The sequence below is a fragment of the Bos indicus x Bos taurus genome, chromosome 13 (assembly GCF_003369695.1).
Source record: "Bos indicus x Bos taurus breed Angus x Brahman F1 hybrid chromosome 13, Bos_hybrid_MaternalHap_v2.0, whole genome shotgun sequence".
Taxonomy (NCBI): Eukaryota; Metazoa; Chordata; class Mammalia; order Artiodactyla; family Bovidae; genus Bos; species Bos indicus x Bos taurus.
In genome coordinates, this window is record NC_040088.1 from 66,126,709 (window position 1) to 66,258,792 (window position 132,084).

The 132,084-nt window shown below is 45.7% G+C and overlaps 3 protein-coding genes and 1 long non-coding RNA gene across 10 annotated transcripts; 2 read left to right on the forward strand and 2 right to left on the reverse strand.

Moving 5' to 3' along the window:
- The first annotated feature begins 7,631 nt into the window (after positions 1 to 7,631).
- On the forward strand, positions 7,632 to 17,745 carry LOC113903652. The gene is made up of 3 exons (XR_003514230.1): positions 7,632 to 7,796; positions 16,450 to 16,494; positions 17,628 to 17,745. It is a non-coding gene; the product is annotated as an uncharacterized LOC113903652 (long non-coding RNA).
- Positions 17,746 to 20,582: 2,837 nt separating this feature from the next.
- Positions 20,583 to 68,208, forward strand: FBH1 (F-box DNA helicase 1). Of its 2 annotated transcripts, none has more exons than XM_027560137.1 (21): positions 20,583 to 20,814; positions 38,950 to 39,102; positions 39,413 to 40,014; positions 43,271 to 43,401; positions 43,508 to 43,643; positions 45,662 to 45,852; positions 46,289 to 46,381; positions 47,100 to 47,194; positions 47,950 to 48,118; positions 48,748 to 48,970; positions 49,625 to 49,712; positions 49,795 to 49,881; positions 50,680 to 50,816; positions 57,657 to 57,756; positions 57,845 to 57,966; positions 58,387 to 58,462; positions 59,052 to 59,249; positions 59,734 to 59,859; positions 62,000 to 62,106; positions 65,260 to 65,391; positions 65,877 to 66,333. In XM_027560137.1, exons 3-21 carry the CDS (start codon positions 39,478 to 39,480, stop codon positions 66,045 to 66,047), a joined length of 2,919 nt encoding a protein of 972 aa, XP_027415938.1. In that variant the 5' UTR covers positions 20,583 to 20,814; positions 38,950 to 39,102; positions 39,413 to 39,477; the 3' UTR covers positions 66,048 to 66,333. The 2 variants fall into 2 exon arrangements, with proteins under 2 accessions (XP_027415938.1, XP_027415937.1); XM_027560136.1 differs by lacking the exon at positions 20,583 to 20,814 and adding an exon at positions 28,979 to 29,136 and having other exon boundaries at positions 65,877 to 68,208.
- On the reverse strand, positions 26,515 to 28,437 carry LOC113903654 (ankyrin repeat domain-containing protein 16-like). Its single transcript, XM_027560138.1, has 2 exons — positions 28,133 to 28,437; positions 26,515 to 26,554 (listed from the first exon to the last, which is right to left on the reverse strand). The coding sequence occupies exons 1-2, from the start codon at positions 28,421 to 28,423 to the stop codon at positions 26,534 to 26,536; spliced, it is 312 nt and encodes a 103-aa protein (XP_027415939.1). The 5' UTR covers positions 28,424 to 28,437; the 3' UTR covers positions 26,515 to 26,533.
- A 10,107-nt stretch (positions 68,209 to 78,315) lies between the features above and the next one.
- Positions 78,316 to 114,920, reverse strand: IL15RA (interleukin 15 receptor subunit alpha). 6 transcript variants are annotated; one of them, XM_027560141.1, is made up of 7 exons: positions 114,699 to 114,920; positions 94,849 to 95,043; positions 92,979 to 93,071; positions 89,968 to 90,159; positions 89,367 to 89,399; positions 81,268 to 81,337; positions 78,316 to 79,165 (listed from the first exon to the last, which is right to left on the reverse strand). In XM_027560141.1, exons 1-7 carry the CDS (start codon positions 114,790 to 114,792, stop codon positions 78,982 to 78,984), a joined length of 861 nt encoding a protein of 286 aa, XP_027415942.1. In that variant the 5' UTR covers positions 114,793 to 114,920; the 3' UTR covers positions 78,316 to 78,981. The 6 variants fall into 6 exon arrangements, with proteins under 6 accessions (XP_027415942.1, XP_027415941.1, XP_027415943.1 ...); XM_027560140.1 differs by having other exon boundaries at positions 81,268 to 81,340; XM_027560142.1 differs by lacking the exon at positions 114,699 to 114,920 and adding an exon at positions 114,429 to 114,612 and having other exon boundaries at positions 81,268 to 81,340.
- Positions 114,921 to 132,084: the final 17,164 nt, after the last annotated feature.

The following is a 132,084-nucleotide window of genomic DNA, read 5'->3' on the forward strand; positions in this document are numbered from 1 at the left end:
CAATGCAAGAGACCTGGGTTTGATCCTTGGGTCGGGAAGATCCCGTGGAGGAGGAAATGGCAACCCACTCCAGTATTCTTGCCAGGAGAATCCCATGGACAGAGGAACCTGGTGGGCTACAGTCCATGGGGTCGCAAAGAGTTGGACATGACAGACTAAAACACACATACACACACACACACACACACACACACACACACATATTCCTTTTCAGATTCTGCTTGTAGAATATTAAATGGACTTCCTTATGTTGTACAGTAGATCCTTACTGGTTATTTTATATACACTTGTCTATATATAAAATGGTATATGTTAAACCCAACCTCCTAATTTATCCCCTTCCTCTACCCACTTTCCTGTATGGTGAGTAAGTTTGTTTCCTATGTCCGTGGGTCTCTTTCTGTTATGTCATAAGTTCCTTTAGATCCCACACATAAGCAACACGACTGGTCTTTGTCTGACTTACTTCACTGAGTGTGGGCATGTCTAGGTCCATCTTTGTTGCTGCAAGTAGCATTATTTCATTCTTTTTATGGCTTCGTACTCTTCCATTATATAAATATACCACATCAGATACGATTTTTAAGTGTAGTCAGATCTATAAATCTTTTAGGCTTTCTGTGTTTGTTGTAATTCAGAGAAAAGCCTTTCCAGTTCTGAGCTTCTTGAAAAGTCCCTTGGGCTTTCTTTTTCCTTTCATGGATTCATTGTCTTCAATTAAATTTTTGAACCTTTGGGAATTTCTGCTTGTATAAGGTCTGAGGTTTGTATCGAACCTCATTTTTTCCACTTGGAGATCCACTTGGTGCAGTCTTTTCACTGTATAAACATACAGGTTAGTCTTGCATTTCAGAGGAAATGATGAAATGTCATTTTATTGAGTACTAACTAACTAAAAGTCTCCTTTGTCTCACTTAGGTTTCTGATAGTGGGAGAAAAGCAAAAGGTCTGTTGCGCGAAAACCACATGCAGGATGAAATTGCCACGGCAAGACTAGAAATAGACACAGTGAACAATCAGAACCAGGAAAAAGAAAAGAAATGTTTTGAGGGTATTGAAATTGTAGAAGGAGAGAATGATTATCCTCAAGAGGCAATAAAATTGAATAAGGAAACGTTGACAAAGGCCATATTCCAGCATACTGGCCAGCTTAACATTCCGATAGCTGAAAATACAATGCTAAACCCTGAGCTGGAAAATGCAAAACAAAGCAAACAAAGACTGGAAACAGAGTGGAATCCTACCGTTTTAGACTGGCTCCTGCCACACATGATCATGATCATGATCAAGGTCAGACATCACAAAGAGACCTGGAACTTGCCTCCCAGAAAGCAAAAGATAAGAGGTTACGCTTGCAGGACCAAATGAAGTCCGATATGGCTAACCTGAAAAGTGACAATGAGATGCTTTCCCAGCAACTTTCTAAAGTGAAAAATAAATCAATCAGCTAAAAATCAAGCTGCATCAGACGACAGATGATCTCAGAGAAAAGACTTTGATGTTAGAACGTGTCCAGAGAGACTTACGCCAAGCACAGTGTCAAAAGCAGGTTATTGAACACATGTTCAATGAACAAGGCAAAGTGAATGAATACCTTGGAAGCAGGAATCACTTAGAGGAAAGATTATCTCAACTCCAGAGTGAAAACATGTTGCTCCGACAGCAACTGGATGATGCACAAAAACAGAGCCAACAGTAATGAGAAGATAGTTATTAGCATCCAAGACCAGTTTCAGCAGACTTTGAGAAACTTCAGGCTGAACATGAGGAACAAGGTCTGATGCTGGAGGAACGAAACAAGGAGTTAATCAACAAATGGAAGCATGCAGAAGAGAGAATGTGTCAGTATGAAAATGAGAAAGCAGAAAGAGAAGTAAGTATCCAGAAGGAGAAATAATTCTCAGATTTCCTGAAAGAAAATTCAAAGTGATTCTTAATTCTGGCTAAATGTTGAATCTAGCTGAATATAAAAATACACGGGCTGTGAATCTATGGTCTCTAAAACAGACTAAAAGCACACCTTGTATCCAGCAAATAAAAATTAGACCCGAGAGATGCTTCACTTTGAGTAGAGACATCGTGTCGCTTATGAAATGTTTAAGAGATTAAGTTCTAAATTTTTAATATAGACGGGTATTAGTAATTACTATTCAGATAATAATTTTAATCTCTATGTAACCACGTCAGTATCATGATGAAGCAGATAAAAGAAACGCTCAAACCTAAACTGAATATTTTGAAATTAAGCTTCAGTTACATGGATTACCCTGACAGTCAATTCCAGGTTTCCCAGATGCTATTACTTATATATCGTACTTTGGCTTCAGTAGCTTGTCATACCTTTTTGTCATATTTGTTGGTATAATTTAGTTTTATTCATGTAAATTTGAATTAACTTGGAAAACATTTCAGCCTTGAATCATTTATTCTTATGCCTCTCAACTCTTTAAAGAGTTTTCATTAAATTGAGAATTCATTGACAAGTCATTTAAATACACTTGTCATTAAATCATAATTTGGGACTCAAGTGGTGAGCTTTAACCAAGCTCTTCTTGATTTAAACTTCCCACTGCTATTAATGCTATTTACTTAGAACATTTTTACAAACAATTTGCTCCTAATTCTCATTTTAAGGATCAATTACTGTCATTTGAATACCAGTTTGCCCAATAAAAATGGAGGGTGGCAGGATTCGTGAGCAGCAGGAATGGAGTGAGTCAGGGAGAGGGTGGTAGGGGCTGCGGTCTGGAGGCAGGTGGAGGCCAGGTTATCGAGGCTCCTTGAAGGCATGGAGCAACCTCATTTTTAAATTTCATTATTCTTTTATATTGGAATATAGTTGATTTACAATTTGCATTAGCTTCAGATGTACAGCAAGTTGATTCAGGTATAGGTATACATATATCCATTCTTTTTCAGATCCTTTCCCAAGTAGATGCCTGCAGAATATTATGGTTAGCCAAGGGTAAAGGTGGGGAGGAGGGATAAATTAGGAGTTGGGGATTAACACAGACACACGACTAGATATAAAATAGATAAGCAGCAAGGGAATGGCCTCATTTCCCTTCTGAGGAAGGAATCTATTGGAAAGATCTGAGCACTGGATTGAATATGTGAAGATCTCTGATGTTAATCGAAGCCTCTAATAAAGAAAGAGGAAAAATGTTTCCACAGTGTGGAATTTTCCACCGCTTGTCCCACCTACACACCTGTTTCGTTCTGGATGTGAGGTGGTGAAGCTCTGCAGATTTATCGGGAGGGCAGGGTGTGGACAGTGGGGCTGCCTCCTTCGTCTGAGGAACTTAATATCAGGAAGGCCGGTCGGGAGCCTTTCTGGGTCTGTAACCACATTCAGGGAGGAGAAAAGAAGGTGAGTTGCTGTCCATGGTGATAGTTTCAAAGTACATGTGTTGGAGTCATCTGTTACTAACATAGTGTAATAGTAAAGTGATTTGATAAACTTCAGTAACAAAGCATCTTATTAGGCAGTTGTGAGACACCGTTCAACAAGAACTGTCTGACAGCTTCAAAAAGCGGTCTGAGTTGGCGGAATCCTGGACGTCATGTCATATTCACTGTGCCAACTTAGAAGTTGAGGCACAAGGATTTAAAGAGCAACTTACATCAACTCACAAGTCAGGTATGTGTGAAAATTGAATGTGTTGACAGTTAATACGTAGGATAAAGTGTTTTAGGACGCTCATTTTCATGGACAGCTTTCTTTTTTATTTTCATTACTAGTCATTTACTGTAATTTATTAATCTTTAAGTGCACTCGTTTCTTAAACTCTTTCATTCTGCCATTTGCATTTTTAATATATTATATATATATATATATATATATATATATATTTTCGTATATATATACCCTTAGGAAATGGAGAATTGTGCATCATTCTTCACACAGGTTGAGAGACTTTTTTTCTATTGAACAATATTTTATTTCTTGATCCCTGTATTACCATGATGAGGCAAGCCAGATAAAATCAGAGGATAGTGTTTAATGGAATGTTTCAGAAAATTATAATTTCTCATCTTCACTTTTGTGAATGCTGTGGAGTTCTGTATATATTTATTTCATGCATTTCAGAATAACTTGTGCAGAAAGTGTATTATACAACCAGTTGAAGTTATGCACTGCCTTCTTTTCTTTTAATTTAAGATACATTGTAAAAGCATGGAGGCACTCAGATGGAGTATAACACATACATCGAATATAGAGAATTAAGAACATTATCTAGATAGTGCCTTTGGAGTTTAAAAAGCTTATTGAGATATAATTCATGTATCATATAATTCACCCATTCCAAGTGTGTAGATCAGTATCTCTTAGTCTAGAGAGGGTGTCACCTGTGACCACAGTCAATTTTAGAGCATTTCCATCAGCCCCCCAAAGAACCCTGCATCCCTTAGCTACCTCCCAAGGGCCCACCCATCTCCCTCAGCCCCAGGCAACCCCCAGTCTAATATTCGTCTCTGGAGACATGCCTCTTCTGGGTGTTTTACATTAAATGGAATCATGCAGTATGCTCCTTTGGGATTAGCTTTCTCATTTGACCTCATGTTTTTGCGGTTCATCCATGGTATAGCACGATCAGTCTTCCATTTCTGTTGACTGTCAAAACAATAAACAGTACGTGGCTATATTTAATCCATTCATAAGTTGATGGAGATTTGGGTTGTTTCCACTTTGCAACTATTAATAATGCTGCTTGAACATTGGTTTATACATTCTGGATGGACATGTTTTTATTTTCCTGTGGTTGGATTTATCCTGAGTTAACTGGCTGATTTCACCTTTTCTTGGCCTTTGCTCAGACTGTCCTTTCTGCCTTCAAAGTTTCTTTTCCTCTTGGGTAGTCCATTTATTCAGACCTGGCGCCCAGTCTCTCCTCCTCCATGGAGCTTTCCTGACTGTCCAGCTCTCATTGAGCCTTTTCTCTTCAGCCCTGTTATGTAGTCTGTGAAGAACAATTTAGCCCTTAATTTTGCATTGTTGTCATTTTTTTCATGAGGGAGAATCTTATCTAGGTATACCTTGTTCTAACAGGGAATATTTATGGATATGCACAGCACTTGTCTTGCATAAATGGAAAACAGTTTAGTTTAACAACTGTTAGGACACAATTCAGTACTTCATCCCACGCCAGTTATTTTTTCTTGAAGATGTTTGTATAGTAAAACTTTTATTAAAATGTATTTTAAGCAACTCAATGTAAAATTGAAAACGCTTAGTCTAATAGAGGAGAATTGTTCAATTAAATGCTCATCTTTCTCCCTGACTCTGGGAGAAAAGTGTAAATTTGCCTTCCTTCATTATGTAGGCAGAAGTGGGATTTACAGATTTCTAGCCTTTCACCAACTGTAAAGTTCTGGGAATAGCTTCTCTGATATCTGTACCTCGTAACCTTAATTTTCTCACCGGAGTACTGGCTAGACATTAACAGTTGTGAGAATGAATTGACTCAGAACTTTGATTTAGCAGTAGAGTTATATTTCCATGGCAGTGACTTCATCCTTCCTCTGACGGTCGTGTAATGTTCTGTACCACTCCATCCAGGAGGTGCTATTTGCATATTAACCGGTGGTCATTGTCCACTGAGTAGTACAGAGAGGAAGGAAGTTGCAAATTACTGTAAGTGGAGAAAAGTACTAGAGTACTAGTTTGTTAGTGGAGTCAGTGAACATTTTTGAAGTCTGAACGCGTGTGTTCTGGGCCTCATGCTCCCCCTTACTGCCCCTTGCAACGGTATGGAGAGTGAGTTCACTGTGATTGTGTAGAAGACCATTTCCGTTGGCATGCCGTCTGCCTGAAGTATCAGATTGTTTTGCAGATAAAATACAGCGACCGTAATAACGCCAATTACAAAGAGCTCTTAGTATCTGCCACGTCCTCTTCTAAATACATTATGTATGCTGCTGCTGCTAAGTCGCTTCAGTCCTGTCCGACTCTGTGCGACCCCATAGACAGCAGCCCACTAGGCTCCTCTGTCCCTGGGATTCTCCAGGCAAGAATACTGGAGTGGGTTGCCATTTCCTTCTGCAATGCATGAAAGTGAAAAGTGAAAGTGAAGTCGCTCAGTCGTGCCTGACTCTTAGCAACCCCATGGACCGGAGCCTACCAGGTTCCTCCGTCCACGGGGTTTTCCAGGCAAGAGTACTGGAGTGGGATGCCATTGCCTTCTCTGACATTATGTATAGTCCCCAAATGAATCTTCCCAGCATCCCACTGAGGTTGATGCTACCATTATCCCCATTTTATGGATGGAGAAACTGAGATACAGTAAGGTTAAGTAATTTGCCCCAGGACTCACAGCTCAGAACTGATGGAATTGGAACACAGGCCCACGAATTCTGGCTCCTATGTACCTACTGCCTCTCACACTAGTCCCTGAAGCATCTGGTTCTCACCAACAGTAGTGCTAGCTCTCAGAATCACTGGAAGAGCTGTGGTCATTCACAAATGTGGATATTTAAAGTGATGGCTGATGTGGAGCTTAGAATAAATAAATAAATAAATAAATATATATATATATATGTTTATTGTCAGGTAATTTTCTGTCTTTCCCCATTTGGCCAGTTTATAAATTTGTGTATTTGAGAAAATCTAATTTAAAGCATGAATGATTTTGTGTTTGAGTGCTAAAGGGGAGGTCAGTAATGTACAAAGGGCAGACAGTAAATATTTTCACTTTTTGGACTGTAAGGTATCTATTGTAACAACTCAACTCCGCTGTATGGCAGGAAAGCAGCTGTAAACAATATGCAGATGAAAGAGACAGAAACTGACATTGGCAGATTCACTAGGTCATTAGTAATTAAAACAGTTGTTTTTCTTCCTTTTTTTTTTTTCTTTCTTTTTAGTTGCAAGAAACACAGGATAAAAATGTACAGAGGCCGTGAGATGTGCTGAAAAAACACAGGATCACATCCTAAAGTATGATTTAAAGCAGCACAGAAAACAACTTAAATATAAAGCAGATAAACAGTATAATATGAGAATTAGATCAGTAATGATAATAAAAAACATCATTGTGAAGCTGGGTAACATTTCACCTTTGAGCTGTTTTGAGATGCATAATTTTCCCCCATTATTTCCATATTTTGCACATTATCCACAAGTGAAAAGTGAAAGTGTTAGTCACTGAGTCGTGTCCAACTCTTTACAACTCCATGGATACAGCCCACCAGGCTCCTCTGTCCATGAATTCTCCAGGCAAGAATCCTGGAGTGGCTTGCCATTTCCTTGTCCAAGGGATCTTCCTGACTCGGGGATCGAACCTGGGTCTCCTGCATTGTCGGCAGATTCTTTACCGTCTGAGCCATCAGGGAAGCCAATTATCCACAAAACACAACTAGAAAAACAGTGAGGTTGCCAGATCATTTACTTTTCAAAATTCTAACAACCTATGTAATGGAACCTGCAGATGTTTGTTCAGAAACAGTGTGGTATTTTAAAAATCTATGTGTGAAGGACTGCCGTGACAGTCCACTGGTTAAAACCATGCCTTCCAATGCAGAGGGTTTGATCCCTGGTTGGGGAGCTAAGATCCCATGTGCCTCCCAGCCAAAAAACCAAAACATAAAACAGAAGCAATATGGCAGTAAATCCATAAAGACTTTAAAAATGGTCCACATTCAAAAAAATCTTTAAACAAAAAACCCTATGTGTGAGAATCATTGTTTTAAAATCTGCATTTTAGGCTTGAAATTGAAAATACCGAGTTACAAACTACAGTCAAAAAGCAAGCGGCAGAATCAAACAGCTTCAGGAAAACCTGTTAAGCATAAGATCAGTAAGTCAACCTCTTAATTTCTGTCATACTGAGGAAGAGTTTTAACTTTTTAATAGTAATATATAAGAATATTTTAGACAATGTGAAAAGTCTCATTGATTTAAAAAGTTTATGGTATTTTACTGATACTGCTTGCTACTAATAGCATAATTACTCTTTAGAGAAGAAATGGACTGAATTCATAAAATTAATGATTTTTGTAGTAAGATTTTAATTTTAAAGATTGTGACAATCCAGTCCAAAAGCAATATTTTATATAGAAAATATTTTGTGTGTTCATTCCTCTGTCAAAATGAAATCAGGGTTTTTCCACTTTCTGGCTGTTATTAATAATGCTGCCTTGAACATTGGTACACAAACATCTGTTAGAGTCTAGAAATTTGAGTAATGATTTGATTGAGAATTCTGAGTATCTCTTGTAATCCTAACCCTTCTGTGAGATTTTTGAGAATGAATCATTTTTAATATTGTAGCTTATTCTCTTCACCAGGAATGAATACTATGTCTGTATAGACAGTGTTTCTGAAAGAATGCATTTTTCCTTTGTTGGATTTTTTTTTTAAGGAGCTGGGGTATGCATGGGGATTTTTCAAAGATTGCTTTAGTAAGATGATATTTATCCTGGAATATCTTGAACCACTGATGAAAATTATTTTAGAGCATCTTTGGAAAGTAAAATGTAAATATAGCCACACTTTAAAAAAATTTCACTAGCATTTAGTATTTATGTGTCAGTTCAGTTGCTCAGTCGTGTCCGACTCTGTGACCCCATGGACTGCAGCACACCAGGCTTCTCTGTCCATCACCAACTCCCAGAGCTTGCTCAAACTCATGTACATCGAGTTGGTGAAGCCATCCAACCATTTAATCTGTCGTCCCCTTCTCCTCCTGCCTTCAATCACGCCCAGCATCAGGGTCTTGCGCAATGTCTCAGTTCTTCACATTGGAGCTACAGCTTCAGCATCAGTCCTTCCAATGAATATTCAGGACTGATTTCCTTTACGATTGACTGGTTTGATCTCCTTGCAGTCCAAGGGCCTCTCAAGAGTCTTCTCCAACACCACAATTCAAAAGAATGAATGCTTTGGTGCTCAGCTTTCTTGATGGTCCAAATTTCACATGCATCCATGACTACTGGAAAAACCATAGCTTTGACTAGACAGACCTTTGTTGGCAAAGTAATGTCTCTGCTTTTTAACATGCTGTCTAGGTTGATCATAGCTTTTCTCCCAAGGAGAGAGGGTCTTTTAGTTTCATGACTGCAGTCACCATCTGCAGTGATTTTGGGCCCAAGAAAATAAAATCTGTCACTGTTTTCATTGTTTCCCCATCTATATGCCATGAAGTGATAGGACTGGATGCCATGATCTTCGTTTTTTGAATGCTGAGTTTTAAGCCAGATTTTTCACTTTCCTCTTTGCCTTTCTTCAAGAAGCTTTTTAGTTCCTCTTTGCTTTCTGCCATAAGGGTGGTGTCATCTGCATATCTGAGGTTATTTATATTACTCCCAGATATCTTGATTCCAGCTTGTACTTCCTCCAGCCTGGCATTTTGCATGATGTACTCTGCATAGAAGTTAAATAAGCAGGTGACAATATACAGCCTTGATGCATCTTTTCCCAATTTGGAACCAGTCCATTGTTCCATGTTTGATTCTAACTGTTGCTTCTTGAGCTACATACAGGTTTCTGAGGAAGCAGATAAGGTGGTCTGGCATTCCCATCTCTTGAAGAATTTCCACAGTTTGTTATGATCTACACAGTCAAAGGCTTTGACATAGTCAATAAATCAGAAGTAGATGTTTTTCTGTAATTCTCTTGCTTTTTCTATGATTCAACAGATGGATGTTGGCAATTTGATCTCTAGTTCCTCTGCCTTTTCTAAATCCAACTTGTGCATCTGGAAGTTCTCATTTCACATACTGTTGAAGCCTCACTGGAAGAATTTTGAGCATTACTTTACTAGCATGTGAGATGAGTGCAGTTGTGCAACTGGTTGAACATTCTTTGGCATTGCTTTTCTTTGAGATTGGAATGAAAACTGACCTTTTCCAGTCCTGTGTCCACGGCTGAACTTTCCACATTTGCTGGCATATTGAGTGCACCACTTTCAAAGCATCATCTATAGGATTTGAAATAACTCAATTGGAATTCCATCACCTCCACTAGCTTTATTTGTAGTGACACTTCCTAAGGCCCACTTGACTTTGCAATCCAGGATGTCTGGCTCTAGGTAAGTGATCACACTGTTACGGTTATCTGAGTCATGGAGATCTTTTTGTATAGTCCTTCTGTGTATTCTTGCCACCTCTTCTTAATATCTTCTGCTTCCGTTAGGTCCAACAATTTCTGTCCTTTAATGTGCCCATCTTTGCGTGAAATGTTCCCTTGGTATCTCAAATTCTCTTGAATAGATCTCTAGTCTTTCCCATTCTATTGTTTCTCTTTATTTCTTTGCCTTGATCACTGAGGAAGGCTTTCTTATCTCTCCTTGCTATTCTTTGGAACTCTGCATTCAGATGATTCTATCTTTTCTTTTCTCCTTTGCCTTTAGCTTCTCTTCTTTTCTTAGCTATGTGTAAGTCTTCCTCAGACAACCATTTTGCCTTTCTGCATTTCTTTTTCTTGGGGATGGTCTTGATCACTGCCTCCTGTACAATGTCACAAACCTCCATCCACAGTTCTTCAGGCACTGTCTATCAGATCTAATCCCTTGAATCTGTTTGTCACTTCCACTATATAATCATAAGGGATTTGATTAAGGTCATACCTGAGTGGTCTAGTGATTTTCTGTACTTTGTTCAATTTAAGTCTGAATTTGGCAATAAGGAGTTCATGATCTGAGCCAGTCAGCTCCCAGTCTTTTTTTTTTTTTTTGGTGATTGTATAGAGCTTCTCCATCTTTGGCTGCAAAGAATATAATCAGTCAGACTTTGGTATTGACCACTTGGTGATGTCCATGTGTAGAGTCGTCTCTTGTGTTGTTGGAAGAGGGTGTTTTGGTATGACCAGTGCAGACTCTTGGAGGGCACAAACAAAGCCTTGTGTGCACCAGGAGCCAGGAGAAAGGAGCAGTGTCCCCACAAGAGACTGAGCCAGACTTGCCTGTGAGTGTCCAGGTGTCTCCTGCAGAGGGGTGGGTCGACAGTGGCCTGCTGGGGGTCAGGGGCACTGAATACAGCAGTGCATGAACAAGTCCTTTTGAAAGAGGTGGCCATTACTGTCATTACCCCTACCATAGTTTGACCTCAGGCCAAACAACAGGGAGAGAACACAGGCCCACTCATCAACAAAAACTTGGATGAAAGATTTACTGAGCATGGCCCTGCCCATCAGAATAAGACCCCACAGTCAGTCTCTCCCATCAGGAAGCTTCCATAGGCCTCTATCCTTATCCCTCAGAGGGCAGACAGAATGAAAACCACAATCACAGAAAACTAACCAAGCTGACCACATGGATCACAACCTTGTCTAACTCAATGAAACGACGAGCCATGCCATGTCGGGCCACCCAAGGTGGAAGGGTCATTCTGGAGCACTCTGACACAACGTGGTCTGCTGGAGAAGGGAATGGCAAACCACTTGAGTATTATTGCCTTGAGTACCCCATGAACAGTATGAAAAGGCAAAAAAATAGGATACTGAAAGATGAACTCCCCAGGTTGATAGGTGCTCAATATGCTACTAGAGATCAGTGGAGAAATAACTCCAGAAAGAATGAAGAGATGGAGCCAAAACGAAAACAACGCCCAGTTTTGGATGTGACTGGTGATGGAAGTAGAGTCTGAAGCTGTAAAGAATAATACTGCATGGGAACCTGGAATGTGACGTCTATGAATCAGGGTAAATTGGACGTGGTCAAACAGGAGATGGCAAGAGTGAACATTGACAATTTAGGAAAACTTCTCAAGCAGAGTTGGAAAAATATAAGAAACTCTACCTAGAAGAACTAAAAGTTAGAAAGTCATTGGAAAATAAGCTAGGCATGTAAGTCAAAACACACAATCACAAAATAAATTTAGTTCATTAATTTGTCTCTAAAGCCTAATTTTTATAGAGCCAGGTTTCTGAGATGAGTAGGAAGTGAAAGCTAACTAGATAGTCACTGCTAAAGGCACCCTAAGTCAAACTAGTAATACTATATCCTTGTAAGTTTTCCTACACTATATAAAATCATGGTTGTGAAATCGGGGGAAATGAACATGGGGGTGACTGGCAGGATAATTCACAAAGTGCCTAAAAATAACATGGCGACCTGACTCAGGGCGGGTGTGGAAGATGCAAAGGGCAGATCGCAGCACCTCCAGTGCCTAGTCCAGGTTTCCCTACTATCTGAAAGCGGAGCATTCCTAGGAAGCCTTTCATAAACCAAAACATCATAAACCAAAGAAGCAGGGACCCGAGGACACGTTCTGCTCGTAGATGCATAAAATGAATATGCACGAGTAAAGCACAGGTGCTCCCACACAAGGTTCAGGGGTGTGGAGACTTGACGCTGAGAGGTGGGGTGTCCCTCCCGGGGAAGGAGCTCGGTGGGGCCGGTCTCCCTGCTTGTGGAACACGATGCCTCTCACTGTAAAAACATGCACTGAACATCGTTTCAGCTTTTTTCCTTTTTAAATGAAACCAAAAATCCTCTTCAGATTTTTTTTTTATTGTTATGAAAAACAGGTGCCTATGTAGGCCCTTCGTAGAAGTGAAGTAACATAAAATGAACTTTAGAAAAGCAGGGGATGCTTGAAATTGTTCCTGGAGCTGTTTTAGCCCTTTTCAGTCTCACCCAATGACTTTCTCATCCTACCCTCGAGATTGTGGCTCTAGGTGATTCCTCAGAGCCAAATGCTTAATTTTTCTGAGGTCACGAGTGAAACATTTATACTAGGGTGGTGAAAGCAAATACTTGAACGTGGCTTTGAGGGATGGGGTGTTTCTTCATCCCTGAACTCTTCCCTGGAGGCAGGTGTGTCCCAGAGGGCAGCAGATATCATTGTGAGGCCACATCCCTTTCTCTCTGACGCCCTTTCTCTCCTCTCCCAACTGTGACTTGTTAGTTGAGGAGCCCCAGACACATGTGTACTTCTTTAGAACATGTTTACAACTACCATTGTTTACAGGAGGTCTGCTCTGTGCTTTCAGTGTTCAGTTTAGTGGGACATTCCATTTACTATATGGCAACTTAAAAAATGCAAATCATTTAGGGAATCGTGCTGTAAAGAGCAATATTGCATAGGAACCTGGAATGTTAGGTCCATGAATCAAGGCAAATTGGAAGTGGTCAAACAGGAGATGGCAAGAGTGAACATCGACATTCTAGGAATCAGCAAACTGAAATGGACTGGAATGGGTGAATTTAACTCAGATGACCACTATATCCACTACTGTGGGCAGGAATCCCTTAGAAGAAATGGAGTAGCCATCATGGTCAACTAAAGAGTCCGTAATGCAGTACTTGGATGCAATCTCAAAAACAACATAATGATCTCTGTTCGTTTCCAAGGCAAACCATTCAATATCACAGTAATCCAAATCTATGCCCCAACAAGTAATGCTGAAGAAGCTGAACGGTTCTATGAAGACCTACAAGACCTTTTAGAACTAACACCCAAAAAAGATGTCCTTTTCATTATAGGGGACTGGAATGCAAAAGAAGGAAGTTAAGAAACACCTGGAGTAACAGGCAAATTTGGCCTTGGAATACGGAAGGAAGCAGGGCAAAGACTAATAAGAGTTTTGCCAAGAGAATGCACTGGTCATAACACCCTCTTCCAACAACACAAGAGAAGACTCTACACATGGACATCACCAGATGGTCAACACCGAAATCAGATTGATTATATTCTTTGCAGCCAAAGATGGAAAAGCTCTGTACAGTCAGCAAAAACAAGACCGGGAGCTGACTGTAGCTCAGACCATAAACTCCTTATTGCCAAATTCAGACTTAAATTGAAGAAAGTAGGGAAAACCACTAGACCATTCAGGTATGACCTAAATCAAATCCTTTATCATTATACAGTGGAAGTGAGAAATAGATTTAAGGGATTAGATCTGATGGACAGAATGCCTGATGAACTATGGACGGAGGTTCGTGACACTGTACAGGAGACAGGGATCAAGACCATCCCCATGGAAAAGAATTGCAAAAAAGCAAATGGCTGCCTGGGGAGGCCTTACAAATAGCTGTGAAAAGAGAAGCGAAAAGCAAAGGAGAAAAGGAAAGATATAAGCATCTGAATGCAGAGTTCCAAAGAATAGCAAGAAGAGATAAGAAAGCCTTCCTCAGCGATCAATGCAAAGAAATAGAGGAAAACAACAGAATGGGAACGACTAGAGATCTCTTCAAGAAAATCAGAGATACCAAGGGAACATTTCATGCAAAGATAGTCACAACAAAGGACAGACACGTATGGACCTAACAGAAGCAGAAGATATTAAGAAGAGGTGGCAAGAATACACAGAAGAACTGTACAAAAAAGATCTTCACGACCAAGATAATCACGATAGTGTGATCACTCACCTAGAGCCAGACATCCTGGAATGTGAAGTCAAGTGGGCCTTAGAAAGCATCACTACGAACAAAGCTAGTGGAGGTGATGGAATTCCAATTGAGCTATTTCAAATCCTGAAAGATGATGCTGTGAAAGTGCTGCAGTCAATATACCAGCAAATTTGGAAAACTCAGTAGTGGCCACAGGACTGAAAAGATCAGTTTTCATTCCAATCCCAAAGAAAGGCAATGCAAAGAATGCTCAAACTACCACACAATTGCACTCATCTCGCACGCTAGTAAAGTAATGCTCAAAATTCTCCAAGCCAGGCTTCAGCAATATGTGAACCGTGAACTTCCAGATGTTCAAGCTGGTTTTAGAAAAGGCAGAGGAACCAGAGGTCAAATTGCCAACATATGCTGGATCATGGAAAAAGGAAGAGAGTTCCAAAAAACTATCTGCTTTATTGACTATGCCAAAGCCTTTGACTGTGTGGATCACAATAAACTGTGGAAAATTCTGAAAGGATTTAGAATAGGATGGGAATACCAGACCACCTGACCTGCCTCTTGAGAAACCTGTATGCAGGTCAGGAAGCAACAGTTAGAACTGGACATGGAACAATAGACTGGTTCCAAATAGGAAAAGGAGTACGTCAAGGCTGTATATTGTTGAGATAGAGACAAAAGTGAGCTTCATTTAAAATTTTTTCATGTTTGCTTGAACTACAAATTTAGAAACATTCTACAATTGCTCAGAAAAATATTTTTTGTAAATCTCCTTGCTTCTCATGAGGAGGGTAGGAGTGTAAACCTCCCCTTGAAACTTCAGGCTGAGGAAATGAAGTTCATCTGTAATTTCTGACCAGATTTATAGTTGAGATTACACTCATACTTTTTGTATATAGCAATTAACGATGAGAGCTCGGATAGAAGTAGGCTAAATAGTAAAGAGAGATCTTATTTGTGTTTTAAATTTTGTCCTAAATAACTCAAAATGTGGATAATTCATTGTGCTGACTCATTTTAATAAACCAGGTTTTATCAGGAGGAAACGAACATCCTTTTAAAACTAATCTCTTCAGTTTTGGCCTGCTTGATTCAACTAAAGATTTTCAAGTTTCCTGTCCTGTGTTTAAAAAATATCTATGCTTTAAAAATTAACTATATCGACTGCTACAAATAGGAGTTTGATATTGATTTATTTTTGTTCACACATTTAAGACATATAATTTAAAACATTAAAATGCCACAAGCATTACTGAACTATGTAACAAGGTTTTACATATTCATTTTCTCTATGTTATAGTTAAAAATCTATATGTGTTTTCTTAATCTGAGGAAGTAGCTGGCATAGGACTCTAGACTCTTTTGTAGAATTGTAACTTTGACTACATCAATGACTCTCATACCTTAAAAACAACCTTTCTTTTTAAAAAAAACCTTCCGCACAGAACCATATTACATAAAAGAGACAAGTATAGAGTCATTTAGCTAAAGGAGTGGCCAGAGACCGTGCAGCTGTGACTTCTCTGTTCCTCAACCCTTCAGTGACCCCCATGGGACCTTCCCCTTCTATGGGACATAGTTCAGAAACTAACACTTGTGAGAGAATCCTTCTCGCTAAACACCTTTAGAATTAAAACTTGCCGGTACATTGTTTTCTTGTGTATGATTTTCTCACCTTTCTATGTCTCGCTAAATGGAAAAGTTTAAAGAAAACTGCAGATGTGTTCTTCTTATTAATATTTGACTTCAAACTACTTCATTTGAACATGATCCTCACCTAGAAATCAAAATAAAGGTCTTGGAAGTACATATTTAGGGCAGGAGCTGTTAAGGGAGAAGATGGTGATCTTGTGCATCATTACCAGGATTATGGGTCATTCCCTAATTCTCTGAAATTATGTGTACTCAATAGACTGATATTTATTATACTTTTTATCAGATTAATCTAAATAGCATCCCATATATATGTTCTCTGTTATCTAAAAGCAGAATAAGTAGGAATTCATTTTCTTTTATTTATGTGATTATTTTTCTACCTAAGTAATCTTCAAGTTAGGTCTAGTCTCAAAGTATTATTTAAATGTCACATGTAGGAAATTATACGTCATTCCTATGATAATATCTCTTGTTTAACTTAAACATAATATTTGACTTATTTCAGATGCAGCAGGAGTTGGACAAGATATAACTAGAGAACTAGAAGAAGGTATGTTGCAAAAACGTATGACAAAATCATTAGACATTGATTTCTGAAATACATGGTAAACAGTCAGTGGCATCTCTTTCCATTGTTTGGATAGCAGTTGCTATCTTAAATATTTTTTCTTACATATAGCTAATAAAAAATGTGAGAGCATGAGCAGTCATAGTGAAAAATTCCTTCTTCCTCATTTATTCACCATGTTCCATTGCTTGAAAAACAAGCCCAAAAGGTCTAGGTAGTTCTTTTATTTCTGGCTATTTCCTCCTTCTACTGACTCCATCCCTGTGGAACTATCCGCCTACACCCTGACACTATTCTCAGAATACGTGGAGTTCATCAACGTCTCAAGTGTCTGATAGTGGTTACGGTTAGGAAACCAGACTGAAGCAGTCATGTTTGTGTAGCTGTCACTTGGTGGGTGACTTTAAAATTTCTCTGTCATTGACTTTGTCACCAGTTTATCTTTCACCCTCAGGAAAAGCTCCAAACACCCACATCAATTTGGGTCCTGCCAAAGTAGTTGACCTTATCTCTTTACCACCCTCCTCTGCCCCTCAACTCTGCATCTAACCAGCCAGACTGTGTAGGATCCCACAGGTGTGCTTCCTCACCTCTGGTCTTTGTACATATTTCTCCCCTCTACCTCTTGTACTTTCTCCTGTCCTTCAGATAGCTACTTACATATCACCTCCATCAAAAAGCTGGCAGTACTGACACAAAGCTGGCTGTCCCTTTTGAGTGTTCCTTGTGCCATCTTTTATATCTGTCTTAGTATTTATGACTCTGTATGGAAATCCGCTGTTCATGTATTTTTCCAGCTTAGGGCATATCATTTTTCAGGGTGGACTGGGTCACCTTCATCTTGTAATTCCAGTGCTTGTCACAGCACCTTTGCACGTAGTTATCGAGTAAATGAATGAAGAATGAGAAAACCAGAAGCCCTGATACTCAGCCACACGTGCGACCATGAGCGGATTATATAACTGTAATCTTGTTTTTTGTGTTGTGTCATCTATAGATATAATTCATTCTTCGGAACACTTGGAAAGGTCTCAATTTTGTTTTGTTTTTTTCTTAACTAACAGTTAACTCAGGTATTTTAGGTAAAGAATATAATTCTTTCCTTTTCCTTCCAGTTGATGCTGAATTTGCATCTAATTCCTTTAGAGTGACTCCTTGAGGATCTACAGATGGGTCAAATGTATATGAGGACCTACTATGGAAAACATCACAAGAATATGTACAGACTTTGAAGAAAAAAGATATGATTTGAATGATGAATAGTAAAAGTTTCCCTACAGGACTGTTTACATGAAGTTTTCATTGTTTCCCATTAAACCTGATGAGAAATTCTTTATTAAAGGAAAATATTTTCATATTATGTGTGTATGATAACAATGTATATGGTATTTTAAGCGATGTTCCTCTGCATCTAACTTAGCAGACTTAAAAGCCAGCACTGTTGAGTTTTCCATATTCAAAGTGATACTGTTAGTCACTCAGCCATGTCGACTCTTTGTGATCCCATGGACGAGCCCGCCAGGCTCCTCTGTCCATGGAATTCTCCAGGCAAGAATACTGGAGCAGGGAGCCATTCCCTTCTCCAGGGGATCTTCCAGAACCAGGGATCAAACCCAGGTCACCTGAATTGCAGGTGGATTCTTTACCATTTGAGCGGCCCTTTATGAACTCAAACCCTAGTATCAGCTGTTTAAACAGCACCCAAACAACCAGACTTGTCATTAATATTTAGTGGTGTTGATTGATAGCTTTTTTGTATTTTCCAGTTTTTATCACTATATATAGGTCTAAAGATTTAGATACTTATGGCTACCATCAATGTTATGGCTACCATCAATGTTTTGATGTACTACAACTTAACAGTGGCATAAAACTTACTATATGTAACTGTAAACACGGATTCATAGGTCTTCCTCATGAAGAAATAAGTTTTGCCTGAGTTTTTGCCTTTGCAATGAATTAACTTTTTTAAAAATTTATTTTTAATTAGAGGATAATTACTTTACAATATTGTGATGGTTTCTGCCATACATTGACTTGAATCGGCCATAGGTATGCATATGTCCCCTCCCTCTTGAACCTCCCTCTCACCTTCCTCCCCATTCCACCCTTCTAGGTTGTCACAAAGCACCAACTTTGGGTTCCCTGCATCATACAGCAAATTCCAAAAAGACACACGTACCCCAGTGTTCACTGTAGCACTATTTACAATAGCTAGGACATGGAAGTAACCTAGATGTCCATCAACAGATGAATGGATAAAGAAGCTGTATATTATTCAGCTACAAAAAGAAATGCATTTGAGTTGGTTTTAATTGATTTACTTTTGGAAACCGTGTTTAATTGATTTACTTTTGGAAACCGTGTTAAAATGAGAGAAAAGTTCCAAGCACCAGACAGACATTTTTGCAAAACTTCCCCATCTCCCCTATCTCCTCCTAAGGTACCATTTATATTTCCTAAATGTTTTTTGTTATAAGTGCCCCTCCTTCCCCAAGTCACCTGTTTTTCAGAAGATGCCTTTATCTCCTACTCCCTGGCATTTACTAAGTAGTATATCAACTCCCGGTTGTAGTCACCCCTCAAGTCACATTTCTTTGTGAACCTCTGCACGTGGTTGTTACTGTTGTCGCTCAGTCACGTCCATCTCTTTGCGACCCCATGGACTGCAACATGCCAGGCTTCCCTGTCCTTCACCATTGAGTTTGCTCAAACTCAATGTCCATTTAGTCGAAGATGCCATCTAACTAGCTCATCCTCTGTCACCCCCTTCTCCTCCGGCCACAATCTTTCACAGCATCAGGGCCTTTTCTAGTAAGTCGGCTCTTCCCATCAAATGGCCAAAGTATTGGAGCTTCAGCATCAGTCCTTCCAATGAATATTCAGGGTTGATCTCCTTTGGGATTGACTGGTTTGTTCTTGCTGTCCAAGGGACTCTCAAGTCTTCTCCAGCACCACAGTTTGAAAACATCAATTCTTCAACACTCAGCCTTTACGGTCCAACTCTCAGATGTGTACATCATTCCTGGAAAGCTATTTAAATGTTTTTTTTTCTCATGGTTATCTGCTTTTGTCAATTTAATTGGCAGATTCCCAATAACCTAAAGGGTGGAGGAAGTGTTTTCCTCACCAACAGTTCCAAGAGCTGACATGTTACTAATGCTCACTTAATCCTTCATCCCCTTGTCTTTCTGTCCTCTCAGTGATCTGACTTGGCAGAGCTCCAGTTTCATATGAGACTGATGATCCTTCTCCCCCACCACCCTCTCCAAGGGTCTCAGTGCTGCACTGCCCAGTGATCCTGCTACTTTTATTAATTTGTATCTTCTGATAAGGATTTCAGATCTCTTCTCTACGAACTTCTCACCATGCTTCTCCCCTCTCACTTGTACCAGACAATCTGAGGTCCCACAACAAACTTCTTGAAAGGTTCACCTGTATCCCTAGCAGTTCTAGACTGTCTTCCCTTTCTTTCCTCAAAACTACTCCCAAGTCACTGATGACTACCACATCGCTGAATCAAAGCCACACCTTTCCTGCCCTTGTCTATCTGAATTCCTCCTCTTGGCGTTCACTCTAACTGACCTTTTGGAGACACTCCCTCCTTTTGGCTAGGCTTTCAGTATTCATTCCTTTTATCCTGAAGGCACGGACAGGTCATTGTGATCAGAGACACAGTTCTTATTAAGTATCTCACAGTAAACATACAGGCGTTGCCCCCTCGCCCAGGACTGCACCTGGGGCCGTGTGTTGAGAGCAGGTCAATTGTTCCACAACAGCAGGTGCAGAACGGAAGAAAACCTTGTCCCTCCTGCTGAGAAGGGCCTTCTCCTCTCCTGGGAAGGATGTCCTCCTTACTCTGGCCTTTGGTACGTAAGTAAAGGTGTCACCCACCCCAAAAAGGGTCCTTCTGCCCAGTGTTTCTCCGCCAATGGAATGAGTTGTGTTGAGAAGCAAAGGAACTAAGAAGTGGGAGCACCCACTGTACAGTCCACACTCTCCAACAGGCCATGGGCGGGGCTGCTCCGTAGGGCTTTCATCAGCGGGGGAGTGGGTGGAGTTGGCGGGGTTCTGGGGAGCAGAGATAGGCACAGCTGCTCCCGGTAGTGGGGCTCACAAGGCTCATTGCCACCTTACATTAAGGTGGGTGCAGCGTCTCCGCACACGGCACCCCCAGCCCAAGCAAGAGCATCGGCCAAGCTGGTTCACACCAGGAACTGGGGTTTGAAGAGCCGGAAGCAAGGCCTCTGCAGGAAACACCCAGCAAGCAAGAGAAGCCAGACTACGCACAAGGGAAAGGAGGTTAGTATTTTTATTCCTAATATTGTTTGTTTGTTTGTTTAACCTGGTAACCGTTTATGGGCTTTGCTGATAACAAAATCTCTCCAGGAGCCTGACCTGGAGTCTCCAAGGTTCTGGGCCTCATCCCTTCTTGAAATATAGATTCTTAAGGAGATGGAGCACCTTGGGGGGACCTACTCTGGGCTGTAGGTCTCTCCTGCTCCTTGGGGAGATGAGACTATGAATTCTTTCAGATCGGAGCTATTAATTAGATGAACGGTTGCAGATGTCTGCGCTGAAGAGTCTCAGAAGATCTGGGCTTTTTACAAAACCACTGAGAAATCCCAGGGAAGTTTATTTCCCCACAATTTCCCTCCTTGTTCCTAGAAGAGTTTTAGGCTGCAATTCAGCCACTGTAACCAGTCCAAGGAAACTTGAAGTTGATGGGCACCAAATCCTTTTGGCTTGTCTTGGGCAACATTTAATCAGCAAGACCCTTACTGAGCAAAAGAAATTGGTCTCAGCCAAAGTCCCCCAAGTCTTAGATTCAGGAATCTAAGCCAAGTCCCCCAGAATTTCAGGGACTATTTTGGGAAGCAAGGTGGCTTCCTCCTTGTGTTTCTGTATTAACCTTTTCTACCTGATCCAGGGCATTGTAGGGAAGCAAAATTTGTCACTCCAAAATGTGTCTCTTTGGCAAGAGAATGATTTTAGGCAGAATATTTTTAAGAAACAAAAGACTCAAAGCCTTTCTTTTGACCGCCTCCTTAAATGTTGAATAGTTTAGATAAAAGGGCTGGCCCAGGAAGACAGCTACTATGAGAGATACTGAGAAAAAATGTGCGCCAGGTGTGGTCAGGGGAACTGCAAATATTTACAGAGAGTTCCAAACACTTGCTTTTCCATCTCCATGTGAATCACCTTCCTCCACATTCTAGTCCCAAACCACTACCCACAGCATCCTCCTCTGTCTCTAGCTGAAGATGGCATTTAAGGTGAGGGTTTCAACCATTCTGGTGAGTTACTCACATTTTCTGGTTCTCACCCATGTATACAGAAGTATACATGTTGTTAACCTTTTGTTTGCTTTTCTCCTGTTAATCTGTCTCATGTTAAGTCGCTTCTTAACCAGCCAGATGAACCTAGAAGGATAGTTTTTGTCCTCCCCCACAGGACACACCTGAGTACAGGGAGCTATGCTCATTTACAACTGGCAGAGACTTTGCCTCGTCTGCAAAGAAGAGATCTCTGGTAAACTGTTACGTATACAGCAGCACCAGCCAGTGAGCTGACGCTCACTTGAAGGCCTTAGACATAAGTAGCACCATCCTGTTACCAAGTCCTGTTGCTTCCTACAGAATGGGCCGATAAATCAAGAGATGAATTACTGGGGCAAGGAATAGCAACTTTGTTTGGAAAGCTGGTAGATCAAGATAATGGTGGACTCATGTCCCATAAGAACCATCTTGCCTGAGTTAGAATTCAGGCTTGGTTTACACTAAAAGGAGAAAGAGTAAAGTCAAACCTTTCCTGGTTCCCATCAGCCTCTGAAGGGAATGTGTTAATTCCCTTCCTGCAGTCATTGACAGGCGGGCTTGGTCAGGTTGTTTCCTGGGAGGTAAACACAGGTGTTTAAGCTTAATCCTTATTATGCGGGAGGCAAGGCTCCCAGCGACGAGCAACTATGTATCATATAAGCATAAAGGCAACATCCCTTTAGTGCTGAACTTGTAATAGAATACAAAAGGGTCTTCCCTGTTACAGTTGTTCACTTCAGCAGAAGTCAGGGACAGATTTCATACTGCCTTTTGTGAAAGAAAAACCATGGAGTCGGTAACGTTCCCTAATTTGAACAAACTCCATGAGATAGTGAAGGATAGGAAAGCCTGGCGTGCTGCAGTCCATTGGGTCACAGAGTTGAACATGACTTAGCCACTCAACAACAATAATGCTTCCTAAAGAGCTCTCTGAAACAGAGCCAGGAGGCCATTAACGAGTGTGACACAGGCATGTCTCAGCCTGGATGGAATCTGACCTTCCGATCATTTGTTGTCCTAATGAAGTCCTCCAGAATATCTGCCAAAAACTCAAGCTACTTCTTGGACCATCCCTCCCCTAAATAACTTGTGATTCCATAAGGACAAATATTTCCTGGCTTGTATCCGAGTCGCTCACAGTTCTCATCAGGCAATTTTTGACAACCTGTGGCCTTTTGTCTTCATAAACCCCTGACTCCTTTTTGGAACACTCAGTTTAACCTGAATCTCTGCTTCCCGAATTGCAATTTTTTCCCTTCCAGTTTTATTGAGATGTAATTAACATGCAGCAGTGTATAAGTTTAAGGTGTAGAGCATAATGATTTGACTTACAAGATGACTACCACAATGTATTTTACTATAATAATAAACATAACTATATTCCTGCTGCCTGGATATAGTGAAACATAACTAGAACCACACTGCTAGAATACAGTACAATTTTTAAGGTTCTCCAGAGGGGGAATAAAGACAGTAGGGGATTCGCTATTTATCTATCCGTCTGTCAGGAGACCTGAAATCTGTAGTGAGCCAGCAGACTGGAGATTCAGGGAAGAGTTGATGTTGCAGTCTTGAACCTGAATCCCCAGAACAATAGTCTGGAAACTCAGCCAGGGTTTCTATGCTTCAGACTTGAACTCTTCCACTTTTCGGTTGCTGTTCAGTCACTAAGTTGTGTTCCACTCTTTGCGACCCCATGGACTGCAGTCTTCAGGGCTCCTCTGTCCTCCACTGTCTTTTGGAGTTAGCTCCAATTCATGTCCACTGAGTCGGTGACGCCATCCAAGCATCTTGTCCTGTGCTGCCCCTTTCTCCTCCCGCCTTCAGTCCTTCCCAGCATTAGGGTCTTTTCCGAGCAATCGCTCTTTGCATCAGGTGGCCCAAATATTGGAGCTTCAGTTTCAGTATCAGTCCTTCCAATGAATATTCAGGGTTGATTTCCTTTTGGATTGACTGGTTTGATCTCCTTGCAGTCCAAAGGACTCTCAAGAGTCTTCTCTAGCACAATTTGAAAACATCCTTCCACTGTGAGGAACCTCAATATTTGGGCTTGCAGTCTTCAGCTGATTGGATGAGGCCCATGGACATTATGGGGGGAAATCAGTTTTATTCAAAGTTACTGCTTTAAATACTAATCACATCTAAAATATACCTTCACAAAAACATCTAAACTGACTTTGCAAAAAATGAATGCATTTCTTGGTAAACTAGAAAAAGAAAAATATGTGGCTTAGGTTTCCTAAGGACAAAAATAATTTTCTAAAAAAACGTATATTATTGGAGCATAGCCAACGAACAATGTGGTGAGTTTCAGGTGCACAGCAGAGTGACTCAGCCACACATATACATGCATTCATCCTCCCCCAAATTCAGGGAAGGGTTCTTAAAGGCACCGTTGGGGGTGAGGGTGTGAGATGCCTGATAGCTGGTGTACATCCTTCTGGATTGGTTGGTGGTGAGCTAAGTGGGTGGTTTTAGGAGTCAGTATCATCAACCATCAGGTTTCAACTGGTCTGGGGTCTACATAGGTATAGTCAGCATGCGGTTAACTTCTTCCACCTGGTGGGGGTTTCAGTATCTGCAGAACTCCAGGATATGGCTCAGAATGTTATCTACAGCCCTTGAGGAGGAGCTGACTTTGATGTTTTAACTATAGTTATTTTGTCTTAGACTGTTTTCATTTATTTCAGCATTTTCGCACTTCTCTGATTACATTTGCTCTTTGGGACTTGGGCAAAGCCTCAGAGGCTAAAGCTTTTCTACCAACAAGAGGCAGGTGCCATGGGGAGGTCTTCACAGTGTTCTGCTCCATGTCCATTAGTTTTTCTTTTTAGTGTGTCCTCCTTTATTTTAAATAGATTCAAGAGGTGGGGGGAATGTTCCTAGTTAGGAGGTTTTCATTCGTTACCCACCTAGTCTGAAAAGTCTAGAAAAATCTATCTTCTTAAAATAATCTGTGTATCATATTCCCCCACTTCAGCTATTCAGTGAGTATCATGTCCTTCAGAAGCTGCACACCTAAAACCAACCACGTCCAGAGTCTAGTCTCTGTGCTGGATGCTAGAAATTCGAAAACCAACAAAATGTGGCTTCTTCTCTCTTGTGGGTTGTTACTGGTTGTCATTGGGCCCCTCAATGCTCATGACCCATTGGACTGAATAAAGGTACTTCAGGAAACTGCAAATTTAATGGAAGGAAGTCATAGGAATGACCCCTTAGAATCTGAGATACTTATTAGGAGTTGGAGAGATTTGTTCTAAAGAGATATAAAGCCTTGTTCCAGCAGGAAACAATTTTTTGAAAAATTTCATTGAAGTATATTTGACTCACAGTGTTGTGTTAGTTTCAGGTGTCCAGCAAAGTGAATCCGTTCTATATACATACATATCTCCATTCTTTTCAGCTTCTTTTCCCATATAGGTTATTATATAAAACTGAGTAGAGCTCCCTGTGATATACAACAGGTCCTCGTTGGTTATCTGTTTTATGTGTTGTTGTTGTCGTTCAGGGGGTCAGTCTTTTCCAAGTCTTTGTGACCCCATGGACTGCAGCACACCAGGCTTCCCTGTCCTTCACCATCTCCCAGAGCTTGCTCAAACCCATGTCCATTGAGTTGATGATGCCATCCAACCATCTAGTCCTCTGTCATCCCCTTCTCCTCCTGCCTTCAGTCTTTCCCAGCATCAGGGTCTTTTCTATTAAGTTGGCTCTTTGCATTAGGTGGCCAAAATATTGGAGGTTCAGTTTCAGCATCAGTCCTTCCAGTGAATATTCAGGATTGATTTCCTTTAGGATTGACTGGTTAGATCTCCTTGCAGTCCAAGGGACTCTCAAGAGTCTTCACCAGCACCATGGCTCAAAAGCATCAGTTCTCTGGTGCTCAGCCTTCTTTATGGTCCAACTCTCACATCCATACATGACTACTGGAAAATCAGTTCAGTTCAGTCATTCAGTCGTGTCTGATTCTGTGACCCTATGGACTGCAGCAAGCCAGGCTTCCCTGTCCATCACTAACTCCTGGAGCTTGCTCAAACTCATGTCCATCGAGTTGGTGATGTCATCCAACCATCTCATTCTGAAGTCCCCTTCTCCTCCTCCCTTCAATCCTTCCCAGCATCAGGGTCTTTTCTAATGAGTCAGTTCTTCACATCAGGTGGCCAAAGTATTGGAGCTTCAGCTTCAGCATCAGTCCTTTCAGGACTGATTTTCAGTCCTAAATATTCAGGACTGATTTCCTTTAAGATTGACTGGTTTGATCTCCTTGCAGTCCAAGGGACTCTCAAGAGTCTTCTCTTTTGAACACCACAGTTCAAAAGCATCAATTCTTCAGCTCTCAGCTCTTCTTTATGGTCCAACTCTCACATCCATACATGACTACTGCAAAAACCATGCCTTTGACTAAACAGGACTGCTTTGGTATTAACTACCAACACTGTTTCATTTTTTTGTTTCTTTAATTTTTTATTTTTTATTGGGGTATAGCCGATTAACAATGTTGTGATAGTTTCAGGTGAACAGTAAAGAGACTCAGCTATAGATATAATACATGTATCCATTCTCCCCCTTGGAGAAGACTCTGGAGAATCTCTTGGACAGTCAGGAGATCAAACCAGTCAATCCTAAAGGAAATCACCCCTTAATATTCATTGGAAGGACTGACGATGAAGCTCCAATACTCTGGCCACCTGATGTGAAGAGCTGACTCATTGGAAAAGACCCTGATGCTGGGAAAGAATGAAAGCAGGAGGAGAAGGGGATGACAGAAAATGAGATGGTTGCATGGCATCACTGACTCAATGGACATGAGTTTAAGCAAGCTCCGGGAGATGGTCAAGAATAGGGAAGCCTGGCATGCTGCAGTCCATGGCGTCACACAGAGTTGGACACGAATGAGCAACTGAACAACAATTCTCCCCCAAACCCCTCTCTATCCAGGCTGCCACATAACACTGAGCAGACTTCCCTGTGCTATACAGTAGGTCCTTGTTGGGATAGCTAGTGAGTTTGAGACAGTCATGTACACACTGCTGTATTTAAAATGTTTTGCTTTTTTTAGTTTTGGTAATGTAGTAATGAGAGTGAACGAAAAATCAAAAAGGAGAAACCAAGATACATGAAGGCTGGAATCTTGAAGAAGTGCTTTACAGAGGGAACAAATCCAGGGTAGAAGGGACATGAGAAAGCCAGTAAGGTGAGAACGGGCAAAATGTCTTGCTGTAACGGCACTTCCTAAGCACACAGTCAAATGAGACTTGGCCTTCTGATGGTTGTTTGGGGAGGCTGTTTCTTTATCCACAGAACTGTTTTTAAAAAGGTAATACGCCTCCACTATCTTTGGACCAGCAGAAGAAAATGTCTTGGGCTCAGTCACAGCCAAAGCCCAAACTCAAAACGTAAGCAGGCGTATTCCCCCATGCCAGTGGGCAAGATGCACTTTACTTAGCTGTATCTTTCTGATGTTCTTCTTGTTTATGTAAGATCAGGAATCCCTTGTGGATTCATTCAGGAACTTTATCATGGTATGAATCTTCAGGTGTTCAAATGTCTACGGAGGTGGACAGTCAGTACTGAAGATTGTGTGCATCTATTAATAACAGAATGCAATTGCTTTGTATAATGGTTACAGGTGAGCATGGTGACTGTGGAGGTCATGTGATAAAACTACACAGAGGACCCCACACACCTGTGCTCATCTATGTACCTGTGAAATGGGAGTAAGGGCCCTGAGAGTAGCAATGTCATAGCAGTGTCAGTTTCTTCTTGTGACTGTACTCTAGTTGTAAGACATTAACTTTGGGGCAAGACAGGGAAAAGGTGCATGGGACTTCCCGGCTGTCTTTGCAAATTTCTGATAAGCTATAACTAGGAATTTCAAAACAGAAAATTAGAACAATGTCATCTGTGCAATAATCATTTAGTGAGATGTTTCCAGAAAAACATGACACCTGGGACCCTTGCTACAGGCAGTAAGTGAATGAGTGATAGTCGCTCAGTAGTGTCCAAATCTGAGACCCCATGGACTGCAGCCTGCCAGGCTCCTCTGTCCATGGAATTCTCCAGGCAAGAATACTGAAGTGGGTTGCCATTTCCTTCTCCAGGGCATCTGAACATGTTCGTTACAGCTCTCTGCTCTATCATGGGAGGCAGTCTGAAACAGAAGGCTGGAGCAGTTAACCCCACAAGGACAGCAATGATGTTCTGTAGGGGAAGCCTGAGAGGCTATGGTGTGGAGGCCGACCAAGCGTGGGAATCTAAAATCGGCAGGAAAGGGTGGGGGTCTCTCTGCAGGGCCCACCACTTACCAGTCGGCCTTCCAAGCAGTCGACGGCGGCCCCCCGGGCCAGCAGGTACCGCACGCAGTCCGGGTGTCCCATGGAGGCAGCCTCGTGCAGAGAGAGCCCGCTTGTAGTCCTGGTGGACGGCTTCGATGTCCAGGTCCCAGATAGGCCAAGATGTCCCAGCGGCTGTGGCGCGTAAAGTGTGCAGGAGGGTATCTCCGGCAGACCCCGCGCAGCCCGCGCGCCCAGCCGCGTGCAGCTCCTCTCATCCAGCACCAACCAGCACAGCCGCCGCGGAACCCGGAGCGCGGTCATGGCCACGGGCTCGAGTCCTGCGGGAACGCTTGGCGACCCTCCCCCGGACCCGCCCCGCGATCCTCCTCCACCCTGCCTGTCAGGACCCTTCCCCAGACGCCCCGACCTTCCCCCACACCCTCAGGTTCCGAGCTGACCACGCGACCCGCGGGCCGCAGCGAACGCACGCGCGGAGACTACCGCCCGCACTGGTTTCACTTTGAGGAGAAACATTAGGTGAACCCCAGGTACCACCACCTCAGGCGGCGCGAGCACGCGAGGACGGGGTGGGGCCCGTGCGGCCCCGCCTGTGGCCCCGCCCTCCGCGGCCGGTCCCGCCCATACTCTTGGCCCCGCCCATCGCGCCGGCCGCGGCCCCCTCCGTGAGTCCCTAAGCTCGGAGGAACTCTGGGAAAGTTATTGCTCGCCCCTTCCACCCTGGCGGAAGCGCAGAGGGGGCGGGGCCTGCTAGCGGTAGCGCGGTTGAGCGTCCCGATTGGCCGCCGCAGCAGTCCGTCAAGTGCACCCTTCCTCTTGCGTGCTTCAATTGGTCGGGGATGCATTCCGTCAGCGTCGGCGGCGGGCTCTTCGCGGCCCTGCGGCGGCGGCGGAGCTGGTGGAGGAAGTCCACGGCCTGCAAGGGCTCCCACTGCCCCTGGGAAGCCGCGACCCGGAGCCCGGGTGGCCCGGGACCTGAGGCGGCGGCGGCGGGAGCCCCGATGCGGATCGCCATAGTGAGTGAGGCCGCCGGCGTGGTGGGGGCGCGGACGGGCCCGGTCGCGTGGACGTTGAGTCTCTGGGGTCTTTAGCGGGTCTGGTCTCTGCGAGGTATGGTCCTCCGGGGTGTTGGAGCGCGGACTGGGGCCAGGGCGGATGAGAGAGCGGCAGGCCGGGGCGCTGTCGGTGATGTGGGCGTCGCCGGAACGTGGCCTCGGCCGTGGGCAGCCAACATTTCCTGCTGCTCAGCTGTTTTGACCTTGGGCGAGTCATTTTGTGGCATCCTTTTGCCTTTTGCATTTGCAGTTGCCCTCCCCCTAACCTCAATATTGGGAAAACTGGGGTAATGTAAGGGGGGCTGGAGCTGGTGGAGAGTCTGTGAGTTCCGAGCAAGCTGTGCGGGGTGGTGGCGGACGTGAGGGTCGGTGTTGACTTCTCTACCTGATCTTCCGAGGTGCTCGTCGTTTAACCCTCCTGGTGTTTTCTGTTCCTTCCGATGGAAAGTGGGAGCAGCTCTGCTTTTCAGGCCTGGAATCGTTATACTTTGCATCTTGTATCGCACTGTGGTTTACAAAATACTTTACGTTAGTTACCTCATCCGCAAACAAGCCTGTAAGGCCTCATGGTAACCCACTCATGGCAGGTGGGGAAATTGAGGCCTGAAGAAGTTAGAGATTTTCCCATGGGAGGATAAAGATCTCTGGAAGGAAGGATGGTAGCTGCCAGTGGGGGCCTGCTCTCGTGCCTGGTATCTGCTCAAATAAGGAAGATAAAATGGAGAAAGATCTCTGACATGAAAGCAAGCTCATTTTGCTCATGAGCGGATTGAATTTGATTAACTGAGTAGTAAGAATAGTCCTTGGAGACAGAATCAGGTCCGGTATCAGCTTTACCAAAGTTATTGTTCCCTTCTGTCTCACCACTTCAATTAAAAAAAGAGGAAGGCATGAAAGTTCTTTAAGTTCACTAAGTTTTAGGAAATGCCAGGGGTTGTTCTTACTGCAGCCGTTGGTATTGGTGCAAGTGCTTGAAGTTGCGATATCTGGTAGCTCCACACACTTTTTACTGCTAACCTTCCCCTGCCACCACCCGCTCCATCCTTATTACCAGTTGACTCCCTGGAGAAGGGAAAGGCTACCCACTCCAATATTCTGGCCTGGAGAATTCCATGATTCAGTATTCTGGCCTGAAGAATTCCATGGACTGTGTAGTCCATGAGGTCGCAAAGAGCCGGACATGGCTGAGCAACTTTCACTTCACTTGCAGTTTCCACCTTTTCTTGGGTTAAGCCTCCAGTTTCCTTGCTTTTAAAATCAAAACACGTATTTGCAGTATAGAACAGAATATTTTAAATTCAGATGATTGGTTATTTAACTGGTGTCTTACAGGCAGTTCTCCTCCTGTATTCTTCTTTTTTTTTAAAAAAGAGTATTTTATTTACTAATTTGGCTGCACCAGGTCTTCGTTGTGGCATGCAGGATCTAGTGCCCTGACCAGGGATCGAACCCGACCTCTGCATTGGGAGTGTGGTGTCTCAGCCACAGGACCACCAGAGAAGCCCCGCTTCTGTCTTCTTTAGGAACTTATTTTGGCCTGTATCCCCCTTTCAGCAACCAGAGGACAGTGTATGTGGATCTATTCACAGCACCTGAGATTGTCTAGAGCAAAAGCTTGCTGTTCAGGGGACAGGTCTTGACAATATGCTTGCGGAAGTAGATGTTCTGGGGTCTTACTGGTTTCCCCATTTGTCTGCTTGGCCCTTTTGTGCAGGTGTGTGGAGATTGTGGTGTGCCCTGTAGTAATTCGTTTCTCCTGTGGCTTGCCTTGGCATCACTGCTACTTGGCTATCCTCTTTCCTTTTCCTCTCTTCTTTTTTCCTGGTTCTGTTGCATTCCGCAGTTGTCATCAGAGGGTGTCCTGATGGGTTGACATATTTTGTGGCCTCTGAGTGTGCGAACACTAGACTCTTGTTCATAGACTTAGAGCTCTGATTTCAGATTTGTTGTCATCCTCTCTCTCTGCTTATTGTCCCCCTCTGTCCTTCCTAAGCTGATTGTACTTAAAGATTGTGAGTTCTGTTTTCATCGGTCTGTGGAATCGTCTGCTCTTAGAGCATCTCACCAAAGCACCTCCAATCTTCTGTCTCCAGCTATCACTTACAGATGTTTTGAGGGCTAGTTTCCTAGCAATGGCACCCAGTACTCTTGCCTGGAAAATCCCATGGATGGAGGAGCCTGGTGGGCTGCAGTCCATGGGGTCGCTAAGAGTCAGACACGACTGAGCAACTTCACTTTCACTTTTCACTTTCATGCATTGGAGAAGGAAATGGCAACCCACTCCAGTATTCTTGCCTGGAGAATCCCAGGGACGGGGGAGCCTGTTGGGCTGCCGTCTGTGGGGTCGCACAGAGTCGGACACGACTGAAGTGACTTAGCAGTTAGCAGTTCCTATTTCAAAATACCTCCTGGAGCTTAACTTGTCACTCGACAGATAATTTGAAAACAAAACAAGCAAGCATTTTCAAAACTGAAAACTTTCATTCTCCCTTGACTCCTGGAAGAAGTGATTAAAATGCAAGCACGATTACTTCTTTACTCCTCAGTGTGGTTAATGCTGTTATCACTGAGATCTGGCTAGCAATGTCAGTTGCCTTTGTTGTTTTTTCTCTTCTGATCTCTCCAGTGTTGGTCTTCACTTTCCCTTCTCCCTTTGTTTGCCACCGCTGCCCTCAGTCCTTGACCAACTCTTGCCTCTGTTAGTAGAGTGACTTTCTGCTTTGTTTCCATGACAGTCTGCATGTTTACTCATCCTCTGCCTGCCTCCAGAGTTCCCATTCTAAGGTGTAAATTTGACCAGGCATTGACCCTGCTTAGAAAAGTGAGATAATTCTCTGAGTCCCTCTAAGATAAAGTCCCAGTTCATTAGCATTATACTTGAGGGCCTTTGTACTCTGTGTTTTGCAGATTCCCTTTTCATTCTCCTGAGCCTCTCCGTGTGTTGAAACCCGACTTCCACCACTCCACTGCCATGCGTTTCTTTTGTGTTCCTGGATCCTGCTCACCTTGTGAGGCTGATCTCTTCATAAAGCCTTTTTCATCATTCCTAACTGGTCACTTGTCTTCACTCCCATAGCATTTCATAAGTGCGTTTGTGTAGCACCTGTCATGCCTTATGTATAGTAACTTGTGTGTGTTTTGAGAGCTACCTTGTGGACAGGTGAAATCATTCATTTTTAAATCTGCAGTGTCTCAAGTAGCATGTGACCCCAGAGATGCCAAGAGAGGGAGCCCTTGAGATGTTTTTCATGAACCTGGGGCATCATAGGTATTTACACATGGTTGTGGGATGGAATTGACAATAGAAAAAGCCTTTCAAATCTTTAGAAATACAGTCTAGTCCGTACATTTTCTTGTTTTTCCTTTCTTTCTCCATTCCTGAAACACACATAGGGAAAAAAGCTCTCTCCATTCTTGCTTGCTATAGTAAGTGGTTGCTGTTCCATGAGAGAAGCAGGTATTTGTAGGCATCAGAGAACCTAATTGGGGACCTCTGAGAGTAGGCCTTTGGGTTTGTAGGGAAAGAGGGACTTGGCTCTACATTGAGAGCAAGTCCTTGGAGGAGCTAGCACTTTTGCTTCTCGTACAGCTCAAACTTCCAATGAATTCAAAAATATTTAGAGCTTTTTCCATTTTGAGTGTATAGTATTTAGTGATGTCATGTTTACACTTTCCTGATGGGCATCCCTGGTGGCTCAGACAGTCAAGAATCTGCCTGTATTGCAGGAGACGCAGGTTCGATCCCTGGGTCAGGAGGATCCCCTGGAAGGAGGGCATGGCTACACACTCCAGTATTTTTGCTTGAAGAATTCCACGGACAGAAGAGCCTGGTGGGCTCCAGTCCTTGGGGTGGCAATGAGTCAGACACGACTGAAGGATTAACACTTCCGCTCTCCTTACACTTACGTTTTCTAAGTACTGGAAGTTGGAGCTTTGGTTATGATGTTCCACAGTGGTTTCTAAAAAAGGGACAGAGAGTTTAAACCTGAGGGTTTTAGAAGCTGCTTTGAATCTTTCTGTTGGATTTGGAAGGGAGAATATTATCTTTTTTTTTTTTTTTTTGGCCACACAGCGTGTGGGATCTTAGTTCCCTGACCAGGGATCAAACCTGCATCCCCTGTAGTGGAAGCAAGCATGGAGTCTTAACCACTGGGCCACCAGGGAAGTCCTGAGAATATTACCTTCCATAGAGAGAACTCTGGACTTGAGGAGTCAGAAGGCCTAAGTTGTATCACCTACAACTGTTGTGATTTCAGGCAAGTTTTCCCTGAGCCCCAATTTCATCGTGGCACAATCACAGGGTTATGCAGAAGTCAGATGAATTTGTGAAAGAACATCAAAACCTATGAAGCTCGTTGGCACACTGAGATAGTGTAGGATATCAAAACCGAAGAAGACAACCTCAGCTTCTCCAGAGGGCAGTGCCGTAGTTGGTACATTTGTTCATTTCATTCATTCATTCGTTTCATTAATATTTATGGAGCAGTGGGTGTTGGGTGCCTTTCTCCTCCCTCCCACCCAACTGTAAAGCTTTCATTTGGGGGCAGAAGACATGTTGATACACACCTAAACAGTGGTTTGAAAGTGAAAGTCGCTCAGTTGTGTCCGACTCTTTGCGACCCTATGGACTATACAGTCCATGGGATTCTCCAGGCCAGAATACTGAAGTGGGTAGCCTTTCCCTTCTCCAGGGGATCTTTCCAACCCAGGGACTGAACCCAGGTCTCCCACATCGCGGGTGTATTCTTCACCCCTAAGCCACAAGGGAAGCCCAAGAAGTTCTTCCTGACCCAGGAATGAACTGGGGTCTCCTGCATTGTTGGTGGATTCTTTACCAACTGAGCTATCAGGGAATGTGTTAATAAAACATATAATAGTAATAACACCAGTCTGTATGTGAACAACTCGTGTTAAGTACATAGTTGTACAAGTAATTGTTGCATATGTCTCAGACACATACAGGGTGGTTTCATTGCTGCACAGCCCTGCCTGGGTTGAATGAATACTTTCTGTCTCACTGAGGTTGGGGACCACCACCATGCACGCTGCTGAGATTGGGTTCTTAGATCTCCCAGGGCACATTTGACCTGTGAAGTACCCAACTCCTGGTAACAACAGGCCTGCCGCAGCGCACCTCCACTGTCTCGCCAGAAACAGGAGGGTGTCGCTCGACCTGCACGGAGCCTCTCTGAGAAGGGCAAGAGGCTTGTGGGAGCGAATGGGATGAGGTTGGGTTCCTCTTAATTGGTGAAACCTCCCAGTGCACCTCTTGTTAGGAGCTGTTGCTCTCGTCAGGCCCCTGTGCCGGAGAGTTACCTTGATTTTCCTTTTTCACATTTTTATTTAATAATCTTTCTCTCCAGGCACTAATTGTAGGCACTTATTATCTTCTGTATTGGTCTGTAACCTGCACATCTTGGAGGCCTGTTTGGTATAAATTCTGATTAACGAAGGTTAGGAATGCAAAAAAGTGACTTGGTGTCAATTTCAGGTGACCCTGGAATGGTTAGGGTGGGCATGACCTCAGTAACAAGCAGATCCAAACACACAGTGACCTCAGGACTCCAGCTAGCAGTTTCAGGTGTGTGTGTGTGTGTGTGTGTGTGTGTGTTGTGGGGGTGAACTCTGGTGGTTTAGGCACTAAGTCATGTCTGACTCTTTGCAACCCCATGGTCTGTAGTCCACGAGGCTCCTCTGTCTGTGGGATTTCCCAGGCAAGAGTACTGGAATGGGTTGCCATTTCCTTCTCCAGGGAATCTTCCCAACCCAGGGATCGAGCTCAGGTCTTCTGCATTGTAGGCAGATTCTTTACCAGCTGAGCCACCACGGAAGGAAGCACTGGTGCTCTTTAAAGCAGTAATCCAAGGACCCAGGCTGTTGGAGGGTCTTCCTTTTTGAACGTGTGGCCTCCAGGTTTCCCTGGGGTCACCTTCCTGTTCCCTGGACGGGACTAGAGTGCAGAGGAAGGGGCAGGAGAGGCTTTACGGGCCAGGCCTGGGAGAGGTGCACACTCCTCCACGTGTTCCCTGGGGCCCCAACTCCCAGCACCACAGGGAGGCATGGACCAGCCATGTGCTGAGGAGGGAGGGGACGGGCTGACTTCACCACGAAACCAGGAGCACCCTGTTCCGCTACTTGTCTTATAAAACGTCTTGCAATCGGGAGGATGAGAAAATGAAGCCAGGCGGATTCCAGCAGAATTGAGGCTTCCTAGCATGTACTTGTGGAGAAGGCAATGGCACCCCACTCCAGTACTCTTGCCTGGAAAATCCCATGGATGGAGGAGCCTGGTAGGCTGTAGTCCATGGGGTCACTGAGAGTTGGACACAACTGAGCGACTTCACTTTCACTTTTCACTTTCATGCATTGGAGAAGGAAATGGCAACCCACTCCAGTGTTCTTGCCTGGAGAATCCCAGGGATGAGGGAGCCTAGTGGGCTGCCGTCTATGGGGTCGCACAGAGTCGGACACGACTGAAGCAACTTAGCAGCAGCAGCAGCAGCATGTACTTCTCATTCAGTCAGCACTGGAGTAGCTGTGATTTACGGAGTGTCATGCTGAATGCTTTGAGGAAGAAGTCGAGGGGACGTGTTCCCTGCCTTCTCAGGGCTGGGGGTGTCTCGTGCATGTTTATTGATGATCAGTATAGTAATGATTGTTCCAGGGGGCTGAGGAGAATCTAGTCTTTGGCTGTGCGCTTGACCTGGGGGTGCAGTGGGGTGATGACGGTCATCAGGGTGAAGAGTACAGTGATTGGCAGAGGGCTCCAGGTACTCACCACTTGGGAGTCAGACACAAGGACTGGGACCCACACTTGCAGTGCCAGTGGTCTGCCAAGCAGAGTGGGGTGGTGGTGGGGCGACTCTAGAAACGGGGGCCTAGCAGTGGAGGACCTATGAGACGTCTCGCTATAAGAGAGCCATCACAGGAATAGCAGCATGGGATGGGCAAAATCTTGTTTGACAAATGGTTTTCCTGCCTTCCCAGTGTTTTCCTGTCGTGACATAAGGGATATGACACTGTGGTCAGCTCTAGAGGCACTGGTGCCCACTGCCGCCTGGAGACGATTCTGCTGGACCCTTCTGGGGCCTCGCGTAGTTTGGAAAGCCCACCAGCAAGTGTCATGTCTCTCCATCCCTCTTAATGGTACACTTTCATCACAGTGCACTTTAGCTGCTTCCTGAAGAATCACAAACATCTTCTAATAAGTGCGCTTGAAGTGCCATGCAGAGAACACCTGCTGTTTGGAGGAGGGGACCTCACGAGGTCTGGGGACTCAGGGAAGGAAGGGGTAGCATTTGAGCATCCTTATTCTGGTAAAGTTAGGTTTAAGCTGCTGATTTTAAAATATATTAACAAGGCTAGAAGCTGGTTGGAATTTTACTATAGTAATTTTAAATAATTTCACAAGAACACTGATGCTGTTAGAACATAGCATCTTTTAAGAGGCTCATCATGGCATGGTCCACGTGTGATTCTGAGCTGATGGGCTGTGTCAGCCTTCCTGTGGGTGTCGCTAGGTGCTTCCGTCTGTCTGGTTGGAACCGTGTGACTGTGGTGGTTGGAACCGTGTGACTGTGGTGTGAACTCGTGGTGGTTGGAACCGTGTGACTGTGGTGTGAACTCCGTGTGTCAACTTCTCAGGGTCCTCGTTGTGACTGGACTGTGAGTGATCGCATAGAGGAAGCCTCCCCGCTCCACATCTGAGTGCATCACACAGCCTCAGCCGCCTTGCTAACCCCGAGACGGTGGCAGGGGCCCCGGCTCCCACACAGTCACCTGAGACTGCTACAGGACAGAGAAACGAGCTGGAGTCCTGAGGTCACTGTGTGTTTGGATCTGCTTGTTACTGAGGTCATGCCCACCCTAACCATTCCAGGGTCACCTGAAATTGACACCAAGTCAACGTTTTATGCAATCACATCTAAGCTTTGTTCAAGAGAATAAGCAGATGGGTGAATTTGTGTTGGGTTTTATAGTTTGACAAGTCTTTGGGGGTGTGTTTTCTCATTTAATCATTATAGCACCCCTGAACCTTCAAGAAGCTAAGTGACTGGGGTCCTCCTGCGGCATTTTAACTCTGAATTCAGGTAGTTAAAAGGTCTCTCTAGCATACTTTCAGAGGGCCTTATCGAGCTATTTTTGTGTGGAGAAATAATTTTCTATAAGTCTTGAAATATCCACGAAGTTTTTTTTAAAACTTCTGTTCAGTTCAGTCTCTCAGTCGTGTCCGACTCTGTGACCCCACACCAGGCCTCCCTGTCCATCACCAACTCCCAGAGTTCACTCAGACTCACGTCCATCGAGTCAGTGATGCCATCCAGCCATCTCATCCTCTGGCGTCCCCTTCTCCTCCTGCCCCCAATCCCTCCCAGCATCAGAGTCTTTTCCAATGAGTCAACTCTTCGCATGAGGTGGCCAAAGTACTGGAGTTGCAGCTTTAGCATCATTCCTTCCAAAGAAATCCCAGGGCTGATCTCCTTCAGAATGGACTGGTTGGATCTCCTTGCAGTCCAAGGGACTCTCAAGAGTCTTCTCCAACACCACAGTTCAAAAGCATCAATTCTTCGGTGCTCAGCCTTCTTCACAGTCCAACTCTCACATCCATACACTTCTGTTAAACCTTCAAAAAATGAATTGAAATTTTGAAGCATCATTTCTGAAGAAGCTATGGGCTGAGGGGGGTGGGTTATTGATTAATATAAATTATACCAGATACACGTATTAGTGTCTTGGTTTTAGATGTTTTCAGGGTTACAGGAAATGTTGAGTGGATTCTAACATGGGATGTTGCAGTTTACTCTAGAATGTTTTTAGGACCTCTGGCAGTATGGTGCTGGCAGGAAGTGGTTTCTGTGGGCCATCTGTAGAGGGTCACTTTAATTCTCTTGCATGTATTGTTCTCCTCTCTTACTGTTTTTTTAAAACATAACTATTCTTTTTTACAGTAGTGTAACTATTGTATTTAGAGATATCGGAGGGGTTAGATCGTAAATGTGATGATATGCAGAAACAGGAAGAGCATCAGCTAAATATGGAAAATATTTACCTGGCAGAAAATGCCTGACATAAACATAAATATGTCAGTACTCTCAAGACAGAACTCTGGGCACAGATGCTGTTGTGTTGCTGAGGGGGAATATGAAACCTCGTCCCATGAAGACGCTGAAGAGTGGTCTCAATTCTTTTCCTCTCGGGGGCCTTGCTGCCATCCTCGCACACCAGTGCTGAACGTTGGGGCCCTTGGGGGGTCGGGGGTGCACCCGGGGGCGGGTGGAGGCGCACAGGGGTGAGCTGCCCCTTGGGGAGCCCGCAGGGACTGTCCCCTTAGTGCCTTCTGCTTCTGCCATTTGGGGAAGCTGGTGTATTCAGGGGACAATGTCTGAGTTTATTTTTAAAAAGCTACAGCCAGCTCTTAAAATATTTATGGTTAATATGGGAATATACAGGGCCTGGGTTAAGTCAGCAAAAGATGACAGATCTCCGTTTGGGCAATAGTGGCAACTTTTCAAATGAGCGTTTCATGATCAGGGCTTCTAGAAAGCATGATAGGCGGAAAAGAAGGTTATTTTAGGATTCTAAAATCCTGAGGAGGAGATACTAAGAAACTATGAGATACTGAAAATCAATGGGAAAGTAGAGAAGATGGAAAGGGCTGGCTCGGGTGGTCCACAGTCACCAGATTCCTAAAAATTAAGTTTAATTTGCTGACTAGCTTGTAGAATTTGTGATAACTAACGAGTCCCATTTCTTCTGCCCTTTGGTACAAAACAGTGAGACGGTTTAAGCGGAAGCATCTTACAGCCATTGAGTGCCAACATCTCGCTCGGAGTCACTTGGCTGCGTCCCAGTCCTTTCAAAGATGGACAAGCAGAGACCCGAACCACGGTCTCTATCCTAGACCCAGAACCAAAAGAGGGGCCAGGGGTATGTCTTTCCCCCAAATACCCTGTGTTTCAGAATCTATAGTGTGTGTGGCCTTAGAGTATCTCAGTATTTGTAAATGTTGTTACTGTGATCTTACAGTCCTGTTGCAATAGTCTGACCATATGATAGAGCCTGATATAAATATTTTTTGTATTAAGCTTTATATGTAATCACTAGGCCAATAAATATATCCTTGTCTCTTTCCCGTTTTAAAATAGATAATTGAAAATTAGTTTGTCTCATTCAGGTCAGCGAAGGATCGTCAGTCATTCCTCGTTTCTCATGTGTTCTTTGTGGGTTCTCTGTCTAGGTCGAGGATGCCTGAGATACAGCCTTGACTTCTTCCTTGCTGGCCAGCAGCAGTGCACCAATGACATGGCCAAAAGCAATTCTGTGGGCCAGGACAGCTCTAAGGACTCAGAGGATGAAATGATCTTTGCGGCAGGGAGCCCCTGTGCCCTGCCTCCAGGGGGAGACGGAGAAGCCAGGCTGCACTCGTCAGGGTCCGCTTTGCCTGCAAGGAAGCGGTCTCTGTCCTTAGACGATGAGAGGAATCCGGCCCCAGGGACCAGTCCGTGGGATGGGGTGTCTAAGAAGACCCCATGGCATCACTCGTCCCCATCATGCACACGGCCCAGGGAAGCCAGGCCAGAAGCAGAGGTCGGGGTGGGGCAGCTCACCGTGCAGCCTGGAGAACCCAGCCAGGAGGTGGAGGACCTTGGTCCAGACCCTGTTCCTGACTCTCACTACGGGCTCCTTGGGACCTTGCCCTGCCAGGAGCCCCCGAGCCACATCTGCAGCCTGCCCAGCGAGGTCCTGAGGCACATCTTTGCTTTCCTGCCCGTGGAAGACCTCTATTGGAACCTGAGCTTGGTGTGCCGCCTCTGGAGGGAGGTCATCAGTGATCCGCTGGTATGGAACGCGCTCTTCGTTCTCTGATGTTTGCTCTAAATCTTCACGGATTCGCCTCACTTAACGCGTCCTCCTGACGATGGCATTTCTTCAGAAATGTTAGTGTCCGTTGTCCTCTAGAATCAAATCCCAACCCCTGGAGGCACCTGAGACCTTCCATGTGTGTCCCACCTTACTATTTATTCCAGGCTCACTGCTGACTTCTCTCCAGTCCACTCTGGTATTCTGTCCACAGCACGCGATGTGCTGCCTCTCAGCTGGGGACTGTGTGGTACTGCCCTTATGTGGATCTAATCTGCACCCCACAGCTGACCAGTCCAAAGAGCCCCTCATATCTCTGTTGACATCTCACTTCTTCCAGGCTGCACTCCAAGTAACTCCTCTTCCCACGGAAGGCACCCTCTCTCTTCCTTATTGCTATGATAGTGATATATACCTCTGTTCAAGCCTACGATGTTCTGCTATGATCTTAGAGAGCCTTCCTCCTTCATTTAACATTAGAGCACTGCTGGAGGGCTGGCTGTCCTGTTTGTGCATTCTCCACTGTGTGTTCCACTGTGTCTCACAATAGTTTACACGTATTAATAGGAGGTGATTGCTAAATGAGTGTTGCATGTAGTCACAGGAGTACCTTCTGAGAATGACACAGGGGCAACCCACACTCTCAGAAAGGATTTCCTGGTACTGTTAGCCCACAGCCCGTGCTTCCATTTGTTGTGTCATTATACTTCTTAGGTTCAGGTCTCCAGGAGGGCTAGGAGAATGTTCTGCTTAGCTAGTGTGTCCCTTAGACCAGCCATTGGGAATAAGCCAGAGGTAGAGTTTAACCTGGAGAAGGCAGTGGCAACCCACTCCAGTGTTCTTGCCTGGAAAATCCCAGGGACGGTAGAGCCTGGTGGGCTGCCGTCTATGGGGTCATGCAGAGTCAGACACGACTGAAGTGACTTAGCAGCAGCAGCAGAGTTTAATCCATTCTTCAAATGTGTGTGTTTAGTCACCCAGTTTCGTCCAACTCTTTGTGACCCCACGGATGTAACCCACCAGGCTTCTCTGTCCATGGGATTCTCCAGGCAAGGATACTGGAGTGGGTTGCCATGCCCTCCTCCAGGGGATCTTCCCAACCTAGGGATCGAACCCAAGTCTCCCACATTGCAGGCAGATTCTTTACCGAGTGAGAAGTTGAAAACCTTGGAGATGGAGGGCAAGGTGGATATGTTAAGAGTTAATACATTTCTCTTCCAAGCCCAAAGGATTTTGGAGGAAATTTCTCATCGCTCTTGCTCCATATTTTGCTTGGGGGTCTTGTCTCCTACCTTCAGACAAATATCTTTCTGTTTTTAGTTGTGAACTTTATTTTGGGTCAGTATTTCTGGGCATTTAATTAAGGTCTCTGGTGGGAAATGGGGATAAGTGAGGGTTCCTGCCATTCTGCTTGAGAAGATTTTGGGACGATATCACAGCTTATTCTTACATCTTAAAATGTTAGAACAATGCCCTTTTTATCATCACCAGCAATGACATGATGGTGTTACTTTCAGTGACCTTCTCACAGCTCTCATTTTCTTTTTATTTCTTGTGGTATCTTTGTCTGCCTTTGGTATAAGGTTATGCTGGCCTCAGAATAAGTCTGGGGTGCTCCCTCCTCTTCAGTTATTTTGAAGAATTTGAGGGGGATTGATACTACTTCTTTAAATGTTCAGTAGAATTTTTCAGTGAAGCAATCTAGTCCTGGGTGCTTCCTTTTTGGGAGGCTTGATTATTAATCCAGTCTCCTTACTCATTGGGCTTCCCTGGTGGCTCAGATGGTAAAGAGCCCATCTGCAATGAAGTTGACCCAGGTTTGATCCCTGGGTCGGGAAGATTCCCCTGGACCAGGAAATGGCAACCCACTCCAGTAGTCTTGCCTGGAAAATCCCATGGATGGAGGAGCCTGGCGGGCTCATTATTGATCTGTTCAGATTTTGTTTCTCCATGATTTGGTCTTGGTAGGTTATGTGTTCCTAGGGATTTATTCACTTCCTCTAGAGTGTCTGGTTGGTTGACCTGCAATTATTTGAAGTATTCTTATAGCCCTTCTTATTTCTGTGACATCAGTTGTACCATTGCTTTTTCATTTCTGATTTTGGTTATTTAAATCTTCCCTTTTTTCCATAATGTAGTTAATCATTGTCAATTTTGTTGATCTTTTAAAAAAAAACTCATTAGTTTTATTGATTTTCCCCCTATTTTTCTATTCTTTATTCCATTTATTTCTCCTCTATAGTCTCTCTTATTTCCTTCCTTCTGCTAGTTTTGGGTTTAGTTTGTTCTTTTTCTAGTTCCTTTAGGTGTAAATTTAGGTTGTTGATTTGTGGTCTTTTTTAATGTAAGTTTTGTAGCTATAAACTTAACTCTTAGCGTTGCTTGCATTTCATCTCATGCTAATTTCTTTGTGATTTCCCTTTGGACCCATTGGTTGCTTTGAAAATGTGTTGTTTAATTTTCTTGTATTTGTGGGTTTTCCAGTTTTCTTTCTGCTGCTAATTTCCAGTTTCATTCTGTAGTGATTGAAAAACATACTTTCTATAATTTCAGTCTTTTTAAATGGATTAAAACTTATTTCATGGCCACATACATGATCTATCCTGGACAGCGTTCTGTGTGTACTTGAGAAGATTGTATGCTGTGGTTGGGTAGAGTGTTCTTTATATGTCAGTTGGGTTCAATTGGTCTAGTGTTGTTTGTGCTACCTGTTCTTGAAAGTGGAGCATCAGAGTCTCTTGTTGTCTGTTTCTCTCTTCAGTTCTGCCCGTACGTGCTTCTTAGATTTAGGACGTTGATATTTGGTACATGTGTATTTATAATTGTTACAGCTCCTTGGTGAACTGACCCTTTTATTCTTATATACTCTTCTTCTTTGTCTCTCCTAAAATTTTTGACTCACAGTCTGTTTTGTTTACTATTAGTATAGCTGCAGCTCTCATGTTTAATCCGAGTTGAAACTCTGAGTCATTAGTGTCTTAACAGGCACTAGACTGTTTCAGACAGGAAAGCTGAAGCTCTAGCTCTCCCCAGATTCTGTAACAAATTGGTGTTGGAACCAAGAAACTGATACCCACCTTCTCGTTTTCGACTAGAATCTGTGTGATGTTTCTGCCCTTTTGTCCAGCTGTTGAGTTGTGAGCTGTAGTTGTTTTCTAAACAGCTGTCTATATATGTAGCCTGGTCTCTAATAGCGATTGCCTGCATGTCGTTTTGGATTTCTTAAACTATCTAGTTCATTCCTTGGAAAAAGCTGTACCACCGATACCTGATGAATGAAGAGCAAGCCGTCAGCAAGGTGGATGGCATCCTGTCGAGCTACGGCATAGAGAAGGAGTCGGACCTGTGTGTGCTGAACCTCATCCGGTAAGTCACCGTCCTGTGGGAGGAAGTGGGTTTCTGAAGTCCCTTCTGAGAGATCAGCACTTAATGGATCATTTCCCCATGGACACTGCTGTGAATGTCTTAACAGCTACACAGCCACCACGAAGTGCTCCCCGAGTGTGGACCCTGGACAGGCGTTGTGGAGTCTGAGGGATCACCTCCTCCTCCCCGAGGCAGAGGCCTGCGTGCGCCAACACCTCCCTGACCTCTGTGCTGCCCCTGCCGTACGTGAAGAGGCTGTGGGGAGGGCTGGGGAGGCGGCGCCTTTTCTCTTTGGAAGAGAATGTCTTGGTGGTCAGGTGTGGCTGAAGGTTGTTTTAGATTTATTTTAAAAATCTTCCTTAAATCTCTGCTTTGAAGCCTTAAGCTTTGTCATTGGTCCCATAGAGAAAGAAATGGCCACAGATTCTTTAATTTGGAAGGAATTTTAAAAAGCATTTCATCCAGTTTTCTATTCTATTGAGTAGTTTCAACAAAGGATGGTCACCTAGCCTCCAAACACTTTGATTTTAAGAGTTTCTTTACAAGGCAGCCCATTGTATTGGTGACAACTTGGGTTTTCTGAAAGTGAAAGTCTCTCAGTCACGTCCAACTCTTTGCGACCCCATGGATTATACAGTCCATGGAATTCTCTAGGCCAGAATATTGGAGTGGGTAGCCTTTCCCTTCCCCAGGTCGTCTTCCCAACCCATGGATTGAACCCAGGTCTCACGCATTGCAGTTGGATCCTTTACCAGCTGAGCCGCAAGGGAAGCCCAGAGAAATGACAGGCTTTGTACTGACACATGGTGAGTTACTGAGATGCTGGAAATAGTCCTCAGTGTCCTGACTCCATCTTCTGGAATTGTCATCTAGATCAAGGGTTCTTCTTAAATGTTCTCTTGGAAACCGCGTGCAACCCCAACCTTATTCTGCAACCAGTGGAAGGTTGAAAATCTAGCCCTGTGCATTTCTCTGCCTTTAGTGAAGTGGCTGTCGATGGTGGAGTGAGGTTTGTTTCACAGGACGGTTGTAGTGAGAAATGTGCAGAACTTTCCTTTCGTGGATATGTTTTTAACAGGGAGGCTTGCAAGGAGTTAGGAATAGTAGTATCTATTTTTGATATATCCATGTTAGTGAATGTTTTCTCAGACATTAATAAATGGAGCATACTGTGTCCATAATCATACACTTTGAATAATTTATTTACTATTTATTAAACTTAATATTTAATAAATATTTTAAAAAATTCTACCCATCTTTTCTTTTTTTTTTAAAAGTTTTTAAAATTTATTTGCCTGCATGGGGTCTTAGTTGCAGTATGTGGGATCTTTTAGTTGTGGTATGTGAACTCTTAGCTGTGTCATGGGGATCTGGTTCCGGATCAGGGACCAACCCCGGGCCCCTGCCATTGGGAGTGCGGAGTCTTAGCCACTGGACCACCAGGGAAGTTCCATTACTAAGTTATTAAATAATCGTAATGTAAAGTAAGTAGTAGATTAGCATTTCTTTTTAAAAATTTGGTTTTTAGGCTGTGCTGGGTCTGCACTGCTGCACGGGCTTTTCTTTATTTGCAGCAAGCAGGAGCTGCTCTCCCGTTGTGATGCTCAGGCCTCTCATTGCAGTGGCTTCTCTTGTGGCGCACAGGCTCGTGGGCTTAAATAGTTGCTGCTCACAGGCTGCAGGGTAGAGGCTCAGCAGTTGTGGCACACAGGCTTAGCTGCTCTGCGGCATGTGGGATCTTTCTGGATCAGGGATCAGACCCGTGTCTCCTGCATTGGCAAGTGGATTCCTTCCCACTGAGCCACCAGGGAAGGGCAATAGTAAATTAACATCTTCATGCCATTGAATTGTCAGCCTTGATTTCTCTGTAAAGACTGCTGTTTTCTTTTTACACGCCTTTTTGGCACATTTATTAGTAAGCTTGTTGGACTTGAGTGTCTGGACCTGAGAGCTCACACTGACCTGGGTGGGGAGAGTGTGGATTACCTCTGTGCAGGGTCTTATATATTAGGGACTTTATAAATATCATTCAGTCAACGGAAACTGGGAAGTCAGATCCAAAAGTGATGAGAAGAAAGGAATCCAGGGTAAGAGGAGACGTTCCTGTCGTTTCCCAAGTGTCATTTGGGAAGTTGGCCTCCTTTCAGAGGGTCTGTAGGAGACACGTGAACCCTGAGCCTAACTTTCCTCGTTGTCGTCCCGTGTGCTTCTCACCAACTGTTTCGGGTCTGCTCTCTCACCCCCCTGCCTCCCTCCTCAGGGCGTCAATGTGTGGGCCTTGGTGGCGGCCATCGTCCTCCTGTCCAGCAGCGTCAGCGACATCCAGCAGCTGCTCTTCTGCCTGCGGCGACCCAGCTCCACTGTGACCGTGCCGGACGTCACCGAGACCCTGTACTGCATCGCCGTGTTGCTGTATGCCATGCGGGAGAAGGGGATCAGCATCAGCAACCGGTACGGGCCCCGGGCGAGCTCCCCACCCACCGCGCCCTGGGTTCTCGGAGAGACCAGAGTGCGATGGTGCCAGCAAGCGAGCACACTCCAGGGACAGGAGGCGCTGTTCAGTCACGCAGCGTCCTGGGGCCGTGTGCGCACTCACGGCTGCGTCCTGTTCCCCAGAGAGCATGTGCCAGTCTCTCTGGCCCCTGCAGCCAGGCCTCTCTCCCAGAACATGCTCTCCAGATATTGACCTGCACTGCTGCTTACCATCAACATTGCAGCTAAAGACACCACAGCTCTTGGTATATTTAAGCCCTTTGCTTCTCTCTCTTTTTTTTTTTTTGTAAAATAATGGTACATATTTTCTTTTTTAGCAACAGGAGTCTGAGGAAAAATAATATACAGGTTGTGACTGAATATGAAAATCTCTAATCTCCTTTCTTCCTGTTAGGATTCACTACAACATTTTCTATTGCCTGTATCTTCAGGAGAATTCCTGTGCTCAGGCCTCAGGAGACAAAGAGGAACCGTCGGTCTGGCCGGGGTATGTCCGTCTGTAGATGTGTTGTAGTGTGTTGGCCCCTTTGATTCGTGACTGTCACACTTAAGGAGAAAAAGGGTTTTGTATTAAGCACTTTATTGAGTTATAGTTTACATTACATAAAAATCACCCATTTTAATTGTTAAATTCAGTAATTTTTAGTAGATTTACTGAATGTTCAGCTAACATCATAATCTAGTTTTAGAACGTTTTGACCACTCTAAAGGACCACCCTCTCCTTTTTCTCTTTTCCTTAAAGAAGAGAACATTCTTTTTTAAAAATAATTTTATTTTTTAAATTTTTGGCTCTGTTGGGTCTTCACTGCTGCACAGGCTTTTCTCTAGCTGCAGTGAGCAGGATCTACTCCTTAGTTACGATGTGCAGGCTTCTCACTGTGGTGCCTTCTCTTGTGGAACCACGGGCTCTAGGCACTTAGTAGTTGTGACTTGCAGGCTCTAGAGCGCAGGCTTGACAGTTGTGGCTGATAGGCTTGGTTGCTCCATGGCATGTGGGATCTTCCAGGACCGGAGCGTGTACTTGTCTCTCCTGCATTGGCAGGTGGATTCTTATCCACTGCGCCACCAGGAAAGTCCCTTCTTCTTTTTTTTCCTCGTTAAATTTTATTCATTCCATTTGGTTTCCTATTGGGTTTTTGGTAGTCTATCCCCTGATCTTTTCAATTCCTTGCTCTTTTCCTAATTTCTCTTCTGTAATGATTAGAAAGAAAACAACCATCCAGCTGACACATGAACAACAGCTGATCCTAAGCCATAAGATGGAGCCTCTCCAGGTGGTGAAAATAATGGCATTTGCAGGTAAGGGGCTGCCGCTCCTGAAGGCCTCTCGTCGTTGCCTCCCCCTTCCCTCTACCTGCTGGAGTATCTTACCATCACCTGCTATTCCCCTGCTGCAATTAAATCATCTAAAAAGCAGTTGTCAAGGAATAATTGCGTTTTCTTACCACTCCAGCGAGCATCCACCCTGGAGTTCCTGGGGGCAGATGGTCCATAGTTTGTGGGATTGACCCAGCCTGTCACGTGTCATCGTGTCTGTTCACACACGGGTGGCTGTGAGGCAGCAGGTCATGTGACTGTCTTATTCAGACAACGTCAGGAGCTCCTGGCTTTCTGTAGGGTGAAACCTAGAAGGGCTTCTACCTTCTAATTCTAACCTGCATCCCCAGAGGTGTGGTCCAGTGTTTTGCCTCGACCAGCTAATTGTCCTAGCTGGCTCCCAAAGTACTTGGTCACTCTTTGTCTGACCTTTGCTCACAGTGCTTTTTCTCCCTGTGTGTTACATGCACACGGTTGAGGAGCAGACTAAAGTTCAAGGAAATCAATGGCCCCTCGCTAGAGCAGCTGGGGCTGCGACCCCAACCTAGGTGGCTCTGTCTCAACTCTGCTGCTCCCTTCACTGCTTGGCTTTTAGTTCTTATCTGTGGAGTGGAGAACTTGCCACTCTTGGGTCCCAGGCCGGTGGCAAGATAAGCATGGGGAGATCCTGATTAGAGTCCCATTGGAGCAGTTCTTCCTGGTCAGAGAGTGACCTCCCTTCCTCTTGGCATCTCCAGGCACCGGGAAGACCTCCACGCTGGTCAAGTATGCTGAGAAGTGGTCTCAGAGCAGGTTTCTATACGTGACCTTCAACAAGAGTATTGCCAAGCAGGCGGAGCGCGTCTTCCCCAGCAACGTCATCTGCAAGACCTTCCACTCCATGGCCTATGGTCACATCGGGCGCAAGTGAGCATCACGGTGCCGCTTTCAGATTACAGTCAGCGCACCGCAGTGATGGGAAAACGTAGTGCCTTATCTCTGTTTACAGGCAGGGAATATAAGGAAAGATTTAGTGATTTATACTTTTACCCCAGAGAGATACATTGTCAACTGAGGGAGGCATGCTCGTGTCTCTGGAGTTGAGGCACAGGTCAGACGACAATGTCTGAAGTCCCAGGTGCCACCAGCCTGGTTGATCAGTTCAGGTTCTACTTGGAAGTGGGAGGGGAGAGGATGAGGGGCGCTAGACCCAGGCTCCAGGGCCTCTGAGCCGCGCCCCATGGGATGAGAAGGCTGCAGGGAGGTTCAAGGTCCTCCCGGGGCCTCCTGGAGTTGGGGCCAAACCATGAAACAGCAGTGTCTGCTGTGAGCCCCTTTGTCTCCTGAGTTATTAGATCTGAATTCTGGAAAGCCTAGAGGAGCCCTTTCTGGTCCTGCAGGGGCCTCACTCAGCCCCTCGCTGGTTTCCTTACCTGGAGGAGCCACTGCCAGCAACCTGATGATGTCATTTGGAGAGAAGGTAGGGAGGCCTGGGGGCGCACAAGTCCTGTGTGGCCAGGAAGGCCGACCCTGTGCCCTCGGGACGTGCGTTGCAGGTACCAGTTGAAGAAGAAGCTGAATCTCTTCAAGTTAACCCCCTTCATGGTCAACTCCGTCCTCACTGAAGGGAAGGGTGGCTTCATCAGGGCCAAGCTCGTGTGCAAGACTCTGGAAAACTTCTTCGCCTCGGCTGATGAGGAGCTGACAATCGACCATGTGCCCATCTGGTGCAAAAACACCCAGGGGCAACGAGTCATGGTGGAACAGAGCGAAAAGCTGGTGAGCGGCTCAGTCTCCCTGGAGTTAAGGCTTGGGAGGTTGAGGGCGTGACCTGGGGTCGTGTCCCAGCCTTTGGTGTCTTCAGAACTGCTGGCGGGAGGCAGAGGCGGAGGCAGGCCACAGGCGGGTGTGGCAGCAGGGTGTCCACGGTCTTCTGTGAAGTGTGGTCCTCTCCCGTGGTCCTCAGCCTGGCCTGCACTGCATCAACAGGGCTCAGTCATTGATCACTGTTTTTTTTCCCTCACTCCCACTGCACAGCATGTGGGATCCTAATTCCCTGACTGGGGATCTAGCATGTGCTCCATGGAGTGGAAGCACAGAGCCCTCATCTCCAGACTGCTAGGGAAGTCCCTGGTCACTCTCCTTATGAATTATAATCACCATGGGTCATAAATCTAGAGGAATCATCCAGCCCCTCCTGGTTCGTTGGATGCTGTGCTCCCTGAGAGATGCTCTGCCGCTGGGTGTGGTCCAGCCCTGGCTGCTTGCTGGCTGGGTGCCTGATGGTGTCACGAGGCCCTCATGCAGCCAGGGGAGGTCAGGGAGGGGCCGCCACTCACCATGTGCTGGAGCCTTCTCTCTGACCCCTGCTCACACGTGAACCCCATATTTCTGGGCCCTGACCTTGGCGTCACCGTGTCACTTGCTTTCTAGAACGGAGTCCTCGAAGCGAGCCGGCTTTGGGACAACATGCGAAAGTTGGGCGAGTGCAGGGAGGAGGCTTACCATATGACGCACGATGGTACGCATGGGCCTGTCCTGACCCCTGACCCCACGTGGACCCACCTCACCCCGTGTTCTGACCCTTCTGCCCCTTCTCCTAGGCTACTTGAAACTCTGGCAGCTCAGCAAGCCCCTGCTGGCCTCTTTTGATGCCATCTTTGTGGACGAGGCCCAGGACTGCACCCCAGGTGATAAAGCATTCGGGACACCAGTAGTTTCAAACACATAGAAACTGCATCACGCATGTGTCAGAGGACATATATGCAGTGAGTCCGTGGTTCTTATCTGTAGTAGGAGAAGGGGTGTCTGATGCTTAGTCACTCTGAAATCCTTTACTCTTTGATTCCAGATTTCAACAGTCTCTGCCCTCACCTCCACCCAAAGGAGACTTATTTTTCTCTAAATATTTTGCTTGGGTTATTCTTAAAATATTGGCTGAGCATAAGTCATCACATTATTAGGACAAAGACTCACGCCGAAGGGAAAAGGTAGTCAATTCAGAATGAAAAAGGTTTTTTTTTTCCTAGTGGCTGATAGAAAATAATGTGACTTGGTAGGTTATCCTTAGGCCCCAAGTTATTATATTAAAGAGGATAATTTGCATCATTTTATATTTGCCTCTGTGATTTCTTAGACACAGTCGCATGTTCAGGAGTAAAAATAATCTGCATTCATAGGATTAGAAACTGTCTGTTATAAGCTTGTTTCTTCAGGACTTCTGGATGGTTCGTGGTTAGGACACTGCAGGGGACGCGGGTTCAATTCCTGGTCAGGAACTGAGATCTCACATGCCTCGCAGCATGTCCAGAAATAAATACATGAATGAAAATTGTTTCCTTGGACTGAGTGCATGTGCCCTGCAGGGAAGGATGCCTTGCCACCCAGTGTGCAAGTGTTCTCGCCCTCTGCTGTCTTCCGTTTGGTTTCTTTTTGCTGTGTGGGTGGGCCTTGCATCAGAGCGCTTACTTGCCCCTTCTGGATTGCAGCCATCATGAACATCGTTCTGTCTCAGCCCTGTGGGAAGATCTTCGTGGGAGACCCCCACCAGCAGATCTACACCTTCCGCGGCGCCGTGAATGCTCTGTTCACGGTCCCTCACACACACGTCTTCTATCTCACACAGGTAAGACTCTTCTTTGCTTCCCAGCCCCCAGACGCACGTACACACACACACACACAACACATACACAAGCCTGTGTGGGGCTCCCCACCCCGGTTTTCCAGTGCTGCCTGTGTGCCGGGCCCTGTGCAAGGTTTTGCCTGAGCTCACAGCATGCAGCAAATCCACGCCTCTTAAGTAGGGGCTCTCCGTGGTTCTCGGGGGTCTGCAGAGTCAGAACGGTTTTCAAAATAGTCACTTGCCTTTTGCGCCTTGTTGACATTTGCACTGACGATGCAGAGCCTGTAGTGAGCCGTGGCCTCAGTGCCAGCCCGCCCTTGTAGTCTCTGTATTCTTCAATGCAAGGCGCTCACTAAGAGCATCCCTGATAGCAGAAGGAAGAAAGTCTCTGTCCTGCAGACCCTGAGCCCATCTCTCCAGCAGTCCGTGTGCAGAATGGGAAGGAGAGGGACACCCTCCTGCCCCTGCAGTGTGCCGGCCGCTCTCTCACCTGGGGCACTTCTGTGACTGTGCTGTGAGCTCCACCGGCTGCTGCTTCCTTTTGTACTTGAATGAACAGTCGACAGACCAACTCTGGTTGTTCAGACTTGGGGATTTGGCATTTTCTCAAGAATGAATGCGATAAGCCGCGTCTTCAAGGGGAACAGCTAACAAATGTTCATTGCCAAAAAAGTCTTGCTTTCAAGTGAAATCCAGATTTTGAAAAATTGGTTTCTAGCACGAGCACAGCAACCCTTGGAGCCTTGATTGCCCGGAAAGGCTCTTAAATACTCCACTGTTTTCTGCAACCATCTGTGTGAAGCCGTCACACCAAGCTGGACACCCACAGAGCCCCAAGAAATCGGCTCTCCTAAGCTGGGAACTAAAGACATTTGCAAAAATGTAAAAGCAGTGCCACTCTTGTCTCTAAAATATTTTTTTGGAGGGGAGGAGACTACAGTTTTTGAGAAATGTGTTCTTTGTGTTTTCATGTAATGAGATTATTGTTAAATTAACTAAAATTGCTAACGTGGTAATTGTAGATAGATAAAACTCACATAAATACAAGCTTCCTTGGGTCCTCACTAGTTTTCTGAAGCATGAGGAAGTCCTGAGACGGAAATCTGTGGGAACCACTGGTTTTAGGGAGCTCCCAGTTAGGGAGCGTGCGCGGTGCTGGCACACACGGACGTCATCCGCACGTGCATTCTGCTCCAGGGAGCCCTGGGCCCCAGTCTGTGACGCTGTTCCCCAGGCTTTCTCTTACCGTTTGCTCTAGCGATCTAGGACGACGTCAGCGCAGAGGAATTTTTTTTAATGGATGTTTTTAGTTTCAGATTTTAGCGATCTAGGACGACATCAGCGCAGAGGAATTTTTTTTAATGGACGTTTTTGGTTTCAGATTTAGAAAAAAGTCAAGAAGACAGTACGGACAGTTCTTAAACATGCTGCACTCAGCGTCCTCCAGTATTCAGGTGATGAGTTTGCCACAATTAATGTGTCAGTGTGGGCACATTATTATCAACTAAAGTCCGCAGTTTATTCAGATTCCCTGGTTCTTACCCAATGTCCTTTTCCTGTTCCAGACTTTTATTCAGATGACCCCACTGCATTTAGTTGTCAAGTCTTCTAGGCTCCTGTTGACTATGCTCTGTGGTTTCTCCAGCTTGCCTTGGTCCTGGTGACCTTGAAGGGCACCATTTAGGTGTCTTGTCACATGCCCCTCTGATGGCATTTGTCTGGTGGTTACACTGATATTTGGGTCTATACCATCAACATGATTTACAATTGATGATGTTGTCTTGGTGCCCTGGCTGAGCTGGGGTGTGGCAAGTGATTCTACTGTGACGTGACCCCCCCACCCACCCTCACCTCTGTCTCCCCTTTCCACACTGTGTGCCCTGAAAGGAAATCATGGCTCACAGCCCTCAGTTAAGAACAAGAGTTGGAATATCCACATAGATTGTTTGGAATTCTTCTGTGAAGGAGATACTTTGTCTTCTCTTCAGTTTATTTATTTATTCATTTATTTGTTTGTATCAGCATGGACTTGTGGATCTTGATAATTTGGGGATGGCTCACTTAGAATAGGAAACATCAAGATGATGGAGTAGAGAACGCCATGAACAGTATGAAAAGGTAAAAAGATATGACACCGAAAGATGAACTCCCCAGATCAGTAGGTGCCCAATATGCTGCTGGAGAAGAGTGGAGAAATAGCTCCAGAAGGATTGAAGAAACTGAGCCGAAGTGGAAACAGCACCCAATTTTGGATGTATCTGTTGGTGAAAGTAAATTCCTATGCTGTAAAGAACAATACTGCATAGGAACCTGGAATGTTAGGTCCATGAATCAAGGTAAATTGGAAGTGGTTAAACAGGAGATGGCAAGAGAAAACATTGACATTTTAGGAATCAGTGAACTAAAATGGACTGGAATGGGCAGATTTAATTCAGATGACCACTATATCTACTGCTGTGGACAAGAATCCCTTAGAAGAATGGGAGTAGCCCTCTTGGTCAATAAAAGAGTCTGAAATGCAGTACTTGGGTACAATTTCAAAAACGACAGAATGATCTCTGTTCATTACCAAGGCAAACCATTCAGTATCATAGTAATCCAAGTCTCTGCTCCAACCACTAATGCCAAAGAAGCTAAAGTTGACCGGTTCTATGAAAACCTTCTAGAACACACTAAAAAAAGATGTCCTTTTTATCATAGGGGTGAGTAAAATTCACTCAGTCATGTGCGACTTTGCAACCCCATGGAATATACAGTCCATGGAATTCTTCAGGCCAGAATACTGGAGTGGGTAGCCTTTCCCTTCTCCAAGGGATCTTCCCAACCCAGGGATCTAATCCAGGTCTCCCACATTGCAGGCAGATTCTTTACCAGTTGAGCCACTAGGGAAGCCCAGAAATACCAGCGTGGGCTATCTCTTCTCCAGCGGATCTTCCTGACTCAGGAATCAAACCGGTTCACCTGCATTGCAGACAGATTCTTTACCAACTGAGCTTTCAGGGAAGCCTCATCATTGGGGACTGTAATGCAAAGGTAGGAAATCAAAAGATACGTGGAGTAAACGGAAAGTTTGCCTTGAGTACAAAATGAAGCAGGTCAAAGGCAAACAGAGTTTTGCCAAGAGAATGCACCCTAGCAAACACCCTCTTCCAACAGCGCAAGAGACAACTCTACACATGGACATGACCAGATGGTCAATACCAAAATCAGGTTGTGTTCTTTGCAGGCAAAGATGGAGAAGCTCTATAGATGCTCTATATAGAAGAGAAGTTCTATATAGATGGAGAAGCTCTCAGCAAAAATAAGACTGGGAGCTGACTATGGCTCAGATCATCAACTCCTATTGCAAAATTCAGACTTAAACAAAGTAGGGAAAACCACTAGGCCATTCAGGTATGTGGAGAAGGCAATGGCAACCCACTCGAGTACTCTTGCCTGGGCAGTCCCATGGATGGAGGAGCCTGGTGGGCTGCAGTCCATGGGGTCGCTAAGAGTTAGACATGACTGAGCGACTTCACTTTCGCTTTTCACTTTCATGCATTGGAGAAGGAAATGGCAACCCATGCCAGTGTTCTTGCCTGGAGAGTCCCAGGGATGGCAGAGCCTGGTGGGCTGCTGTCTATGGGGTCGCACCGAGACACAACTGAAGTGATTTAGCAGCAGCATTCAGGTATGACCTAAATAAAATCCTTTACAGTTATACAGTGGAAGTGACAAATAGATTCAAGGGATTGAATCTGATAAAACTATGGATGGAGGATCATTGCAGTGTACAGGAGGCGGTGATCAAAACCATCCCTAAGAAAGAGAAATGCAAAAAGGCAAAATGGTTGTCTAAGGAGGCCTTACACATAGCTGAGAAAAGAAGAGAAGCAAAAGGCAAAGGAAAAAAGGAACGATACATCCATCTGAATGCAGAGTTCTGAAGAATAGCAAGGAGGGACAAGAAAGCCTAAGTGAACAGTGTAAAGAAATAGAGGAAAACGGTGGAATGGGAAAGACTGGAGATCTTTTCAAGAAAATTAGAGATGCCAAGGGAACATTTCATGCAAAGATGGGCTCGATAAAGGACAGAAATGGTATGGACCTAACAGAAGCAGAAGAGATTAAGAAGAGTAAGAATATACAGAACTATACAAGAAAGATCTTAATGACCCAGGTAACCATGGTGATGTGATCACTCACCTAGAGCCAGATATCCTGGAGTGCGAAGTCAAGTGGGCCTTAGGAAACATCACTACAAACAAAGCTAGTGGAGGTGATGGAATTCCAGCTGAGCTATTTCAAATCCTAAAAGATAATGCTGTGAAAGTGCTGCACTCAGTATGCCAGCAAATTTGGAAAATTCAGCAGTGGCCACAGGACTGGAAAAAATCAAGTTTTCATTCCAATCCCAAAGAAAGCCAATGCCAAAGAATGTTTAAACTGCTGCACAATTGCACTCATCTCATATGCTAGCAAAGGAATGTTCAAAGTCCTGCAAGTTAGGCTTCAACGGTATGTGAACTGAGAACTTCCAGATGTTTAAGCTGGATTTAGAAAAGGCAGAGGAACCAGAGATCAAATTGCCAACATCCTGTGATTGTTGGATCATAGAAAAAGCAAGAGAATTACAGAAAAACATCTGCTTCTGCGTCATTGACTATGCTAAAGCCTTTGACTGTGTGAATCACAATAAATTTGTGTGGAAAATTCATTAAACAGTGGGAATATCAGACCACCTTACCCGCCTCCTGTGAAACCTGTATGCAAGTCAAGAAGCAACGGTTAGAACCAGACATGGAACAACAGACTGGTTCCAAATCAGGAAAGGAGTACATCAAGGCTGTATATTGTCACCCTGCTTATTTAACTTACGTGCTGAGTACATTATGAAAAATGCTGAGCTGGATGAAACACAAGCTAAGATTGCTGGGAGAAATATCAATAACCTCAGATATGCAGATGACACCACCATTATGGCAGAAAGCGAAGAACTAAAGAGTCCTTTGATGAAAATGAAAGAGGAGAGTGAAAAACCTGGCTTAAAACTCAACATTCAAAAAACAAAGATCGTGGCATCTGATCCCATCACTTCATGGCAGCTAGATGGGGAAACAATGACAGACTTTATTTTCTTGGGCTCCAGGATCACTGCAAATGGTGACTGCAACCATGAAATTAAAAGACACTTGCTCCTTTGAAGAAAAGCTATGACCAACCTAGACAGCATGTTAAAAAGCAGAAACATTACTTTGCTGCCAAAGGTCTATCTAGTCAAAGCTATGGTTTTTCCAGTAGTCATGTATGGATGTGAGAGTTTGACTATGAAGAAAGGTGAACGCCAAAGAATTGATGCTTTTGAACCGTGGTGTTGGAGAAGACTCTTGAGAGTCCCTTGAACTGCAAGGAGATCAAACCAGTCCATCCTAGAGGAAATCAGTCCTGAATATTCATTGGAAGGACTGATGCTGAAGCTGAAACTCCAATACTTTGGCTACCTGGTGGGAAGAGCTGACTCACTGGAAAAGACCCTGATGCTGGGAAAGATTGAAGACGGGAGGGGAAGGAGACAACAGAGGATGAGATGGTTAGAAGGCATCACCAACTTAATGGACATGAGTTTGAGCAAACTCCGGGAGACGGTGAAGGACAGGGAAGCCTGGTGTATGCATTCCATGGGGTCGCAAAGAGTCGGACACGACTGATCAACTCTGAACAGCACCACTTAGAATAGTTCTGTAGCAGCAAAGTACTACTTGTTGAAAATCTCCCTCTCCTTCAACTGTGTTCTTGCTGGTCACCCAAATATATAGTACTTCTTTACCTCAAATTATAAATGGGTGGGAAAAGGCAGTAAACACCATGAGTTTGGGCAAAAGCACTGACTTTCCAGCTGCAGAGGTCAAGGAATTAGTGCGTTGGGCGCTGCTTTGAGGGTAGGAAATTATTTTGCCACATGCAGTGGGCGGGGATGGGGAGGGGGCAGGAAATGCTCAGGACTTTGTGATCTTTCTCACGGCTTTTTAAGTAGAGCAGTGGTTTTATTTATTTATTTTTTCCCGATAAACATTGTGCTCAGTACAGTAAGGAATAGCTGTGGGTAATGCTGTGTGTTGTAATGTCCACTCTCATCTCATCTGTGGCCAAGCATTGCAGAAGCAGTGCCTTCCTCAGTGGGGCAGTGGCTTTACATTGGTGTTGAAGGAGCCTCAGGGGGCAGGGAGTTGCACCCTCCCCCCTTGGTCTTCTATGTGTAATTTATGTAATTTATGCTTCTTCTTCAGATGGTGTTTGGAAAGAATGAGGGATTTGCTTAAAAGGAAAGTCTGCTGCTGGTCTCAGGAAACAAAGGAGCTGAGAGGGTCCTGAAAGTCCATACCCCACCTTTTTCTTCGTGGGTTGTTCTTCCTGTTTGCGGCGAGGCACAGGGCTGTATGAAAGTGTGTGGCAGAGGATTCATCTGGCAGAGAGAAGGGGCAGGGGAGAAGGGTTGGAGGCCAAGCAGGTGAGACATGAGGTGGGGGTTTCTGAGCTATGCTGGGAGCAGCAATAAAAGAGTGTAAAAAATGTGGTGGAAGGATTGTCAGTTTGGATTCAGGGGCAAGAGATAAAGACAGACAGGTCAGTCTCAGGTTTCAAGATAGAAAATTCTGTTTTGAAAACTTAGAATAGTGATGTCTGCCACTGAGGCTCCTGTTCCATGTGAGTGGCTGTGCAGTAGGGAATTTCCAAGGACCCTCTCAAGGTTGGACAAGCCAGGGATGCGCAGCACGGTTTGCAGAGGCCAGGCCTCGGTGGTGACGGCAGTGTGTTCTCATTCTTTGGTGGGTGCTGACGCCATCTGTTCTGTTCTTCTCCCAGAGTTTCCGGTTCGGTGTAGAGATAGCCTACGTGGGAGCTACCATCTTGGATGTCTGCAAGCGAGTGAGAAGGAAGACATTGGTTGGAGGCAACCATCAGAGTAAGGCTGCAGTTCCTCGTATTTGTTACACAGATTAGCTTCCCTCGTTGCCTGGATCGGCCCCAGAGTTTGTGCTCTCTCCCTCAAGGTGGCATCCGGGGTGACTCAAAGGGGCAGGTGGCTCTTCTGTCCCGCACCAACGCCAATGTGTTTGACGAGGCTGTCCGGGTCACAGAGGGAGAGGTGCCTGCCCGGATTCACTTGATTGGGGTAGGAGTGCATGTCTGTCCTCTGCTCTCACTCGGAAACCTCACCCACACACAGAGCCGATGAAAGTGCCCCTCGCTCAGACTCATCCTGCACACAGGAGTTGGGGTAACTGTCCTGCGTCTGCGCTGGGAGACACTCCCTCCAACTGTTCTGCTCCAGCGAGTCCTGTAAAGTAAGGCCCAGCAAGGACCGCGGACCTTTTCCCCTGCTCTCTAGAAAAAACTCCATGCCCTTCTCGCCTGTGTGCATACACAAAAGCTCACCGCATTTATGCTCTGGGTGCAGTTTGAGAGTCTGTTCCAAAAAGCCAGCTCATTTCAAAATCCCACCTGTACATCCTCTTTACATTGTCTTGTTAACAACAGTAATGAAAACAAAAAACGAAAAGAAGCCCAAAGTTTCACCAGCAAACTTTTTCAGGGGATTAAATCGTTTGGATTGGACAGAATCATTGATATTTGGACACTTCTCCAGCCAGAGGAAGAACGGAAGAAACGTGAGTACTGCCTGGCCGTGTGGGGCAGCCACAGGCACCCTGGTGTCGGGCGGGAGGTGGACGGGCATGTTGAGTCGCTTGTTGTCTGCCCTGGAGGAGCCGATATGCTGCTTCTGGCAGCGGCACAGTTCCTGAGGCCACCTGTTCTCAGAGGCGGTGACACCTCTTTCCAGGCCCTGTTCTCGGGAGTCTAGATCTCTCTCTCACACACTGGCCCCGCGGCCATCATCCTCACCCTCTTTCTGTTCCGTCTGCCTGAGGACCTCACACGTGGTGACTTCTACCTGGGCCCTGTGCGATCGTTTCTAACACTTCCATAGCACACTTGCTTTTTCATTACCGCATTGTTTCAAATCCCCGACGAGCAGGGATCTCAAGGGCAGAGCTCTTGACCCCAAACTTGATGCACAGGCCACTGTGCTAACTCACCCCGAGGCCCAGGGCAGGTCGTTGGTGCCGTCGGGCCTGGAACCAGGTCTCCAGCTCTGAGACCATTCATTTGTCTCATGGTCTGTTAGGAATGTGGAACTGCCACCACCGAGCATGGGTGCAGCTGTGTCCCCCTGACCCACACGCATGTTCCCTCTAGGAAACCTCATCATTAAGGACAAGTTCATCAGGAGGTGGGCGCACAAAGAGGGTTTCAGTGGCTTCAAGCGGTACGTGACCGCAGCTGAGGACAAGGAGCTGGAAGCCAAGATCGCGGTCGTGGAGAAGTACAACATCCGCATTCCAGAGCTGGTGGCGAGGATAGAGCGGTGCCACGTAGAGGACTTGGACTTTGCAGGTGAGGACATGGGGCAGGGGCGGCCTCTGGGGCTCTTGCCAGCGTGGACTTCACTTTCTGGGGCAACCACACCAGCGAGGGGAGCCGGGCTGCCTTCCTCCCGCCCCTCCTCTCTTTCTGCTCTACTTCCAGCGGGAAGAAGGGGCTCCTGAGCCCCAGCTCTGCCAGCCACCGCGTGAGCCTGGGCAAGCTCCCGCCCTCCCCTGGGCCTGTGTCCCCTCGTGTGCAGGCAGTGGGTGGCAGGTGGCAGCCGTGAGCTCTGGGCCAGACTCTGCCGTGTACTCAGCCCCTGCAGTGGGCTTCTCATCCCCCTCACCTGTTTACTGTCTCCCTCCCTCCCTTTTTTTTTTTTCAAGCTGAGGTTCCCTTTTCTGCAGAGCTGCACCCAGGCAAGAAAACGCAGTTAGGGCAGCATACACTTTTCTCCCCTCCCCTGTCTCCCCCTGCCTGCCCTGGCTGACGGTCGGCTGTGTTTCTGCTGCAGAGTACATCTTGGGCACCGTGCACAAGGCCAAGGGCCTGGAGTTTGACACCGTGCACGTCCTGGACGATTTTGTGAAAGTGCCCTGTGCCAGGCACAACCTCGCACAGCTGCCCCACTTCAGAGTCGGTGAGCACACGGAGTCCTCATTGTGGGGCTGCCTTGCTTTTTCCGGGATGGTGTGGCCTCTTGGAAGGATCCTCCTAGAACAGAAAGGTCCTCCTGGTCCTCAATTTATTATTCTTAGACTGTGGTTTTTAGAAAAACTGAGCTTCCAGGGTCTACTTCCGTCAGGCTTCTCCAGGGGCAGGTGGGCTTATCGCGTCTTGGTATTTCCCCATCAGACAGAAGCTCTAAATCATCGTTTACCTACCTACCAGGGTGTTCTTCCTGTAATTTTTTTTTTTTTATTAAAGAGGCCTGAGAATCTTAAAAGGCATCAGTGTACACTATCATTGGCTTCTTTTGTATCAGTTTATATTTGAGGCTACCTGTTAAACTCTAAGCATTGGTGCTGTTTGTTTGGGGTTTAAGTCTTAGAATGAAACCATTTGAAGTCTTCCTATAAACAGACAAAATGTCTCTCTTAGTCATGGAGTCAAAATTTGGGTCATAGCCTGCATGGGCAAGCCCCAAATAGAAATACTAAAAATTCCTTATCTCTGACAAATATATTCCTAAAACAAGAGGAAGACATAGTGTTGAACATATGTTGCTGTGGAGCAGGGAGACGCAGTAGCCACAGAGAGATACCAGCTGCTCTGTCTTGAGGAAGTGAAGTTTATTGAATAATGTAATAGAGTGTGGCCACATGCAGCCCTTAGCACAAGACTGTCACTGTGGGTTAGGATTACGGCCAGACTGTTAGCAGTCCTGCTCTCTCATTGGTTGGTGCCAAAGGGGCCCCTCCCACAGGCAGCCGGGTGTCAGGGAGCGACTTTTAGCGGTCCATTCAGCCAGCTGTCAGTGGAGTGGTGGTTATCAGGAGAGTGAGGTAAGAGGCGGAGCCTGGCTTTCTCCCTGGGGCCCTTCAGCTCACCCATCCCTGGGCCAGCACGTGAGCCAGGGACCCAGGGAACAGGCTGGGGGCCTTGTCCTGCAGGGCTCCAGAGCCTTCACCAGGACTGCACCGTGGCTGGGCGCATGCCTTGAGGTGGTGACCCGGTCCCTGATCCCCGCCTCTGAGACCTCACGGCAGCGGCTGTCTGCATGTGTCACCGTCTGTGGGGCCTGCCCCCACCATACTGGCAGCCTGCAGAGCCTGAGGGCCGTTAGGGCCTGGGTGCCTGGCTCCCTCAGTGATGACAGCCGCACGGGGTCTGGAGGCCTGGCCCTGAGGGAGCCACCAGATGAGATCTGCCTCCCCTCAGCCAGAACCCGAACTCAGTGAGTGACGGTTGTGCCTGGGGACTGTGTCCTTTCTTGTCAGAACAGAGCATAATATTCACTTGGTGGAGGTTTATAGGAGCATGGTTCCCTGACCGTGACCTGATCTCAGGAACACAGGCTCTGCCACCAAGATGTTTGCAACAACTCGCTCATTCCTCCCTCCCCTTCCCTAGAAAAGGGCTTTGCTGAGAGCTCTCGGGGAGCTTGGGCTGTTTAGGGCACAAGCCATCCAATTCCTTGCAAACCCTGCATTAAACTCTTCTCTGCTCCAAAGTTCAGTGTTGTGGTGTTTGGCCTCATCCTGTGCCCACCCTTCTAGGGCGGATGGCACAGCTCCTCTTGTGTTCCCAGACCCCCGACGCCTTGTGGAGGGCTCCTGTGTGCAGGCACTGACAGGGCAGAAACCGTGCAAGCCCATCCAGACTGGCTGAGGGAGAGGGAGGGCATTTGGAGGGAAGAGCATAGCCCCCGAGACAGGAGCCTCAGGCGCCCTGGGTCCCTTGTGTGGCTGTGGCTGAGGTCTGTCTGTCCAGGGACTTCACCTCCATCAGCCTGATTTCTGCCAGCCTCCTGGTTGCCAGGATGATGCTCCAGGCACGTCACTGCTGACCATGCACCAGGTGCTGGGTGACCAGTGAACAAGCCCCCAGGACTTGCCAGAGGCAGCACAAACGAGAGCTCAAGGTCCTGTGTCCCTTGTCTTGTAAGGGTTTGTTCCTGGAGTTGTTGTTGGTAGGAAAGCTTCATTTATGAAGCCAGCAGATCTTTAGGGATTTTTGCGGGGTGGGTGGGGAGTAGTAAATGTTTAGATGAGGACATAAATTTTTGTAAGCAGGCTTGTGTGTTGATATATTTTTTTTTTTCCCTTTTCTTTCTTTAGAGTCGTTTTCTGAGGATGAGTGGAATTTACTGTATGTAGCAGTAACTCGTGCCAAAAAGCGGCTCATCATGACCAGATCTCTGGAGAACATTTTGACTTTGGCTGGGGTAAGCACAGACAGTTGTTTGCTGACTCCTGGTTTATAGATAAGCCTGGCTTTTCTTAGTCTCTAAACCAGTACCCCAGAGAGTGAAGTAGGAGAGTAAATCTTATGTACAAATTCTCTACCTGTTGTGTGAGTTTCTGCATGAACTTTGATCTTATGTATTCTTAGAACCTGCAGCGTCGTTTTCTTGTAGAACCTGCGTTACGGTAGTGGTTAAATCTGTAACAGAAGCAAATTATCACATTGGCAGTTGATAACAGATAGCTTGTAGAGTAGTGATACCATTTCACAACATGGGTTATATGAGGAAATCTGAGACATTTTAATGTTGAGACAATGATATATTGCAGTCCTACATCTGCGTATGTTTGGAGTCCATGTCTCTGAAACACCAGGGACTTTTCTTTCATATCCACAGCCCCCGTTATTGTCTCCTAAAATTTATGGTGATTCCACATGGCCTCTACCACCCGATCCATAATCATACTTTTATGATTATCTCGGAAATGTCTTTTTATAGTTGATTTGTTCAGATCAGGACCCAGACAGACGTTTTGTTATTAGGTCTCTTAAATTTCTTTATTTAGAGCAGCCCAGGACCCCTCCCCCATCCCTGACACTTCTGACTGTTTGTGGAAACTGCATCAGTTGTTCCCCAGAGCGTCCCCTCTTTTCCGTTTGTCCTGCAGTCGCCTGCCCTGGGTTGCCATCACAGGAAGTCACCTGAGGGGCGTGACTGGGCTGGGGTCTAACTGTTCTGGCAGGAACCCTCCACGGTGCGGGGGCAGCAGGCTTCACTCTGTGCTGTGTCCCGTCAGGAGGCAGCGGTTTCAGATTCTCTCCCTCTTAGTGATGCTCAGGCTGTTCACCTCTTTAGCAGACAGAGCTAGGAAATCCATATTTTTGACACTGATCATTTCAACCCCAGTCTTTAATTTAAGCTTCTTGTTGAATGCAGCACAGATATATAAAATAGACACGCAGGCGCAACGGGCAGAGGTGGGCTGCCCTCTGTCTGCACCGTTGGGAGCGGGTGGCCAGCTACGCTTACAACCCTCGTCACTTGTGGTTCTCCAGCCCAGTCCTTTAAGGATTTTTACGTCTTTACACATTACACAGTTTACTTTCTTTTACATTTGAATCTTTTCTCTTACACTGAAACTCTTGGTTCAGAACCATATTTATTAATTGCTTATTTATATTATTCTGGGTGTCAAATTTTTCAAGTAGTACCAATATTACTGTTGACAGAATACTGTGTGGAATTAAAGATTTCCTAACAGGTCTGTCTGTTAATATTCCACTGAAGATGTGTAGTCAGAGTACAGTGTTTTGAAGTACCATGCTTGAAATGAGTCTTTTCCCCTCTGTGTGACTTGATCATCAGTTTAAGCACAGGTAGACATATTTGTTTATCTGCAGCCCCTACAAGGATTGCTGTCCTTCTTCATTATCTTTTTTGAATGTATAAAGCTTATGTTTCTGAAATCAGAACTTTGTAACAGGTGTCCTTTGAGAAGTCTTGTTCCCTCCCTATCTCCTGTAGACTTTCTCTCCTTCCATCATTGATAGCTAGTTTTTAAAAATTAGTTTTTGATATTTTTTTTGCAGATATTGACAAATATGTATTTTTCTATTTTCCTTTTCCATGAAAGGTAGCATTCTATAATATTCTATACCTCACTTTTTATCAGTTTCTAAAGCTTTTTCTCCTCCTTTTTATAGCTGAGTAGTATTCACTGCATCCATCTGACATGACTTATATAGTTCCTCACCCATGGATATTGGCTTTTTTCCAGTCTTTTGCATTTAATACTTTTGCCACCATGCATGATCTTAGGCACAAGTCATTTTCTGTTTTAGTTAATGCATCTTGGGGATACAATTCTACAGTCATACTTTCTGGGTAAAGGATAATGAATGTATCACTTTTCTAGGTTTTGCCATATTCATCACGGGAATTGTATGTCTTGGAGTCCCACAAGTTTTGTGTTAGAGTCTCACAGACTTTTTAAAGCTAACTGGAAGTATGTCAGTTGCTCATGCACACATTTTGTGGGAGAAATGAGCTTTCTCCAAGGAGAAAAGAACACAGACTCTGCAGAAGTGCTTCCTTCTCACTAAGGCTGGTTAGGAGACACCTGTTGGTCCAGGGGCTAGCACGGCCCATTTGTGTGACCAGATGATTCTTAGTCTGAAGGGCCTTGCGTGAGGGGAGGACTTCTGCTTTTTCTCTGTTGTGGCTTATGACTCCATCTGGGAACATCCTGTTTCAGACGTGGTGAGGTCCACCCTGGTCAGCAGTTAGTTGTTCGTACACACTGGCAGGAACATGAGCATTTGTATATTTTCTGTTCTTTCCTGTAGCAGGTAGGCAGACCCTGAAAGACAGAAAAACCACATAAATCAGAACCGTAGACCTGGATTTTGAAAAAAAAAAAAATTGGATAAATAGCTAGTTGTAATTCAGAAAAACCCATGAAATCATCCTTGTTTTGTCGGCAAGCGTTGGAGGTCTTTCTGGTGTGTCAGCCCAGGTTGCCCTCTGCCGCGGCAGCAGACCAGACCCTGGTGCCTGTTCTCGGGCGTCTCCCATCTGGGAGGGCGCTGGCATTTGACGCAGCGTCCACTGTGTGCAGACGATGCACGCCTGGCACACACTATCGTGCATCTTATCCAACAGCCAGCTGACCTGGGTGCTGGGTCTGTGCCTTTTGCAGGTAGAGCAGCAGAGCTCAGAGCTCGCTCACGGGAACAGCCAGGGGCTCGGGGAAATGGGCGTGCACAGGTGTTTGAAGCTCACTGGGCTGTGAAGAGAACATGCAGATCATGTTTAATGTCACAGAGGCAGGTCAGCCTCAGATAAAATCCAGAAGTAGTCCTAATATATTACAGCCGATAGTGTCACATGTTTGTCCATTAAACGTTTTTTTTTAAACCAGTCATTTTAGTAAGAATGCAGCTGGACAGGGTCCCGCTGTGCGTGTTCTTTTGGAATTGGTGTTACGTGCAGGGAAAAGGCAGAGAAACAACGGAAGCCGCTGTGGTCCGTGCTTTTCTTATCTTGGGACTCATATGATGTCCTAGAGTGTTGGACGTCCAGGTAGAAAATTGCAGAGGCGCTGCAGCGACACCCTTGTTCTCTCCTTCCCAGGAATACTTCTTGCAGGCGGAGCTGACGAGTAACGTGCTGAAGACAGGCGTGGTGCGCTGCTGCGTGGGCCAGTGCAGCAACGCCATCCCTGTGGACGCCGCGCTCACCATGCGCAAGCTGCCCATCACCTACGTACGTGTCTCGGCCGCTGCCACTGCCCTTCCCAGCGTTTAGCTCAGTCATCCGAGCTTTATTGCCAGGCAGCCATGAGCCTGTCCGGGCCATGGGTGAGAGAGGTGAAGGGGAAGCTTGTCTGATCCTTCCATGAGGAGGTCTGGAGGTGCCCTGTGGACCTCAGCGTCACAGACGCTGGACCCCGTGGGCCCAGGCCAGGTGGCAGTCTGGGAGGCAGGCTGGTGCAGACGCTCAAGTGAGGACTGTTTCCTGGGGGCCCAGCTAGCTTTTTCCTGGCTTTTTCATCTCGTGCCTTATTACGCCCTGGGAACTTGATAAAGCAGAGTCCACCCTGGATGCTTTGCTGGGGGAGGTGTGACCTCAGGGCCACACGGCAGGTCTGAAAGCATCGGAGTCTGATGGAGGGGGGTCACACTTGGTGGTGGAAAACGTTTGTCCTCCAACTGTCCCCCCTCCCCTCCTTTCCTTACCCCGCCCTGCAGAGCAACAGGAAGGAGAACAAGGGTGGGTACCTGTGCCACTCATGTGTGGAGCAGCGCATCGGGCCGCTGGCCTTCCTGACCGCCTCCCCCGAGCAGGTGCGCGCCATGGTCCGCACGGTGGAGAACGTCGTACTGCCCCGGCATGAGGCCCTGCTCTTCCTCGTCTTCTGAGCGCTGGGATGCCCGGGGGGCTCCTGCCCCTGCAGACAGCGGCGTGGGGGGCTCCCTCCCTGAGGCCAGAGTCGCTCACAGAGCATTTTCCAAGGATGATGACGGCGGCCAAAGTTGGACCTGCTTTGTCTTCACCCCTGGAGGTAGCCAGACCCTGCCGCCCCTCCTCCACGTCAGTGGGCCAGGAACACGGGGGATGGTCTTTTGATAAAAACAAAACAAAACATTTTATGTATTTAAACTTTTATTACAACGTCTCAATTAAACAGGCATTGTAGCACTGGCATTCCACTGTGTGAGGCCCCTGCCTTCACCCCCGCTGTTTCTGGACTTTCTCCGTTTCTCCACTTACTGTTGTCAAAGCTCTGTGACTGTTCATATCACACACTGAACAGAGTAGGAGGCTTTATGTCCAGGGGCAGCTGACACATCAGAAAGGAGATTTTTCATGCTCTGGGGAGGCGTGCACATGTGGGACCCAGGGTGCGCCCTTTCATCGTGGGGCTCACAGCCTGAACGGGGAGGCACATGACACACAAGTGCACAGCGACTGTAGCTAGACGTCTCGTGTCCCTGCAGGCAGAGCAGAAGGCCAGAGCCCGAGAGCGGGGCGAGGCCGGCCAGCCACCACGCGGGGACACAGGCAGCTGGTTCCTGGTTGGGTGCTGGGGGAGTCAGTAACGCAGCTGTTCTCACAGAGGTGTGGCTTAGCCACACGTGGACCCGGTGTTTGCACGTTTTCGCCATGCAGCACATCAGGGATGCAGACGGCAGGTGGGGCACTGCCGGAGCTCCCCGGCTCTGGTGTCTGAGCCCAGGCCGCTAAGTGGGGAGCAGGCTTCCCGCCTCGTGCGGCTCCCCTCGTCTCACCCGCATCGGGCCTCTGGTGGAGCTTGGCGAGCGAGCAGGCCGGTGAGGAAAGCAAGGGTGCTGGCGGACGGGGCGGCTGTGTGAAGAGGGTGAGGGCTGCGTTAACATCTGCACAGGGAGGAGCATTCACGCGGTGGGCCCTGAGCACGGCTGGGGCGGGCTTCCTCACCCCTCTGCCGTGCTCCTGGCCCAGCCTCGCTTGGTGCTCCTGGATCACTCGGAACAAAGCAGCGAGTGGGAGGGAGTGGTTTAGATTTGCAGGGCACAATGTTCAGAGTCTTTCAGTAGAAGGGTTTGGGGAGGGGATGGCTAGAGAGGGCCCCACGAACACGTTTTCTGGAAGTCTGTTTTGCTCACTGGAGAGGAGGGTGCTTGCGATTGTTGGAGGAGTATATCCTAGGCCTCCACTGAGCACCTCTTGGGCAGGCCCAACCATGGGTGTCTGGAATCACATGCAGTCCTGACACAGAGAGGGCAGTCAGGACTGTGATGCCGTGTGGGGGTTTAGAGGTGGGCGTCCAGAGCTGGAGCCGCACTGCTGCCCTGGGGCCAAAGAGGCGCCCATCGGAGTGGAGGGTGGGGGACCACCAGAATGGGTGGTGCTGGAGCTGTGTTTAATGTTGGAGTGAATGGCTAGCTGCCCACTAAAGAAGGGGAGAAGCTTCTGGAAAGAAGGAGCAACGTGAAGGGCAAGCGTGTTTGTGGTCATGGTGCCACAGTAAACACCAGTGTTAGGATTTTGGTACTTATTTAAAAAATAATAGGATTCAGGAATTGATACTGGTACTTTATTTTTTAAGTGTCGTAAGAATTTCTAAAATGTCAGTAAAATCAAATAGTTGGTGTGTTTCAAATAGAAAAATAATTTTTAAATACACAGTAAAAATAGAATGTCATTTGTTTTAGTTTCTTAAGGAAATCAGTAATCAGTTTATTAAGATAGAAATTCCTATATAGAATTTATAGTTTTGTTAAATATACTTATAAAGTTAATTATATTCTATTTATTTTTATTACAGATTTTTTTATTGAAGTGTAGTTGATTTACAATATTATGTTAGTTTCAGGTGTACAACATAATTAATATTTTTATAGATTACACTCCATTTAAAGTTATTAAAAATGGTTATATTTCCCTGTGCTGTACAATATATCTTTGTTGCTTATTTACTTTATACATAATAGTTTGCATCTTCTAATCCCATACCCGTGTATATAAGTGTTAAATATCCATTATCATTTTAATGAGTGATTAGATGAAAAAAATAAAAGCGTTATTCAAAAATATAAACTAAGCACTGCATGGAAATGAAAATCTTTTAGCTCCTTTATAAAGGTTAGTCTTTAAAACATGGGGCTTCCCTGATTTCATTTAGTTGTGAATGTGTTTTTGTGCACATTTTCTGTAGAGATTTGTTTTGTTTTTACACCACATAAATTGGGAGAATAAGGAAAATAATTATAAGCTAGTTCCAGATATTTTTCTTTGGTTCACTCATTTTTAAGTAACCCCTTCTCAGTGATAGCTTAAATGAGATCTTTTTTCAGCTGTTTAAGAATGTTCAGTCTTAATAGCAAGTTCTAGTATTTTATTTCAAAGTTAGGATTTCTGATTTGTCTCCATCTTCTTTGATTTTATCATGTATATAGAGGTTCTGATGCAGAATTAGCCATATAAAAACAAATTCTGTTATGTCATGTAATCCGTTTGTTTAGAAGTTATTGGAAATAAAAATTATTCTTGAAATAGTGTTAAAATATCATAGTGCATTGTAGATTATGCATTACTTTGTCCTTTCATATAATTATTCTCAAGGCATATTTCAGATTTTAGATTTTTTTTTAAAAACTAGGTGATAGCATTTGATGAACCTAAAGTATTGGTACAGAGAAATTTTAAAATATCACAGAATATCAGCAACTGAAATTGCAGTCACTAAAGGTATGACCTGTAGGAAATGTTTGGAGAGATGAGATGTGTTTGGCTGGGGCATGTGTGCAGTAGGAGCAGGCTAGGGAGGGCCAGGTCACCAAGGGCGCTGGACACGAAGGAGTGTGGGTGGTGTGCTCAAAAATTATGAGAAGTCAGTGAGAAATTGTAAGACATTAGATTTCCTTTTCAGGAAGAGCATTCCAGTTGTAGACTGGAGGATGTTTTGGGAAGGTCAGCTCAGTTAAGAGGCTCAGAGTCCTGATCTCAGCTAGAAATGACATCTGCTGGGCCGGACCAGCACAGGCGAAGTGGTCCAGTGAGATGGGCTTGTCCTCTAGTGAGTGGTCCTCAGAGTGTGGCCCCCAGGTGCCAGTGTCACATCCCCTGGGACCTTGATACAAATGCACATTCTGTTCCTCACCCACATCTGCTGGGTCAAAACTCATGAGACTGAGGCCAGCAGTTAGTATTCTTCTTATTATTATTACTTTTTATTAGAATGTCTTTGCTTTACAATGCTGTTAGTTTCTGCTGTACAGCAGTGTGAATCAGTTATAGTACATATACACGCATCCCCTCTCTTCGGGATTTCCTTCCCATTTACATCATCGTAGAGTATTGAGTACAGTTCCCTGTGCTTGGCGATCAGTTTTGCACATAGCACTGTGTATACGTCTGTCCCTGTCTCCCACTTCATCCCATTCCCCTCCCCATTTTGTATCCATACGTTTGTTCTCTGCACCTGTCTCTTCATTTCTACTTTGCAAATAAATTCATCTGTACCATTTTTCTAGATTCCACATATGAGCAATATTGGTTTTACTCTTTCTGACTTATTTCATTGTTTATGACAGCCTCTAGGTCCATCCACATCTCTGCAAATGGCATAGTTTTGTTCCTTTTTGTGGCTGAATAATACTCCATTGTATATATATGTACCACATCTTCTTTATCCATTCATCTGTTGAGGGACATGTGGTTGATGTTGATGTTTAACGAGCCCTACAAGTGATTCTGATGTGCACTGAGTTCTGAGAACTTCTGCTTTTGGGATTAAAGAGGTCAAATCAGTAGGACTTAGGGCTTCATTGGGGGTAATAAGTCGGTGTGGTAGGAATCCTGACAAGACCCCTGGGTTTCTGGCTCATTTGCAGTGTGGGTGAGGGTACCCTTCATTGGGACAGAAAACATGGGATGTAGTAGGTTTGTGTAAAAACACTGATGGACTTGGTTTTGACTTGTCCAAGTTTGGGTGCTTATAAGAAACCCAAGTAGGTTTGCTGATGGGGACACAGGTCTGTAGGTCAGCAGACTGGCATGGACTGGAAGCAGTTTAGAGTTGTCGTGTGTAAGTGGCGGGTGAGGAAGACCAGCATGAGGGTTTCGATGAGTCCACTCCACCATAGTGTCCAGAAAAGAAAGCACAGAGGAACACCAGGCTTGAGCTGAGAAAGGAAGAGCATTCTCTGAAGAGGCAACAGCCAGTTCCCAAAGATGGAGTTGCTGCTGAATTCAGGAGAGGAAGGGGTTTAAGTGGAAGTGGCTTCAGCGTCCAGCACTGCCCAGACCAGCACGGGTGGGGAATAAAGTTGCAAAGCCAGAGGCGGTGTTAGCATGGTCAGTTCAGTGAGGCCAGGAGCTGGACCGCGGGGGCTAACGTGGATGGGGCCTTTAGGTAACCGAACATGATCATAGACCAGTCATACATGTGTACTTTGCTTCCTGAAGCCATACTTCAGGGACAGCAAATAGGATCCTTTTTTAAAGGCATAAACCTGTTCGGACAAAGACAACAGGGAGAAAGTGACAGCCACAAGAGTCTGGAGGTTGGGAAGCAGATAAGTGAGTGATGACTGACAGCTCCCCAGGCCCAAGAACTCTGACAAGGGGCGGGACTTAATGGTGCTGGGACCCCGGGAATTAGGAGTAAAGGTGGAGCAGGAACAGTGGCTGAGAGTTTGAATAAAAGCCAGTTACATCCTCCTTGCTGTCCTGTGAAACTGGGCAACGTCTCGTCCTCAACCCTGGCGGAATCCAGAGCTTTGGTCTCTAGGAAGGATGAAACAGGAGGCTCTCCTGAAAGAGACCAGGCACAGCTGAGGGCCAGGGCCACGGTGGACACAGGCCGTCATCGTCTCGAGCTCAGGCGGCTGCAGCAGAAGGCTTGTAACCTTCAGACTCCAACTCCTCCCAGCTCTGGAAGCTGGGAGTGTGAGGGGAAGGCACTGGCACCTGGCTGTTGAGCACCTGCTTCCTGGTTCACAGAGAGCATCTTCTCACTGTGTCTTCACCTGAGGAAGGAGCAGGGAGCTCTCGGGTCTGTTCCCAAGATGCTGATCCCATCCCGAGGGCTTCACCCCGTGACCTCATCACCCCCAAAGGCCCCATCTCCTGACACCGTCCCCTTGGTGGGGGTGTGGTTAGGAATCAACATCCTAGTTTTATACATATGCATGCACATGCTAGATGGGAGACCAGCAACTTCTGTAGGAAGTAGACCCAACTTCAGTGAAACACCCACAGTGATGTAGATTCCTTGGGTGACTGGCCCCCTGGAACCCGTATCGGCATCAGACTACCCAAGTGCCCAGGGTTTCAAATAAGTTTTTAGTGCTCGACCCTTAAATAGGAGCCGCAGACCAACCAAATGTGGATCTCCAGCCATCTGAAAAGAGCCTCCAAGACGAAAGTGGGATATCAAAACAGAAAAGAATCAACTTGAAAGAAACGGTCTGTACAAGGAAAAGAAAAATCTAAATCTCTTAAATGTATTCAAAGAATAAGAGAAGACAGTGTATGCATGAGATAACAGGATCAGTTGTGTGTATGTGTGTGTGTGTGCATTTGGAGACAAAAGTATAAAATGAAAAACCAATAGAATAGTTGAAAGAAGTTGGAAAAATAATATAGGAAGTTGAACAAAAGATTGAAAGGAGACACGTGATCAGAACCGCCTTAAGAGGTTGAGCATCTCAATGCCAAAGGAGTTTGGCAAAAAGAAAACAAGCTGGCAACTTTCATTTTTAATATGAAAAATCACCCAGAACTGAATTATGAGTTTGCAGGTTGAAATGATCAGCAAAATATATGAAGATAGACCTCCAGCGAGCCAGAGATGGAGATCCTACAGGAAGAGCATTACCTGTGTGCAAAGGTCCAGGAGTGGAAACATCTTCAGGTTATGCAACTCCACACCGAGGAGCTGCACCTCAGAACCCAGGGAAAGCGATTTCCAGCCTAGCATCCCAAACCCAACCAAAGGGCCAGTAAAATAAAGACGCTTTTACATGTAAAAATGTCATCCACCACGCTGCCTTCCTTAGGAAGCTGCAGGAAGGCTGAATCCCAGCACAGTAAAGGGCCAGTCAGGATGAGGAGGACCTTCCCTAGCAAACAGCAAGCCTGACCCAGGACAGGGGAGTCCTGGGCAGAATATTTCCGTAGAGGGCAGAATGTGGGCTGGAGTTGGTGATGCATAGAGTAATCCAGATTTGCTTTCCTGGAGTCTGGGTGAGGTCCACTTCCTTTGATGCACACGACAGTGTGGAAGGGAATTAATACCCCAAAGTGGGAACTCATTTGAGAAGGAGGGAGGGAGCAGGCAGCCACTGGGGCCTGGTTGTCCAGTATTTACATTGACCTTATCCAGGAAGCAACTTCAATGTTTATGAGCCTGGTAGACACACTTGGGACACCAAGTGTCACCTTATTCAGCTCTCCTGACAAGCCTGGGGGAGCAGGTGGTGAGCCAGGCTCTAGGGTGGTTGATCAGTAGCACGTAGCATAGTGCTCAGGTTGAAACCAGTGTGATCTCCAAACCCATGGTGTTTCCACCACCGGCACGTCGACGGTTGGCACTGGAGCTCTTCCGAAAACCCAGATCTGTCGGAAACAAAGCATAGAAGGCTTTCAGATGTTCTCAGCCATGGCATTCTTCAAACCAAATTTTACTCACAATAAATATAGCTGCCATACTCAGAGTAGCAGCTAGAATTCCTTCTAAGCTCTCCCCTGGGAAGCCCCCAAGCTGAGCAGCCTCTAAGCGTTCTGGGAAACCTTAGAGGTTTCTGGAAGACCAGAGACACTGCAGCCTCATGTAGCGCAGGGGGCGCTGGACCTCTTGGAGTTAGAGCAACTCTGGCGCCCTCCTGATGTCGGTTTTCTCAGAGGGTATTCTGAAGATTCCATGCGAGTTTTGTAATGAGTGCCTTTGGCTCTCTGCCCAGATACGTGAAGAAACAGTCCTGTACAGATAACCAAGTTCATGGTGATGGAGTCCATGAGAAAGGGCCCCCTGGGTAGTGCCTGGGACTTGAGCAGGACCCAAAGATTCTGCTGATTGCAACCAGTCCCTGCACAACCTTCAGTCTTCAAGGCTGCTTTTGTTTCAGTTTGTTTATATAATAGTCACTGAGCACTCCTGGAACCACCTAGGGTCACAGCAACCCCTGGAGCAGGGGAGGGGGTTGTAGGAGAACCACAAAGCTGCACAGTTGGTGAGTGTGCCATTCCAGGCCACTCCTGCTCCATCTCAGGCTGTTAGCAGAACTTATGCTGTTTTTCTGTCATCTGTAAGGCAGATCACGATTCAGAGTTATTCCTCCTTCCCTACTTCTCTGTGATTAGCAATACTTGCTTCTACTACCAAATCATTCTGGTGGGAATGCTTTGGTGACAAGTGATGGAAACAGTCTGTAATAAGGAAAGAAGATGCAATGGAAGAATGTTGGGGGCTCGGAGGATCACAGGAAGTTGGAGGATTAGGTTAGGAAAGCTGGGAGGAATTGAGGCAGCCTGGAGAGCTAAGACAACGGCAGCATGACAACCACTTGGTGCCTCCAAAGCACTGCCGGCTGCCGCTCCATCAGTTCTGCTGTGTTTGCTCATTCCATACTCAGTGCTTCTCACCAGGTGAGGGCATCCGATGGGCCTCACATGGGTCTGGATCTGCACCCTGGTGGGAGCCGGAGAAGGGGATATCAGCCTCTCTGCGTGTGGGCGAGAGGTCTCCAACATGATTGCAGATCACTTTGCCAACAGTGGTGTGTTTAATCAAAGCTTTTTCCAGTAGTCACATGCAGATGTGAGAGTCAAACCATAAAGAAGGCTGAGCCCTAAAGAATTGATGCTTTCAAAGTGTGGTGTTGGAGAATACTCCTGAGAGTCCCTTGGACTGCAAGGAAATCCAACCAGTCCATCCTAAAGGAAATCAACCCTGATTATTCATTGGAAGGACTGTTGCTGAAGCTCCAGTACTTTGGCCACCTGATGAGAAGAGCTGACTCATTGGAAAAGACCCTGATGCTGGGAAAGATTGAGGGCAGGAGGAGGGGACAACAGAGGATGAGATGTTGGATGGTATCACTGACTCAATGGACATGAATTTGAGCAAACTGAGAGACGGTGAATGACAGGGAAGCCTGGCCTGCTGCAGTCCTTGGTTTTGCAAAGAGTCGGACGCGACAGCCACTGAGCAACAACGACAAATTGGAGAAGACAGAGCGTCACACCCCAGGTTACTCAGGTCCAGAGAAGTAGAATGGGTGGGTTCATAGACAGGACCCTAGGGGAGAAAAGTGAACCATGACTCCTTTATACTTGTAACACCGTATATTTATAAATTCTGTGAAAATGTCACATGTTGAGTTCCTGATTTGTTCCTGACAGTGTGAGGTGTTGGGGATGCTTTGATTTGAATTGAGCTGGTTTCTTTGCCTTCAAGACTTATGGGAAAACCAACAAGTAAACCCAAGATTCTCAGCTACGTTCTTGAAATTCTGAGGCCAGAATTGAAGCAGATCAGTCAGTTGGAAACATGTAACCACCCTTAAATGTGCCCCTTTGGTCCCTGTTCTCTTACTTCCTAACATCTAGAAGAGAGTTTATAAAGACGAAAGTCTTATTTACTGATCAAGTCAAGGTAAAAAAGATGATAGGCAGTTTTCTTTGTGACAAATGTTGTGTAGGACAGGAAATGAGAGCAGGGAAAAATATGAATTATGTAGGTTCATAGCCAACTGACAGTGTCATCTGGGCTCAAGACCTCTAACACCTGTAGAGCTCACAGATCCTTTTGAGTCCTGTGTGCTTTCTCCACTAAAAATAAAAAGATGGACTCTTCCCAGTGCCTGGCAGGTGCTGACTCCTATCATTCTCCTCACTCATCCATCCAACACTCCTTGGTATTTACGGACTACCAAGGATGGAAAGACAAATGCTGGCCCTGGGCAGTACCAAGGTAGAATCTCCCCAGATGGTTCCCCTGATTCCTTCCCTCCTCTTTTGTCAGCCCACCACATCTCCGAGAGTCTGGGCGGCCCAGCGACTTGCTTTGACCAATGAAATGAAACAGATGTGCCCATAAGATGTGGCAGTCCCCACCCTTAAGGGGCCTGGCAGTTTCTTTTTTCACCTGGAAGTGGTCTGGCTGTCCCAAGGCCACCATCTGTGAAGAAGCCCAAGCTAGCCACATGGAGCATTCATGCAAGGGAGCGCTAGGGCCCCACACAAGGGAGGTCTTCTCAGGTCTTCTAGCTCAGCCCAGCAACTAATGGAATGCAGACAAGTTGACGACGTGCAGAGCAGACCTGCCTGGCTGAGCCCAGTCAGCCCCCAAGGGCAGCAAGCAGTAGTGGTCTGGAGCTGCTTCAGACAGGTCGAAGGAGGTGGCATCACATCGGGTACACCTGCAGGACCCTCCCGGTTGGCTGAGTCGAGGCTTCCAGGTCGGATGGGAAGTGGTGGTTTTGGAGAACTCACAGTTGGCCTGCGCATGGGCACAGGTGTGAGGGGATGGGAACGAGTCCTGATGCAACAGAAGAAGGGCACCGGAGACCCCACGTGCACTCCTTTGCCCTCCCGGGTAGGTTGCTGTGGTCTCCGTGATGACGCCTCACTTCTGGGCACCTGGTGTCCGCCCAGGCCAGCCCTCTGGGATCAGTCGCTGTCTGCATGTAGAAACGGGGGACATGTAGAACTCGAGGTGCTTGGAGACGTCGGAGAAGGATAGGCAGCTGGGTGCTGAGTGTCCCCAGGTTACCTCCTTTTAACTCTGCCTGAGAACCAGCTCTCAGAACATTTGACCTTATTTTGATTTTATTATTTGGAATATTTTAATTAACCTATTTTTTTCTTTTATATAGATTGTGAAGAATTATGGACTTTGAGAATTTATTAAAGGGATGATTTAAAATGGGCTACAGAAATCATAGGCACCCATAGGGTCTTAGCCTGAGATACATTGTGTGATCGTTTATTCAGTCGTGTCCGACTCTTTGTGACCCCATGGACTGTAGCCCGCCAGGCTCCTCTGTCCATGGGATCTCCTAGGCAGGAATACTGGAGTGGGTTGCCATTTCCTTCTCCAATGGAATCTTTTAGTTTGTTGATCTAGCATCTGTTAATGACCTTCAGGGCAGTGTGTCAGTCTCTGAGAGAATTCAAAGATGAACACATAGTTCTTTCCAAGATGTTCACTGCGTGATGGATGCATTCTGGGGCCTTGGTATGTTTTGGCATTATAGAGGTTGTTTAAACCTTCCCCTAGAAGGACTGCACCAGCTGGTAAAAGAATTCATTTTATCCCTTGGACTGGAAAAAAAAAAAAGCCCTCATTGAGTGAGTGATTGATCTGTCCCTACCCAAGCCCTCTTGGCCCTTTTAGACCGCAGCTCCACCCAGCCCTGCTCGATGCTATGTCTAGATCTAACTTTTGACATATAATTCACCCAGCTTGAACTTGGTTGGTGCTTGGTGGACAGCAGACTTCGTGCTGGACATGAGTCAGGTGATTCCACAGCATCACATCACTCACTCTCCCCAGGAGGATGTGCATAAATCCATGAGCTAGCCCTGTGACCCAGCCCTCTTCCATCCCATGCTGCTGCTGCTGCTAAGTCGCTTCTGTCGTGTCCGACTCTGTGTGACCCCAGAGAAGGCAGCCCACCAGGCTCCCCCGTCCCTGGGATTCTCCAGGCAAGAACACTGGAGTGAGTTGCCATTTCCTTCTCCAATGTAGGAAAGTGAAAAGTGAAAGTGAAGTTGCTCAGTCATGTCCGACTCCTAGCGACCCCATGGACTGCAGCCCACCAGGCTCCCCCGTCCCTGGGATTCTCCAGGCAAGAACGCTGGAGTGGGTTGCCATTTCCTTCTCCAATGCATGAAAGTGAAGTCGCTCAGTCGTCTCCGACTCTTATAGAAACCTTTCGAATCCCTGGCTCCACTGAACATGTGCCTTTTTGTTGATGTTGTTCCTGTTAAATAAGTTTTAAAAATAACAAGGGTCGTGCACTTAAAAATTCTTGTAAAGAACAAACTGGGTCCAAGCATTAATAACTCTAGAAACTTAGGGACAAACAGCTGTAGAGAGAAACAAAAAAGTGTAGGTAACCAGTGTATGTAAGGATAAAAGAAAGTAAAAGTGAAGTCACTCAGTCGTGTCCGACTCTGTGACCCTGTGAACTGTAGCCCACCAGGCTCCTCTGTCCATGGGATTCTCCAGGCAAGGATATTGGAGTGGGTTGCCATTTCCTTTTCCAGGGGATCTTCCCAACCCAGGGATTGAACCCAGGTCTCCCGCATTGCAGGCAGACACTTTAACTTCTGAGCCACCAGCTGCTGCTGCTATGTAAGGATAACCAGATAACCAAGTGTATGTAAGGCTCAGCTCGAGTGTTAGCAGTGTTTCCTGCTCATTGAAAGAGACAGTGAATATGGTACATCTCTGAAATCCCCAACACCAGCTATTTAGCATTCCCACCCTTTCTTCCTTCACTCTTTTTTTAAAATTAATTAATTTATTTTAATTGGAGGCTAATTACAATATTGTAGTGGTTTTTGCCATACATTGACCTGAATCAGCCTTGGGTATACATGTGTTCCCCATCCTGAAACCCCCCTCCCACCTCCCTCCCCATCCCATCTCTCAGGGTCATCCCAGTTCACCAGCCCTGATGAAGGCATCTAAATTCATGACCTGAAGAAATTCACAAGAAGGAACACTGAGAGCCCCAGCAGCGGGTGGACTGGTTGCTCTGCCTCCAGTCCACCTCCCCGTCCCGGCTACCCTGGCCATGTGATGGGGCGGCTGACACCTGGTTTACAGTCCCGCCCCTGTACCTGCCCCCATCCGACTCTGTGCAGACTCTGCATGAGTAAATGGGCAAGTCACTTCTCTAGGTCTCAGTTTTCCCACCTGTAAAGTGAAGAGCTGGGACAAGGCCCATGATTTTATAAACAAACATAAACACCAAAGGAGGAAAGAACACAGGGACAGCGTGTGCAGCAGACACGCACGTGCTTCTCACGTAGAAACGCTACCGGAAATTCTCCAAAGCCACAGTCTGACTCGGCTGCAGGCAAGACTTTTTCCTTCTTTCAGAAAAGCTGACCTCAGTCATGCGGGACTCTGCATTCCTGATCTCCTTTTTTTCTTTCTGGTACATTTCTCGTCAGTGATTCTTTCAGTGCAATCTTTTTTTTTTTTTTTTAATTGAAAATAGACATTTTATATTGTTTGTACAAGGAACAAATTTCAAAATACAAATCTTACAATACGTAGATATAAAAGACAAGGATATAAATATAAATGCACATCTATAGAAAAACGTCACCAAGTTTTCTTCTTTCTGAATCCTTAAATCTAGAGGAGCCACTAGGCACAGTCTCTCTGCTCCCTTTCCATGCACGCACAGCACCTGGCCGAGAGAAGGTTTTACGAGTTGAAATGCTGGTGTCATCCTTGTTAACACCTCCCAATCCAGGAGGAGTCTTATAGCTCACTTGGAGCCTCGGGTGTGTTTCTTCTCTTTGTAACCTGCTGGTCAGGGTGAGGAATGGGATTGAATCGAGTGGACAAGCTGTCCTGAATAAATGTCATGATGAAATAAAAGCCCTGATAGGAAGCCCTGAGGCCTTCACTCCCTCCCGGGTAACTGTTGACGGCTGGGACTTTGGGAACTAGGCCTTACTCCCAGGGCGGGCAGGCAAGGCAGGCGGACGGCGGGCATCTGTCCTGAGCCCAGAGAACCCACCGGTAAGGGCGATGCTGGAGCTGGGCCGTCGGTAAGATGAAGGCCGGATGTTTCCTCACCCTGGGGGTCTTTCCCCTGGGGCCAGCGCCCCAAGTCTTCCCTAGGTCCTCTCTGACTGGGGAAGAGCTGGGCCTTCACTGCGGCCGCTGCTGGCCTCAGCGTCCCCGGAGCCTCCTAGGCCATGCGGGTGGATTTCCGTGTCCTCCCCTCTGGCATCGGCCCCCGTGGTCATTGGCACACTCTCCATGCTCTCCATCTCAACACCGGGTGTCTGGTGGGCTCGCCTGGAAAGCAGGATAATTGACAGAGAAGATTGTGTCAACAAACAGTTCCTTTTGGACACTCTGATGGAGAACACCTAGACTGCCTCCACTCACAGGCGGTCTTTAGGTCTTATTTTGCATTTCACCCCTTTGTCCACCAAGTTTTACCAGCACTGTGGGGGCAGCTCCCCCCGCCTTGCCAACCCCCTGCCAAAAGGCAGTGGTTCCAGTGCCAGGTGCCATGGGAGGAGTGAGTGACGAGGAGCCTGGCCAAGCCAGCATTGGCAGTCCTGATAAAAGTGATGTAGTGGTTATAAAGCTCACTCAGTCATGTCCGACTCTCTGCGACCCCATGGGCTGTAGCCTACGGGGCTGCGGCGCTGTCCATTGGATTTTCCAGGCAACGGTACTGGAATGGGTTGCCATTTCCTTCTCCAGGGGATCTTCCCAACCCAGGGATTGGACCCAGGTCTCCCGCATTGTACACAGAGACTTTACCATCTGAGCCACCAGGTAAGCCCTGACATTTATTTAGTAAATGTTAAATAAACAAATATAATAATCAGTTCTTGAGAAGCCAGGAGTAGGGGATGCAGAGAATCTTCATCCCACGCCTCCCCACCTGTCACTGGAAGTGTGTTTTAGGTCCTGAGTATGCGGACCTGTGGATTACAGTCTGCCTCTTGAGAAGAAGCAAGTTTCAGGACATTGTAGAGTCAACACTCAAGCTCCTTGGAGTGAGGCCTAAACTATAAATCAGAACTCTAGGCCAGTTTATAAAACCAATTTTCTAAAACCCAATTTGTCGAATCACTAATCTACCTAATAACCCATTTGCAAATTAATCAGCTTATGGAAAGAATCAGCTCACCACATGCCCAAGTAGCAATGTTTAGCATGTTCACCAGTTCTTAAAGATCCATTCATGACTCGTACCATAAATACAGTCAGTGAATATTGCTGTATTCCTTTTAGGAGCATATTTATTGGCCATATTTATCAAATTTACAAATTCTTTTTAAGAATATATTTTTAATGTCTTCTTTAAAAAGATTGTATATTTATTCTTTTTTAATATAATCAATGAATATATTCTATCTCCTAAGAATAATTCTATATACATTTTATGTAGAAATTATTTAACCGTAATGATATTCTTAAAATCCTTTTAAAAGTAATTTTCTATTTTGCAAATATTTTAGCATTTAGGGGGATTTTTTGATGAATTTTTAAGTAAAATATCAGCTTTCTTTTCTTGATTTCTAGACTATGAAGTTTGTGGTATTTCTTTTTGCATAGGGTGATATTAATAGCTTTTGAAGATGTGTGTGAATATTTTGATGGCTGTTTTATATTTTGGCTTTGCAGTGCCATTTCGTGGAATATTCATTTTGTCAAAGTTAGGCTCGAAGAGTGGTATAATCTTTATATTGATATAATATTTAGGAAGAAATTTTTGTGACTAGTGATTGAAAGTTTAGTTTCAACACACCTGATATGTCTGGAACAGCCATATCACTATGGAATGGTAAAATACTGGTCACCAGCTGATGGAAGTACAGAATTAAGGCTAATATGCTATTTAAGGCTTTTATGAAGAAATGGTAAAAATGCCTAAAGATTAGAAAAATAAAAGCTGAAATTTCAGCAAGTGGCAGAAACAGTCTTGCTGAAATATAGAATTTCTAGTATTAGAAATGCCAAGGCCAACACGTATAAGCCTATTTATGGGGACGTGTGCCCGTATTTAACAAGTACATTCAAGAAGAACAGTCCGTAAATATATCATACAAATTGCATGTCCATCACATCGGTTACTTGGCACATTCTTTCCCTCTGAATTGGCTTTTGGTGAATTGGCCCCATGCCGTCCATTCATTTCTGGCTGCCCAGATTCTGACCAGTGACCTGCAGGCTGCCTTTGGACAGTGAAGGGAACAGGCCTGACTCAGTGACCACTTGGCCTGGACACCCCTTTTGCCCAGCACAGAGTGGGTGGGAGCACTCACACCTCCAGCCAGGAAAGGGTCTTCCTTGGCAAGGGCAGAGCCAGGCCATCAGATGCAACCCTGCTCTTGGGGGAGGAAGCCTCTTGTCCAGCATGGGTCTCCTGTGCTACTCACCTTGACCACAGGCAACGTCCCAGAAGAAACACCAGGCATACTACAAAGAGCACGGTGACAGTTGAGACGGCTGCTGGAAAGAGAGCAGAGTGAGTCGGCACCCTGCTCAAAGTCCCAGCGTTTCTGAGCCTGAAAATTCTGTACAGTTTACGCTTCTGCAGGGAGATCCAGATGCCTTCCCAACCAGCTCACAGTTACTAACAGATCCTGAGATCCACGCTGTTCTGTCTGTTCTACATCAGGGCAGAGAGGACACTCCTTTCCCGGCAGCACAGCCACAGTGGTTGTTTGGGAGTTGTTAGGGAGGGTGGGACCTTCACGTGGATGCAAGAGGGCTGGGCCCAGGAGCAGGTGAAACAGTACTCTTTTTAAAACACTTGTATCCATCAGAAGCTCCCAGCAGATTTGGCCATTTTGCTTTAATATTGTGAAATCTCCCTGCAAAAATCACCAACGTGCCCTGCGTCTAAGATGACAATCTGGGGCTTCCCTGGTGACTCAGTGGTAAAGAATTCACTTGCCAATGCAGGAGACATGGGTTTGATCCTTGGTCTGGGAACATCCCACTTGCTGTGGAGCACCTGGGCCCAAGTACCCCAACTACTGAGCCTGTGCTCTAGAGTCCGGGAGCCACAACTACTGAAGCCCATGCAGGCCCTAGAGCCCGTACTCCATGAGGAGGAAAGCCACTGCAACGAGAAGCCTGAGCACTGCAACTAGAGAAAGTGCACACAGCAGTGAAGACCCATCACAGCCAAAAATAAACTAAATTTTAAAAAATTTAAGGTGACAACCTGAACAACTGTGGACCCAGGAGTCTCACTGTGGCCCAGGAGGCATATTGATCACCTGGAGCCTTGAGCTTTTCAGACCTGTGCCTAGACAGACAGCCACAGCTGTGTGTGCAAGGACTTGGCCTTCAACTAGAACTGTCCTCAAAAACAGCTAGAGATAGGATGAGGGAACATACCCAGATTTCTACAGGCTAGAAGAGGAAACGGGTGATGTGTAAAGGAAGCTTCAGAGAAGACCATTCCTTTTGACTCTAATTTCACTTCTAGAAATGTATTCTAAGAAAAGGGGAAATGCATACACAGGAGTAGTCACTAAAGCATTGTTTAAAATAATTGTTTTTAAATATTAATCTAAATCTCTTATCAGTAGACAGTTAAATGAAATGTGGCATACCCATACAATGGAGTATTATTCAGCTTTTCAAAACTTTGAAATCTACATTTGTTAACACAGAAAGATGTCTACAAAGTCTTAAGTGAAAAAGCTGGTTGAGATAAAAATAAATAAAAGAATTTCCAGTAAGCCACGTATGTGTCCATATACACAAAATAGTCTTGAAGAATATATGCCAAGTATTAAGTAATTCTTTGGGCTTGTAGATAACTTTATTTTCTTTTTTAAAAAGTTTGCATTTTCCCCCACCCCCGATCTTTTTGCAATGACGCTCCAATCAGAAGAGACACTAAAGTTACAAAAACAAGACTACTTTTATTTACCTAAGTAAATAAAACTTAGAAAAGCTATTCCAAAAGAATAAGAGAAAACATGAGAAATTAGTGAACGTTGTTCTGAGCTTCTAAATTTAACATTAATCATCATGACTAAAAGACAAATTTCTTAGCAGAGATGTCTTACCCTCCAGTAAACTATTCCTTCACGTTGACTAATCAGGTTGGCATGCATTTACTGTCCACGGAGAGATTTATTGGAAAAGGCGAGCTAGTGTTAACTCTAGTTCCACTTTCACAGTGCTGCTTCCTGTTTCTAACTGAGAATAGAAGCTGCGGACTCAGACTCAAGTACAAAGAGGGGTCCTGAGCCAATGATATGACAAAGCAATCTGAATTCAGCCCCTGGAACTCAGACAGTTGGTTCCTTCCCCAGTTATTTCCAGGCAAATGTAGTAAAGAAATTGAAACAAGAATCACCAAATTTAGTAAAGAGATTGAAACCAGAATCGCCAAAACAGTGGATTAATAAATCAACTGTCATGTTTTCCAACCTTTTATGTTTCCTAGCAGGCTGCGTGGGTTGGAGAAAGAGGAAAAGAGATCTGATGAGACAGAGAAGGGAGGAGGATTAGCTTGAGAGAGGAAGCAGAAGATGGTTATTGCACAGGCCAGAAGGCAGGAGCCCCTGCCTGGCCTTCAGCCTACAGTGATATTGGGTCTGCAGTGGAGAAGACAGCCGAGGTGGCCAGTGGACCATGTTCAGTGTGGGTGAAGGAGTCCTCTGTAACCACAGTGAGGTACCACCTCATGCCAGTCAGAATGGCCACCATCAACAAGTCGACAGAGAATACTAATTCGTGCCCCCAGTGTTCATAGCAGCACTGTTTTCCAAGTCAAGACATGGAAACAACCCAAATGTCCGCAAACAGCTGCATGGATAAAGAGGTGGTATTTATGTACAGTGTAACATTGCTCAGCCATAAAAAAGAATGAAATTCTATCATTTGCAGCAGTGTGGATGGGCCTAGAGTATATTATGCTTAGTGAAATAGGTCAGAGAAAGAGAAATACTGTATGATATCACTTATATGTGGAATCTAACAAGTAACACAAATGAATGTATATGTAAAACGGGAACAGACACAGAGAAAACAAACTTGTGGTTACCAAAGGAAAGAGGGAAGAGAGGGGGGCAAATCAGAGATAGGGAATTAGCAGATATAAACCACCATACACAAAATAGATGAGCAATAAAGATATACTGTGCAGCAGAAGGGCTTACAGACAATTATCTTGTAATAACATGAATGGAGGGAGTATAATCTACAAAAATGCTGCACACCTGAAACTAACATATTGTTGTAAATCAACTATACTTCAGTTTTTGTTTGTTTTTTTTTAATTTTTTTTTTATCATCTATTGGTAGCTGGCTATTCTTTTTTTTTTTTTTTTAACTTTACAATACTGTATTGGTTTTGTCATATATCAACATGAATCCGCCACAGGTATACACGTGTTCCCCATCCTGAACCCTCCTCCCTCCTCCTTCCCCGTACCATCCCTCTGGGTCATCCCAGTGCACCAGCCCCAAGCATCCAGTATCGTGCATCAAACCTGGACTGGCGACTCGTTTCGCATATGATATTATACGTGTTTCAATGCCATGAATGGATGGAGTGTAATCTACAAAAATGCTGCACACCTGAAACTAACATATTGTAAATCAATTATACTTCAGTTTTTAAAAAGTGTTCTCTGTGCATATCCAGGGAATCATCATTTCTTGGCAGTACCTTCAAACTAGCTCAGGCAGATGGTAGGGTCTCTGACATGCTGTGTGCCTGCATTCGCTGAAAGCAGTTATGAAATGAGAATGTCAACACCTTAGTCCCTGCCAATGGTTTCTCTTTTGTGTCTTCCTATACTGAGCACATAGGAAGTGCTGGGTTCAGAGTGGGTAATCAATAAATGATTAATTGATGGAATTAAACCATTAAACTTCTGCAAGCTAAAGAACTGGAAAAGATCAGTTTTCATTCCAATCCCAAAAAAGGGCAATGCCAAGGAATGATCAAACTGCAGTACAACTGCACTCATTTCACATGCTAGCAAGGTAATGCTCAAAATCCTGCAAGCCAGGCTTCAACAGTACCTGAATCGAGAACTTCCAGATGTACAAGCTGGATTTAGAAAAGGCAGAGGAACCAGAGATCAAATTGCCAACATCCGTTGGATCATAGAAAAAGCAAGAGAATTCCAGAACATCTGCTTTATTGACTACGCTAAAGCCTTTGACCGTGTGGATCACAACAAACTGTGAAAAATTCTGAAAGAGATGGGAATACCAGACCACCTTACCTGTCTCCTGAGAAATCTGTATGCAGGTCAAGAAGCAACAGTTAGAACCAGACATGGAACAACAGACTGGTTCCAAATAGGTAAAGGAGTACGTCAAGGCTGTATATTGTCACCCTGCTTATTTAACTTATATGCAGAGTACATCATGTGAAATGCTGGGCTGGATGAAGCACAAGCTGGAATCAAGATTGCCGGGAGAAATATCAATAACCTCAGATATGCAGATGGCACCACCCTTATGGCAGAAAGTGAAGAGGAACTAAAGAGCCTCTTGATGAAAGTGAAAGAGGAGAGTGAAAAATCTGGCTTAAAACTCAACATTCAAAAAACTAAGATCATGGCATCTGGTCCCATCACTTCAAGGCAAATAGATGGGGAAACAATGTAAATAGTGACAGACTTTATTTTCTTGGGCCTGAAAATTATTGTGGATGGTGACTGCAGCTATGAAATTAAAAAGCACTGCTCCTTGGAAGAAAAGCTGTGACCAACCTAGACAGCATATTGAAAAGCAGAGCCATCACTTTGCCGACAAAGGTCCATCTAGTCAAAGCTATGGTTTTTCCAGTGGTCATGTATGGATGTGAGAATTAGACCACAAAGAGAGCTGAGTGCTGAAGAATTGATGCTTTTGAACCGTAGTGTTAGAGAAGACTCTTGAGAGTCTCTTGGACTGCCAGGAGATCAAACCATTCAACCCTAAAGGAAATCAACCCTGAATATTCATTGGAAGAATTGATGCTGAAGCTGAAGCTCCAGTACTTTGGCCACCTGATGAGAAGAGTCGACTCATTGGAAAAGACCCTGATGCTGGGAAAGGTTGAAGGTGGGAGGAGAAGGGAATGACAGAGGATGAGATGGTTGGATGGCATCACTGACTCAAGGGACATGAATTTGAGCAATTTCTGGGAGATAGTGAAGGATAGGGAAGCTTGGCATGCTGCAGTCCATGGGGTCACAAAAAGTTGGACACAACTGAGAGACTGAACTGAACTGCAGCTGAAGGACGTGTAAAGTGCCATTTGCTTTTTAATGAGAAATCTGCATGTTGTTGCAGCTTAGGACCATGTCTGGCACAAGATGGGAGCTCAATTTGTATCATTTGAACAGACAAATGATATGATATAGAAGTAGCTCCCTTTAAAGGCTGAGCATGTAAACTGCAGCAGATGTACTTCTGCTCTGAGAGATGGAGGTATAATACAGTCTGAAAGACGAACCCTTCCCCTCGGGTGCACTAAATGGATATGGCAGTGTAAACGCCGTCGTAGCTGACATTCTATCCTTTCATTTCACAACCAGGAATCTTCAAAAATAGCCTAGGTAAGGAGCAGAGGCAGACATTGGAATCATCGAATAAGGTTATTGATTACAAAACAAGGCTGCCAAGTGAGTGCATAGATATAGAAGATAGTGAAATGAGGACCATTTCCCTCAACATGTATTAAAATGTTAGAGCCCTCAAACTCCAATGAGTATTTGCTCCCTCACTTATGGAACATTTACTATTTACCATTTTGTTGCACGAAAAGAGCCACTTTTAAAAGTTGTGAAAGGGACTTCCCTGGCAGTCCAGGTTCAGTCACTGGTCGGGGAGCTAAGACCCCACATCCCTCAGGGCCAAAAACCCAAAACATAAAACAGAAGCAATATTGTAACAAATTCAATAAAGACTTTAAAATGGTCCACATCAAAAAATATCTTTAAATACATAAAAGTCATGATAATCATTTACATGATTCATTTTTTAAGAACTGATATTGGTAATACCAGTGGACTGATTAAAACATTAATATCTACTGAGCAACTGCTATGGTAAAGCATTATTTATATCATCTTCCAAAGATGATCAATCAGTGGCTTATTGCTGCAGAAATAGGAGCCCCTACCGACGCCCAAGGTGCCATGAGTGTCCCTGCCTCTTGTAACCGGCGGGGCCCACTCCTAGGGCCCAGGTGGCTGGGACTGTGTGTGACAGACATACTTTGGAGAAACTGTTCATCACTAAGTGTTTCTAGACACCTACCCACTCCAGTGTTCTTGCCTGGAGAATCCCAGGGACGGGGGAGCCTGATGGGCTGCCGTCTATGGGGTCGCACAGAGTCGGACACGACTGAAGCGACTTAGCAGCAGCAGCAGGGTTTTAGTTTTAATTCCTATCTTCTTAGCCGATAAAACTTAAATGGATCTCATTTTCATGTCTTTGCTGACTAGGCCTGTCTTATAGTTAGTGTCTACATTAAGCAGTCTGGAAGAAAAGAAATCTTATTCATGCCACATAAAAGATTTAAAGTTTGTTTTTTTTTTTTTTAATCTCTGTATTTCCACAGTTCCTTGAGCAGAGCTATCTTTGCCTATTGTAGGTATTCAGTTAATGTTTATTATCTGGCATTTTAGAATAAGGGAGAGAATTTTTGATATTTTAATCCAGTGAAAGTCATGAACTGGAAAGAAATACAGATTAGATCTCATAATAAAATAGTTTGGAAATCCACTTTGGAAAAAAATGGCCCTCAAATTTTGTAGCATTTTTTTTCTTTCAGATATACTTGTACATGGGCTTCCCAGCTGGCTCAGTGGTAAAGAATCCACTTGCCACTGCAGGAGATGCAAGAGACTGGGGGGTTCAATCCCTGGGTCGGGAAGATCCCCTGGAGAAGGAAATGGCAACCCACTCCAGTATTCTTGCCTGGGAAATCTCATGGACAGAGGAGCCTGGCATGGAGTCACAAGAGTCACACATGACTTAGGGACTAAACCAGCGCCACCACCATCCTTGTACGTGTGTGAAGCGATATAAGGTTTTCCAGTTAGTCCTCCTTTGTTACGTAGCCCAAGAATGTAAGCAACCCCAAGGCCCAGTAGGGGTTTTGGCTAGATAAATTTTGGCAAATCCATATATTAGAATATCCTGAGCTGTTGGAAAGAATGAGGTGGTTTTTTCGTCTATTGATATGAAAAAATTTCCAAGACATACCATTAGGTAAAGACAAGATGCAGAATAGTGAAAATAATACACCTACCTGTATCGTGTATCTTCTACATGCTATTTACAGATTGACTCTCTCTGAAGGATACCCTGAAATCTAGTAGCAGGAATTCCTGCCTGCCTGCAGGGGGACTTTCAGTCAGAGATGGGCTTTTTACCGTAGAGCCTTTTATAACTTTTAATTGTTAAGCCCTGGGCAAATATTAACAGTTCAAGAAAATGACTAAAAAAATGTAAAAGTCTGTAGAAAGATTAATGTAATATGTGACATAAGGAGAAAAATTTGGTCAGCTCTCTGACTTATTGGCCACCTCTTAAATGATAAACATACTTTTGTTTCAACATCGTTGTCATTAAATGCCACAGTTTTTCCATGAAAACACTCTCCAGAGAGCCTTTTAAAAATATCTTGCATTGGCATATGTTTTGATCATTCTTAAAACCATTCTAATCAACTAAATGCAAAAACGACCAAAGCCACTTGGTTTTTTTCCCAGAACACACTTGATGCAGATAAAATATAACTACAAAAACTTGAATCATTCTCTAGCCAGGAAACTTGTGAATAGAAATTAGAAATCAATTTTTGCCTGCATTGAAATTATAGTTTTTTTTAATCACTGAAAACTTGCATTTCTCCCTGCTTCTGTTTCCTTGCATTTCTCCCTGCTTCTGTTTCCTCCCCTCTCCTTTTTTCTCTCTCTCTTCCCTTCCTCTTTGTCTTTCATTCTTGCAAGCACTTTTCCATTTTCCTCCTTATACTCTCTGGGACTTTCTCTCTCTCCCAGCCTTAAAGTCATGTGTCTTCTGTAAAGATGCCTTTTAGACCAAGGACGAGAACTTCTCGCTGTTGAGTGTATAGTGCTAACTCCCTGTGAAAGATAAGTGCGTCTCATGGCAGAATATCATTTAATCATGTTAACTGGTTTTCCAGTGGGTCCTGAATGAGTCTAGCCCCCAGTTAGTAGGCCTGAACAGCTGCACGAGGGGGCCCTGTGGTGCACCGACGCTGGCTTCTGTACCGATCGCCTGACAGTGAGAACCTACCAACATTAAGATAAATAGCCAACCTAGAATTCTGCACACACTGTAAACAGCACAATCATGTAACTCATCTACACGGAAACACTTCTGAGAGTGAAAGGGGCAGCTGTTGGTGACCACACTGGAAGAGCGGGCGTAAGTCAGGACCTTCCAGCACCCTGGCACTGAGGTCCCCTGAACATAGACACCACCCCTTGATGCAGATAAAATATAACTACAAAGGACCAAGGAAAATACTCACCGGTCACAACTCTGGGATTGTTCTGATATGCACCTGCAGGGAAGAGATTACAGCTCAGTTACTGCCACGGTCCTGAAGGCACTAATTTCTCTAAGCAGGAGAACTCCTGGACAGTTTGGCTCTCATATTAAAGCCTTGAGAGATTCACAGCCGGCAAAATCAGACTAACTTTAGCACAGAACCAGGATCACTTGTTTCCATGCTGAGCCATGCTTAGGAATCAGAGGCACATTTACAGAACATGCAGATTACCCAGAGAGCATGCCCCCATCCCTCACACCGTGATTCCAGATGGCAGAAAGCTTCCTCTGTCCTCCCATGTCAGGAGGAGGCAGATCTTAATCAGATTCTCAGCAAAGGCTCTGCCATGCAACTTAATGTGGGGCAAGACAGTTCTCTCCCCTCTGAAGCAGGGTGGAGCATAGAGCACAGGCCAGAGCGAGAAGGCTGTGGCAGAGAGCAGGAGGCAGAGGGTCACGCAGTCATCCTGATTTTGGATTGGATGGTGTGATGTGATCGGCCTACTCTGGATCTGCACCCGCGTCTCAGAAACAGCCCCCGGGAGCTGCGCTGTCCTCCAGCAGGCAAAGCCAGCACTAACCGGGCGTGTCCTGCAAGGCCGGGTATGTGTGTTCCGGAGCCTTGGCTGCTGTCTGAGCTGGGACGTAGGTGGTCTCCTTACTGACTACCCCTGTGGTTCCCACAGGAGGAGCTGTGGATGGCAGCCTGGAGCCTGGTCCAGTAGCTGGCCTTGTGGCCACTTTGGTGCCTGACTTGGAAGTAAGATCTGGCTCTGCAGGGGAGTGCAAGACATGGATAATGAAAACATTGAGAACAGTGTCTTTTCTCAGCTTCAGAAGAGAGTGGACCAGCACCTCCCGTGAACCCACCCCGGCCAGCCCTCTCCCAGCAAACTCCTCCACAGCTCTGGGGGAAGATCCCTTGAGTGGGCAACATCTTCGTCAGTTCCGAATGGCCAAGAGGCTTTTGTGGACACTAGTGGATTTATGACTATTTATCATGGGCCACATAAGCTAACAATCTCAAAGGTTTGAGTAGAATCAGGCACTGGAGAAGTGGTTACCAGGAGACCCAGCTCAGACAAATGGAACTGGAGATTTCCCTGGTTGTCCATTGGATAAGTATCCACCTGCCAATGCAGTGAACAGGGGGTTCGACCCCTGGTCTGGAAAGATCCCTCATGCTGTGGAGCAACGAAGCCAGTGCACCACAACTGCTGAGCCTGTGCTCTAGAGCCCACCAGCCTCAACTACTGAGTCCATGCTCTGCAACAAGAGAAGCCACGGCAGTGAGAAGCCTGAGCCCTACAACTAGAGTAACCCCCGCCCACCACAGCTAGATAGAGCCCTCACACAGCGGTGAAGAACCAGTGCACCCAAAAAATGAATGAATAAAAATAGTTAAGAAAAGAGGAACTGTACTTGCCAAAGACATCAGGATGCTAATTTTAGTTTACTTTGTACATACTTGCACAAAACTTTTGAAATAAGGGGAACCTGGGATTCAGCCCATCTGACCTTTCGTGAGTGGACCTGAGGGATGCGTCCTGGCTCGGCGCCCATCTCTGGGAGGCGGCTGAGCCACCTGCCTTGCGTTGAGGTCCTTGACCTCCTGTCCCTCACCGGCCAGCAGCTGCCGCAACCTGTAGGCTGCAGTGCACAACCCTGCTGTTCTGTTTCCGTGGTGAGTGGGTCTTCCAGGGTGATAATACAGTCCTGATGAGCCCAGCCCTGGAGGGGAAGCTGTGACCACACATTCTGGGTTATCCGGCCCCTGGTTAGGGCCTCTGCCCCACGCTCTCCCAGCCACGTGCGCCGGAGGAGTCACTGTGCCCTTTCACCCTCTGTCGGCACCTCGTAGGGCCTAGGCGCTCTGCAGACCATGCTTCCCCTGACTTGGAGCAGGCCCATGAGGTGCCCTGGCCACAGCACCCACCCTGGAGGTTACACTCACACCTGAGATTTCCCTGCATGGCTGCAATCTGCCAAGTGCTTGGGGCATGAAGGCCAGGCTGAGGGAGGTCCCTCGAGCCAGGTGTGACTCGGGTCAAAGGGGTTGTGGGCACCCCAGCCTCTTCTTCCTGTTTGTCATTGGCTCAGTAACTGGAAGGAAACCCTTGCTCCACCCCTCCACCTTCCCTTCAGTGATGGTGCTCAGCCCTGGCCCCCTGAGGGTCACAGGAGAGCTTCTGGAACTCCAGTAACCAGGTGCTCCCCATCCACCCAGAGTTCCAGATCTCAGAGAGCATCCTCAGTTAAGAACTGGCTCTCTGGGGAGGCAGCCCGAGAAGCGCTGTCAACCACTGTGGGATGGCTGCGCCTGGAGGGAAAGGAGGAGACGGGGCCAGGAGAAGCCTGGCACTGGGGCTTCCCTGATGGCTCAGTGGTAAAGAAGCCACCTGCTGACGCAGGAGACACAGGTTTGATCCCCGGCCCAGGAAGCTCCCACATGCCGCAGGGAAACTAAACCTAGACTCCACAACTAGTGAGCCAGCGCACTAGAGCCCTCGAGCCACAACTCCTGATCCACGAGCTGCAGCTTCTGAAGCCTGGGCGCCTAGAGCCTGTGCTTCCACAGCAAGAGAAGCCATAGCAATGAGAAACCCATGCACCGGAACGTGACCATAGCCCTTGCTCACCGCAGCTAGAGAAAAGCCTAAGCATCAACAAAGACCCAGCACAGCCAAAATAAATAAAAAATTAATGAAAACCTCACACTGGGTAATGGGCCACAGAGAATCAGGAGTCAAGAGAGGGTGTCAGAAGACACAGGGCAAGTCTTCCCAGGATATTTTGCATCCAAGAGTTCAGATTTTCTCAACAGTGCAGAGGAAACTAGGGTAGAGTTTCCTAAGACTCGGTCAAAATGCAGAATCCTGGCAGCTTTGTGCAAGCGTGTGTACCGAAACAATCACGAGTAGGGTTGTTGGGAGATGGTGTGCTTGGGTCTCTCCCAGTTCTGCACGTCTCGCCAGTGGAGGTCCATCTTTTCAAGGATGCTTAGATGGCCTTGGCAGGTGGAGATAGTACCTCCCTCGGAGCACAGGGCAGATGTGTTCACACCAACATTAAAACATCAGGTTCCTGCTCAGGCTCCCTCCTCTCCAGGGATGTCTGCCGCCCACACGGGCACCTGCTTAGGCCTGTTTAAGGCACGTGTGGACGAGGGACTTGATGAAACCTGCCGGTGGCCCCGCTGCCTGCAGTGCCAGGCAAGAGAGTCCTCCGTCTCTGATCCAGGAGGATTGGGTTTTCTGCCAGTGCCCATGAGGCCCAGGAAGGCTGATACGCAAGGTGGGCAGAACCTCAGCCCCCACCCCCCCCATTCTCGAAGCTACACATCTACCATGAAGTGTGATCTGGCCTAGTAAGAGTGGCTTTTAAACCACTATGAAGTGTGCACCCATGAAGCCTGGTTGTCCAGCAACTTTGGCTTAAAAGAGAAAATGAAGCTAATGTCAGTTCTTATCCTTGACGTGAATAAGGGGTGTTTGCGGTGGAATCCCCGCAGCGGTCCACAGATCTGCAGGCTCTCTGTGGACCTGAGGGCAGCCGAGGATGGGAGTCCTGAGAGAGTCTGCGGCATTCCTACCTTTTCCGGAGGGGGTGGGGCTCTCTGGCTCTGGGGTCAACCCTGTCGGCGCTGCTGTGGAGGGTGGCCTTTGGTGACTCAGGGAGGGGTCTCCTAGAGAGAGGATAACCACACGGCATTTATGATCCCAGGGTGGAACCTGGGGTGGCTTCAGAACTGCATGTAGATAAAAGAATAATAATAATAAATGTATACTTTAAATAAATAATACATTTATAATTTAAAGTGGACACATCTGGCCACCCAGGCCTGGCCAGACACACAGGAGATAAACAGCTGTTTATCTGCAGTTCCCAGTGCAAACAGAGTGCAAAAGTTCAGAGGCAAGTGTCTTATCTTTGGCTAGAATGATAGCAATGACATCAACTCAGCTTTTTAACGCTGGCTTTTCCATGACAAAACAGATGATTACTCAATGGATTGTTCTGGGCACAAGTTGTTGGGGAAATCATGGAGGGAGTGGTTAGTAGTAAAAGGTGGGGCTTTGGGGGCTAAGACCTAAAGGTTCCCCTAGTCTTTGGTTCTAAACATCTATGATTCTAGGCTTACCCCATCTTTCATTCCCCCAACCCCACCCTGCAACCCACCCTGTTCAGTTCAACATCCTTGATTCATTCACCCAGAGGAATTGGAACGTTGAGGAAATGCCCACTTTCTCTACAGTAGGAAGCCCTGATTTTTGCCCCTGGACTACAGTTCCAGTGGGTCCCTGGGCTAGACCAAGGAAAACAGCCATGCTCTCCCCAAAGTTACTGCTCAGACCTGGCCTCGCCCAGCCCATTCCCATGGGCCCAACGGTCCATGCGATGGGCACCCTGTTCCCAGCCCAGCGATGCTTCTGCTATAAGCAGAATGCCTGCCTGGCCTCTGAGCCCTGCACGGTGGCCACGCAGTGGGAGGGCAGGGGCTCAGGGTGATCTCAACACTACAGATTCAATAGGAGACGCTTTTCAAGGAGTCCCCCAGCCATGAATCTGCTCTTGAACAACCCCGTTTGTCTGCTTTCCCCGGAAAGGAGCTGAGAATGTCCGCAAATGTTACGTGAGAACATGTCCCACCTGGACACACACCATGTGTGCAGTAACTATTCAGCACATCCTTCTCTTGGAAGACTATGGGTTGCTCTTTCCTTCTCTAGAGTACAGGGCTTAGTCTTGCTGAAAATAACACTGCTGGCTTCCACTCTAAGATTCTTTGACTTCTCCTGGCATGGTTATCCAGCTGTGGATTTTTTTTTTTTAAAGGTGGGGGAATCCCATAGATCTCTCTTCATTCTTGGTCTGGAGCTCTGGCTGGATCCCAGACAATGTCTGGGCCAGGAGGTCTCTGCTCCATGGGTCTCCCCACTTCTCTCAGGGCAGGTATCAACAGGGGAAGAAGGGCCGTGATTTCCCTGTGGGCTGTCCCCTGGGGAGGAATTGGGCAGCCCTCCAGGGAGCAGGGTGCTATGAGCAAACACCTCTGTCTGTAGCCCAGTTCTTGCTTCTGTGATCTAAAGCACTGATGGTAATAATAGTTAATATTTACCAGAGTTTGCTTACTCCTCCTACAACCCACAATGTTGAAAGGACCTGATGAATCAGGCCCATTTTCTTGATGAGGAATCAAAAGATCGAAGACATTGAGGCCTTTGCCCAAGGTCTCATGGGTGGTTATGTGGCAGAGCCAGGATTTGAATCCAGAACTGTGTGGCCCCCAAAGCCCACGTAGTTCCCCCTCTTTGAGCTGTGTTTAGAGGCCCATTGGTTTATTTAGCCTCAGTCCTCAACCCAGACATGTAGGCTCCTTCATCAGCTGCCCATACTGCGGTCTGCTCTCTGCGTGGCCGTGGCAAAAGGGGTGGAGGGACAGTACTGGGACAGCCACTTACTGATGCACTTGAGGTTGGGAGTGGTCCAGTGGGCGACTTTCGCGGTCTCGTTAAACACACACTGGGTCAAGCTGGAGGTCCCAGCTTTACGCTTGAAGCCAGAATTACAAACATACCGCTCCCTGGAGTTGATGCTGTAACTCTTGACCTGGATGTCTGCATGCTCCACGGATGTGGGAGTCGGGCAGGTGATGCCTACAGAAGCGTAGAAGAGAGAGAAAATGTGAGAGGATTGCAGCTTGCTCTGCAGGATGCTTGGGTGGAAGTCAGTAACTTTAAACCCAAGGGACCCCGGGGATCCACCCCCCAGATTCAAGCATGTGGAAGATGTCGAGTAAGGGCACCCACCATCTAGAAGTGGTCCAGGATCTTTCTTTAAGAGCCAGCCACTGAGCATCACTAGAGCCTGGGGGTCATCAGTGGAGACCCCTCTCCCTGTCCTCTACCCCCATGTCTCCAGCCTCCGTATCTTTCAAACATATCCACCTCTGTCTCTCTCCTACCCTGAACAACAGCAAAAGGCTCCAGATTGCTACCTTTAACAAACCTTCCATTTCCACAAGGCAGCTGGCATCATCTTCATTTTTTAAATAGTTTATGTATTTATTTCTTTGGCTGTGGCATGTGAGATCTTTAGTTGCAGTCTGTGGGATCTAGTTCCCCCACCAGTGATAGAACCCGGGACCCCTGCACTGGGAATGTGGAGTCTTAACCACTAGACCATCAGGGGAGTCCCCAGCAGCATCTTTATAAATGCATATTTGATGACTTCACTTTTTCCTGGTTGCCCACTGCCATCTTTCCTAAGCTGAGTTTAATGTCACTTTCTTAGGAAAGCCCTCCCTCACCCCTGCAGTCACCTGAGTCCCAGAGTTCTGTGTCCTTTTCCTCTACAGTGGGTTCCATCCACAGCTGTATTTAAGACATGGAGCCTTCAAGAAGGCTCTGCTGGCCCCGTCTGCCTCTCCAGCTACTCTTGTCTCTGGCCACACTGGCCTTTGGCCCATCACCATCCCCCATGCCTTCACCATGCCCCCTGCCTCCCCCCATCCCACCCTTCCTAGCTTAGTTCAATGTTACTTCCTCAGGAAAGCCCTCCCTCACAAGGGTCCTCAGTTCTTACAAGGTGAGGACCCAGCCAGGTTACCACCTTTCCTCCAAAGCGGCCTCCTTTAAGACTGAGTCCCATCCAAAGCCAGGAAGAGTTTATTGCAGTTAAAGTTTCAAAGCAAGATTTTCCTGTAGCCACTTGAAATAACTGTATGATTTCTTAATGCTCTTTCCCCTATCAATTCAGTACATTATTAGGTTTTCTTGTGCATGGAAGAGATGCGAGAACTAGTTTCTGAGGGCAAGCTTCGCATATGTGGGGCGGTCGAGGCAGCTGAGAGTGGGCTGTGCTGGAGGCAAAGTCCCACAGGGAAATTCCTCAATAGCATTTGCCATCATCCTGAAGGCTCCTTTCTCAGTTACTAAAGGGTGTGTCTGTGCTGAGTGGCTCGTTGGTTGGGTGCCTGGCTGCCCACAGCTGCCTGCAGAGCTGACTTCCGGGTTCCAGGTTGGGAAATGAGTAAGTCTCTGCTGAGCAGCTGGAGCATCGTGAGGGTTAGGACTCTGGCAAGAGGAGTGAGTGAAGTAATCTTTCTGCCAGCGAGGGACTCTGAGGGGAAGACTGAATGTAGCGCCAGTTGGATTCACAGTCTGGAGGAGGAAGGCGCCCTAACTGCCCCTGTGCCAGGGGTCCAAACTAGGGCTCAAGGGCCAAATCCAGCCTGCCATCTACTTTTGCCAATAAAGTTTTATTGGCACACAGCCTTGCTCATTTGTTCATGAAGATAGATGCTTTCACTCTGCAACAGCAGGACTGAATTGTTACAACAGAGATCTAAATTATTTACTTCCTGGCCCCTTTTCAGGAACAGCCTGCCCCAGGCTGTGTAGCCTTGAAACAAACCACTGCCCTTGTTACTAAGACCAGCTGAGTGAGTCAGCAGAGAACTAGCGCCGTCCTCGGAGTAACTGAGGTTGACAAAAGTAACATTGTCCCGCATAAAAAGAAAAACTGCCCCACGTGGCAAAACTCAGTGTAAGTCAGAAGACAAATGACCAAAATGACAAAAAAAACCCTGCATTTTCTATCACATAGTGTTAACTTCTGTCATGTCAAGAGCTCCTGAAAGTCAATCAAAAGACTGCCAATCCCACAGAAAAATAGGAAAAGAGTATAAACCGGAACTTGACAAAAAAGGAAATACAAATGCTGTTAAATACATTTTAAAAATGCTCAACCTCAGTCATAATGAAGGAAATGTAAAATAAAACTACCTAAGACAGTGCTTTCAGCTCCCAAGTTGGAATAGAGCCAGAAGTTGGTTACTACACCATTACTGGCATGTGGCTCATACAGCCCCAAGTGAGACATACTTGTAATCTAAATACCCATGCATTTTGACCCTGCAATTCTGCTCCCAGGGATTTTATTTTACAGCTATATCTGCATTCCTGTGAAACACTGTTACAACACTTATGCATATACCCTTGAACTCAGCAGTTCCACCTCTAGGATTTGCCTTACTGGTGTATTTATGAAGTGAGTGTGTACAACATTATCCATTAAAATAGCCAGTAAATTACCCTGTATGTCGTCAGTAGGAGAATAAATAAATTACAATAGAGATTATAGTGCCACTGTACCATGAAGTCCTACCCAGCTCTTTACAATAGAGATTAGAAAAAAAAAGAAAATTTATTTATGCACTGAAGTGGAGAGATTTCCAGGATAAACTGTTAGGTTTGGGAGCAAAGGGACAGAGCACTGTGTTTTATACACTACCCTCAGTGAGAGATGAAGCAATACATATATCCAGTTTTTTGTTTATACATAAAATCTCCAAAAGCATACACAAGAAACTATTCACACTGGAGGTGAGGCAGCTGAGGGATAAGATTGCTGCCTTTTCATGCTTTCTGAATTTTTATTAAAAATGCTTTTGAAATATTTTGTAATGCTGTTTCTTCTGCTGATGTGTACACAGGTTCTTTTTTTTTTTTTTCCCCCATGATATATGCTGGGGTAACAATCAAAATAGCTAGCAGCCAAACAGTGGCCTGATTCAGACAGCAAACAATCAGAATAGCTGCTGGCATTAACCAGGACCCGATGGGGTGACCACTGGCCACAGATCAAAAGCCACACCAAAGATGAGAACTGGCAGAATATCAGTCATGTATATATATACTATATACTGTTTTAAATATATGAAATACTTCATAATAAAAAAGTGGGGGATGGGATTTAAAAATACCCCACCACAGGAAGTCAGAAATCACAGGACAAAGGAGAACTAAACCACGCGGAGCGTGCTCATTGCTTTTACTGTAACACCATGCCATCTCTGCGTGGAGTCCTAGCTTTCTGCTTTCCTGCCTGACCCTCTGCCCAGGGCTTACCCATCTTCTCCTCCAGAAAGCGCCCTCTGGGTTTCCACACTCCCCAGCTGCTAGCCTAGGTACAGATGTCAGAGAATCACTGCCAGAATGAGTGGGACACGTACTCACCTCTCAGGGTCACCACCTCCTGAACCCCTTCTGCCACATCCTGCTGGCTAGGAGGGCCTCTTTAGACATCAAATCAGAGGGAGCCACATTCAGAGTGTGGTTGGAACAGTTACTGCCAAGTGCTCAGCAGTCTACAGACAGGCCAGCCACCACAGGGCCAGCTGTCAGACCCCCTCCTCCCACTTCAGGGTGTATTGGTGAGGCGTCAGCATCCTCACACCTGAGCACACCTGAGCACACCTGAGTCCAGTGGGTCAGTCACTCTGGGCTTTACTTTGGTCTTCCTAGTCTCAGAAGGGAAAATAGATTGTTTGATTTTCATTCTTAATCCAACACTGACTCTTCTTTTAAAACCCCATCGACATCTAATATTAGATTTTTAAAATATTTATTTACTTATTTAGGGTGCACTGGGTCTCAGTTGCCACATATAGCATCTAGTTCCCCAGTCAAGGAGCATGAAGCCTTAGCCACTGGACCACAAGAGAGGTCCCTAATGTTACATTTTTAAAACTATAATATCCAGCTTGCTGTCCTTTATCACTCCATCCTGACGCTGGCAATGCTCTCTCCACTTACAGTGATTCTATGGTGGACACAGCATTTTCATTCCCTTTTCAATGAGATCATAAGATAACCATTATATTTTAATGTAGTAGTTTTCTAAAAAAAAAATTTTTCCCTATTAACTTGTGTGAACAGAGATCATGGGATAAGCGATCTGGCTGTTTAGGTGTACTCCCTTCCTCCTCCACTCTCTCCATCCGATGTCTGGGTTGCATCTTGCTCACCTGAATCCCTTCCCAAACATTCTTATTCGCCTTGTAGTCCTCAAGTTCAGCTTCATCCACGGATTCCAATTTCGAATCATGTTTTGAATCTATTGATCTTTCCTTGGTCACCTTTTTTTTTTTTTTGGTCCTCACTGTTTTCTATGTTGTCTTCAGGTTTGAGATCATGTGTCAGCAAATTGTCCTACATCTTCTAAATCTGGAAATCCTTTCCTCCATTTAGGGCAATGAATTTCAACTTTGAGTGTTTGTGGCATTCTGAAATAAAACATTTGCCCTGTCACTCGAGGGGATTTAAAAAGTTGAGGCCATGGCAACCGTGTCAGTAAGAGCCACAAGAATCACTGCCGCAGTGTAAGGACGCCGTGCTAATGTGTCATTCTGCAGAGCTGCCTGCTATGTGGGTGGGACAGTTTATTGCATGTCTAAGTACCTAAGTTTATGGCATATGTAATAATTCTAAGTTTGGGGCAGACTTAAGTAAATAGGCAGTCTTCTCCATGGTGGCCTGACTCCACCTTAGATGCATAGTTAACCTGCGACACAGTAAAGATGGGTGTGAGCACCCTGGCAGGATGGAAGAAGCGCTCCTGTTCCTTTGCACTTGGGAGATGGCTGCCCTTGCAGCTCCTGCTGTCACTCATCTGCAGCCCCCACGGGCGGCCGAGCAGCTCCTCCAGCCCTGTGACCCTTTGCTGCAGCTTCTCCCACCTTTGGGCCAGGTGTGTCCAGCTCCAGGATGAGGAGCGCCCCTTGTGGAAGCTGGAGTCTCAGAGGGAAGATGAAGGACCCACATGGGTTCCAGCTCTGCCTCTCGGCTCCCAGGGGGCTCTTGCTTCCCCCCGGTTTACATCCATCTTCCCACCAGACCATGACCTGGAGGCTCCGGCTTCAGATGCAGAAAGGACAGCTCACCTAGACAGTAACTGGCTCCCACAGCAGCACAAGGTGGTTCTGCTCCTCTTAGATCCTTAGGACCACAATCCTGACGGATACAGTCTCAGAGTATCTCCCACAGTTGCTTACTAGTTACAGTGAGAAAACGGTAACTATGTTGCTTCCCACAGTTGGTTACTAGTTACAACAGGGAAAATGGTAACTACCTTGAAGAAAGCTGCCCACCTGAACCAAGTGATCAGACATGACATCACAGGGACGTTCCCCTGGTGGTCTAGTGGCTATGACACTGTATCCCCAATGCAGGGGGCCTAGGTTCGATCCCTGGTCAGGGAACTACATCCTGCATGCTGCAACTAAGACTCGGTGTGGTCAAATAAATAAATTAAATATTAAATAAAAGTAAGATCACCAACATGGAGATACACAGCTGTCATATGCCTCCTGATCTGATTCACTGCCAAGGACACAGGACCACATCTGTGGTCTCCCTCCCCTAAATTCATAACCTGAATCTAACCATGAGGAAACATACAGAATGTTCCAGACTGAAAGAGGCTAAAGAGATATGATAACTAAATGTTACACGTGGTCCTAGATTAGATCCAGAATTAGGAAGAAAACAGCTAAAAGGACATTAATTGGACAACTGACGGAATTTGAAAAAATGGACCTTGTATTAGATAATATTATTATGCCGAGATTAAATGTCCTAATTTTGACAGTCATACTGTGATCTGGTAAGAGTGTTGTGTTTTAGGAAGGTATGTAATAAAATGTATTCCTGGGAAATATACATTGAGATATTTAGGCATAAATATTTCAAGCATAATGTGGCAAACAGTTTAGATGCTTCAGAAGAAGATGTACATGTAATATAAATATGCAAATGTACTTATACTTAGAGAGAGGGGGAAACAGTAAATAAAACGGTGGTCCAGTGGTCAGGAATCTGCTTTGCGGTGCAGGGGACATGGGTTTGATCCCTGGTTGGGGAACTAAGATCCCACATGCCATGGAGCATCTAAGTCCATGTGCCACAACTACAGAGTCTGTGCGCCACAATCTCGCATGACGCAACTAAGACCCGACAAAGCACATAAATACATTTGAAAAAAATAAAATGGGGCCAGATGTAAACAGTTGGCAAAGATGGGTAAAAGGTATTCAGAAGGCCTTTGTACTGTCTTTACAACTTCCTGGTGAGTTTGAGGTTGTATCGGAATAAATAAAAGTAAAAAATAAGTAAGCATGCAAATCAACATTAGCTGAGTGGTGCCTGGGGCCCTTTCCTTGAGATTTCCTCTTGAAGCAAACTCTACGAGCCCTCTACAGCTCAGACAACAATTACCTTTGGGTCAGGAAAATCTTTGATTATTTCCCTCGTGATTTTCATGGTGCTGACTGCCCCTCATTACCTGTCCTCTCTTCACACCTTTTAGAGTTTCTTCCTCACTTCCCCGGGGGCCAGTAGTGGTGCTTCCACTCTTTCTACACTTGGTCGTCTTTTTTTTTTTAATGTTTATTTCACTGCTCTGGGTCTTCTAAAAAATCAGATTATGCTATTTATTTTTGGCTGTGCTGGGTCTTTGTTGCTGCGTGGGCTTTTCTCTAGTTGTGGTGATCGGGGGCTACTCCAGGTGCGGCGCTCACGGCCTCTCTTGTTGCTCTGGGGTCCGAGAGCTTCAGTAGTTGTGGCTCTAGAGCACAAGGTCAATGGTTGTGGCGCACAGGCTTAGTTGCTCTGCAGCATATGGGATCTTCCCGGATCAGGGCTCGAAACCAAGTCTCTGGCACTGGCAGGCAGATTCTTTGCCACCGAGCCACCAGGGGAGCCCTGCTCCGGGTCTTAGCTGCAGCGTGTGGGGTCTTTTAGTTGCCGCTCGCGGGCTGCAGCCAAGAGTTCTGCATTGTCCCTGATGGGAGTGTTCGTCTCCATCAGGGCCACACTGGAGGCCTTGCTCTGCCTCGTCAACTCTGCTCTTTGCTGCCTTTACCCTCCTCTTCTACCCTCCTTGTCAGTGCTTCTCAGATGTGCACCAGAACCGTCTGGAGGGCCTGTGAAAACACAGAGTACTGCACCCTCTTCTTGGAACTCCCGAGTCAGCAGGTCCCAGGCAGGAGCCAAGCATCTCACTTCCTAACCCCAGCCCTAACAAGCTCCTGGTGATGACGATGCTGCCGGCCCAGGGACCATGCCCTCTGCTATTTACAGGCGTAGAAGCGCCCTGGCATCACAGCAAGTTACTTTTCAGCATGAAAACTGCTTGTTCATTCTTTTTCAGGTCATGGTCTTGGTTCCATCAGTGAGGATTTCTTTCACAGTTCTTCCTGGTGTGCTCCTCTGAATTTATAATATTTTTTCATTGAATCTAATTCTCCCCCACCTCCAGCTCAAAAATGTTCTGTGGGTGTGTTTGTGTGTGTCTAGCTTGACAGTACCACACCACAAAATCTTAAATTAAATCTCAGATTTTTGCTACCAAAATCCTAAGTCTGTACCTGTGGGGCTTTGCTATACGTGAACAGAGCTGGGGAAGTATTTAGAAGGGGACGGGTAGGTGAAGTGGAGAGGAATGACCGTAAAACTCAACCCTGGAAGCATTTGACCATGACCAGCATGGATAGTCCCATAAAAACACTAGACTCTGTTCTATGATAAAGTGTTCCTTCCTTCTGTGGGAGCCTGAATGGACCTTGGACTTTTGGACCTCTCAGGATACATTACTGATGGCTGGACGGTCTCTCCAGTCACAGAGGAGTAACTCCAGAGAATACAGCAGATGGGAGAGGGCTCGGCAAAGACGGGATTTAGTTGGCAAGAGTGTATTTAGCTGGTTTCCTTCCTTATTCCAAGTCTGGTCTCTGGAGCTGACACCATCATTGTCTTGGCCTTGGGAGAGTCTGTAATGTCAGAGTCGAGTGTTGAGCCTCTCTGCCAGAGGTTGTTCTGAAACCTTAGAAGGGAGGAGACTCAGAACCCCCGCCTCACCCCAAACACCACACACACAGTGATGCTCAGGACCAGTCCATTTCCTCAGAATTGCAAAGGCAACATGCTCAAAGCTGTACCTGTCTTTTTTGTGACCAGCTTATTTCACTTAAAGGGCTTCCCTGGTGGCTCAGATGGTAAAGAATCTGCCTACACTGCAGGAGACCTAGGTTTGATCCCTAGATGGCGAAGATCCCTTGGAGGAGGGCATGGCAACCCACTCCAGTATTCTTGCCTGGAGAATTCCATGGACAGAGGAGCCTGGTGGGCTACAGTCCATGGGGTCGCAAAGAGTGAACATGACTGAGTGACTAACACACTATTTCATTTAGCATAATCAATATTGTAGCATATTTCAAAACCGCCTTCCTTTTTAAGGCTAAATATTGCACTCTGTATCAACCACATTTTGATTGTCATTCATCTGCTGATGGACACTTGTGCTGCTTCTACAATTTGCTTACTGTGAATAATGCTGCTATGATCATAGGTGCACAAATATCTCTTTAAGACCCTACTTTCTTATCTTTGTTCCTCTGTATATAATGTATCTTTATTCTTTGGGTCATGATTTTCTCCCTCTCCTCATTTTTCAGCAGTCTGAGTATGATGTGTCTAGCATGAGATTATTTCAAGGGGCTGGCATTTATCCTGCTTGGTGTTCTCTTAGCTTCCTGCATCTGTAATTGAATAGCTTTTATAAACTTGGAGAAATTCCCAACTATTATCTCTTCAACTATTTCTTCTGCTCCATTCTCTTCTGTTTGTGGAGCTCTGATTACACATGTATGAAACCACTTCCTACCACAGCTCTTGGATGCTCTGCCCTGGTCTGTTTTCCCTCTCTTGTTTGCTCTTTGTGTTGCTGTTAATGTGTACTGACCTGTCTTCAAGTTTACTGATTCTTTTCTTGGCTATGTCAAGCGCTGTGATAAGCTTGTCAAAGGCTTGCTTCATCTCTATTGTTGTTAAGTTTTTTCTAATATTACCATTTGAGACTTTCTCATGATTTCCATTTCTCAGCTGAAATTCCCCCCTTTACATATGAATGCTGTCTATCTTTTTCATCTGAGCCTTTAACATGTTAATGATATTGAGCTAGCCAAAAGGTTCCTTTGGTTTTTTCCATAAGATGGCTCTCATAGAGCTTAGTTGTCTTTAACTTCACTGGAAACAATTTTGTTAGATTGTATTGTGACAACTATCATATCAGCATACATTTTTAAAAGCTTATCAAAATTGGGGAATTTGTATGTAGCCATTTTAAATATTGAAGATGGAAGAAAAAAGCAACATTTTTGGCATATTGTGCATTATTATTTCAGGAAAGGTAAAAACACAACTGCAATGCAGAAAGATATTTGTGCAGTGTATGGAGACGATGCTGTGACTAATCGAACATGTCAAAGGTGGTTTGCAAAGTTTCATGCTGGAGATTTCTCACTGGATGACATTCCATGGTTGAGTAGACCAGTTGAAGTTGATAGTAGTCAAATTGAGACATTAATTGAGAACAGTCAATTAATTGTTATATCATGCAGGCGATTGCTGACATACTCAAAGTATCCAAACCGAGGGTTGAAGATCCTGTGCACCAGGTTGCTTATATCCATCGCTTTGATGTTTGGGTTCCACAAAGTTAAGCAAAACAAAAACAAAAACAAAAAAAAACCTTGACTGTATTTCTACATGTGACTCTCCACTTAAATGTAATATCTTCCATTTTTAAAACAAATTGTGATAGGTCATGAAAAGTAGACACTGTACAATAATGCAGAATGGAAAAGATAGTGGGCCAGGGGAAATGAACCACCACCAACCATACCAAAGGCCAATCTTCATCCAAAGAAAGTGATGTTGTGTATATGGTGGGATTGGAAGGGAGTCCTCTATTATTAACTCCTTCTGGAAAACCAAACGATTAATTCCAACAAATACTGCTCCCAATTAGACCAACTGAAAGCAGCACTCAGCGAAAAGCATCCAAAATTAGTCAACAGAAAACACATGTACATTAAGATAATGCAAGATCGCGTGTTTCTTTGACACCAAGCAAAAACTGTTGCAGTTTGACTGGAAAGTTCTGATTCATCTGCCATATACACCAGACACTGCACCTTTAGGTGTCCATTTATTTCAGTCTTTACAAATTAATGGAAAAATTTTCAATTCCCTGGAAGACTGTATAAGGCACTTGGAACAGTTGTTTGCTCAAAAAGATACAAAGTTTTGGGAAGATGGATTTATGAAGTTGCCTGAAAAAAATGGCAGAAGGTAGTGGAACAAAACAGGGAATATATTGTTGAATAAAGTTCTTGGTAAAAAAAAAAAAAAAGAAAAGAAAAGAAAGTTCTTGGTGAAAATGAAAAATGTGTCTTTTATTTTTACCTAAAAAACTGAAGGACCTTTTTGGCCAACCCAACAGTTCCTTTAACTTCCAGTGCAAAGAGTCGGACATGACTGAGCGACTGAACTGAACTAAACTGAACTGATAGTTTCAATTTCTGGGTCATCGGTGAGTCTTGTTTATTGCTTTTGATCCCTGGGTCGGGAAGATCCCCTGGAGGAGGAAATGGCAACCCACTCCAGTACTCTTGCCTGGAAAATCCCATGGACGGAGGAACCTGGTAGGCCATAGTCCATGGGGTCCCAAAGAGTCGGACAAGACTGAGCGACTTCACTTTCACTTCATAGTGGGACTTTTCTGTTGTTGTGACATAGACATACAGTATGTTGAGACATATTTTTTTGCATGGCTCAATTTTTGATTGAATGCTTAACCATATTTGTAGAACTGAGATAAACAGTATTTATACCTGAAAGTGTGAACACTTCTAATGCTAAACTGATGATGTGGGAAAGGTCCAGTCAGTCAAGTCAGTTGTTGAATTGGATTTAGATTTTGTTGTTGCTATGGTTAACTTCAGACTAGCATTGGCTTCAAATTCCCCCAGTTTTTTTTGTTTGTTTGTTTGTTTTAGCAGGGGATGGGGCAGGGCGGGGGCTGTGTTGGGTCTTCGCTGCAGTGAGCAGGGTCTCCTCTCTAGTTGCTGCGTGCGGGCTTCTCACTGCAGTGGCATCTCTTGTTGCAGAGCATGGCTGCAGGGCACACACAGGTTTCAGTAGCTGCTGCTCCCAGGCTCGAGAGCACAGGCTCAGTAGTTGTGGCACACACACTTAGTTGCTCTGTGGCATGTGGGATATTCCTGCGCAGGGATCGAACCTGTGTCCTCTGCATTGGCAGGTGAATTCTTTACCACTGTGCCACCAGGGAAGCCCTCTTTTAGTCTTTTCTTGTGCTTAGGGTGAATTTGAGTAAACTCTGGGAGATAACGGAGGGCGGAGGATCCTGGTGTGCTGCAATCCATGGGGCTGCAGTCAGACACCACATAGTGACTGAGCAACAAGTGCTTCGACTGGGGGCTGGAGTGGCGGGGGTTTTTCTCAGTGTTCCTGCTCCACCCTCATCTTGAGTCCTCTTCTGTTTATCTAAACCACAGGGGTTATCTCTCCACACTCCTGCCCACCCCACCCTGGGCAGTTGATGGCTGCGCTTGTGACTTGGCATTTGCTTGCCTGGATGGGGTGGGGCCAGGGGAAGCTGACTCTTGTCCTGGTCCAGCCTCAGTCTTAGGCAGGCCCGCTGTGCCTGGCGCTCAGGCTTGCAGCTTTCAGTCGTCTTGCCTTTTCCTTTCGTGGCAGCCAAACGCTCCCTCGTTATCTTTAACGGGTTTGTGCATGTAAAAGCGTCTCCAGCAGCAGCAGTGGTGGGCCTCCAGTGGTGTTGGTATAGGATCTGTACCCAGGACCAAGTATATGTGGGGTTATTTAGGGACTTGACATTCTGTTCCAATGATATATTTGTCTATTTGTTCATCTAGACATGCAATACCTTGCTGTCTTGATTATTGTAGCTTTATTGTTGAAGTCAGGTAGTGTAAGTCCTCTGACTTTGTTAATCATTTTCAAAGCTGACTTTGGTCCTTTACTGGGTTATTCAATCAGTATATCAATTTCTAACTGGAAAAAAATAAGCCTGCTGAAAGTTTGATTGGAATTGCATTAAATTTATAGATCAAGTTGGTGAAGAACTGACATCTTAATAGTACTGAGTCTTCTCAATACCCATAAACACAGTCTTTCTTGATTTATTTAAGTCTTCAGTAATTTGTCTCAGAAATTTTTTCTAGTTTTCAGTGTATCAATTTTGTACATCTTTTGTCAATATATCCCTAAGTACTTCATATTTTTACTACAACCCAAATGACATTATGTTTATTTCAGTTTTTAATTGTTGCTAGTATTTTGTATATTGATGTTTGTAAATTGATTGTGTGCTCTGCAACTTTGCTCACTCATTCCATTAGCATTTTTGTAGATTCCATGGGATTTTCTATGCAGGTGGTTCCATAGAAATTTCATGATTCCATTTCATTTACTGTGTTGTCTTACTAAATGTAACACTCTGTTGTGTTATTGCAGTGTTTGCTTTCAGATCTGTAGTATATGTCTTTGCCTCATCACAGCTCACCCACAGGTGAAATCATACTACTTCACATGTGTAGTATAAGAACCTTGAACAATATACTTTCATTTCTCTCCATCCAGCCTTTTGCTATTCTCTCAAATGTTTTGCTTCTACTTATAAATACCACAATACATTATTATTATTTTTACTTTAAACAGCTGATTACATATTTTATTGGCTATGGATTTTAATAGATGTTTTCTATCTATTATTCATCATTTCTGGGTGTTTTGTTTCCAGCAGAATTTTTCAGAATGTCTACTCTGTCATTTTACTGAAAAAGGAAGTCTACTTTCCACTGTGAACTGTGTGTGTGTGTGTATGTGTGTGTGTGTGTGTGCATGCTTAGCCTCTCAGTTGTGTCAAACGCTTTGCAACCCCATGGACTATAGCCCGCCAAGCTCCTGTGTCCATGGGATTTCCCAGGCAAGAATACTGGAGTAGGTTGCCATTCCCATCTCCAGGGGATCTTCCCAACCCAGGGATGGAACCTGTGTCTCCTACATTGCAGGCAGATTCTTTACCACTGAGCCACCTGCGCAGCCAATCAACCACATATTGGTCAGTAACTCACTTTACGAAGCTAGACTTTCACAAGTGCAATGGAGGTAACACATTGGATTGTGTCAATAATCTTCATCTCAGAGGCCTTAGTCACACCTTTTGATACTTCAATTATAATTTCTCTTCTCATAACATTGTCCTCTAGATAGTTAGTGAAGCAAATCTCACCTTGTTTACAACACTGAAAGCTCCTGAATATAGTTCTCAGGTACTCTTATTACAGGAGCTAAGCCCAGTATGTGATGGGTGTTTTCTGAAGTTAGTTTTCAGCTTACTAATCTATAGATGGAATGGATGAAGTAATGGAAATGGGAGAAAATGTAAGATTCTTGGATTTTCAAAATTCTTAAGTAGGCAAAAAATATACATAACAAGTCCTAACGATTGTTTAAATGAAGTCACCAAAATATTTGTGTAGGGCCACACCTCTTTCTACTTCCCAGAACCTGTGAATCAGACTTTTTTCTAACATGAGTAAGTAATCCTGGCCTACTCTCGAATCCAGAGCTCAAGAGTAGCAGGCTCCTCCCATTCTGTAAGAAAAGTCAGAATCCATTTCAGCATTTCCTGCCTCATATTCTGCTGTTGAAACGCCTATAGCACGCTGACTGGTGGGATACCAAGACATATAGGATATGATCGCTGCCCTTGTGCTCGTTGTGACACTGATGTAGCCAATGCATAAAAGCCTTTCTGTGTTTTCAGTAATCCATTCTCCCTCTTTATTCTGGCTGAAGCACCAGCCAAGCCAACACACATTTTCCTCTTGGCACTCAGTGTAAGTACCCGCTACACCCAGGTCATGCCTTTAACTCATCAGCTCTCTCAGGCTCGTTAACTAAGCCTCCCAGTCTACCTTTTGTGTGGTAGGTAGACTCATCATCATTCAAATCCTTAAATTATGACTTCTGAAAGCTTGGGAGACTTGAGTGGCTGTAGGTTGAAGGACGAACAAAAGAATGAAATACATTCTATACTCGAAGGACTCAGGAGGAAATCTGCCCCCCCACCTTCCACCTTACCAACACCGCCTTGGTTCAGGGTTTCATCACCACTTACTGGAACTATTGCAAAAGTCTCCAGCTTAGCTTCCTGCCTCCAGACTCTCTTGCCTACAGTTTATTCTCCACACTCTTGACAAGAGTAACCCGTACACCACGTGCATGCATGCTAAGTCACTTTAGTTTTGCCCAACTCTTTGTGACCCTGTGGACTGTAGCCTGCCAGGCTCCTCTCTCCATGGGATTTCCCAGGCAAGAATGCTGGATTGGGTTGCTATATTCTCTTCCAGGGGATCTTCCTGACCCAAGGATCACATCTGGGTCTCCCACACTGCAGGTGGATTCTTTACCATCTGAGCCACTAGAGAGGTCCAACTCTTCCACCATACAGCTCCAGTAATATCCCCCTGGACCCAGCCCTTAATTACCTTCCCACTGTGCAGGAGAAAATCATCTTTCCAAGTAGAAACATTCAAATAACATCAATCATGTTTAATAAGTAACATGGATATGACTCCAAGAGAATGTACTAGGGGACTTTATACATGTATTTACTTAGTTATGTGCTATTGGGTAAAATCAGTTTGGTAGAAGTGATCTAGCCCAATACAAGTTAGCTAGAGTGATGATTTTATTGCAAAAGAATATCCTCAAATGTTTATGCCATTTAAAAAAGACTTCGAGGGCTTTCCCCTTGCCTTATTTGTTCTATATAGCTAATTTTCATCCAACTTATTTTATTCTATGCTGTTTAGAATATCAGAGATTTTGAAACAACCTGAATATCCATCCTTTGGCAGGTAACAGAAGCCTACCAACAACTCTAACAATAAGGAATTATTTAAACAAGTCATAAAGGATTGTAAAATATATGTATATAATGCAGTTATATGCAGTGACTTTATAGAGCCCAATTTTGAGCAATCTGCAAAATTTACAAAGCCACCAAAACATTGCCAAACAAGATTGGTTATAATTAACTAAAGATGAATTAGAAAAAACTCCAAAATTCTAGCTCTTTTTTGTGTTACTTCTTTTGTAGTTTTATTTTTTCCTTTTATTACAAAAGCAATGCAAATTACATTGGAAAGACAAGAAAAGGCAGAAAACTACACAGACACAGACGCATACACACACAATCTATCATCTCTCGACTCTAGATCTCTAGTAAAGGCTGAATCATACAGTGCGTACTGTTTGAAAGCAACCCCATTATATTTATGCAGTCCTCCACTGTGGGGCATTCAGGTTGATTTCAACAAATCCCATATTTTGTACATTTAAGTTTGTATCACTTTTTTGCCATCAGTAGCAGCACAAAGCAAAAATGAGATAAAAATGATTTGACAAAAGTTTTAGCAAAACTCCCCAGATGTCTGAAAAATGGCTTATTAATTAAAAAAATGTTTAAAGACACAAGCTGTACAACCACCTTTAGGCACACCAGCACCCTGCATAACAAAACCCAAGCTGGTGAGCAGGGATATTCAGCTTCAAACAAATCATCATCGTCTCCAGCTGCTTTGGGCAAATCACCTGAAGCCTCACGGGTTACGAGGGTCTTTAAGAAGCTGCCTGGCCAAGATGATGCGTTCCCCTCCAGATCAGGCCTCCTGAATCAGAACAGATGACAGCAACTCGCTTTGTCTATTAGCACTGAAAACTAGCGGGAACAGATCTGAAACTATCATTTACCCAGCTAGTTGTAAGGAAAGAGCTGCTCTGTATAACTCCCGACCAGGATCACACTGCCAAGTAGCAAATCTAATCATCTGTGTCCACTTCCCTTCTCAGTCACTTAAAAACATCAGGTACCCTTTGTTCTCTTAGCTATTCATCCATTTTTACACCAGGAGAACATGTCCTGGCGGCTACCCAGGTGGCATTAGTGGTAAAGAACCCGCCTGCCAATGCAGACCTGGGTTTGATCCCTGGAGGAGGGCATGGCCATCCACTCCAGTATTCTTGCCTGGAAAATCCCATGGACAGAGGAGGCTGGCGTGCTTCATTCCAAGGAGTCGCAAAGAGTCGAACACAAATGAAGCACTTAGCATGCACGCTGTCCTGATTACTGCAACTTTGTAAGTCTTAAAGTCAGAAGTGCTGATCCCCCAGCTCAGTTGTCTTTCAAAGCTGTTTGATTGTGCTAGGTCTTTTGCATTTCCTGTCTCGATTTTGCAACCAGTCTGTCATTTTCTATAAGAAAGCCTGCTGGAATTTTTATCTGATAAAAATTTTATCTGGAGAACTGATACTTTAGCAGCATTAATTTGTCCAGTCCGTGAACATGACACACCTCCATTTGTTTAGATCTTCTTTAATTTCTCTCAGCAGTGCTTTGTGGGTTTTAGTGTACAGTCTTTCTCATTTTTTTTTTTTTTTTTGGTCAGAGTTATCCCTAACTTTCTGATGCTATTGCAAATGATATTGTTATTTAAAAAATTCAGTTTCCAATTACTCATTGCTAATGTATAGAAATATAATTGATTTTCATGTAGTGATGTTTTGTCTATAGCAACCAATATATACAAACAGCTGATGCTGAATACAGGTGTAAGAGCAATTCAGCAGAGATCATCTTTTCAACAAATGGTGCTGGAAAAATTGGATAGCCACATTTGCTTGGAAAACCAAACAAATACAAAATTTTCAACCCATATTTCATATTATATGAAAAATTAATTCAAAATGAATCACAGACATCAATAAAAGTTAAACTATAAAACTTCTAGAAGTAAACATAGAAGAAAACCTTTGTAACCTTGACTTAAGCAAATATTTCTTAGATATGACACTAAAAGCACAATACAAAAGAACAAATTAATGAGCTGAACTTCATCAAAATTAAAAATGTCTTCTCTTCATCAAACACTGTTATGAAAATGAAAAGAGAAGTCCCAGACTCTGAAAATTTTTTTTTGCAAATCATATATCCAATTAAGGACTTATACCCAGAAAATATAAAGAACTCTCAAAACTCAATAATAATTCAATAACTCAATTTTTTAAAGGGCAGAATGCTTAATTAGACACTTTACCAAAAGAAGACAGATTGATGGCAAGGAAGCACAAGAAGAGATGCTCAATATTATTAATTATTAGGAAAATGCAAATTAAAACTATGAAAGACAACTACACATCTACTAGAATGGGGATGATTAAAGAGAAAGACTGATCACACACACATAATTGTTTTCTTTTGATAACTATGGGAGCTGATGATGAATGTGTTAATCTTATTGCGGCAAGCATTTCACAATATATACACATATCAAATCATCACTTTGTACACCTTGTGTGTGCGGTCAGTTGCTCAGTTGTTCTGATTCTGTGACCTCATGCACTGTAGCCTACCAGGCTCCTCTGTCCATGGGATTCTCCAGGCAAGAACGTTGGAGAACATGGGTAGCCATGCCCTCCTCCAGGGGATCTTTCTGACCCAGCGATCAAACCTGTGTCTCTGGCATCTCCTGCATTGGCAGGTGGGTTGTTTATCACTGTGCCATCTGGGAAGCCCTTTGTACAGCTTAAACTTGCACAATATTATATATCAATTACATATACCTCAATAAAACTGGAAAAAAATTAAAAGTTAACAAAAAAAGACTGGCCATACCAAGTGCCAACAAGGATGGAGAGGAAGTGGAACTCTTGCCCACTGCTGGTGGGAATGTAAATGAGTACAATTACTTTAGAAAACAGATTGGCTGTTACTTTAAACAGTAAGCATACACATGTCATGTTATCCAGCCATTCACTCCCAGCCATTTTCTCTACCCAAGTGAAATGAAAACCTCTGTCCACACAAAAACCTATATGGAAATGTTCATAATAGTTTTATATTTAATAGTCAAAACCAGAAACTCCCAAAACGTTCAGCAACAAAGTGGATGGATAAAAAAACTACAACATCCGTGCATTAGAACAATTCTCAGTAATAAAGAAGAATGGACTGCTTGATACAAGTTACAAGCTGGAGAATTCTCAGGATAATTATTATACATGAAAGGAACACAGGACATGGGGAAGCTTCTGAGAGTGATGATTATATTTACTTTCGTGGTGGTGGTGATGGTTTCCTGACTTTACGTTTACCTCTAAACTTATCAAATTGTTTAATTTATATGTGCACTGTTTATTATCTGTCAACCGCCCCCCAAGAGAGCTGTTTAGGAAAAACTAAGAACCATCTGGAGCTAAGAGATGGAAGCCGTGCCTCTGTGAAGTCAAAGAGCTGCTGGAGCTGAAGAGCTTCAGGGAGTTTGCCTGCAGCCTGCTCTGCCCTGGGAGGTACACTGCTCTCGGTTTTGCTGGGTTCTGACTAAGGCTGCATTTCACTTTCATATCGTCCAGTAGACTTGCCCCACATTGTTCTCCCCTGGGTCATGCGGGACATTGGCTAGGCAGGTGGGAGGAATTGACATCACCCTCATAACTCGGATTCTCAGATATGGGGGGAAATCCAAACATCGTCTCAGGGAAAAAAAAAAACCTCAGGAAAGCCAGAAGAGCTAGGGGATTCTCAGCAGGCCAGCCGGCGGCCAATGCGGATGGATCCTCCAGTAGAGGAACGGCCGACTGACCCGACTGGATATGTTATGAGAAGTGTTGCCTTAAACACACACACGTGCACAGACAGATCGCGGGATTACTCTCCTCTGGAGAGTCCATGGATGGCCTTTGGGGGCCCCTTAACCCCAAAACTATATGCAGGTTTTGTTAAGTCGTGCATTCGTGTGTTTTTCAGAGGAGAGGGTTTGTAGCTTTCATCAGACCCTCGCAGCTCCGTGACTGCGAAATGATTAAGGCGTGCCAACGCGGATAAACGCGGATACATCCCTACTTTCTCCTCCCTCTTGTCTAGCTCCTGGGACGAAAACCCACCAGAACGACACTCATTTGAGTCTGCCCAGTGAGTTGACAGCTGTGTGTCTAAAATTCCTCCTGAACACACACACCCAGCCATCCTTCCACTTCATTTTTCCCGGTTTGTCTGGGAGCGCGCCGTCCGGACTGCGGCCCCTACCTCCGCGCGCCCTCAGGGTTTCCTAACGCTGAGACTTCCCAGCTATTGCCAGGCCCCCCGGGTGTGCAACCTGCCTGACACGTTTGCTCTCCTCTGGGACGCACGCGGTCCGTACCCCGTCGTACCGCCGCCCACCCGTATAACCTGCTTTGGTCGAGGGGAGGGACCCCCGCGAGGACTGCCGGCTGTTGAACGCTCTCCCTGCTTTCCTCGCGGGGCTCACCCATTTCTCGAAATCGCTGTAAAGCTCCCAACTGTAGCTCGTGCAGCACACCCCGGCTTCTTCCCTTTGCCTCGGAAATTGGGGAAAACGTAGAATGAAAAGCCCGGCGACTCGCTGCCTGCCTTGAGTGGCCAGGCGAGTGGGGCCCGCAGCCCGTGGTCCCCGCGTCCCTCCACGTGTCCCCGGCGCGCGGGGCGCACCTCGTGCTGGGGGCCGCCCCGCGCCCGGCCGCCCGCCTCCCTGCCCGCCCGCCAGGCGCGCGCGCCCTACCCGGCGTGGCCGAAGATCCGAGCAGCAGTAGTAGCAGCAGCAGCCCCAGCGCGGGGAGGGCGCCGGCCCCGCGGCCCCGGAGCCGCCCGGACATGGCCAGACTTCGGCCGCGCCCCCGCCGGCCGCCTCCCGGGCTCGCCCCGGCCGGGACGCCCCGCCGCCGGCGCGCTCAGATGCCCACGGCCTGGGGGAGGCGGCGGGCCGCAGCTCCAGACCGGCCGCCCCGCGAGCCGCATTCGCTTTCGCTTTTGCTTTAGCCCCCGAGGGCAGGAGAGAGGTGAGAAGCGGTGACAGTTCCGTGACTCAGCATCCCCGCCCCCTCCCCTGGAAAAAACCCGGCGGCGCCGTGACCCCCGCGCCGCCGCCGAGTCCCCGCAGCGCCTCCGGCCGCGCCCGGACGGGAACCCGGAATGTGCCCCGCGGAGGCCCGGACTGTGCCCCGCGGAGGCCCGGAGTCCTCGCCGGCTGTGCCCTCCAGCCCCTGGTGTCCCCAGCGGTTTATTCCGTCGCGTGTCCCCGCGCAGAGGGAATGGGAGAAACCGACTCGTTCCCGTAAACACGGCCGGTGGGCGTCACACCTGGCTTCCACTCCACTCGGTCACCTCCCCTGGCTTGTGTGCGTCTGTTGCTCTGACTTAGAAGGCCTGGACCTTGGGCTGCCTGCGAACGAGCGGCCCCACGCCCTGCCAGTCCGGGCCTGTGACGCTGGGTGACAACTGGGCTGTCGCCCGGCGTGGCTGGCTTGGTCACCTGCCCTGTGCGTCCAGGCCCAGACCTGGCGCGCACCCGGAGCTGCCTGACCCAACGTTCCCCGACTCCTGGCACTGGCACTGGCGCTTCTTAGTCTTGCTGCATCTTTCTTCCCCAAGAACATTTCAGCTATTTAAAGGGGGCTCGGGAGAGAGGACCAACCGTGGTTCCCCTCTGTGCCTTATTCCTCCGTTAGAGGAATTCGCCTAGCCTACCATCCTGCTGCTGGGCAGGCAGCTTGCTTTCCTGGGATCTCCAGGTAAGCTGGACAGTCCTGAGAAGCAGGTGCGCTATGAGAAAGCTCCCGATGCACAATCGAAAACCCCCAGTTTGGGAAGTGAAATGAGGCCGACGCGGCATCTTTGGCCTGGGCCTCCCTCCATTCTCCAAGTGTTAAGATCCCGAATAACTCGGCACACAGCAAACTGTCACGAATGCCAACCGCAGCCCTTGCTCAGGTTTGGTCCGTTTTCCATGACTCAGGGGAGGGTGTGTGCTCAGTTCTAGGCAGTCTTGTCATGTGTGAAGATGTCTGTGCCCCCCACTGTCAAGAAGGAGAGCACTCGTCCCCAGCACCCTCTCATGGAGCCCTGGCCATCGTCGAGTTGTCCTCCATCTTTGTGACCTTGTCGTTTGAAGGATGGTATGTAAGTGGAATCGTACAGTTTGTAACCACTAGAGGTCCACTCTTGTCCCTTGAGATCCATTCAAGTTGCTGTGTGTCAGTACTTTGTCACTTTTAGTGAGCAATACTGACGGTTTCTTTTTTAAAACGTGTGAGGCTCCGCCATCCACACCCAGACGCCCTGTGCTTTTGGGTCTGTGTTAGTTTGCTAGGGCTGCCTTAACAAAGTTTCAAGAACTAGGTGCTTGATTACAGCAGAAAGTGATTCTCTGATGTTCTGGAGGTCAGGAGTCTCAGATCCAAGTGTTCCTGGGGGCCCAGCTCTCTGGGAAGACGCTGGGGGACCGTCCTACCCACGTCTTCTAGCTTCTGGAGTTCCTGGGTTTGTCAGTGCATCACTGCAGTTACTCCCAGTTACTAACTTGCCTTCCCTCTATGCCTGTCTCTGTTCAAATTTCTCCCTCTTCTATAGACACCAGATGTAATGGATTAGGAAGCACCCTAATCCTAATGACCTCGTTTTCTCTTGATGACCTCTTAGAGATCCTGTTTCCAAAGTGGTGACATGCTGAGTCACTGGGAGTTAGGACTTCAGCATATGTTTCTAGGATGACACATTTCCACCTAAACAAGAGGGTGTTTTTTTATTTTTTAAATTTGTTTTATGTATTTATTTAATGTTTGGCTGCACCAAGTCTTCATTGCTGAATGGGCTTTCTCTAGGGATGGTGAGCGGGGGCGTCTCTTTAGTTCCAGCGTGCAGGCTTCTCATTGTGGGGGCTTCATATTTTCTGCCCCCAGGCTCCAGATCTAGGGCTCAGTAGTTGTGGCTCCCATGCGGCTCACATGGGGCGTGTGATTGAACCGGTGTCCCTGCGTTGGCAGGTGGATTCTTACCCACTGAATCAGCAGGGAAGCCCCTATGGTATCTTTACTTCTGAGAACAAAGTCCAAGACCTATTTTTCAGGCCAAAGGGAGTGAGCAGCTGGGTCCCTGCGGTATCCACACCTTGAGGGTGACTCATGTAGGAGTTTGTCCCAGGGCCTTCAAATCAGAGGCCTTTACAGGGCTGGGGAACTCGGTTATCAGCCGCCACTCAGAGCGCAGCTAGGGTTGAGGACACAGCTGTGGGAACAGGAAAGGTGATTCCTGGTAGCAGGGTCTTCAGCCATAGCCCTTCCTCTGGAGGAGTAGACAGTGGACCCTCAGGACAGAAGGGTAATGGGTCACATTGGGTCACCCAGAGGAGGAGGCCGTGGATCAAGGCTAATGGATTATTTCCCACCCTCCTCCTCCTCTGCCTCCTTCTTGCTTTAGAATCTTAATTTAAAAAAATTGTTTATTTGGCTGCACCAGGTCTTAGTTGCAGTATGCAGGATCTTCGACCTTTATTGTGACATGTGGGATCTATTAATAGTTCCCTGACCAGGGATTGAACCTGGAGCCCCTGCATTGGGAGCTCAGAGTTTTAGCCACTGGACCACCAGGAAAGTCCCAAGAATGTTAAACTTTTAAAGTAAACTGTAATTCACATAACAGTAAATTCACCACTTTATTGTGTATAATTCATTTGTTTTTATTCATGACATTGTATGCATGCGTGCTAAGACATTCCAGGTGTGTCTGAGTCTGTGTGACCCTGTGGACTGTAGCCCACCAGGCTCCTCTGTCTATGGGATTCTCCAGGCAAGAGTACTGGAGTGGGTTGCCATTGCCTTCTCCATGACATTGTATAACCATCACCAATAGTGAATTCCGGAACACTTCCATCATCCCAGAAAGAAACCCAGTGCTTATCGGAGTTACTCCTAGTTCCCCCTCTCCTTAGTCCCTGCTAACCTCACATCTTTCTTTTCCTACGGATATGCCTGTTCTGAATCTTTCACATAAATGGAATCATACAGTATGTCCTTCTGTGTCTGGTATCTTTCACTCAGCATAATTTTTTCAAGGTTCATCCGTGTTGTAGGGTGTATCAGTACTTTATTCATTTTTTTGGCTACATAATATTCCATTAACTAGATATTCCACATTTTGTTTATTCATAAGCGAGCACATGGATATTTGAGCTGTTTCTACCTTTTGGCTGTTAGGAACAATGCTGCTGAGAACATTCATGTACAAGCCTTTGGGTGAATCTATGTCTTCAGTCCCCTTGGGTGTGTGCCTAGGAGCAGAATTGTTGGGTCACGTGGACACACTCAGATTCTTGAAGGACAGCACAAAGACGTGGGGGCCATTTAAGGACCAGGCACAACTGGTCCCCAGACTGGGGGTGATCATTCCACTGCTCACCAAGGGATAGCATCCTTGACTTTGGGAGATGCTGACTCAGGAGCTAAGGCGAGGGAAATCTGTAGGGATCAGTGTACGGGCATGTAGCAGTAGACAGCCCAGGGAAACCAAGGCAGCAAACTGCGATACAGGGACCGAGAGAAAACAAGTCCACGCCCAGAGGAGCCTTGCTGAAGAGCAGACAGACGAGTGCTGGCTGTGCGAGGAAGGAACTGCTTCTCAATCTTCAGAATATAAAAAACACCACATTTTCTATTTTTGTAAGTCTTCATATCTGGCCCCAAGCTTCCATTTGCCAAGATCAACAAAACTCCGATACGACTCCCGCCTCCCCCACCCCTGCACCCTTCCCAAAGCAATGGCTCTCTTCCCTTCCCATGGGTTTTTTTCAGGAAAACTAGAGAGGAGGCCTGCCACCTCTGACTTCTTGATTATTTCTGGATAGTTGTTGTCCAGACCCAGGCTCCAGCCTCTGGTTTCAGCAGGCCTCTCTGACCCCTTCTAGGGATTCCACCTCCATTCCCCTCGATACACCGTTTTGCACAGCCTCACGGGCAGTCTCAGCAGATGCTCTCAATTAGCTGAGGTCCTTATCCAGAAGAGTCCTATGTGGGTCCACCTCCCTGGTACCCAGCCATCAATCAGACAAGTAAACATCACACAGTCTGTAAACTGCATCCCTGGGAGAGCCTGGATTCTGGAACACAAAAGCCTATTCACCCTCAGGGAAAATCACCCCTCAGTTTCTTCCCTGTGATGAGTCTTCAGTAGCAGAAATCTCCAAGTGACCAACCCATTCCTTTCATCTACTTGCTTCATTTTCGTTTTGGCTGCATCAGATCGCTGCTGCAGCTCACAGAATCCTCGCTGCGGCACACAGGCTCCTCTCCAGTGGCGATGCTGGGGCTTAGTTGCCCCTGGAGTGTGGGATTTTAGTTCCTTGACCAGGGATCAAACCTAAGCCTCCTGCATTGGAGGTCAGATTCTTAACCACTGGACTGCTAGAGAAGTCCCCCAATCCATTTCTTGATATCACAATTATATTCATTTGTAGTCTCATAGCCATACTCGAATCACTTTTGTAGTTGAAAGATGGAGTGATGGACTCTGAATTTTAAAGATTTAAATGTGTCAGAGGAGAGTGTGTTTAACAACTCTTTGCAGTTTCATTTTTTTTTCTTTTGACTCAACATTGTTTTGGATCTTTATACTGAGGTGACAAGACTTATAGCAAGTTTCATTTGTAAAATGTTTTATTTTTACTTCTGTCTACCCTGCAGAGTGCTCACCACCAAAAATTTACTTTCCCTCCATCACCATACAGCTGATCCCCTGTATCCATTTTACCCTCCACTGCCCCTTCCCCTCTGGTAACCCCTATTCTGTTCTCTGTATCTGTGTGTTCATTTTTGTTTGATTTGTCTTGGAACTTTTGCTTTTTAACTGACTTTGAACCACATTCTCTCCAGTTCTGCACATGTGGTAATAATAAGATCCACACCATAGGGTGGCCGTGAAAATCAGATGAATTAATAAAACCATTTTGTGTGCCCCACATATAACAAATACTCGATAAGTGTTACATATATGACATATAATGTGTAATATGTGATGCATTGTCCTTTATAAACTACCCTCAGTTCAGTTCAGTTCAGTCGCTCAATCGTGTCCGACTCTTTGCGACCCCATGAATCGCAGCACGCCAGGCCTCCCTGTCCATCACCAACTCCTGGAGTTCACTCAGACTCACGTCCATCGAGTCAGTGATGCCATCCAGCCATCTCATCCTCTGTCGTCCCCTCTCCTCCTGCCCCCAATCCCTCCCAGCATCAGAGTCTTTTCCAATGAGTCAACTCTTCGCATGAGGTGGCCAAAGTACTGGAGCTTCAGCTTTAGCATCATTCCCTCCAAAGAACACCCAGGGCTGATCTCCTTCAGAATGGACTGGTTGGATCTCCTTGCAGTCCAAGGGACTCTCAGGAGTCTTCTCCAGCACCACAGTTCAAAACCATCAATTCTTCGGCACTCAGCTTTCTTCACAGTCCAACTCTCACATCCACACATGACCACTGGAAAAACCATAGCCTTGACTAGATGGACCTTTGTTGGCAAAGTAATGTCTCTGCTTTTCAATATGCTATCTAGATTGGTCATAACTTTTCTTCCAAGGAGTAAGCATCTTTTAATTCCATGGCTGCAGTCACCATCTGCAGTGATTTTGGAGCCCAAAACAATAAAGTCGGATACTGTTTCCACTGTTTCCCCATCTATTTCCCATGAAGTGATGGGACCAGATGCCATGATCTTCATCTTCTGAATGTTGAGCTTTAAGCCAGCTTTTTCACTCTTCCCTTTCACTTTCATCAAGAGGCTTTTTAGTTCCTCTTCACTTTCTGCCATAAGGGTGGTGTTATCTGCATATCTGAGGTTATTGATACTTCTCCCGGCAATCTTGATTCCAGCTTGTGCTTCTTCCAGCCCAGCATTTCACATGATGTACTCTGCATATAAGTTAAATAAGCAGGGTGACAATATACATCCTTGACGTATTCCTTTTCCTATTTGGAACCAGTCTGTTGTTCCATGTCCAGTTCTAACTGTTGCTTCCTGGCCTGCATATAGGTTTCTCAAGAGGCAGGTCAGGTGGTCTGCTATTCCCCTCTTTCAGAATTTTCCACAGTTTATTGTGATCCATACAGTCAAAGGCTTTGGCATAGTCAATAAAGCAGAAGTAGATGTTTTTCTGGAACTCTCTTGCTTTTTCCATGATCCATCAGATGTTGGCAATTTGATCTCTGGTTCCTCTGCCTTTTCTAAAACCAGCTTGAACATCTGGAAGTTCACAGTTCATGTATTGCTGAAGCCTGGGTTGGAGAATTTTGAGCATTACTTTACTAGCATGTGAGATGAGTGCAATTGTGTGGTAGTTTGAGCATTCTTTGGCATTGCCTTTCTTTGGGATTGGAATGAAAACTGACCTTTTCCCTAGATGATTGTAAAGAAAATTATCAGCTAGAAATGTTAAGTACAAGTTAGGGGTGGGAAAGGGGTTGGGAGAAATATTATCTATGACACTAAGTCGAGCCATCTGCCGAGGTGGGGGCCAGATGGCCGGAGGAGCCCAGAGGGTGTAACAGAAGAAGAACAGGCAGGCAGTGATCTGCTGAAGGAGGCAGCACCCGCCACCCTCGTGGTGTCGGTGGGGAGCTTTCTCAGCATCCCAGCTCCAGCTTTGGGGAAGTAAAACCCATGGGGTCCTCTTGATTGAAGGCAAAGTCTCAATGCATCCACACAAAGGAGGCAGAGGCAAGGATTTATCATCACTTACAGATCCCAAAAGCAAGGAGTGGGGCACAACTGACTCCAGCTGACTCCAGGAAAGACAATTCTCCATCCCAGGCCACAGTGAGCCAGAGGTAGAGAGGAGGGGAGCAAACATCTATTACTCATGAAGTCCTTGGGCGGAGGTCACTAATTTTTCACAGGCTTCCCTGTAAGCAGTAACTTTAAAAGCTGCCCCGAGAATACTGAAGAGGGAACTTGGAGTGGTATCCTCCATTTGAGTCTTTATCCAGATGTCCAGACTCTGGGTGTGAGAAGGATTATCACAGCATACAATGTCTCAGCAGCAACTCAGAAAGACAAAGTTGTTTTTCTCAAAAGTTTTTTTTTTTTTCTCCCTCTCATCACACCAAAGTCTCAAGAAGATGGACAGTGAGGCCCCATGAACAGATGGTGAGAATAGAAACCCCACCCTGGGTGAAGTCCCAACAGCTGGGACCAATCTTCCTGCTTCCGCCATCACCTCCTACAGCAAGATTACAGCCAACTAAGATGCCGAACTCGTGAAGCAAACCAGCCCGAGCTGAACTGCCTTTGTGTTTCATTTTCAGTTACACCATGAGAATCCCCTCCTATCCTTCATCCACCCAAGGGCCCAACGTGGCCAGTTGCCCTGAGGCTTCTTCCTTAATCTTCAGAAATACACCTGCCCCTCCTCTCTGCCCCTCATCCTGTCTCCTCTTCCTCCCTTGTCTCATCTCCCAGTGAGGAGGCTTGAAGACGAGGACCAGCTTCGTGAGCCTCCTGCTCTCTCCATTGTTTTTTGGTTCATTCCTGAATAACTCAGGATAAAACCAAGGAAGAAAGCGACAGAACCTTAGGGTTTTAAAAATGCAAACTCATGACTTACCCCAGGATCTCAAACCCAAATAAATGCCCACAATGGCCAGACAGCAGGGCTCGGGGCATGAGAGGAAGTGAGCTGAAAGCCCTTGCAGGCTTTGTGTGTGTCCAACATTTGGGTCCTTGTGTGATAACTCCTGGCTTGCTAACAGTGATTATTGTTTTAGAAAAAAATCAAGACACCATGCAAGCCCAAGAAAATCCATTTATAGGCTTTGCAACATCTAATATATAGTAATCTTTTTATTCAACCACTCAGCTTCCTCCACCATGCTAAAAATTAGAAATATTACTTTATTGGAATAAGTTCAGTTCACACATTTTAAAATCTTATGTCTGTGACCAATCTCAGATTATGTAGGGTAGCCACAAACCTTCAGTTTGTGAAAGATGTTTATCTGCAAAACACAATAAAAATGAAGTGCAACGACTCAGTAAATTTACTAAAGTCATTTAATTGTACTTTAAAATTGAGTGGATTTTTTGGTATGTAAATTATACCTCAATAAAATTATTTAAAGAGGTAAAGACAAGTGCAATACGTTGCTGTAATTGCCTGATAGAAGAACATCCATGCCCATTTATGGGTGTAAATATTCTTTGCTTCAGTCTCTACTATTCTTGTACACAGAAAATTTAACATTCAATCCAAATAACAAGCTATCCCCCACCCAAAAAACAAGATAACATGAGATAAAACAGTCAACAGAACCAGACACAGAGGTGATGCAGATGTGGGAACTATCAAAAACTTTAAAAATAACTGTGACTAATGTATTAAAAGGGCGTAGTTGGAAAAGTGAACATTAGAAAACGGTTAAATCAAAATTCTGAAAATGAACATCATTTTTACGGGTTAAATTCCCCCCAGATTCATCTGTTGTAGCCCTAACCCCCCAAGGTGACTGCATTTGGAGATAAGGCCTGCCTTAGCAGACTAATGAAACCATGATGTGAGATATGAAGAATTCCTCAATAGGCTTATTAGCAGAGGAAAGAACCATGAGCTTGAGGAAAGGTCAATAGAAATGATCCACACTGAAACATAGGGTGTGAAAAGGGAGGACAAGAAATAACAACATCCTGGAGCCACAGGACAGTACAAGATAGTCTTACATGCATGTTACTGAGCCCTTGAAGGATGAAAGAGAGGAAGATGGAAGAAGAGATAAAAGCTGAAATTTTCCCAAAGTGCATGAAAAACAACAAACTCCAGAATAGGAAGCTGAAAGCACCCCGATCAAGATAAATACCAGTAAAAACAAATAGCATGTCATTGTCAAACTGCTTAAAATCAGTGATATAGGGAAAACCTTAAAGTCATCCAGAATGAAATAATGAAATGATCCATAAGGAATATACTGCATTCTGAAGACTTCACACCAGGTACTGTGTGAACCAGAAGAGGATGGAGGGACATGGCTAAGAAGCAGAAAGAAAGGACGTAGCTCGTGGTCCGCTGGTTAGAGCTCCACACTCCCATCGCAGGGGCACAGGTTCAATCCCTGTTTGGGGAAGTAAGGTGTTACAAGACATTCAGTGTGGCAGGAAAAACAAACAAACAAACAGAAAAAACAAAACTGGACTTGCAGTTTATTTATTCTCCAATATCCTTGTCTCTAAGGATCCAAGCACATGGTTTGTCACTATAATATGACTGAGACATCTCTAGGGAGAGGAACCATGGGAGAAGAGGGAAGGAAAAGCCTGCCAACCCTGCAGGTGTAGTGTTGGGGAGCAGAAATGCCATCTGATTTCCTACTAAGTGAGCAGACATCTGCCCTCACAGGACCTAGGTGGCAGAAGCATTCTAGAGTTGTGACAATAATTTCTTTTTTAACATCTTGCATATACAATTTAAGTATCAAAATGAAATATTATTTTAGGAACACAGACATTATGAAAGAAAAAACACACTGTATTTCTCTTCACTGAGGCTCCATCCATTCTGAAATGTGTGACAATAATTTCTGACTAAACCTCTGACCTGCCAGGTACATTCCATTCCACCTCACCCACTCCACGCTGTCCCTCCATCCACTTCAGTCAGCTTGCAGGTCAATTATTATTAACTGGGTCTGAGTTTCATCCCTCTCTTCCTTGGACGGGGGATGTCTCTTATCGATTTCTGCCCCAGTGTCTCCAAGTGCTGAGGGAGGGTTTCCTGTTCCAGTCCCAGCAGTTCCGGGCGTGCCCTGCAGGAGATCCGCTGACATCCTGAGCCTCAGCTCCCTGCCTGCACCCAGGCTCCTTCCTCGCTGAGGCCTGGAGAGTGTGCAGTCCCTGCCTGCGGTGCACCGGGCACCTGGGAACGTTTGGATTCTGTTCGGGCCTCATTTGCCCCGAGGGGAGCTCAGAACTTGGGCCATCTCTGACAGCTCCCCGGCTTTCCCACTTCTAGGAGCGCAAGATTAGTGTCCTGGCTGCCCATCCCAAAACAGTCAGACTCCCCTAGGCTCTTTTTGTTTTTTTTTTTTTAACAGCTTTGTTGATGTTCTTTGACATATAAAAATTACGTACCCTAAAGATGTTTGATACATGTTATGCATCATGAAAAGATCACCAGGGTCTTTGCCGTCCCCTGTCCCTCCGCAGTTGCCCAGGTCTCTCCTGAGTCTCAGTTTAACAGTGCCTGTGTCAGAACCTCCCACCCGCCCCAGAGCAGGGGACGGTGGGCTCTGAGCTCGCCCCTCCCCTGCCCTCTCCTCTTCCCCACGGGCTGGGGAGGCAATGGGCATAGGGAAGGAAACACGCTCTCCCGGTTGTCCCGAGATCCCCCTCCTTTTTTGTCCCACGCAGTTGGTGGAGTTTCCTTGAACCAGATTAGCATCTGGTGACTTTGTTTTCATGAGTCCCAGCGTTGGTGGTTGCAGGGGTGCAGAACACAGACTAGTCCTTTCATTTCTAACACAGTCAAAACGTCCTCCTTTATGTAGGATCCTTGCATACCGGCTATGAAGCTGTCTGTCTGGTTTTCCCTAGAGAGTGGTGCTCCATATTTGTAAAATGAATACACAGGAAGCTGAAACTCCAGAGGCCCTAGAAGAGGTTTTAGCACCGTGGTCCTGATCTCTGTAGACTGGATGTCCCGTGCCCTTGAGTTCACCAGTGAAATCCACCCCTCTCGGGGCATGCCTGCTGCACCTCTAGGGACAGTAAGCAGGAGTCTATTTGCAGTTTTGGAGGAGTGGGCCCCGGGGACAAGCCCACGGGGGAAGAGAGGACAGGCTGGTGCCTGTCTGAGGCTGTCCCAGTGGTCTGGCCCCCTGGCTGTGGATGAGAACCTGAAAAGCTATTTAGGTGTGAGCTGAGAACTTGGGGTTCACAGAGACTCCAGGTGAGATTCCAGGGTGCACAGAACTTGTTTTAGTGTAAATGCAGTCCTGACAGCCAGATCCTGGGAATTCCCAAAGGTGTCTGAGGGAAACGGTGTGTGCGTGTCAGCGTGTGTGTGCGCATATGCCGTGGGTGTGTGCGGGGTTGAAGTCCAACTCTAGCAGATGGAGCAAGAACAAGGCATTATGGTTTATCCCCAGTAGCCTGGCTTCATCTGAACCTGCAGGCTGGTGAGGCCAGAAGACATTTCATTCAGACGCCAGTCTCCCCTCGAACCTCCCAAACCCTGCCACCCCACCAGGAACTTCAAACAGAGGTGAATTTTTCAAAAAGCATGTTATTGGAGGGGGTTAATATTTGAAGCATACGGTTGGATAGGTTTTGATATGTCCGCACCTGTAAACCCACAGTCACACAAAAGCCCTTTTAACCCTTACTCTGCCCCTCCCTGCCCATCTTCCATGTCTCCACTTAACATATATAATCTTTCCTCTAGCTTTTAAAAAAATCTTTTAAAATTAGTTAATTAATTTTGACTGTGCTGGGTGTTTGCTGCTGTGGTTGGGCTTTTCTCTAGTTGCGTGCAGCGAGAGGGAGCTACTCTAGTTGGGTGCGCGGGCTTCTCATTGCAGCGGCTTCTCCTGTTGCCAAGCGCAGGCTCCAGGCATACAGGCTTTAGTTGCTCCATGCCATGTGGAATCTTCCCGGATCAGGGATCGAACCCGTGTCCCCTGCATTGGCAGGCAGATTCCTAGCCAGTGGACCACCAGGGAAGTTCTCCTTTTTCTTTTTTAAACAGATGGAATGCAGTTACTGTTAACGTTCTAATGGGTCACCGGCTTTGGTTTTGATCGATTGACCTTTACTCATTGTGAGTCATGTACTCCTGCTTGCTTGCATGGCCCGTACATCCTGACTGGTTTGTGGATTTTATCTAGTTGGCTGCTGGATGTTTTTCTGCATTCCTGTAAACAATCTCGAGCTTAGTTCCAGAGTGCAGTGAAATGCGTGGATACGCTTTGATCCTTTTGGATCTCGCTTTTAAGGTGTGTCAGGAAGGATTTACACAGCTTGTAGCCTGGAGGTTGTTATTCCCCAATGCTGAGGTGTGGCCCCTCTGAGCACTCTACCCAGTGCCTCATGAGTTACGGAATCCAGAGAGCTTTAGGCTGGCTAGTGGTAGCGGGCATTGTCCATGACCTCCCAAGTCTCCAGGTTGGTGGGACCCGGCATTGTCCACGACTTCCCAGGTCTCCAACTGGTGGCACCGGGCATTGTCCACGACCTCCCGGGTCTCAGGCTGGTGGGAGCGGGCACTGTCCGTGACCTCTCGTGTGCTGAGTGTTGCCGCCCCACTTCCTCAGGGGGCCCTTTTCCTGGCCTGAGCAGTCCCTCACACACAGCCGATGGCCGGCACTCCCGTGAGAGGAAGGGCCGTGGCGCAGTCTCTCCAGAACCTGCTGGTCTCCGAGTCCTCTCAGTGCTGCTCTCTCCTGGGTCCTCTTCCCTGTGAACCATGAGGCCTGGGCTCTCTCTGGACACTCAGCTGCATCTCCTCCCCATGCCTGGCCTGAAATGTAACTCGTAAGCTGGGCCAGCGTAGGCTCTCCTGTCTGTTTCTCACCCCTCAGGGATCGGTATCCTTCACTGCAGCACATCCGACGTCTTGAAAACCATTGTTGGGCTTCCCTGGTGGTCCAGTGGTTAAGACTTTGCCTTCCAGAGCAGTGGGTGTAGGTTCGGTCCCTGGTCGGGAAGCTAAGATCCCACATGCCTCAGGGACAAAAAAGATAAACAAGAGATGTGGTATGATAACAAATTCAATAAACACTTTTAAATGGTCCACATTTTTTTTTAAAAGTCTTTAAAAAAATCTTGTTATCTCATTTTGTTGTCTCCCATTTTTGGTTGTTTCAGGCATGAGGGTAAATTCAGTTCCTATTTCCCCATCTTAGCCTGAAATGGAAACCTAAGCAGAGCTTATTTAATACAAGGATCTGGTTGCATTAAATAAACTAAAGGAGCAAAGTAGGAGAGGTTTTTATTTCAGGAAGCAAAATGTTAGTCACTTAGTCCGTCATGTCTGACTCTTTGCGACCCCGTGGACTGTGGCCCACCAGGCTCCTCTTTCATGGAATTCTCCAGGCAAGAATACTGGGGTGGGTTGCCATTCCCTTCTCCAGGGGATCTTCCTGACCCAGGTATTGAACCCAGGTCTCCCACATTGCAGGCAGATTCAAGGTCTGAGCCACTCCAGGGAAGCCATCAGGAACACAGGGAAGAGGTGGGATTACATAAGCAGACTTTCGGCTGATTCTGACGGAAACTGTTGCTGCTGTTGAAATAAGTGCTGCTGTAATTGCAAAACTGTTTTGGAGCCTGTAATGGCAGTCAACCACTGCTGACTGTACTGGGGCTGCCAAAGGCTGTTGGAGCCCACAGCCACCCCTCGCTGACGGAGAGGCCACAAGAAGCTGAAAGGAAGGATTATGGCTTCTCTTTCTTCATCGGCCTTCCAAACTCTTCCTTGGACTTCCCGAAGGCCACCTAGCCCACAGCCAGGGCAGGAGCAAGTGGGAAGCTGCAAAGACACAGCCCCTCACAGCAGAGACCCGGGCGTGCAAGGACAGAAGTCATCACCTATCTGCGGCTGCATCTTCTACTCCCTTGCTGATGAGCGGTGTTTACTTTCTCAGTTAATCACGTGGCTGTGAAGCACTCCACTGAAGATTTCAGATAGTTTATAACTTCTCATATTGGGGTCTGTTCTTTCAAGGTAATCTAAAGGACTTAAGCCAGATTCTCTCTTCCGACTCTACTAATGGAAATTAGTAGCCGTCCGTCTTGCCTGACTGCTTGAAGGTAGTTCTTAGCCTATTTTTTTTCCAGATGGTATACTCTGTTATCCTACCCTCGTAGCATTAGGATAACATATGTAAGTAGGATAATTTACTACTGTAGAAAGAAAAAGACGTACATTTTGCACTGCACTCTTTCACAGGAGGAATGGAGTAACAAGGGGATTGGCTCTGCAAATCTCAGCCCTCCCTCTTTCTGATTCCTAGCTTAGCCAGAAAGGACTGTCTGCCTGGAACATCCCCATGTGAGCCCACATTTTTGGAAAGCCTTCAGGGACACTGCAGACTAACTGCAGTCATTCTCTGAAGATTAGTAAGGAAGTAGTCAAATGAGCACGGAGTGTCAATGCTGTTTCCTTGGATGTCCTTGTTTACCTCCTGGAGGGAGAAATTTTTTAGATAATATTTATGAACAGCAAACATGTACTTACTTGAAAGTCTGTTTAAATGTTGCACGATCATTCTTGTCTCATTTCCCACTGAAAATATTTGGATACTGATAAGGCCATATCAGCCAAAGTTGGGGGCGAGGCATGTCTGTCTCTGATATTGGTAGGGGTGGATGTTGTGGGGTGTTGGTATAGCTGTTCTAACAAGGGCAGACATCACAATGGCCTAAAAAGGAGAGTATTCCTTTCTTTCTTTTTGGCAGTTATGACTGTTAAAAGGGCTTCCCAGGTGGCTCAGTGGTAAAGAATCTGCCTACCAATGCAGGAGATGCAAGAGAAACTGTTATAAATGTTACATCTGCATTTTATTTTTCAAAAATTTTATTTTATATTTGAGCATAATTGATTAACAGTGTTGCATACGTTTCAGATGTACAGAAAGTAATTCAGTTATACATATACATGTATCTATTCTTTTTCAAACTCTTTTCCCATTGAGGTTGTTACAGAGTATTGTGTAGAGTCCCCTATGCTATGTAGTAGGTCCTTGTTGATCGATCTTATATACAGTAGTGTGAACATGTCCATTCCAAACTCCCAATCTGCCCCCAGGGGAGGTTATTTCTGTCTCACATCCAGTACAAGTATAAGCAGTCCCGGCATGGCCCCGCCATGCCAGACATCCTGGCTCCTTTGGTGTTATTTCCGTTTTGATCCCACTCCTGGTCTGACTCCCACCACCAAGGCCATCTGCCGGCCAGCGGAGGAGGTGAAGGAGGGGCGGGACATACCAGTTCTCTTCAAGGGCGCATCCTAGAGACTGCTTGCTTTACCACACTCACGTCTCCTGGGGCAGAGCTTAGTCACAGGACGCACTGAAGCCCAAGGGAGGCTGGCAAATGTAATCCTCAGCTGGGAGAGGACTGTGTCCCCCTAAAACCTGGGGCTAAGGGAAAGATGGATTTAGGGAGTCACACAGCAATCTCTGTTAGAATGACTTATCTTCCACAGTTGTTTTAAATTCCCAACCTGGTAATCCCAGCATCTCTGCCATGTCTGTGTTTGGTTCTGACGCTGGCTCTGTCTGTTCAAACTGTACTTTCTGCCTTTTAGCTTGCCTTGTAATTTATTTTTTTTCTCCACTGCTTGTCTTGTGGGATCGTAGTTCTCTGACCAGGGATCGAACCAGGGCCCTTAGCAGGGAAAGCATTGAGTCTTCACTACTGAACCACCAGGGAATTCCCTAGCATGCTTGCACTTTTCTGTTGAGAGCTGGATATGATGTCCCAGGTAGCAGGAGCTGAGGTGAGTAGGCCTTTGGTGGGAGGCTTTGTATGTTGATGTAGGAATTAGGCTGTGTTTAATGCTCACAATGCCTGGGATGTCAGAGGGTGAAGCTGCCTGTGGTGTAGTTGGTTTTTCCCCCTGATTTTCCCTGGGTTTTCTCTAGGTTTCCCTTCAGATTTTTTCTTAAATGGGGTCTGAGACATGCCCGTCTTTGGGCTGTTTTGTGGTTGTTTAGTCACTCAGTCATGTCCGTGTGCTCTATGTAGCCCACCAGGCTCCTCTGTCCATGGAGATTCTCCAGGCAAGAATGCTGGGGTGGGTAGCCATTCCCTTCTCCAGCAGATCTTCCCTACAGTCTCGTACAGTCCTGCATTGGCAGGCGGGGTCTTTAGCACTGCATCACCTGGGAAGATTTACTACCCTGTACCCGTTAAGCAACCACTCACGCCAGCCCTGGTGAGCAGTAGTTTGCTTCAGTCTCCTTGGAGCTGCCTCTTCTGGACATTTTGTACAAAGGGAATCACACAGCACGTGACATTTTATGTCTGGCCTCCTCCACTTAGCGTCATGTTCTTTAGGCTCATCTACATGGCAGCCTTTCTTGAAGGCCTCATTCCTTTCTGTGCCTGAGCCGTATTGCAGTGTGCAGAGAGATCACGGTTTGCTTACCCACTCATCCACTGGGGGGCGTTTGGGTTGTTTCCATCTCTTGAGTGTTTGGCTGAGATGCTGTTATAAATAGTCTTATACCAGTTTCTGTGTGCACATGGGTTTTCTTCACCCCTGGGTAATATACCCAGGAGTGAAACTGCTGAGCCATGTGGTCATTCCATGTTTAACTTTTTCAGAAACTACTACCACCATGGCGGCACCATTTGGCATTCCCACCAGCAATGTATGAGGGTTCCTATTTCTCCATATTCTTGTCAACATTTGTTATTTCTTTTCTTTTCTCCTTAAAGTCGTCTTACTGGGTAGAACCATCTCACTGTGGTTTTGATTTGCATTTCTTTTTTAAAAAAATTTTATTGAAATATAGTTGATTTACAATGTTCTGTTAGTTTCAAGTATATATATATATAAATGTTCTTCTTTTACATTCTCTTCCATTATAGGTTATTATAAGATTTTTGAGTAGAGTCCTCTGTGCCATACAGTAGGTCCTTGTTAATTATTTTTCTATATAGTAGTATTTATATGTTAATCCCAAACTCCTAATTTATCCCTCCCCACTTCCCCTTTGGTAACCATAAGTTTGTTTTCTATGTCTGTCATATAAAACAGTATGTCAAAACATATTGTTTTATTAATAAGATCACTCGTATCTTTTTAGACTCCACGTACGAGTGATATCATACAATATTTGTCTCTCTCAGTCGGACTTACTTTGCTTAGTATGATCATCTCTAGATCTATCCATGTTGCTCAAAATGGAATCATTTCATTATTTTTACGGCTGAGTAATATTCCATTGCACACAGGTGTGTGCATGCCCATGTGTGTGTGTACACATACATACCTGATTTGCCTTGCTGAAATGACCAGTGAGGGTGTGCTTGTTAACTGTCAGGACCTCTGTATGTTATTACAAGTATTGAGGGCTCCCAAAACTTTTTGTTTATATAGTTACATCTAGTGATACTTAGCATACTTAGATGCT

What these genes read in the sequence shown, in the direction of transcription:
- LOC113903654 (XM_027560138.1), bottom strand. Translation starts at nt 28,423, where the DNA reads ATGACCGCGCTCCGGGTTCCGCGGCGGCTGTGCTGGTTGGTGCTGGAT. An exon ending in ACTGCTTGGAAGGCCGACTG is followed by an intron (nt 26,555 to 28,132) that starts GTAAGTGGTGGG and finishes ATTCTTTCCCAG; the next exon opens with CATCAGGGTCTTTTCCAATG.
- IL15RA (XM_027560140.1), bottom strand. Translation starts at nt 114,792, where the DNA reads ATGTCCGGGCGGCTCCGGGGCCGCGGGGCCGGCGCCCTCCCCGCGCTG. An exon ending in TCCCAACCTCAAGTGCATCA is followed by an intron (nt 93,072 to 94,848) that starts GTAAGTGGCTGT and finishes TCCTCTCTCTAG; the next exon opens with GAGACCCCTCCCTGAGTCAC. An exon ending in CCCCACCCCCTCCGGAAAAG is followed by an intron (nt 90,160 to 92,978) that starts GTAGGAATGCCG and finishes ACTCCCCTGCAG; the next exon opens with AGCCAGATCTTACTTCCAAG.
- FBH1 (XM_027560136.1), top strand. An exon ending in AACCAAAAGAGGGGCCAGGG is followed by an intron (nt 39,103 to 39,412) that starts GTATGTCTTTCC and finishes TTCTCTGTCTAG; the next exon opens with GTCGAGGATGCCTGAGATAC. An exon ending in GAAAATAATGGCATTTGCAG is followed by an intron (nt 47,195 to 47,949) that starts GTAAGGGGCTGC and finishes TGGCATCTCCAG; the next exon opens with GCACCGGGAAGACCTCCACG.